Below are 140835 nucleotides of genomic sequence, written 5' to 3'. Positions count from 1 at the left end.
TCTAAATAGCCTACGTTTCGTTAATTTTTGGTAAATAGCCACATAAATCTATTTACGCTATCAAAATGATAAAAAACACAGAGTAAATTTCTAGTAATTATGTGTAAATAACGTTGGTTACACCAGATTTTTGGTTATTTACGAAAAATTTACAAAACGTTGGCTAAAGTGCAAATTCTTATATTTTTGTGGCTTATATCGCTAATATCGCTTTTAAAAAAATGATATATTTTAAGGGACACGTAAGCAATCTATGTTAATTTTTAAATTTATATAATAAAATATGTTCTTATCCCGTTTTTCTTGCTTGGTACCTTATTTCTTGGGACTCATGCTTTTGCTTAATATGCTGTTACATTAATTAAATAAAAACCCAAAAAGTTAATGGATTTGCAATAATAATAAATCAAAAGAGGTCGGTAATTTACTAAAATAACCTTTAAAAACTTAGAAATATCCTATGAGCTTTAATTTATTTCTTAGTAGGCGACACAAAAGTCAGATTGACAGCGGAGGTGGACTTTAGGACAATGAGCTCTTTACTCATAATTTTCATTTAGTTGTAGATTTTTGTAATTAGATATGAATTGAGCAAAACGAAACCAGTTTGTTCCGCTACGATTTTCCTTATTCGATATTATCTTTCAATATATAAACTGCATTTGTTGACGTCACCGCATTGAATATTTTCTTCGATAAGATAAATATATTGTCCGATTAATATTACTCTTTTCTTTCATTTTTTTTCCCATTTCCTCCGCAAACTTATCCAGTTAGAAAGAATCGTCTTTTTCTTTTAGATATATAACATATAAACCCAAAAACGCGATTTATTAAAACACTAAATGTTTGCGCGAACCGACTCGCTCCCTTTTCTTGGCACCACAACGACGAGCTCTGGATTCCATGGCCTCTAATCCGAGGCGGTTTTGCTCAGTTTGAACCGAATCTTGATCGTCGCCGTAAGTTTCTTGTTGCAACAAATAATCTCTCTCTCTCTCTCTCTCTCTACTCGTTTGGTTAGTAGTTGAGTGATGATAATGTGTTAGGTGATCGGATATTACTTTTTTTTTTCGGGAAATGTTGAAATTGGGATCGGATTCTTGAGAATTGATGGCTGGAGTGTGTAATTACGTGTTTTCGAATCTACAATAAACTGTTTTTGTGAGCAAGCATGACTGTTTTTTTTTTTTTTTTAGCTGAAATCGCAAGTGATGTCAGGCAAAACCAGAGTTATGCTGGAGAATCTGGTTAAAGAAGGATCTTTCAAATGGCTGCTTGGCAACCGAACCCCTTTCGATGACGAGTTTGAGGAGATGGGAAAGTCTCCTTCTGCTCACAAGAATTGGATACCAGAGCTCTCTCTCATAGCAAATATGGTAGTCCGTCGATGCTCAAAGTAAAGCATTTTTTTTTATTACCATCAACTATCAATTTTATTAGTATTGTTATCTGATTGATTAAACTTACTAATTAATGACGCATCGCAGAATTCTAGGTGTTCCCACGGCTGAGCTTCGAGTAAGCTTCGATTCTGAGGCTTCTGACGCGTTGAAACAACCGTTGCAATACGCCCGCAATTTTTTGGAGTATTGTAGTTTCAAAGCAATTTCGCTGTCTGTACGAGTGACCGGTCATTTGGCTGATAAAATGTTCCGGCGCCTCACATTCGACGTTATGCTGGCTTGGGAGGCACCGGAAAAACCTTCCACCGAATCCCCGCTCAATGTCAGTTTTAACTTCCGAATCAAAGAGGAATGTTTAGTATAGGCCTAACTAGAACTGTGTTCGATCGATTGAAATGTTTTGGTGTCATGGCTGGTGCAGATAGATGAAGACCACCTATCAGCCGGGATTGAGGCCTTCTCGAGAATTGCTCCGGCGGTTCCTATCATCGCCGATGTGGTCATCAGCGAGAATCTTTTCAATGTGCTGACATCATCGACTGGTGGCCGCCTTACGTTCTCAATCTATGACAAATATCTTACGGCACTAGAAAGGTCTGAACTTCCATTCAATATACTATACTGTCTAATACATTCCTTTTATTGTACTCGTTATGTAATCATAAGAAGAATAAGTTGTTGCTAGTAAATAACCCTATTTGGGCTGACTCATGGTAAATTAATGGGTGAAATAAAATTATGTGGGAAGAGAGTCGATTGTTTTCCTTAGAAGCGGGCGAAGATATATGCAGAAATTCTTATCCCCGGGTCGAAATGTAGAGCTTTTTATTGGGTAAAGAAAAAAAGAGGCACCTGTGTTATACTTCTTTGTGCCTCTAACAGATTAAGATTGATTTTTTATGTATTAAATCTATGGAGTGTTCTTCGTTATTCATTCCGCAAAAGGTTTTCTGTATTAAGAAAAAGAGATTAATCAGAGTGAAATTGGAATGGGATAGGTTCTCTCATTCGTACTCCTAGATTCCATTTTTCATGATGCTTCAAGCAGTGGAATAAATGCTCTTATTCATGAAGCTTTATGTAAGCTCTTCTTTGCCTGTTTGCCATCGTCTTGCTCTCAACTAGAATATTAATTCTTAACAAAGCTGTGTGGGATTTAAATAAAATCCTAATATTTTATTTAAGGCTCGCGACTCAAATTGTCTTGTGGTAGGTATGAATTATATACTCACTACTTATGTTGTGTGCTCACAGAGCATTACGTAAAATGAAGTCTCAGTCAGACTCGACTCTTCTTGCTGCTTTACGATCAGTGAACGAAGAGAAGATTCTTGAAGTGGATGGAACTGTTACTACTCAGCCAGTTCTTGAACACGCAGGCATTTCTACATGGCCTGGTAGGTCAAACGAGTGTTTTATTCTGATAGATAATCTGGGTTTTGGTTAACTTTTATATTTATTTTCTTTAGATACACATTTGGTTGACGATAAACATATATACTGATCCAGAAATTTTTCTAGTTCAAGGAGTAAGAAAGATGTATCCGTCTTGTATCGAGTAACTACATGCACTACAAACATAAAAATGGATTCTCATTCGATGCCAATATATCAGTACATTTCTGGAACAACAAAGATGTGCACTGTCCTGAAAAACGATTCTTTTGAACCAAAGGGCTCTTCTTTAAGTGCTCCGCGGAACGAATGTGTTTGTATGGATAACTTATTTAGAGGAACAATAACCATGTGTAACTGGTATTTTAGTTTCTTCAATTCGTTCTTATTGGGATTGTTTATGCTGTGTAATAAGACAATCAGATATATGTGGAATATAATGTCTTTTTATATCTAGGACAGTAAACAAACTTGGTAAATAATACAGGAAACTTCTCGACTATCAGCATGGTGGATTGTGTTTTCTTAAAGCAATATTACTTTTTTTGTTTCAATCTTTGCATCGTTGATTTCATATTATTTTATGCATCGGTACTTGGATAGTTAGGAGTTCTTGACCGTTTCTATTGCCTAATATTTTTTGCGTTCCACCAGGAAGATTGGTTCTGACAGATCATGCGCTCTACTTCGAAGCCCACCGTGTTGTTTCTTATGAAAAGGCAAAGCGATATGATTTATCAGAAGATCTAAAACAGGTTGTTAAACCTGAGTTATCTGGGCCTTGGGGTACTCGAATTTTTGACAAGGCTGTATTCTATAAATCAACTTCTTTGTAAGTTATCATCCTTCTATACTTGAAAGCTAAGTTTATTTATTTATGTGCATTTAATGGTTTGAAAGGAAACCACTTTTTTTTTTGGTTGAATCTGAACACAAGACTTTGACTTGCATCTCATGCAGACAAGAACCAGTCATATTAGAGTTTCCAGAGTTGAAAGGGAATACACGCCGTGATTATTGGTTAGCAATCATAAGAGAGGTATTATATGTTCATAGATTTATAAAGAAGTTCCAAATCAAAGGAGTTGGGAGAGACGAAGCAATTTCAAAAGCCGTGCTTGGGATTCTGCGGCTTCAATCCATTCAAGAAATATGTTCTTCGATGCCTCTGCGTTCCGAATCGCTTCTCATGTTCAATTTTTGCGATCAGCTCCCGGGTGGAGACTTGATATTAGAAACACTGGCAAACATGTCAGTTTTGCGGGAAGCGGATCGAGCGAACAATTCTCAACCCGGAAGTGGAATGTATTCGATCTCAGCCCTTGATATGGTTTCGAACTTAGGGTCCGTGTTCGGTACGAATCCTAACAGTCCAAGCAAGGCTAGATTGGTCGTCGGAGGGATAACGGTGGGAGAGTCGACCTCTTTGGAAAAAGCGGTTAAGGAATCTAAAAACGACTACAAAAAGGTGGTTGTAGCTCAAGCCACAGTTGATGGAGTTAAAGTCGAAGGAATCGATACGAATTTAGCCGTAATGAAGGTAAAATAAATTAAAATAAATCATAATCAGGTTATTTATTAGAAAATATTTATTCATATTCTGGGTATTTGCAGGAATTAATGTATCCTATGATGGAACTGGGAAATTTCCTTCTCTCTTTGGTGTACTGGGATGATCCAATGAAGTCTCTGATCTTCTGTAGCGTGACCACGTACGTGATTTTCAGGTAAATTACACATTTGAGGTGTCGACACAATTTTTTTTTCCGGCCTTAAATCGTATAATCATAAAGATGATTCACGGGGTTTTCAGGCAGTGGGTGGGCTATGCGTTTGCGACAATGCTCGTCCTTATCGCGATCTTCATGATATTAACACGGCTTATGAGTCAAGGAAACCCAGTGGACCAGGTCAAGGTCTTAGCACCGCCACCGATGAACACGATGGAACAGCTTCTGGCGGTCCAGAACGCGATTTCCCAAGCCCAAGGCTTCATTCAGGACGGAAATATTGTTCTCCTTAAACTACGTGCATTGTTGATGTCCATATTCCCTCAGGTAATAATGAGGGTCCTAATCAGGAATCTATCTAATCCGTTATTTTTTAGTCTCTAATTAAGTTTTTATGTTTTTGGGCGGGCGGGCAGGCAAGCATGAAGTTGGCTATGGCTCTTCTGGTAATGGCTTTGGTTTTGGCGTCGGTGCCGAGTAGATATGTTGTGGTGATGGTGTTTTTGGAGTCGTTCACGAGGTATTCGCCGCCGAGGAAAGCGAGCACCGAGAAATGGATGAGAAGGTTGCGAGAGTGGTGGTTCAGTATACCCGCCGCTCCGGTTATACTCCACACAGATAATGAAGATAAAAAGAGGAAATGATGTTCTACTTTATTTTGTTGTTGTAAATGTTTGTTGAAAATGTGTAACTACGCCACTGAGCAGTGGGAATGTATATCTCTCAACTATGTAATAGTAAGATAAAAAATTTCCTAAAATAAAAAAAAAAAAATATAGAATTTGGAAAACGGATGCTCTTATGTGAGGCATTAATGTGTATCTTTCAGGCGAGGAGAAGTTAGTCGAGTCAAAATCTAATGGAAATTTTTTGAGGAAAAATGGTTTTCTTGAACACATTGAGACCTGGGTGTGTTTAAGTCTTCATCTTTTTTTTTTAACCTAAATTAATTATAAGGTCAATACTTGGTTAATCGTCTGGTTTGCTGAATATTTATTTTAAAAGTATACAAAGAAAGAGTTCTTGAGAATTCGCAAGTCTAATCTTTGTTAAATATTAACACTACACTAGAATATAAATAAACAACTAAATACATAGCCAAAATTCGAGAGTAAATTAAATAAAGGGCCGAAATCTGTTAATTATATAAACTAAAACCTTAATTCCTAGCTCGTAGTATGGAGAAATAAAAGTTGATCTCATAAATACACTGAAAACCTTATAATTTTATTTTCAAACATACAAAAGGTGGATTGTAACTGATTAAAAAGAAATAAGAGCAAAATATATAAAAATGAGTCAATCAATAGAAAAAATAAGTCAGTTAATGATCCGATTCCGAAAATACCCAGCAGCAAGCCAAAGATAGGAGTACGAACAACGAGAGTGACGAACCTGCTATTTTAACACCAACAAAGCTAGAGCAAATTGAAGAATGAACCACCTGTGATAGAATGAATTAATATTGTAGAAACGAAAATGAAGAGTGACGAAGCACTGATAAATTGAAAGAGGAGCAAAAAAGGTTGGTTTGAATACAAAAACTAGTTAGAAATGAGCAAAATGGGAATATCCTCTCGATTTATGAGCTATTTCCCTAAATATAATTATAGTTTGGCCAATATTTTAACTTTCTCCTTATGAATGGGTTAATCATTAACAAATCTCTTTTTTTTTTGTTTCTTAAATACATGATAATTTATTTCGGAAATAAATGATTAATATTTTCTTATTATTTTACTCTCTCTCTCACGCACTTAATATCTCTTATTTTTCTAACTTGCTATTTCCCCCATTAAATGATTAATGGTTTATTATGATTAATATAATCGGAGAATTTAGCATCTGCCGGTATCTCCTACTGTTACCCTCACCATTGTCATTGCGCCAATGACACCATACCCATCTATGCCGCTTCCACCTCCTACAACGACTACCCCGAAGCCATCACCTACTACTCCAACACCGTCACCTCCTACACCCACAATATCATCATAAGACCACGTGTGTATATATCTATACAGGCACACGAAGCCACATAGTGCTCAAGGGGTGCTATAGCCCCCCATAAAAAAAATCATAAAAAAGAAAAAATTGCATTTTTTTCACAGTTTTTAATTTTTTTTAATTTACCCCAAATATTTACAAATTAGCTATCCCTCAATTTTTTTTCTTCGCATATTAGCCCCCCCTAACTTGAATTCCTGGCTTCGTCCCTGTATATATATCAGATGTATATCAGAAGGCCAATACACAGATTTTCAAGTATTCGTCATTTTTTTTACTTCGTAAACACACATTTTCAATTTTTGCTCTTTCACCATATAACACTTCGAAATATGTAATATAATGGTGACCGATGAAATAAAGGAAGCCAGTTAAACCTTGGTGGCCAAAAAACACGACCGATTTAAATTTTCATTTTTTTTGTCTTCTTCATGAGAGAGAGAGAGAGAGAGAGAGAGAGAGAGAGAGAGTTTGAATGACATTTTTGTCAAATTGCAAATGTATTTCAAATTTACATTATCTTTCCATAATTATTGAATTGTGTTAAATTACATTTTAAAATCAATTGATATAAAGTACAGAAGTCCAATTAATATATAAACACATGTTCATTCACACACGAACCAATGTGGGACTTTCCCACTTCAATAAATTGTTAATTCTTTGACATATAGAAAACAAGATTTCAACATTGTCTGTGAATATTATATATATATATAAAAAAAAATCTCTGTAAATAACATTATATCCGGTGAGATCTTAAGCGCACATCATATGTATCTTTATTAAATTACATACCTTTCCTTCTTACCCAAATTGTTTCTCTTATTGGCAATTTTGCGAGTATATAGTGTTAAAATCAGTACAGAGCGTCTAAAGAACTACCATGTACATTGTTGAAAACGCAAATGGGAATACATGGTTTCAGGTTGTCGTTGATGAAGCAAACTCGTGTATTGACAAATTTTGTTGTTGAACTGGAACCACAAAATGACCCAATTGAATGTAATAAATTCACATGTAGTGATTAACAATCGGGAGAGTTGACAAAAAACATACATTTTTTTTTAAAATTCTTATAACAATGTAGAGAGAAAGAAAATAACAAATAGCAGACTAATTTAATTAAAATGAAGCCTACATCTGACTTTTTCTTTCACCATCTTATTCTTATATCAGACGCGCAACTAATTACATTGATCATATTGAATCACATTAAAGCACAAATTCAAAACAAAAACCCCTTAAACTTTAATAGTGACCTCCTTATTAATACGAAAAACTCACTCCGTATCATAACCACATGACATGCAACAATTAATAATGCTACTCGGAATTCGCCGAAGCATCCCACTATCTCGAAGCCGGAGATAAAATCCTACACCAAATCAACGGCGACAATACGATCAATCCTTAATCGCTAAACAATAAAGAGTCAATGAAAGACTTCTCAACCTCCAAAACGAGATTGGCCTCTGTAAGCTCAACACTCGATTACACGGAGATTCGCAGCAAACACTCAAAGACAGGAGTCTTCTTATCGAGTATTACGCACTTGAAGTTCTTAAAAGAAACTCAGTAGAATAGCAAACAATACTGAGAAGAATACTCAGCTGACTAAACAAGAACTTAACGCTAGAAAAATGACGATTTGGAGGCAAACGAAAAGAGAAAGAAGATGTAGTAATTCACCACTTCAATTTCAAAAATGTGGTATTAAACATGTCTAAAACAAAATTGCATGAAAACTGATCAATTAGTGATCATTAAGTCTGTTTTCCCAAAGCAAAAGCATAAATACCACCACCCAGTGATCGGCCATCAATTTGGCACTAGTCGACAGTACTACTAAAAAACTAAACAAATATATGCTAAACTGCTTTTTTAATCGTACATTCTTCGTAACCTGAGTAAGGAAAACCAAAGAGTCGAGACGATGATCTTTGCTTTTGGTGAAGCACGATTGAACGACAACAACTGTTTCATTACTTTAACTATTACCTGATTCCTACTGATCTTTTCCTGTTTCTCACGATAGTAAGTAAAAAGACTAACGGTCATTCTTTCAAGAGCTGGCGAAGTTAAGAGAATGAAGCTGATGAAATCCATTTCAGCTTTTGATCCCGACATGCCATATAATTTGAGGTATCGAAGACCTGTAATTGGGCCACATAGATCCTCAGATTCCCAACTATTGCTACTCGGTTTCTCTGCACCCCGGCACTAAATAAAATTAAAGAGTTTATTGTTAGGAACCTAAGGGTAATAATCTTGTAATAAAAAACTTGTTGATAGTAAATTATTTACTCGGTACAAATAAGAAATTGGTTATTACGTGCAAATTCGATACGGAATATTAAGTGGTGTTGATGATAACTCAAACCTTGATGTCTAGCTCTTGTAGATTCGGGGCACACTTTAGAAGGCCAAGAAGATACAACGTCTCTTTGAACTCCGAGAAGTTCACTCCAATCGACACGTGACGTAGATTGACTAGTGAAACTGGAATGTCCATTGGTTTGTCGCCAATAGTCAGAAACTGCAACAGCAACAGCAAAAATGATTGTTGTGAAGTTAATACAAAGCAGTGACACTGAAATCTATACATGTATATTAATCAAAATAACGAGAAATTCATCATCTATAATTAGTTGTCAGAACAGAGGCTGAACAAGATCCATCTACAAGCAAAAAAATACCATCCCATAGATTGAAGTGCACTGAGCTCTTACATGTCCAATATCAAGCCTTTGAATTTGGGGTATTTCAGCCAGGAGTTTCGTCAAATATATTCCATCTCTCCATTGTTTTTCATACATTTTAATGGACAGTACAGTCAAATAGGGGGTTTTTTCAAGACTAAGATGGATGAAAGACCCGTGGATGGTTAAGTGCTGAATATTTGGAGCGTCGATGCAAAGTTGGTTTATATCACTGCAGTAGGATATAGTAAGTCTCTCAAGCACGGGCGAGCTAGAAATCAGACGCTCAAGGGCAGCTTCACCGACATTTACCAAACAGAGACAAAGACTCTTCAAACTCTTGAAACCTTTGAATGTTGTCGGCGGTTGTAGCGAACAGGAGCGTAATTGCAAATCGGTCAAACTTTGAAAAGAAAACATGGAAGATGGAACACGGAATCGCTTCATACTGATACGATAATCAGAAAGCACAAACACTTTTAGACCACGGCGCCTTGATAGACAAAGAATCCATTTTTCTATCTCCTCAATTGGGATATCACGCCCAACGCTGAGCTTAAACTTGTGAATTGGGCCATAATGAAGCAAGAGAACGCGATCAATGAGGCTCACAAGCTTATTGCTCTTTTCCATCTCATCGTCGGTTTGTTCAGACACCAACGAATGTGGGAAAAACCGATAATCAAACACCAGGTTTGGCAGTGTTGCATAATTGTACCGCCACTTTGACGACAATACACTCGTCTTCACTGCGTCCTTGATCCATAACTTGGATAATACTTTATCCATAACATCTCCTGGTAAGTCGCTGATTCTATCCAACTCCTAATATCCAACGAAACAGAACAAGTTAAATATATTCACATTTAAAAAAAAAAAAAAAAAAAAAAAAAAAACTCAAGAAGAAGGCTTTGTTAAACGTCGGAGTCAGAGGTTTCTTCTGTGTTCGTGAAGACCAAACCAGTTCACTTAAAGAGTTCTTGATAGGCTGAATAAAATATAGACCTGGTTAAACTAGTATATACCTATCATACAATCTAGAACATTCAAATTAGCAGAATTCGGTCCAATACAAAATTACATTTTTTTTAATAAACAATCCATCTTCCTAAGATTTTTCCTATTTTGCGAAGTACCAATCAACAACAATGGTAAAAAAGGAATACATATGTAATAAATTCAAAACAAAATACCGTATTTGATGATGCCATTGAAGAAGATTGTAATTCGGACCGAGATTGATTGTCTATGAAGATACCTAATGCCTGCCTGAGAACCTCAAAAAGATCAACATCCGAGATTGTAAAACTTATCGATAGTGGTTTATGCACTGAGAACACTAAACAAGGCCACAAGAAGAAGCAATTCGACTCCGATGTTTCAATTTAATGTTGGAAAATTGAAATTGTGTTTCGACGATTTTTTTATTTCTCTTCCTTATTTTGCAAATAGTCATACACAAGCACTAAATAACAAAGGCCAAACAAAACGGAGAAAAGAAAAACCACAGACAGAGAAATTAAGGGCTGAAATAAAGTCAAAGGAGAAACGAATGTTTTAGGAAAAGAGAAAATATCATACGGAATGCGGGCATTAATACCTTGATTTTCAAGTGGACAGATTTCTGTTTGCTATTAAATTTTACATAAATATTTTATCAAGCTTTAAATTACCAAACTTGAAATAGCATTAGCAATTTAAAAAGATATAAAAACAGAAAAGAAATTATGAACATAGGTTAAAGGTTGGCAAAGTTACCTTGAGAGAGCCAATTGTAATCGGAATAGAAGTATGCTTGGTTGAGTCGGAAAGTTCCTGCGAAGATGAAAAAAATAATAATATGTTAATAAAACCAAGCCGAGAACTCCGACCAAACATACACACACACATTGGAAACTCAAAACAACACTGCAGAAAAAAAAAAAAAGGAGAGCTAATAGCGACTCACTGATGCTAGAAACGGAGACTTGGAGGCCACGGAATCGGAGGGAGTCAGTTTAGCCCAAAAAAGAAGTAGAAAAAACAGGGGAAGAAATAAGTTTGGGGAAACGATGATGATGCAGAAGAAAGTTCATACCTCGCGCGTGTTCTGATTTTCGTCTTCAAACCATTCACAGTTAATAAAGTTTTTCTTTTTTGCGTTTTTTAAACGACAAACTTGCACAACATATTGATATAAAAGGGAGATTGACCCTAATAATAACAATTAGGTACAATTAACAAATATAACCTAAAACCTAAAATTTGACACAATTAGTATTCAGCCTACTGAGCACAAAACAAGTATACCACTTAAATATAATTAAAAAAAAAAACCAGAAACTTTTCATGTCACATTGGCTATGTTTGGCTAAAAAAACTAAAAGCTACATTTTGTAGCTTTTTTATACGTAGCTTTAGTTTTTGGTTTGTAGTTTCTCTCTCTTGACTTTTATTTTCTCTTACACTAACTTTTAATTCTAATTATCTTTATATGCTTTTATCAAATAATTTTTTTGACGTCACCAAAATTTATAATTTATTTTTTACATTCTATAGACACCCACTTTGATATATTTTTTATATACCAAAAATATATCTTATTTTTATTAGGGTAATTTAGCAAAATAACCAACTCAAACCTTTAAAATTGCTAAATAGCCAAGGTTTTGTAAATACTAAGTAAATAGCCATTCGGATGACGTGGCCCAATAATAGGTTTTTTTATTTCCGAAATTGCCCATGAGCATTTGAATTTTGAATTACTAATTTGAATTTTCGGATGAAATTTATTCCCGAAATTTTTGGAATTGTATTTCCGGATATAAGTGTGAACATGATTTAGTCTATTAATGATCCCTTTATTTTAGGAACTAAATGGACGTGGCAGTTGTAATTTTTTTGTTTCTTTTTATATATTATTTCTTATATTCTTCGTCCAGATTTATATTGCATTCTTGATTTCTGTAGGGATCAGTAAACTAATGTAAATAATGTTGGTTGAGTGTTCATTTACATTTGCGTCGATATGTTATTTACCCAGATTTACATAAGTCATGTTTCAGTTTAACCAATAACATAAAAAAATATAGGTCTTAGTAATGACAAAATTTACTCATATATATGTTTCTTTGGATTAACGAAGAATCCAAAGTACCAAAAGAGTTAGCAAACATAAATCTCAAAATACACATCATTAGCATTGCTGGTTTCTTTATAACGCGTTTTGGTCTCTCATTGATGGCAATCTTCACTGCAACTGGTTCGCCGTTCTTCTTGAGATGTAAATATGTGTAATATTTACTCAGATTTACTGCAAAAAATGTCGACTACTATTATTTTCTTCTAACATCCAAACTCAACAGTAAATATGTGTAAAAAAATATTTGATCCAAAAAACTTAGACTATCCAATATTTACTGCAAAATATGTCGACTACTATTATTTTCTTCTAACATCCAAACTCAGCAGTAAATATGTGTAAATAAAGAAAAGGTCCAAATAACTTAGACTATCCAATATTTACTCAGATTTACTGCAAAATATGTCGACTCCAATTTTTTCTTCTAACATCCAAACACCCAATTTTCTAAACGCATTCACAATGGTATATCGGGAAAACTAACACATTGATACATGATTTCATTTTACTGCGCATCAAGATATAGATATAACACATCAAGATTTATACATCAAACTCGTTCCAACAACATTTAAACATTCAAAAGGATTTACAATAAACATAATAATCACTGAATGACACATGATTTTGTATTACAACACATGCATACCTGGGCAGATCCAGATCTTGGAGGCGAGGTCCACTCGCGTGTGGGAAGGGTCGGTATTTCGGGGTGTATGGAAGGGTCGGGATTTCGGGGTGGGATCGGATCGGAGACACGCAAGCCGCATGTGGGATCACGTCCGCGGCCACGCGTTCCACGTCATCCGGACTCCGTCGATCCCCTCCGGATCGCCCATCTCCATCGCCATCGCCGACCGATCTGGGATTCGGAGAGAAGAGAAGCTGAGCTCTGTGCGGTGATCGTCGGGGGTGATGATAGCGATAGAAAGGTCAATTCAATTCCGATTGGATTCGGGGTTGTGCTGTGTCGTGTGGGAGTTTTTTCTTAATAATGGCAAAATGAATATTGGTGGAGAGATAATGGATAATTAATTGCAGTTATTATTCCTGAATTCTCGTTTGCAGTTATTATACCTCTTTTATTTTTTTATTTTTTTTTTAAGTCAACCGTGTGCTTATGGGCGGGGAAGCCTGGGCATTTTAGTAAATGCAGATGTGTCTTAAATGATATCTGGCTATTTACTTAGTATTTACAAAACCTTGGCTATTTAGCAATGTTAAAGGTTTGATTTGGCTATTTTGCTAAATAATTGTTTTTATTATTAATTACATTTTATATAAATAATTATTACAAATAAATATTAATATATATTTTACCAAACACTAAATCAGCTTTTGTTAACAACTACAGTTATTTTACAATAGTTTACCAAACACTCATCTGTTTTTTAAAACAACAGTTTTTTCGTACAGCTATTTTAAAATCACTTTTTTAAAAAGCAAAGTTATGCCAAACGCAGACATTGTTTTTCAAAACTTCCCACACAACTCTTCATTCATTCTCTCTCTCTCTCTCTCTCTCTCTCTCTCTCTCTCTCTCTCTCTCTCTCTCTCTCTCTTCGGTGGGCAAAAAGTAACTAGAAAAAAAACTTCCCACGCCATCCTCTTCATCTTCACTCTATTCTCTCGGCAAAAAAACATCAGCCCAAACTTACGCCCTATTTCCGCCATCTTCACTCTCTCTTCTCTCGAAAAAAAAAAACCAGCCCAAACCCACGCCATCCTTCTCTTCATCTTCATCTTCATCCTTCATCTTCACGCTTCTCCACTACTCACACCAGAAAAACCCAAACTTAAACTCCATTATACAATGACGAAGTCGAAATCTAGCAAGGCCGAAGCTTCGGCTTCAAAAGAAGTCCGGCGAATCCCTAAGACGGCTTCGAAAAGGAAGCCCGATGAGCAAGCGCACAATGTCGACGATGACGCGTTCATGGTCGCACCCAATTTGAGAAGCCGACACAAAGGAAAATTGGTCCAGGACACGCCGTCAACTCCGAATTCGAAAAAAGGTATGAATTACAAACCCATTTTGTTGAAAAAGAGGAAAAGTTTGTTTGTGCATGTGGATATTAGGTATTTTTTAGGGTGTTATGTGTTGTCTTTATGATTTCGGGACATTTTTGGTAATGAACTTGTTGATAATGAGCAAGTTTGGGTGAATTGTTGATAACGAACATTTTTGTTGGTAAGCCAACATGTTTGGTCGAATTGTTGGTAATGAACTTGATGAACTTGTTGATTTCGGGACCTTTTTGTGACCTATGTCACGAACTGGGTTATTTGCGATGATTAGGTTGATTATTTTGATCCGATGATTGGGTTGCCTTGTTTTGTTTTGTGTTAGGCCAATACTTCAGGCGTCGCGGCGGACTGCGATGATGACGCGTTCGTGGTCAAACCCGATTTGAGAAACTTACAAAAAAAAAAAAATTGGCCTTGGACACAACGTCAACCCCAATTTTCAAAAAGGTAAGTGTTACAAACCCATTTGGTGGAAAAAGAGCAATAAATTGTTTGTGCATGTGAAGATTATGTTGATTTTTAGGATTGAAGAGACCGCATTGACACATTGTGATTATGTATGTATCTCTGTTTGTTGGTGTTTTTAACATGTTGTTCTTTTTCCAAGCTATAAGAATTTGACGATGAACATGTCTCGAACTCATGATTATGAATATATTGATAAGGAAAAATTAAAATTGAGAATGATAAGTTTGGTGATCGAGTAATTTCGAGCATTTTCTTTGCTTCAAATTCTATGCTTCAAATCATTGGATGTGGAGATTGAGATGGACAAATAGTGGATTTTGGTCACAAAGTGTTTGATTTTGTGACATATCGGTAACGAACTCGTTGACTTCGTGATACTGTGGTCATGGAGTCACCCAATTGGTGACCGATGTGACACGAAGTCAACGAGTTCGTGACTGTTGTGTCACGAAATCAATCAGTTTATGTCACATAGGTAATGTAATTGACTTAATACAATAATTCACTTGACTTAGTTGCCATTGTTACACTTATTATGTCATTTACTTTTTTTTGTAGGGGTTAAAGAAGGTGTGTACCCGAAGGAAACGTAAAAAGTTTCGGGTTCAACTTTCGTGGGGGATTAGACAATTTCCTAGCGTTGTTACGCGACCGCAACGTCGAGATTCAAGCTTTATTTGCCTAATCCTGTTTTGGGCAGTTTGTGGGGCAACTTAAAATTGTCCGGTCATCGGCGATCATAAGCCACTTGTGTTGAGGACCCGGAGCTTCGACGGATAATCAAAAGACGAAATCTTGATAGAAATTAGAGGTCAAGTTCAAGAGTTTTAGAAGAAAGACTTCCAAGAGATAACATTCATCAAAGTCGTTGATGACTATGAGGAATTCAAGTTCGAGGAATTCAAGCAGCTTAATTGATCGATAGCATTTAAAATGTGTATGCAAGAGCATGCTATATCCTTGATGCCCGGTTGATCAGATAGGAACCATGGAACGCAGCTAAGTTGTACAAGAGTTTTAGAAGAAAGACTTCCAAGAGATAACATTCCTCAAAATCGTCGATGACTATGAGGAATTCAAGTTCGAGGAATTCAAGATGCTTAATTGATCCATAGAAAATCATAAAAAGTGTATGCAAGAGCACGCTATATCCTTGATGCCTGGCTGATCAGATAGGAACCATGGAACGCAGCAAAGCTGTACAGAGATCTGCTATCATCCTTGTCTGAGATCCGACCAACATCGGAATATGCTAGAAGTTGCGATGCCATTGTCGGCCGAAAATGCAAACAACGGTGTAGAGTTCATTTCAGATACCGTAAAATTATTTCTACAACTTGCTAATGCATGTATTGACAAACACGATTTGCGGCATAAGCAATGTCCAGACGAGTACTTTAGGATCAAAAAATGGATCACCAATAAGAGTACATAAAGAATGTACGTAGTTGTGTTGTACGTGAGAGAGTAAGCCCTTAGGCAATTGAACCCCAAGAAAACAATTCAACTCTCCTAGATCCTTGAGAGCAAAGGTCTGATTACGATTATTGATGAACCGCTGCACAAGCTCCATGTATATTATGACGAGAGCAGAAGAGTGCACAAACAGTGATGTATTTGATTGACACGCTCGCAAACCACAAGTGACGAGATGATGTTTACATGTAATAAAATATACAAAAAATTAGCTATGTAGCCAACATTAAGGCTAGCAATTTGGTTTTAGCAAACATTTCGTTAATGTTCTGTAAATAGCCACCTTGCTTACGTGGCAGCTTATTAATTAAAATTTGTTTACATGTTTACCCTTATTAATTAAGCTGACTAATTAAAGATTTTTTTAAAAAAATTTGAATCTTTCCGATTTAGAAAGAGTATTTAACTATGGAATAAAATCAGGATTTTATGGACGTGTGATTTGCGTTGACTTTAGTTAAGTTTGTTTCTATTTTAGTGGCTATTAATTATGGAATAAAATCAGTAAATATATTCTTTTATTTACTGAGTATTAGGTGATTCAAATCAGCGAATCATCCTCGATTTTTTGAATTTTTTGTCCGCCAAAATAGTTTGATTTTCAGCGTGTATTTGCATTAAAAATTCTGAAAAATTATTCTTCATTTTCGCTCATTGAATCTCGTAAGGATATCGGTTCTCATAATTTTCACGTTATCTGTTGTTAATTGATTTTGTCAGCTTATTTACAATACAAATAAACTGTAAATAAATTTTGTATTTACTGTCTATTAACAAAATTCCAGTAAATAGCGTGTATTTTACTCACAAATTTAATTGTTAGAAGCAAAAACAGACTTTCTGCAGATTGTAAATGAACCAGTATATTTACACGAATATACCCATTAACCCAGATATACCGTAAACATTTTCAAAAAAAAAACCCCCAGATATACAGTAATACCAAGACATTGATGTGGATGTTTCCTTTCTTTATATAGGAAAATACCCATAAAACTTCGATTATCCAGAAGCGGAATTCAGATTCATTAGAAGCTGCTTCTTTCGTGGGCTAGATCCGTACGAAGCAATGGTCCATTCGATCTGCACCAGAGAAATCAATGTTCGGTCCTCAGCGGCGGCGATGGCTCCGACGATATCGATGACGTTGTCGGAGATCCAGTGAGACCGGCTGACAAAGATCGCGGGGGAGAATTGGTCAAAGTCCGGCGAGGAATCGGCGGCGGGGAAGAAGAAGAAGCCATTCCCTGCAAAGCTTGTGAGGAAATGGCCGGAGAAGTTTTCTTGTTTTGAATTTGTTTTATGGTTGTGGAGAGATAAAAGAGAGAGAATATAGATATACATTTATGGAGTATTTTGATCTTAATTAATGATCTTAATGATGCTCCTTGATAACCGCGAGCAGTTATTATCCGAATATTTTGTTTTTAATGTTTTTATTTTCAGCATGTTAATGGGCGGGAGCAGTTGAGTTTATTTTGGTATTTTGATGTTGTGTAAATAAATGAGTCTGGCTATTAACCTGAAAATAACCAAATGATGGCCAAATCCAAAACCGTCTAAACTGGGAGGCTATTTAGCTATATAACCCTAAAATATACAATATATATATATATATATATATATATCAGATATATATCAGAAGGCCAATAGACAGATTTTCAAGTATTCGACATTTTTTTACACATATTCAATTTTTGCTCTTTCATCACATAACACTTCGAAATATGTAATGTAATGGTGAACGATGAAATAAAGGAGGCCAGTTAAACCTTGGTGGCCAAAAAACACGACCGAGTTAAATTTTAATTTTTTTTGTCTTCTTCATGAGAGAGAGAGAGAGAGAGAGAGAGTTTGAATGGCATTTTTGTCAACTGTATTTCAAATTTACATTATCTTTAACAATTTATTGAATTGTGTTAAATTACATCTTAAAATCAATTGATGTCAAGTACAGAGGTCCAATTAATATATAAACACATGTCTATTTACACACAAACAATGTGAGACTTTCCCACTTCAATAAATTGTTCTTTCTTTGACATATAGAAAACAAGATTTCAACATTGTCTGTGAATATTATATATATAAAAAAAAAATCTCTGTAAATAACATTACATCCGGTGAGATCTTAAGCGCACATCATATGTATCTTTATTAAATTACATACATTTCCTTCTTACCCAAATTGTTTCTCTTATTGGCAATTTTGCGAGTATATAGTGTTAAAATCAGTACAGAGCGTCTAAAGTACTACCATGTACATTGTTGAAAACGCAAATGGGAATACATGGTTTCAGGTTGTCGTCGATGAAGCAAAATCATGCATTAACAATTGAATGTAATAAATGACCCAATTGAATGTAGTAAATTCACATGTTGTGATTAACAATAGGGAGAGTTGACAAAAAAACATACATTTGTTTAAAAAATTCTTGTAACAATGTAGAGAGAAAGAAAACAACAAATAGCAGACTAATTTAATTAAAATGAAGCCTATATCTGACTTTTTCTTTCACCATCTTATTCTTATATCAGACGCACAACTAATTACATTGATCATATTGAATCACATTAAAGCACAAATTCAAAACAAAAACCCCTTAAACTTTAATAGTGACCTCCTTATTAATACGAAAAACTCCCTTGATATCATAACCACATGACATGCAACAATTAATAATCCTACTCGGAATTCGCCGAAGCATCCCACTATCTTGAAGCCGGAGATAAAATCCTACACCAAATCAATGGCGACAACACGATCAATCCTTAATCCCTAAGCAATAAGGAGTCAATGAAAGACTTCTCAACCTCCAAAACGAGATTGGCCTCTGTAAGTTCAACACTCGTAGTGTCAGAATATTGTAAATAAATATAGAATAAATTAGTAGTAATTAGTTTATTTGCTAAATCAATTAGTTATGCTATATTTAATTATTATATTTAGCCAGCCAATCCTATTTATGGCATTTATGGCAAATCTGTAACCCTAGCACTATATATACAAAGTCTGCTAATGAGAAATTCATTCCGCTAAATTATTTTTGCTCTCACATAGATTACACGGAGATTCGCAGCAAACACTCAAAGACATGAGTCTTCTTATCGAGTATTACACACTTGAAGTTCTGAAAAGAAACTCAGTAGAATAGCAAACAATACTGAGAAGAATACTCAGCTGAATAAACAAGAACTTAACGCTAGAAAAATGACGATTTGGAGGCAAACGAAAAGAGAAAGAAGATGTAGTAATTCACCACTTCAATTTCAAAAATGTGGTATTAAACATGTCTAAAACAAAATTGCATGAAACCTGATCAATTAGTGATCGTTAAGTCTGTTTTCCCAAAGCAAAAACATAAATACCACAACCCAGTGATCGGCCATCAATTTGGCACTAGTCGACAGTACTACTAAAAAAAACTAAACAAATATATATGCTAAACTGCTTTTTTAATCGTACATTCTTCGTAACCTGAATATGGAAAACCAAAGAGTCGCTTTTACGAGATGATGATCTTTGCTTTTGGCGAAGCACGATTGAACGACAACAACTGTTTCATTACTTTAACTATTACCTGATTCCTACTGATCTTTTCGTGTTTCACACGGTAGTAAGTAAAAAGTCTAACGGTAATTCTTTCAAGAGCTGGCGAAGTTAAGAGAATGAAGCTGATGAAATCCATTTCAGCTTTTGATCCCGACATGTAATGTAATTTGAGGTATCGAAGACCTGTAATTGGGCCACATAGATCCTCAGATTCCCAACTATTGCTACTCGGTTTCTCTTCACCCCGGCACTAAATAAAATTAAAGAGTTTATTGTTAGGAACCTAAAGGTAATCTTGTAATAAAAAACTTGTTGATAGTAAATTATTTACTCGGTACAAATAAGAAATTGGTTATTACGTGCAATTCGATATGGAATATTAAGTGGTGTTGATGATAACTCAAACCTTGATGTCTAGTTCTTGTAGATTCGGGGCACACTTTAGTAGGCCAAGAAGATACAACGTCTCTTTGAGCTCCGAGAAGTTTACTTCAATGGACACGTGACGTAGATTGACTAGTGAAACTGGAATGTCCATCGGTTTGTCGCCAATAGTCAGAAACTGCAACAGCAACAGCAAAAATGATTGTTGTGAAGTTATTACAAAACAGTGACACTGAAATCTATACATGTATATTAATCAAAATAACGAGAAATTCATCATCTATAATTAGTTGTCAGAACAGAGGCTGAACAAGATCCATCTACAAGCAAAAAAATACCATCCCATAGATTGAAGTGCACTGAGCTCTTACATGTCCAATATCAAGCCTTTGAATTTGGGGTATTTCAGCCAGGAGTTTCGTCAAATATATTCCATCTCTCCATTGTTTTTCATCCATTTCAATGGACAGTACAGTCAAATAGGGGGTTTTTTCGAGACTAAGATGGATGAAAGACCCGTGGATGGTTAAGTGCTGAATATTTGGAGCGTCGATGCAAAGGTGGTTTATATCACTGCAGTAGGATATAGTAAGTCTCTCAAGCACGGGCGAGCTAGAAATCAGACGCTCAAGGGCAGCTTCACCGACATTTACCAAACAGAGACGAAGACTCTTCAAACTCTTGAAACCTTTGAATGTTGTCGGCGGTTGTAGCGAACAGCAGCGTAATTTCAAATCGGTCAAACTTTGAAAAGAAAACATGGAAGATGGAACACGGAATCGCGTCAGACTGATATTATAATCAGAAAACACAAACACTTTTAGATCACGGCGCCTTGATAGACAAAGAATCCATTTTTCTATCTCCTCAATTGGGATATGACGCCCAACGCTGAGTTTAAACTTGTGAATTGGGCCATAATGAAGCAAGAGAACGCGATCAATGAGGCTCACAAGCTTATTGCTCTTTTCCATCTCATCGTTGGTTTGTTCAGACACCAACGAATGTGGGAAAAACCGATAATCAAACACCAGGTTTGGCAGTGTTGCATAATTGTACCGCCACTTTGACGACAATACACTCGTCTTCACAGCGTCCTTGATCCATAACTTGGATAATACTTGATCCATAACATCTCCTGGTAAGTCGCTGATTCTATCCAACTCCTAATATCCAATGAAACAGAACAAGTTAAATATATTCACATTTAAAAAAAAAAAAAACTCAAGAAGAAGGCTTTGTTAAACGTCGGAGTCAGAGGTTTCTTCTGTGTTCGTGAAGACCAAACCAGTTCACTTAAAGAGTTCTTGATAGGCTGAATAAAATATAGACCTGGTTAAACTAGTATATACCTATCATACAATCTAGAACATTCAAATTAGCAGAATTCGGTCCAATACAAAATTACATTTTTTTTAATAAACAATCCATCTTCCTAAGATTTTTCCTATTTTGCGAAGTACCAATCAACAACAATGGTAAAAAAGGAATACATATGTAATAAATTCAAAACAAAATACCGTATTTGATGATGCCATTGAAGAAGATTGTAATTCGGACCGAGATTGATTGTCTATGAAGATACCTAATGCCTGCCTGAGAACCTCAAAAAGATCAACATCCGAGATTGTAAAACTTATCGATAGTGGTTTATGCACTGAGAACACTAAACAAGGCCACAAGAAGAAGCAATTCGACTCCGATGTTTCAATTTAATGTTGGAAAATTGAAATTGTGTTTCGACGATTTTTTTATTTCTCTTCCTTATTTTGCAAATAGTCATACACAAGCACTAAATAACAAAGGCCAAACAAAACGGAGAAAAGAAAAACCACAGACAGAGAAATTAAGGGCTGAAATAAAGTCAAAGGAGAAACGAATGTTTTAGGAAAAGAGAAAATATCATACGGAATGCGGGCATTAATACCTTGATTTTCAAGTGGACAGATTTCTGTTTGCTATTAAATTTTACATAAATATTTTATCAAGCTTTAAATTACCAAACTTGAAATAGCATTAGCAATTTAAAAAGATATAAAAACAGAAAAGAAATTATGAACATAGGTTAAAGGTTGGCAAAGTTACCTTGAGAGAGCCAATTGTAATCGGAATAGAAGTATGCTTGGTTGAGTCGGAAAAGTTCCTGCGAAGATGAAAAAAATAATAATATGTTAATAAAACCAAGCCGAGAACTCCGACCAAACATACACACACACATTGGAAACTCAAAACAACACTGCAGAAAAAAAAAAAAAAAGGAGAGCTAATAGCGACTCACTGATGCTAGAAACGGAGACTTGGAGGCCACGGAATCGGAGGGAGTCAGTTTAGCCCACAAAAAGAAGTAGAAAAAACAGGGGAAGAAATAAATTTGGGGAAACGATGATGATACAGAAGAAAGTTCATACCTCGCGCGTGTTCTGATTTTCGTCTTCAAACCATTCACAGTTAATAAAGTTTTTCTTTTTTGCGTTTTTTAAACGACAAACTTGCACAACATATTGATATAAAAGGGAGATTGACCCTAATAATAACAATTAGGTACAATTAACAAATATAACCTAAAACCTAAAATTTGACACAATTAATATTCAGCCTACTGAGCAAAAAACAAGCATACCACTTAAATATAATTAAAAAAAAAACCAGAAACTTTTCACGTCACATTGTTTTTCAAAACTTCCCACACAACTCTTCATTCATTCTCTCTCTCTCTCTCTCTTCGGTGGGCAAAAAGTTACTAGAAAAAAAACTTCCCACGCCATCCTCTTCATCTTCACTCTATTCTCTCGGCAAAAAAACATCAGCCCAAACTCACGCCCTATTTCCGCCATCTTCACTCTCTCTTCTCTCGAAAAAAAAAAAAACCCAGCCCAAACCCACGCCATCCTTCTCTTCATCTTCATCTTCATCTTCATCCTTCATCTTCACGCTTCTCCACTACTCACACCAGAAAAACCCAAACTTAAACTCCATTATACAATGACGAAGTCGAAATCTAGCAAGGCCGAAGCTTCGGCTTCAAAAGAAGTCCGGCGAAGCCCTAAGACGGCTTCGAAAAGGAAGGCCGATGAGCAAGCGCACAATGTCGACGATGACGCGTTCATGGTCGCACCCAATTTGAGAAGCCGACACAAAGGAAAATTGGTCCAGGACACGCCGTCAACTCCGAATTCGAAAAAAGGTATGAATTACAAACCCATTTTGTTGAAAAAGAGGAAAAGTTTGTTTGTGCATGTGGATATTAGGTATTTTTTAGGGTGTTATGTGTTTTCTTTATGATTTCGGGACATTTTTGGTAATGAACTTGTTGATAATGAGCAAGTTTGGGTGAATTGTTGATAACGAACATTTTTGTTGGTAAGCCGACATGTTTGGTCGAATTGTTGGTAATGAACTTGATGAACTTGTTGATTTCGGGACCTTTTTGTGACCTATGTCACGAACTGGGTTATTTGCGATGATTAGGTTGATTATTTTGATCCGATGATTGGGTTGCCTTGTTTTGTTTTGTGTTAGGCCAATACTTCAGGCGTCGCGGCGGACTGCGATGATGACGCGTTCGTGGTCAAACCCGATTTGAGAAACTTACCAAAAAAAAAAAAATTGGCCTTGGACACAACGTCAACCCCGATTTCCAAAAAGGTAAGTGTTACAAACCCATTTGGTGGAAAAAGAGCAATAAATTGTTTGTGCATGTGAAGATTATGTTGATTTTTAGGATTGAAGAGACCGCATTGACACATTGTGATTATGTATGTATCTCTGTTTGTTGGTGTTTTTAACATGTTGTTCTTTTTCCAAGCTATAAGAATTTGACGATGAACATGTCTCGAACTCATGATTATGAATATATTGATAAGGAAAAATTAAAATTGAGAATGATAAGTTTGGTGATCGAGTAATTTCGAGCATTTTCTTTGCTTCAAATTCTATGCTTCAAATCATTGGATGTGGAGATTGAGATGGACGAATAGTGGATTAATTTGGTCACAAAGTGTTTGATTTTGTGACATATCGGTAACGAACTCGTTGATTTCGTGATACTGTGGTCATGGAGTCACCCAATTGGTGACCGATGTGACACGAAGTCAACGAGTTCGTGACTGCCGTGTCAGGAAATCAATCAGTTTATGTCACATAGGTAATGTAATTGACTTAATACAATCATTCACTTGACTTAGTTGCCATTGTTACACTTATTATGTCATTGACATTTTTTTGTAGGGGTTAAAGAAGGTGTGTACCCGAAGGAAACGTAAAAAGTTTCGGGTTCAACTTTCGTGGGGGATTAGACAATTTCCTAGCGTTGTTACGCGACCGCAACGTCGAGATTCAAGCTTTATTTGCCTAATCCTGTTTTGGGCAGTTTGTGGGGCAACTTAAAATTGTCCGGTCATCGGCGATCATAAGCCACTTGTGTCGAGGACCCGGAGCTTCGACGGATAATCAAAAGACGGAATCTTGATAGAAATTAGAGGTCAGGTTCAAGAGTTTTAGAAGAAAGACTTCCAAGAGATAACATTCATCAAAGTCGTTGATGACTATGAGGAATTCAAGTTCGAGGAATTCAAGCTGCTTAATTGATCGATAGCATTTAAAATGTGTATGCAAGAGCATGCTATATCCTTGATGCCCGGCTGATCAGATAGGAACCATGGAACGCAGCTAAGTTGTACAAGAGTTTTAGAAGAAAGACTTCCAAGAGATAACATTCCTCAAAATCGTCGATGACTATGAGGAATTCAAGTTCGAGGAATTCAAGATGCTTAATTGATCCATAGCAAATCATAAAAAGTGTATGCAAGAGCACGCTATATCCTTGATGCCCGGCTGATCAGATAGGAACCATGGAACGCATCAAAGCTGTACAGAGATCTGCTATCATCCTTGTCTGAGATCCGACCAACATCGGAATATGCTAGAAGTTGCGATGCCATTGTCGGCCGAAAATGCAAACAACGGTGTAGAGTTCATTTCAGATACCGTAAAATTCTTTCTACAACTCGCTAATGCATGTATTGACAAACACGATTTGCGACATAAGCAATGTCCAGAGACGAGTACTTTAGGATCAAAAAATGGATCACCAATAAGAGTACATAACGAATGTACGTAGTTGTGTTGTACGTGAGAGAGTAAGCCCTTAGGCAATTGAACCCCAAGAAAACAATTCAACTCTCCTAGATCCATGAGAGCAAAGGTCTGATTACGATTATTGATGAACCGCTGCACAAGCTCCATGTATATTATGACGAGAGCAGAAGAGTGCACAAACAGTGATGTATTTGATTGACACGCTCGCAAACCACAAGTGACGAGATGATGTTTACATGTAATAAAATATACAAAAAATTAGCTATGTAGCCAACATTAAGGCTAGCAATTTGGTTTTAGCAAATCTTTCGTTAATGTTCTGTAAATAGCCACCTTGTTTACGTGGCAGCTTATTAATTAAAATTTGTTGACATGTTTACCCTTATTAATTAAGCTGACTAATTAAAGATTTTTTTAAAAAAATTTGAATCTTTCCGATTTAGAAAGAGTATTTAACGAGTATTTCAGGATTTTTTGGACGTGTGATTTGCGTTGACTTTAGTTAAGTTTGTTTCTATTTTAGTGGCTATTAATTATGGAATAAAATTAGTAAATATATTCTTTTATTTACTGAATATTAGGTGATTCAAATCAGTGAATCATCCTCGATTTTTTGAATTTTTTGTCCGCCAAAATAGTTTGATTTTCAGCGTGTATTTGCATTAAAAATTCTGAAAAATTATTCTTCATTTTCGGTCATTGAATCTGGTAAGGATATCGGTTATCATAATTTTCACGTTATCTGTTGTTAATTGATTTTGTCAGCTTATTTACAATACAAATAATCTGTAAATAAATTTTGTATTTACTGTCTATTAACAGAATTCCAGTAAATAGCGTGTATTTTACTCACAAATTTAATTGTTAGAAGCAAAAACAGACTTTCTGCAGATTGTAAATGAACCAGTATATTTACACGAATATACCCATTAACCCAGATATACCGTAAACATTTTCAAAAAAAAAAAAAAACACCCCAGATATACAGTAATACCAAGACATTGATGTGGATGTTTCCTTTCTTTATATAGGAAAATACCCATAAAACTTCGATTATCCAGAAGCGGAATTCGGATTCATTAGAAGCTGCTTCTTTCGTGGGCTAGATCCGTACGAAGCAATGGTCCATTCGATCTGCACCAGAGAAATCAACGTTCGGTCCTCAGCGGCGGCGATGGCTCCGACGATATCGATGACGTTGTCGGAGATCCAGCGAGACCGGCTGACAAAGATCGCGGGGGAGAATTGGTCGAAGTCCGGCGAGGAATCGGCGGCGGGGAAGAAGAAGAAGCCATTCCCTGCAAAGCTTGTGAGGAAATGGCAGGAGAAGTTTTCTTGTTTTGAATTTGTTTTATGGTTGTGGAGAGATAAAAGAGAGAGAATAGAGATATACATTTATGGAGTATTTTGATCTTAATTAATGATCTTAATGATGCTCCTTGATAACCGCGAGCAGTTATTATCCGAATATTTTGTTTTTAATGTTTTTATTTTCAGCATGTTAATGGGCGGGAACAGTTGAGTTTATTTTGGTATTTTGATGTTGTGTAAATAAATGAGTCTGGCTATTAACCCGAAAATAACCAAATGATGGCCAAATCCAAAACCGTCTAAACTGGGTGGCTATTTAACTATATAACCCTAAAATATACAATATATATATATATATATATATATATATATATATATATATATATATCAGATATATATCAGAAGGCCAATAGACAGATTTTCAAGTATTCAACATTTTTTTACACATATTCAATTTTTGCTCTTTCATCACATAACACTTCGAAATATGTAATGTAATGGTGAACGATGAAATAAAGGAGGCCAGTTAAACCTTGGTGGCCAAAAAACATGACCGAGTTAAATTTTAATTTTTTTTGTCTTCTTCATGAGAGAGAGAGAGAGAGAGAGAGAGAGAGTTTGAATGGCATTTTTGTCAAATGTATTTCAAATTTACATTATCTTTAACAATTTATTGAATTGTGTTAAATTACCTCTTAAAATCAATTGATGTCAAGTACAGAGGTCCAATTAATATATAAACACATGTCTATTCACACACAAACAATATGAGACTTTCCCACTTCCATAAATTGTTCTTTCTTTGACATATAGAAAACAAGATTTCAACATTGTCTGTGAATATTATATATATAAAAAAAAAATCTCTGTAAATAACATCACATCCGGTGAGATCTTAAGCGCACATCATATGTATCTTTATTAAATTACATACATTTCCTTCTTACCCAAATTGTTTCTCTTATTGGCAATTTTGCGAGTATATAGTGTTAAAATCAGTACAGAGCGTCTAAAGTACTACCATATTGTTGAAAACGCAAATGGGAATACATGGTTTCAGGTTGTCGTCGATGAAGCAAAATCATGCATTAACAATTGAATGTAATAAATGACCCAATTGAATGTAATAAATTCACATGTTGTGATTAACAATAGGGAGAGTTGACAAAAAAACATACATTTTTTAAAAAAATTCTTATAACAATGTAGAGAAAGAAAACAACAAATAGCAGACTAATTTAATTAAAATGAAGCCTACATCTGACTTTTTCTTTCACCATCTTATTCTTATATCAGACGCACAACTAATTACATTGATCATATTGAATCACATTAAAGCACAAATTAAAAAAAAAACCCCTTAAACTTAATAGTGACCTCCTTATTAATACGAAAAACTCACTCCATATCATAACCACATGACATACAACAATTAATAATGCTACTCGGAATTCGCCGAAGCATCCCACTATCTCGAAGCCGGAGATAAAATCCTACACCAAATCAATGGCGACAACACGATCAATCCTTAATCCCTAAGCAATAAAGAGTCAATGAAAGACTTCTCAACCTCCAAAACGAGATTGGCCTCTGTAAGTTCAACACTCGTAGTGTCAGAATATTGTAAATAAATATAGAATAAATTAGTAGTAATTAGTTTATTTGCTAAATCAATTAGTTATGCTATATTTAATTATTATATTTAGCCAGCCAATCCTATTTATGGCATTTATGGCAAATCTGTAACCCTAGCACTATATATACAAAGTCTGCTAATGAGAAATTCATTCCGCTAAATTATTTTTGCTCTCACATAGATTACACGGAGATTCGCAGCAAACACTCAAAGACATGAGTCTTCTTATCGAGTATTACGCACTTGAAGTTCTGAAAAGAAACTCAGTAGAATAGCAAACAATACTGAGAAGAATACTCAGCTGAATAAACAAGAACTTAACGCTAGAAAAATGACGATTTGGAGGCAAACGAAAAGAGAAAGAAGATGTAGTAATTCACCACTTCAATTTCAAAAATGTGGTATTAAACATGTCTAAAACAAAATTGCATGAAACCTGATCAATTAGTGATCGTTAAGTCTGTTTTCCCAAAGCAAAAACATAAATACCACCACCCAGTGATCGGCCATCAATTTGGCACTAGTCGACACTACTACTAAAAAACTAAACAAATATATATGCTAAACTGCTTTTTTAATCGTACATTCTTCGTAACCTGAATATGGAAAACCAAAGAGTCGCTTTTACGAGATGATGATCTTTGCTTTTGGCGAAGCACGATTGAACGACAACAGCTGTTTCATTACTTTAACTATTACCTGATTCCTACTGATCTTTTCATGTTTCACACGGTAGTAAGTAAAAAGTCTAACGGTAATTCTTTCAAGAGCTGGCGAAGTTAAGAGAATGAAGCTGATGAAATCCATTTCAGCTTTTGATCCCGACATGTAATATAATTTGAGGTATCGAAGACCTGTAATTGGGCCACATAGATCCTCAGATTCCCAACTATTGCTACTCGGTATCTCTTCACCACGACACTAAATAAAATTAAAGAGTTTATTGTTAGGAACCTAAAGGTAATCTTGTAATAAAAAACTTGTTGATAGTAAATTATCTACTCGGTGTAATAAGAAATTGGTTATTACGTGCAAATTCGATATGGAATATTAAGTAGTGTTGATGATAACTCAAACCTCGATGTCTAGCTCTTGTAGATTCGGGGCACACTTTAGTAGGCCAAGAAGATACAACGTTTCTTTGAACTCCGAGAAGTTTACTTCAATGGACACGTGACGTAGATTGACTAGTGAAACTGGAATGTCCATTGGTTTGTCGCCAATAGTCAGAAACTGCAACAGCAACAGCAAAAATGATTGTTGTGAAGTTATTACAAAACAGTGACACTGAAATCTATACAAGTATATTAATCAAAATAATGAGAAATTCATCATCTATAATTAGTTGTCAGAACAGAGGCTGAACAAGATCCATCTACAAGCAAAAAAATACCATCCCATAGATTGAAGTGCACTGAGCTCTTACATGTCCAATATCAAGCCTTTGAATTTGGGGTATTTCAACCAGGAGTTTCGTCAAATATATTCCATCTCTCCATTGTTTTTCATACATTTTAATGGACAGTACAGTCAAATAGGGGGTTTTTTCAAGACTAAGATGGATGAAAGACCCGTGGATGGTTAAGTGCTGAATATTTGGAGCGTCGATGCAAAGGTGGTTCATATCACTGCAGTAGGATATAGTAAGTCTCTCAAGCACGGGCGAGCTAGAAACCAGACGCTCAAGGGTAGCTTCACCGACATTTACCCAACAGAGACGAAGACTCTTCAAACTCTTGAAACCTTTGAATGTTGTCGGCGGTTGTAGCGAACAGGAGCGTAATTTCAAATCGGTCAAGCTTTGAAAAGAAAACATGGAAGATGGCACACGGAATAGCGTCCTACAGACACTATAATCAGAAAGCACAAACACTTTTAGGTCACGGCGCTTTGATAGAAAAAGAATCCATTTTTCTATCTCTTCACTTGGGATATCATGCAGAAAGGAGAGCTTAAACTTGTGAATTGGGCCATAATGAAGCAAGAGAACGCGATAAATGAGGCTCACAAGCTTATTACTCTTTTCCATCTCATCGTCGGTTTGTTCAGGCACCAACGAACGTGGGAATAACCGATAATCAAACACCAGGTTTGGCAGTGTTGCATAATTGTACCGCCACTTTGACGACAATACACTCGTCTTCACAGCGTCCTTGATCCATAACTTGGATAATACTTGATCCATAACATCTCCTGGTAAGTCGCTGATTCTATCCAACTCCTAATATCAAACGAAACAGAACAAGTTAAATATATTCACATTTAAAAAAAAAAAAAAAAAAAACTCAAGAAGAAGGCTTTGTTAAACGTCGGAGTCAGAGGTTTCTTCTGTGTTCGTGAAGACCAAACCAATTCACTTAAAGAGTTCTTGATAGGCTGAATAAAATATAGACCTGGTTTAACTAGTATATACCTATCATACAATCTAGAACATTCAAATTAGCAGAATTCGGTCCAATACAAAATTACATTTTTTAATAAACAATCCATCTTCCTAAGATTTTTCCTATTTTGCGAAGTACCAATCAACAACAATGGTAAAAAAAGGAATACATATGTAATAAATTCAAAACAAAATACCGTATTTGATGATGCCATTGAAGAAGATTGTAATTCGGACCGAGATTGATTGTCTATGAAGATACCTAATGCATGCCTGAGAACCTCAAAAAGATCAACATCCGAGATTGTAAAACTTATCGATAGTGGTTTATGCACTGAGAACACTAAACAAGGCCACAAGAAGAAGCAATTCGACTCCGATGTTTATGTTGGAAAATTGAAATTGTGTTTCGACGATTTTTTTTATTTCTCTTCCTTATTTTGCAAATAGTCATACACAAGCACTAAATAACAAAGGCCAAACAAAACGGAGAAAAGAAAAACCACAGACAGAGAAATTAAGGGCTGAAATAAAGTCAAAGGAGAAACGAATGTTTTAGGAAAAGAGAAAATATCATACGGAATGCGGGCATTGATACCTTGATTTTCAAGTGGACAGGACAGATTTCTGTTTGCTATTAAATTTTACATAATATTTTATCAAGCTTTAAATTACCAAACTTGAAATAGCATTAGCAATTTAAATAGATATAAAAACAGAAAAGAAATTATGAACATAGGTTACAGGTTGGCAAAGTTACCTTGAGAGAGCCGATTGTAATCGGAATAGAAGTATGCTTGGTTGAGTCGGAAAAGTTCCTGCGAAGATGAAAAAATTAATAATATGTTAATAAAACCAAGCCGAGAACTCCGACCAAACACACACACACACACAAACACATTGGAAACTCAGAATAATAATAAAAAAAAAGGGAGAGCTAATAGCGACTCACTGATGCTAGAAGCGGAGACTTGGAGGCCACGGAATCGGAAAGAGTCAGTTTAGCCCCAAAAACATATAGAAGTAGAAAAAAATAGGGGAAGAAATAAATTTCGGGAAACGATGATGATGCAGAAGAAAGTGCATACCTCGCGCAGGTTCTGATTTTCGTCTTCAAACTATTCACGGTTAATAAAGTTTTTCTTTTTTGCGTTTTTAAACGACAAACTTGCACAACATATTGAAAAGGGAGATCAATTATAATAATACCAAATAGACTATAGTCCAAATATAGCCGAAATAATGACAGCATAAATACCCAATGTTTTCGTGTTTTCCCACTTAAGTACCCAATGTCTAAAAGTGGCGGCTAAAGTTCCCAATGTCACTAAACACTCCCTCCGTTGCTACCCAGGCGTTAAAATGGATGTCAAGTCCACGTGTATTGATCTTGTGCAACTGATACATCACTAGTACAAAAAATAGCAACAGGTGCGACTTTTTTCGCACCTGAAAGTCAATTTTCGCACCCAATGATACCTTTGGGTGCGACTTTAGGTGCGACTTTTTCGCACCCAAAAGTTCGCACCTAAAGGTCTTGGGTGCGAAAAGTCGCACCCAAAAGTCATGACTTTCGGGTGCGACATTTAGGTGCGACTTTTCGCACCCAAAATCGCACCCAACTGTACACAAAACATAGTTGAAAAGGCGGGGGAAAAACATCGGGTGCGATTTTTTCGCACCCAAAAATTTGGCGGTAGAGCTTTGGGTGCGAAAAGTCGCACCCAATAGTTTGGCGGGTAAAGCTTTGGGTGCGAAAAGTCGCACCCAAAAGTCATCCCCGCCATAAATTGGTGAGAGTTAATTTACTGTAATAGTATTTTAGACGTCGCTATTTTAAAAAGCGACTTCAAATCTATGAAAAACATAATAAATATCAGTACTTTGGATGTCAGTTTATTTAAAAGTGACTTGAATTCCTATTTCGGGTTTGAAAAAAAAAATAAGGCAAAGCATCAATTAAAAATATAATTTCTCAATATAAAAATATAAAAAAAAATAAGGCAAAGCATCAATTAAAAATATAAGTTCTCAATATAAAAAAATACTTAATTCATAATGCTTTAATTAACATGAAATAAATATCTCTTATATAGACAAAATAAAGAAATACATCCCTGAAACTATACTGTATTCATTTGTTGTGGAGGAAGCCAATTGTGATAAGATCATTGTAAAGGGGTATGGTTTGGTCGCAGTGTATTATTACAGCAAAATGTTTCACACAGGATATTATATAAGCAATCTGAGTCTTTCATATGTATTTTATTTACTTACACACACAGACACACACAGAGCAGTCATAGTTACAGGTGGTCACAAGGCGAGTGAGTAGTTGGTGATCAAGGAAGAGGCGCAATGCGAGGAGGAATTGGTAACGTCATTGTGCCTCTCTTTCTTGCGAGACTGCTTCTTCTTAGCTTTGTCTATGTCTCTGTCTCTGCATTTCTTCTTCTTATTGTTCTTGCCACCTTTGTTGCTGCTCTGCTGCTGCTTCTTGGAAGGGGTATGAGACACGGATGTCGGGATCGGATCATACACCTCTGGTGCCCACTTCACCCTCAGCTTCCGGGGCCCGCGCCCCCCGAACCCTAATGATCTAATAGTACTAAAATATAATCAAATATATATGAAACGTGATTCTATATATAAATTTAGTAATTAACTCCTCCCGATTATAATATGAGTTAAGACAATTAATCTGATAAAAAGAACTTGATAAATTACGTTTCTATCGTGACCTGCACTTGCAAGCACCTTCCCATCAGAAGAAAAGTGGCAGCATGTAACTTTGCTATTTCTCGTTTGTATGCAACCAGCTTCACCAAAAGCATGAACTGAAAAAAGTAGATAATATATTTATAGTACGATAAACAGTCACTCCTAACTAAAAATTAATTCATAGTATAAGAAAAGTTACCTTTAAAAGACTCTTTCTGGGGCTCTGCAAGGCCCTGTTTCGTTGTTCCACATAAGTCCCTTCTATCTCCTTCTTCATTTGACAAAAACAATTTGTCATTATCTTTCAAGGAACCAATATTCCCATTCTGATCCATGTCATCCTGCAGTTGGTAATGAGATACTCAGATAAGACATTTCCATATCTACTAATCACACTATCTAGAAAGCATCAACTTGACCCAAAAGGAACTGATATTGGGTTGGTAGATTAAGGTTTGGAATAATTATTTAACTCATGGTAACTATATAAGTATCTCCATATGAATAAAATCAGTTAAATAACAACACGATGATACATGTAATAAGAGAAAAAGAACATTGTACAACTTACTCTTAGGGGCCATCCCTTCGAGGGTATACTACCAGCACCATGATTAAAGCCTGAGGAAAAAAGAATTTGTTTTTTAGGTGTATAACAAGGACTGCGATAAGTTGTTTTTGCCCTTATGACTTTAAAATCCGGATTCTTAAAAAAAAAACGCATACACAATAAATAACATGTGAACTTTTTTTCACATTACATCCAGGATTCTAAATGGAAACCGTATTTTGCACTTTACTAGGTTATCAATTCTTAATCGCAATGTTCCTCAAATTTATATCCTGCTTATTTTTATCAAACTGGGTAAATAAGACTACCTGCAGCACTGAGTCCAGAATTCTGCTGTATAGTCACTTGTCCATGAATTGATGAAGGCTCCATAGGCAACCTTTTCTGAGGTGAGCCAATGTTAACTTCAGATTTGATGCCCTATGGTTTTCAGATGATCAGAATTTTGGCAAAGAAGAAAGCATGTGAAGGCACAAAAAAGGGCAACTAAACAACACAAGAAGACGCTGAAAAGAGCTTCTAGTCCAAGTAGATACACCAGTCATAGGAGCACGTGCCTGCAGAAAGTGTTGTAAAGCAGCAATGTTCCCAGAGTTTCCTTGAACCAATTGGCTGAATCAAATGGAAAGACACAAAAAGGATGAATAACTCAGTGCAGCAAGGTAACTGAAAAGCAAACGAGAATTTTTTTAAAAAAAGCTAGTAACTACAAACTAAAACAGAATTATCCATGATGACTGGTTCCTGATTTGAGAAGGGCCATTCTATTTGCATCGCTAAGTGCTGAAGATGACTAACACTCACTCACTCACTCAAAATTCAAACACACACACAAGTTCTTCGTTCGTCGGTGCGTGATCTGCAGTTAGTTACTTTTTTTTTATCTTTAATCATAGAGTAGTTTAATTTGAGAGTATCAATAACATTCGTAAGTTGTTATTAACCAAAAGAATCCCTGAAGTCGTTTTTCAGCTGATAAATATTTAGACATTCAAGTCACCTCGACGACTCCTTGCTCGCCGGGAATAATCGCGGGCTTCTCTTCAACATCGGCTATGGCCTCTCTTAGTTTGCCGATCAACGACTCATTTCTCACCGCCACAATCTGAGGCTTGAACCTCTTAACCTGCACAGTTGACCAAATAAATATTTTTTAAAAAAATGTATCAAATTCAAAACGCCACACAAAAACACATTGTCTGATTTAATTGCATAAAAAAGGAAAGTCACATTGGAACCGGCAGCGAGTCCGACGACTTTGAACTTATCCAGATTCTCTGCGACTATATCCAATGTCTGAAAACAAACAAGAAAACACACTCAGCCAAAAAAAACAAATCAAATCCTAAAGAACTAATCTGGACCATAGATATAATAGCTTGTATGTCTTGATTTCCACATCATTGTGGCATTTTACCTGGGTTCCGATAGAGCCGGTGGAGCCGACGATGGAGATGGGCTTGGGCCCATCCCAAGAGTGTCGGCCCAATACGGGAACGGTTCGTCCGGGCCAGGCTGGCGGCGGCTGAGCCGAGCAAGAGACTCTTCTCTGAAACGCCAATCTCGAGTCCTTTCTCTGAAAACCAAACCCGCCTAAACCACACACACAATCTCAAGGATTAAATATTACAAAGATAATATCTCCATTTCGTATGAATGTCTAATGAAATCACAAAGATTAGCTTTCTTTGAACGAATTTCGAACAAAGTATTGAACAATATAAAGCTGAACTTACTAACCACTCCACAAGAGATCAAATCAAGGAACGGAGAGGTAGAGTTGAATCGACGGCGTGGTTCGTATGTTAGAGCTGAGCTCGATCTGAAGTTGGTCGATAGCTTTCTTTCCTCTCTTTTTTTCTTTACTGCGATGTTTGTTAGGTGAAGCCGAAGAAGAGAAAAGAAGCAGAGGGAGAGAGAGAGACGCGAATGAGGAGAGAGGGAGAGAAAAATGAGGCGGTGTAGTGGTGAGGTAAGGAGAGAGAAATGACCTAGGGTATTTATATGGGCCAATTATTGTTTTTTAATATATATTAAACAATGTCGTGTAGACAAAAAAGAGGGAAAATTTTACCGCTCAAATGTTTTGGACTTTTGGGTGCGACAAAGTCGCACCTGAAAGTTCTGATGGACTATTGGGTGCGATAAAGTCGCACCTAAAAGTTTTGACGGACTTTTGGGTGCGACTTTTCGCACCCAAAAGTTAAAAAATCAGCGAAATTTTTTAGATGCTTGATTGACTTTTAGGTGCGACTAGTCGCACCTGAAAGCGTCAATTGGTGCGACTTTTAGGTGCGAAAAATCGCACCCAAAAGTCTTGCGCACCGGAAAACTGAATTTGTAGTAGTGCATAAAGAACCCAGTCGACGTGACGGAACGCGACGGAGATGACTGACCAAGCCGAAGATGTTGACCTTCGTGAAGACGAGTATGCCGATGACGGGGAAGATGAAGAAATAATGCCTCCACAACAATGGTGGTCCAGCGTGAATCAAGCTTGCGCTGAGTTACTTGGCGTTGTGGATGAAGACTCTGATGGTGTTGGAGGCGATGGAAGTGACCTAGAAAGCCTCTGTGGTGATGATGAAGAACAACGTGAGAAGAGTGCACTTGAGTACAATCCGCGCGCAAGTAATTCAAATTTCAAGTTCAAAATTGGAATGGAATTTCCTACCATGGAAGATTTAAGGTATGTACTCAGAGAAGAGTTTATCAAGGGGGATCGAGATTTCAAATATCTATTCAATAACAAGACCAAACTCCGTGCTGAATGTAAGGGACTGGGTTGTCCGTGGGTGTTGTACGCTAGGGTGAGGGGACCGGGTTTGAGTACAGTTCGAATCAATACTCTTGTCGATGATCATAATTGTGGGATAGTGTTTAACAATAAACTTGTCACTAGTCGATGGTTGTCTAAACACTTTATCGAGCAGTTTCGACTGAATCCAACAATGGAGTATGCATCTTTCTTGGAGATGACAGCATCAACAAAGTTCAGCCATGTAGGTAGCAGTGTTTATTATAGGGCTAGGGCATTTGCTAGAGAGATATTAGAGAGTAGTGTCGCGAGTCAATATGCAGTTCTTGAAGATTATTGCAAACAGATCATTGCTACAAATCCAGGTATGCATTTTCATCAATCTTTGTTTGTTTGCTAGAGTTACAAATCCAGGTATGCATTTTCATCAACTCTGTTTTTCTTATTTTTCAGGATCAACACCTCTGATCAAAACAAGTCTAGTTGATGGGAAGAGGGTCTTTGAAAGAGTCTACATATGTCTGAAGGCGTGCGTGGATGGTTTCAACAAGGGATGTAGGCCACTGCTTGGCTTCGATGGCTGTTTTTTTAAAGGCTATACTAAAGGTATGCTTTTGGCTGCAATATGTATAGACTCTAATAACTCCCTATTTCCTGTTGCATATGCTGTTGTTGAGAAAGAAAACACACAGACTTGGACTTGGTTTATGCTACTACTCAAAGAAGATCTCGGTGTTCAGAACACACATGGTTTCACAATGGTGAATGACAGACAGAATGGTTTAGAGAAGGCATCGTCTGAGATCTTTCCAGGGTCAGAACATAGGTTCTGTGTACGCCACCTTCACTCTAATTTCAAGAAGGATCACCCGGGATTGCAATTGAAGCAATTGTTATGGGCGTGTGCACGAGCAACCACTGAAGTTGAATTCAAACTTCGTATGAGTGAGTTAAAAGACGAAAACGAAAACTTCATATGGTCCAAGTCTTATTTCAGAGTGCACTCGAAATGTGACATGCTCATCAACAATGTGTGTGAGGTGTTCAACGCTGTGATATTACCTGCAAGGGATAAGCCAATAATCACCATGCTTGAGAGGGTAAGGTATTGGCTTATGTGTAGGTTTGCTAAGAAAAGAGTTCAAAGTGACAAGTGGGTGCACGGAGTGGGAAATCGGATTATGGGTATAATAGAAGGACACAAGAAAATTGCACGGTATTGTCTGCCAACTTCAGCAGGGAATGGCAAGTTTCAGGTACATTTAAATAAGTTTGAATAAGTTTAAATAAGTTTGAATAAGTTTAAATAAGTTTAAATAAGTTTAAATAAGTTTGAATAAGTTTAAATAAGTTTGAATAAGTTTAAATAAGTTTGAATAAGTTTAAATAAGTTTGAATAAGTTTAAATAAGTTTAAATGTACAGGTTATGTGTCGAGGGGTTGAGAGTTTTGCTGTGGATTTACAAGCAAAGGCCTGTACATGCCGCCTCTTTCAGCTTACTGGAATCCCTTGTCCACATGCGCTGGTTTGTATTTGCTGCTCAGGTTTAAAGGATTATGACTTTATTGACGACTGCTATAAGAAAGAGGCCTATGAAACTGCCTATTCTGGAATGATTGAACCCATGACAAGTCCGGATAAGTGGCCAGACACGGGTTTGAATCCAATATGGCCTCCTCTACAGCAAAGCTTACCTGGACGTCCTAAGAAGAAGAGGAACATAAGCAGCGATGAAATCCCACCTGGACCTAGTACTTCTACCAAACAAACTAGAAAAGGTCAATTGAATCATTGTAGCAATTGTAAACAAGTTGGCCACAGTAAGAGATCTTGTCAAAATCCAGCTGTTGAAGGGGTAAGTGCATTACCGCTTAAGGTTTGAATTGAATCTCTGTGCATTGAATAGGTTTGAATTGATTATGTTACACTGCTTCAGGTATCGGCTCCCAAAAGAAAGGAAGGCCACCAAAATCCAATCCAACACCGGAAACAATTAAGAGAATTGAAAGGAGGAAGAAACAGGAAGCAAGAGAAGCATCAAGGAATGCGTTTACATTTTAGTGCTTTGAAGATGTTATTTAAGTCTATATTTTGCCACAGTTTTTATGCTCAAATATGTTCAGGTTTTATGCTCAAATTATGTTCAGGTTTTATGCTCAAATTATGTTCAGGTTTTTTAGCTCAAATTATGTTCAGGTTTTTTAGCTCAATTATTTCAGGAACATATTTGCAGGAACAATCAATTCATATATACATAGTCAACAATTCATAACAAACACCGAACAATTCATAACAAACACCACTGCAGAACAATTCATATTACATGATTGAACAGATAATATTCACCAAACAATCTTACAAATTACACTAATCAAAACAATATGCAACATAATAATATAAATTGACCAATATTCACATCTTCGAGTTGTACTCTTGGCTTCTTCGTCCTTTATGTCTTTGATTTTCTCAATTTCATATTCCAATTGGTGAATGTACTCCATGATCCGATCAGTACTCTTTGCTTCTTCTTCTTCTTCCTTGACAGTCCTGATGCTTTTGAGTTCGATTTCTAACTGATTTATTCGTCTAAGCAAACCAGGTATCACTCCCTTCGATCTTTCACAAATCTCAGGATCAACCCACCTAAAATAATCACATCCAGACTGAAATTGAAAGAAGCAATGCGCATATCAACAACTCGATTTCAAAACCAGAGAAATATACAAAAACCCAATTGAATGATTCTCTTTCTACTTACTTTTCCCTTGTAGCAACTTTGAAATCGCCGACCAGGATTCGACTCAGTCCACGATGTCCGATGAGTCACTGGCACGCCACACGTACACGTCGGACCCGTTGAAATTCCTCGAACCGCTGACGAACGACTGCGTGAATGTCGTCCACTCACGCTGGAGCTGGAGCCGCTGATGAACGACGGACTACTAGCTTCCATTTGCTTGATTTCAGTGCTTTGAAGACGAAGAAGAAGATTTGGGTATTTAGGGTTAGGGATTTTAGATGTTTGTGGGATTTAGGAATTTAGGGATTTAGCTTGTTGTATTTTTATATCCGAATTCTTTTCTTATTTATGTATCAGTTGCACAAGATCAATACACGTGGACTTGACATCCATTTTAACGCCCTGGGTAGCAACGGAGGGAGTGTTTAGTGACATTGGGAACTTTAGCCGCCACTTTTAGACATTGGGTACTTAAGTGGGAGAACACAAAAACATTGGGTATTTATGCCGCTATTATTTCAATATAGCCTACAAAGACAAATATATCCCTTAAATATAATTTAAAGAAAAAAAAAACAATAACCAGAAACTACTCACGTCGCGTTATTTTTCAAAACTTCCCACGCAACTCTTCATTTTCATTCTCTCTTCTCTCTCTCTCTCTCTTCGGTCGGTAAAAAGTAACCAGAGAAAAAAAAAACTTCTCACACCATTCTTCTCTTCACCTTCACTCTCTCTTCTCTCCACAAAAAAAAACCCAAACCCACGCCATCCTTCTCTTCATCTTATCTTCAAGCTTCTCCATTACTCACACCAGAAAAACCCAAACTTAAACTTCATTACAATGACGAAGTCGAAATCTAGCTTCGGCGTCAACAGAAGTCCGACGAAGCCCTAAGACGGCTTCGAAAAGGAAGGCCGATGAGCAAGCGCACAATTTTGACGATGAAGCGTTCATAGTCGCACCCAATTTGAGAAGCCGACACAAAGGAAAATTAGTCCAGGAGACGCCGTCAACTCCGTATTCGAAAAAGGTATGAATTACAAACCCATTTTGTTGAAAAAGAGGAAAAATTTGTTTGTGCATATGGATATTAAGTCTTTTTTAGGGTGTTATGTGTTGTCTTTGTGATTTCGGGACATTTTTTATAATGAACTTGATGAACTTGTTGATAATGAACAAGTTTGGACGAATTGTTGATAATGAACATTTTTGTTGGTAAGCCAACATGTTTGGACAAATTGTTGGTAATGAACTTGATGAACTTATTGATTTCGGGACATTTTTGTGACCTACGTGACGAACTGGGTTATGTGTGATGATTGGGTTGATTATTTTGATCCGATGATTCGTTTGCCTTGTTTTGTTTTGTGTTTGATACAGAGTAAAAAGAAGGTCAATACTTCAGGCATCACGGCGGACTCCGATGATGACGCTTCGTTGTCAAACCCAATTTGAGAAACTTACAAAGAAAAAAATTGGCCTTGGAGACAACGTCAAACCCGATTTCCAAAAAGGTAAGTGTCACAAGCTCATTTGGTGGAAAAAGTGCAATAAATTGTTTGTGCATGTGAAGACTATGTTGATTTTTAGGAATGAGAAGACCACATTGAAGCATTGTGATTTTGTATGTATCTCTGTTTGTTAGTGTTTTTAACATGTTATTCTTCTTCCAAGCTATAAGAATTTGATGATGAACATATCTCGAACTCATGATTATGAATATATTGATAAGGAAAAATTAAAATTGAGAATGATAAGTTTGGTGATTGGGTAATTTTGAGTATTTTCTTTGCTTCAAATTCTTTGCTTCACATTATTGGATGTGGAGATTGAGATGGACGAATAGTGGATTTTGGTCACAAAGTGTTTGATTTTGTGATATATCGGTAACGAACTCGTTGATTTTTTGATACTGAGGTCACAGTCTCACCCCTTCGTGACCGATGTGTCATGGAGCCAACGAGTTCGTGACACATCGGTCACGAAGTCAACGAGTTCGTGACTGTTGTGTCACGAAATCAATCAGTTTGTGTCACATAAGTGATGTAATTGACTTATACACTCATTCAGTTGACTAACTTGTCATTGTTACACTTATTATGTCATTAACTTATATTTGTAGGGGTGAAAAAGGTGTGTACCCGAATGAAACATAAATGGTTTCGGATTCAACTTTCATTGGGGATTAGACAATTTCCTAGCGTTGTTACGCGACCGCAACGTCGAGATTCAAGCTCTATTTGCCCAACCCTATTTTTGGCATTTTGTGAGCAACTTGAAATTGTCTGGTCATCGGCGATCATAAGTCACTTGGTGTTGAGGACCAGGAGCTTCGACGGATAATCGAAAGACGGACTCTTGATAGAAATTGGAGGTCAGGTTCAAGAGTTTTCGAAGAAAGACTTTCCAAGAGATAATATTCCTCAAAGTCGTTGATGACTATGAGGACTACAATTTCGAAGGGAGGGGGGTGTTTCTGATGACACCATCTTCAAAAATAGGGAGAGCTGACGAAACAACATCACGGAGAAGCTGCTTAATTGATCGATAGCAAATCATAAAAAAATGTATGCTAGAGCACGCTATATCCTTGACGCCCAACTGATCAGATAGGAACCATGGAATGCAGCAAAGCTGTACTGAGATCTGCTATCGTCCTTGATTGAGATCCGACCAACATCGGAATAGGCCAAAAGTTAAAAATAGGGAGAGTTGGCGAAACAACATACATTTTATTTAAAAATTCTTTTTAACAATGTAGAGAGAGAAAGAAAATAAGAAATAGCAAACTAATCAAGTTAAATTGTAGCCCACATTTTGGATTTTTCTTTCACTATCTTATTCTTACATCAAACGTACAACTAATTACACTAATCATAATCAATCAAATTTAAGCCCAAACTCAAAAAATAAAAATCCCTTAAAGTTTAATAGTAACCACTACTACAAATTAACATATTGGGTGCGGAAGGGTATTAGGTGCGACATGTCGCACCTAAACCAATATTAGGTGCGACATGTCGCACCGGATATTCATCCAGATGACTAAAAATTTCGCTAATGTTTAGTGGTATTTGGTGCGACATTGTCGCACCTAATATAAAAATGACGAACCGAATACTATTAGGTGCGACATTTGTCGCACCTAATACCTTTAGGTGCGACACATGTCGCACCCAATGTTTTTAAAAATTAAAGTTGTCAGCGAATTCTCTCCGAATATTTTTGGATCTGGGAAATCATATTGGGTGAGACATTGGGTGCGACATGTCGCACCCAATATGATTATTAGGTGCGACAATGTCGCACCCAATATGAAAAGAGGTTATAACACGACTGAGCCTTCTTCTTCTCTTTCACTCGGTCAAATCTCATTATCACTCTCAGTCTTCTCTCTCTCGCCGCCCGAGTCTCCTCCCTCTCCACTGCCCTCTCTCTCACCGCCGCCGCGAAGTCGCCGTCGCCGCTCTCCTTCAAATCTGCTCTCCGCCGTCCCCCTCCACTCCCCGCTCTCCCTTAACTCGCGCCGCCCCTCCCAAAACGCCGTGATCTCCCAAGAAGATGCGGAGATGTACGCGATGCGCGATGTTTTGGGAGTACGCAGAGACTGGGAAGTCGGTTTAGGACCTTCGATCCCAAGGTCATCGCTGGGTGTTGCCCAAACGCTAGATAGAGGCTCGTCAAGTTCGTCATCTCAGACCGATCCACTGGTTGCCAAGATGCGAGCTCAGATGGATGCCCAACAAGCCGAGCTGCAGGAGATGCGGCAACAGATCGCCTTCCTCAGCCAGCTGCACAACCAGCCTCCCACGACTCCACAACCTCCGCCTGCATCGCAACCAGGTGGGACTGATCAGCAGACGCCAGGTTCCACGCCGGGTTCTACGCCTGGTTCTATGGATTTCTTGCGAGACCGCCCTTACGGAAGCGGTGGAGCGAGCGGCACCGCGTCAGGCAGCGGTGGACGAGGACGCGGAAGCGGTTCCCGAAGTTCTGGCAACTTATTCGGTAGAGGGAATTCTACTATCGATAAGTTTTATAGGAAAAAAAATTAGGAATTTATTTTTTCGCTTTTTTAGAATGAATTTGTATTTTTAATTCAGAATTCTATTTTCAGAATATTATTTCTAATTAATTTAGAATTTTGTTAATTAATTTTTATTTAATTCTAAATTAATTTTTATTTAATTCTAAATTAATTTTTATTTAATTCTAAATGAATTGTCAATTAATTTTTATTTAATTCTGTAATTTTTTTTAATTAAAAAACATATTCGGTGCGACAATGTCGCACCGAATATAGTGGCGGGAACGACATTGGATGCAACAATGTCGCACCCGATATGAATTCACCCGCCAATTTTATTAAATTTGGCAAGAAAACGGCTTCTGTATTTGGTGCGACATGTCACTACTACAAATTAACATATTGGGTGCGGAAGGGTATTAGGTGCGACATATCGCACCTAATAGTCGCACCTAAGCCCATATTAGGTGCGACATGTCGCACCGGATACTCGTCCGGATGACTAAAAATTTCGCTAATCTTTAGTGTTATTCGGTGCGACAATGTCGCACCTAATATGACATTGTCGCACCTAATACCTTTAGGTGCGACAAATGTCGCACCCAATGAGTTTTAAAATTAAATTTGTCAGCGAATCTCGCCGAAATTTTTTTTGGATCTGGGATTTCATATTGGGTGCGACATTGTCGCACCCAATATGATTATTAGGGTTTTAAACCTGACTTTTCTCATTTTTTCACACATTCACTCACTCTCTCTCTCTCACCGTCTCACAAGGTCTCTCTCTCTCAGCCAGCTCCCGCCGCCGTCCTTCCCCGCTCCGCCGCTGCCGGCCCATCCTGGTACGTCCCCATCTCTCTCTCTCTCTATATCTCACCGGCCGTCTCTCACCGTCTCACTCTGTCTCTCTCTCTCAGCCAGTCCCCGCCGCCGTCCCTCTCCGCTCCGCCGCGGCCGGCCCTCCCTGGTACGTCCCCCTCTATTTCTCTCTCTCTCTGTCTCACCGGCCATCTCTCACTCTGTCTCTCTCTCCCAGCCTGCCCCGCCGCCGCCTGGACCAGTCCCGCCCCGCCGCCTTGACCAGCCCCCTTCCCGCCCGCCCCACCGCCGCCTGGACCAGTCCCCCACCCCGCCCCACCGCCGCCTGGACCAGCCCCCTGCCCGCCCGCCCCACCGCCGCCGCCTGGACCAGCCCCCCGCCCCGCCGTCTGGATCGATCAGCATCCCCCCCCCTCTATTTCTGATTTTGTAATTTTTTTTTAATTTAAAAAACATATTAGGTGCGACATTGTCGCACCTGATATGTCGCACCTGGAGGTACGACTATTAGGTGCGACATGTCGCACCTAATGCCGTTTGCTACGGGTTATCCGGTGCGACGCCGTCGCACCTAATGTCGCACCTAATAAACTTTTAGGTGCGACATTTGAAGTATTCGGTGCGACATTCGTCGCACCAGATAACGTTTTTTGTCCTAGTGTGTCGCACCTGAAAGTGTCGCACCTAAAAGTGTACTTATTAGGTGCGACATGTCGCACCTAATGACTCGCACCGGATGTTGCACCTAATAAACTTTAAGGTGCGACAAATTAAGTATTCGGTGCGATAATCGTCGCACCGGATGACATATTTTGTCCTAGTGAACCCTTTTTTTAATATGAAATAAAAAACTCTCGAATAAATATTGGTGACTAGAGACCCATGGTTGATTGCGAATTCGCGAATAAGATCAGCAAAGACTTTGCTCGAGTCGAAGAGACCTAAGCCTAAAAAACTCCTTGCAGGATGCATGAGGCATTGCAAGACTCGATTTGGTGATTTGGACTTTTGCGATTACTGGTTTAAAGAGATTGAGATGTTGTGTAATGATATATGTACTTTATCTAACAGATTACAAGAAATAAATTAACGGAATCTATCTCCACAATATGAGGCACTAACATCACTATCTTAATAAACTAACATTTGCCACAAGACTAGGAAATAAACTTCGACTAATTTAGTTTTTTGGAATTGTACAATCTATGCTTGAAGCTTGGAGCATAGCTGAAAAATGTGATATTCTCCAAGTGGTTTGGTGAATGTGTCGGCGAGCTGATCCACAGAGGACACATGACCGATGTACGTTTAAGTCTCTTGCTTCAATCGCCAATGAATTGGATATAAAGAGAAATGTGCTTGAACCTAGTACTCATCACAAATGAGTGTTGGAGGTTGCTGAATCGGAGGTCAGAGAAGAAGTGTATGCAAGCGCACGCTATATCCTTGACGCCCAGCTGATCAGATCGGAACCATGGAATGCAGCAAAGCTGTACTGAGATCTGCTATCGTCCTTGTCTGAGATCCGACCAACATCGGAATGAAGTTGCGATGCCATTGACGGCCGAAAATGCAAACAACGGTGTAGAGTTCATTTCAGATACCGTAAAATTCTTTCTACAACTCGCTAATGCATGTATTGACAAACACGATTTACGGCATAAACAATTTCCAGACGAGTACTTTAGGATCAGAAAATGGATCACCAATAATAGTACATCAAGAATGTACGTAGCTGTGTTGTACGTGAGAGAGTAAGCCCTTAGGCAATTGAACCCAAGAAAACAATTCAACTCCCCCAGATCCTTGAGAGCAAAGGTGTGATTAAGATTATTGATGAAGCGCTGCACAAGCTCCATGCATATTATGACAAGAGCAGAAGAGTGCACAAACAGTGATGTATTTGATTGACACGCCTGAAAACCACAAGTGACTCGATGATGTTTACATGTAAATAATATACAATATATGTATACCATACATGTTATGAAACCGTAACCGGTACGGACATTACTATAACTCCTTGCAGTCTCACCTTGCACAGTTGCCAGAAATCGCCATAACATGTCATGCCATAAACATGTGTTTTTCACAGTCCTTAAGGATGATGTAGGTGATTTTATTTATGTTTTCAAGTCTATTATCTTGTTATAAACAAGTAGTATGCTCCGCGCGTTATTGCGGAATAATTAATATATTTTAGTCTGGAGGAAAAATATATAGACATGTCTAGAAATATTTAAGTTTGGTAAAAATGTATTTAAAATTTTTTAACAAAAATTTAGCGATATAAGTCACATAAACATAAACGTTTGCGTTTTAGCCAACGTTTTGTAAATTTTTCGTAAATAGCAAAAAACTTTTGTAAATGTTTCGTAAATAACCATATTTACTAGAAATTTACTTTGTGTTTTTTTGTTATTTTGAGATTTACGTGGCTATTTACAAAAAATTAACGAAACATTGGCTATTTCAAAATTTTAAACGTTTCATATGGCTAGATAGTCACTGGTTAAATATATTTTTATTTTTCTGATAAAAAAAAAATCGGTACGAATGAACATTACCTGTGTTTTGGTCCAATCTCTTTTTTTTTTCTACAATATATATATATATATATATATATATATATATATATATATATTGTTCAATGAACAGTTTTTGTGAGTAGAGGTCATTGATCCCCTTGAATCCCGTATTCTAAGTTGCGATCGGATCTATTCATTAAAAAGAATCGATTCAATAAATTTCTTATTTACCCATAGTTGCTATATTGGATTTGAATCAGATTTCGAATCAATCTCATTCTTCTACTTTAAATATATAATATAATTTGTGATTTATATGTATATAAATTGATTAAATCAATTGAGGGTCACTACTGAACCAGTCATTTATTTCACCAGATCATGATCTTTGCTTTTGGGGAAGCACGACTGAACGACAATAGCTGCTTCATTACTCGTTCCATAGACATGTCTTTTTCGTCAAAGAATTTTGTAGATACGGTCATTCTCTCAAGAGCTGGCGAAGTTAAAAGCATGAAGCTGATGAAATCCATTTCAGCCTCTGCTCCCGAGATGTCATTTAGTTTGAGGTATCGAAGACTTGTAATTGGGCCATTTAGATCCTCAGATTTCCTTCTAATGCTACTCGGTTTCCCTTCATCCAGGCTCTACATAAAATCAAAGAGTTTACTGTTAGGAACCTGAAGGGTACTCTCGTAATTAAAAACTTATTGATAGTAAATCAAACTCTTGGTACAAATACGAAATTGGTTATCACCAGGAAATTCGATACAGAGTATTAAGTAGCATTGATTATAACTCAAACCTCGATGTCTAGCTCTTGTAGATTCGGGGCACACTTTAGTAGGCCAAGAAGATACAACGTCTCTTTGAACTCCGAAAAGTTCACTCCAATCGACACGTGATGTAGATTGACTAGTGAAACTGGAATGTCCCTTGATTTGTTGCCAATAGTCATACACTGCAACAACAGCAAAAAAGGTTCAACAAGGCTTGCTCAAAGGATTGTTGCGAGTTTATTACAAAACAATGACACTTAGAAATCTATACAAGTAATTTAAGCAAAATAATGAGGAATTCATCAAGCAAAATATAATTATCGCATAGATTGAAGTGCGCAGAGCTCTTACATGTCCAATATCAAGTCTTTGAATTTGGGGTATTTCGGCGAGGAGTTTTTTAAAATGTCTTCCATCTCTCCATTCTTCATCCTCCGTGTCAATGGACAGTACAGCCAAACAGGGAATTTTTTTAAGATTAAGATGGATGAAATATCCTTTGATGGTTAAGTGCTGAATATTTGGAGCGTTAACGCAGAGGTGGTCTATATCACTACAGTAAGATATAGTAAGTCTTTCGAGCAAAGGCGAGCTAGAAATCAAACGCTCAAGCCCATCTTCAGAGATATCTACCCAATCGAGATAAAGACTCTTCAAATTCTTGAAACCCTTGAATGTTGACGGAGGTCGGAGCGAACAAGAGCGTAATTTCAAATCGGTCAAGCTTTGAAAAGAAAATATGGAAGATGGCACACGGAATGTCTTCGCATATCTAGTAAGCACCAACACTTTTAGATCATGGTGCCTTGATAGGAAAAGAATCCATTTTTCTATCTCTTCACTTGGGACGTAACACCTAACGGAGAGCTCAAACTTGTGAATTTGGCCAGAATGAAGCAAGAGAACGCGATCAACGAGGCTCACAAGCTTATTGCTGTTTAACATCTCATCGTCGTTTTGCTTGAACATAGTCAAAAGTAGGAACAACGGACCATGGAACAACGAATCGTCGAACACCAGGCTCGGCCGTGTTGCGTACTTGTACCGCCACTTTGTTGACAATATACTTGTCTTCATGGCGTCCTTGATCCATAACTTGGATAATATTTGATCCAACACTTTTGTCGGTAAGTCGCTGATTCTATCAAACTCCTATTATCAAACAGAATGAAATAAAATCACATTAAAAAAAAAAAAAACTCAAAACTCAAAAACAAGTTAAATATTTATCGGTTTAACATTGGAGACAGAGGTTTCTTCTGTGTTCGTATAAACCAAAGTACGACACTTACAAAGTTCAAGATAAATTGAATAGAAAATAAACCGAGTATCTAGAACATTTAAATTAGCAAAATCACAATATCTAATATAAAACCCATCTTTCTAGGATAAGTTAAGGAAAACATATATAATAAACTCAAAACAAAATACCTTATTTGATAGTGCCATTGAAGAAGGTTAATCCGGACTGAGATTGAATGTCTTCGAAGATACCTAATGCCTGCCTGAGAACCTCAAACAGATCAACATCCGAACTTGTAAAACTTATCGATAATGGCTTATGCACTGAGTGAGAACACTAGATACTCAACTTATCGAAAATGAGAGTACTGACCATGCGAATTTCTGTGACAACTGATCTTACGAAACAAGCAAAGGCCGCAAGAAGAAGCAATTCGACTTCAATGTTTTAATTTAATGTTGGAAAATTGAAATTGGACTTTAACAATTTATTTTATTTCTCTTCCTTCTTTTGCAAATACTCATACACAAGCACTAAATAACAAAGGCCAAACAAAACGGTGAAAGAAAAACAACAGACAGAGAAAGTATCTTAAACGCTGCATTAACATCTTGTTATTCAAGTTGATCAGTTTTCTGTTTGCTGTTAAATTTACATACTATTTTATCAAGCCCTTAAAATTTATCATGTGATTCACTTTTGCATGTTAGTTTACCAAACTTTCAGAAATAGCATTAACAAATAAATATATATATATATATATATATGTATATATATATGAACAGAGGTTACAAGTTGGCAAAGTCACCTTGAGAGAGCCGATTGTAATCGGAATAGAAGTATGCTTGGTTGAGTCGGAAAAGTCCCTGCGAAGATGAAAAAAAAAATGTTAATAAAGCCAAGCCGAGAACTCCGACCAAACACACACACACATTGGAAACTCAAAACACCACTGCAGAGAGAAAAAAAAAAAGAAAAAAAAAAGAGAGCTAATAGCGACTCACCGATGCTAGAAACGGAGACTTGGAGGCCACGGAATCGGAGGGAGTCAGTTTTTAGCCCAAAAAAAAGTAGTAAAACACAGGGGAAGAAATAAGTTTTGGAAAACGATGAAGATGCAGAAGAAAGTTCATACCTCGCGCAGTGGAAATATACAGAGTTTTGGAATTTTAACGGATGTTCTGAATTTCGTCTTCAACCCAAACATACGCAGTTAAATTTTCTATTTAGCATTTTTAAAAGAGAAACTTGCACAACATATAGGAAAAAACCCTACATTTTATACGTAAATAAATCAAAAGTATATTTCCTCTATTTGTTTCCCTTCTTTCTCTCTTAATTATAATTTATTTTGTAAATAAAAGGTTCTCTCTCTCTCTCTCTCTCTCTCTCTCCTTTACAATTTATTTTGTAGATAAAAGGTTGATATTTGGTTTGATTTTTTTTATTATCTCTCTCTTTTACAATTTATTTTGTAGATAAAAGGTTGATATTTGATTTGTTTTTTTTTATTATTATCTCTCTCTTAAGCACTTAATTTCTCTTATTTTTCTCATTTAATTTCTCTCTCACACTTTTTATTCTTCCCTCTCAATTTGTCGTCCATTTATATTTTTTTTATAATTGTTTATACCACTAATATTGTGAGTAGATATCTATTTATAATTTTTTATGATTAATATAATTGGACGATTTGGCAACCGTCGCTACTTCCCACTTTTACTCATACCCTATCATCGTTGCTTTCCACCACTACTCCGACACGATCTTCGCCGCCGCTACCTCCTACTACGACTACTCTGATCCCCCAACTAAAAATATTCTTTTTTCTCTCTCCACATTTCTTACCCTTATTCTCTCTCCTGATTTCTCAATCCCAAATCCTCATTTTCGCAAATTTCTCTCTCTTCATTTCTCTCTTTGCTCGGCTGAAAAACCCATTCTCTCATCTTCTTCTTTCCCTCATCCTCTCTTCCTCCCCTTTACGTATCGGTCTACACCCAGGCTGGGTTTCTTTTGGTGTTCAGTTTCGTCACCGATCTGCACGACATATTCCAGATTTATCAAGGTAAGTTTTGTCTTTATGTTTGAGGATTTGTTGATTTAAAGGTTTATGTATAAAAAAAAGTGCAAAGAGAAGTACTGAGTTGTTAGAAATCACACATATAGATATTTGTTATCCTGACATGGATGCAAGTAGTCCAAAATACTTTATCATCTTCACTGATGATTTCTCACGATATATGTACATCTATTTATTTCGTTCTAAAGACAAAGCTTTAGACGCCTATAAAGTTTTCAACGCTGAAGTAGAGAAACAATGTGGTAAACAAATCAAAATAGTGAGATCAAATAGAGGTGGAGAGTATTATGGTAGATACATGTAGAATGAACAAGCACCTGGACCATTTGCGAAGTTTCTTCATGGACATGATGAGAAGTATGATGAGTAACACAAGACTTCCTCAATTCTTGTAGACTGAATCACTAAAAATAGTTGTGTATTTATTAAACCGAGTTCCAACCAAGGCTGTTTTAAAGACGCCTTTTGAGTTAGAACCAGCTGGTTCCGAGAGTCTCTTTCATTAATGCATTTGAACTCTTATAGAACATTTCTTTGATTACCTACAGATTCTCAATTGAGTGAGGAATTGAATTGTTCCGGGATCGATTAGGATAACCAGATTATTAAGGTAAGGGGTAGAGACCAAGTGAATTGATTGGTTCTAATAAGAATGAATAAAGAGTGTTTTTTTTCTTTACCTCGAATGGTGTGAGCCGCATGCGGGGTTACGGGAAAGTTCTATGGTTGTAACAATAACTTCTTTAAGATAAAAACCATGACTTGTTCCGATAGATAGGTGAACATCAATGTGGTCAACGAAAGCTAGGGGAGCGAATGGGATTAGATACCCCAGTAGTCCTAGCCGTGAATGATGGATACTAGGCGTTGTGCGTATCGGCCCGTGCAGTGCTGTAGCTAACAGTAGTAGCATCTAAATGTGCAAATGTCGTGGCCGGAGCTGGATCGGTCAAATCGTCCGCAGGTACATAAACTGCTTGAATAGAAGTTATGGAACCAGTCATTCATTCGTTGTTTACGAATGGCTCTCTAAGACCCGAGAACTTTTATTTAGTCTGTTAAATAAAAAAAAGTTATGTTTCCAAAAAATTCCTTTCACAGGTTCTCAAATAAATGAAAGCATGGTATTCCAGGAGCCAGGCATTCAATCTCATATTGCAAGAAATCCAAGAATTTCTGGCCGATTTCTGTATGCGTATTGATAACTTCGCAGAGGCACTTTCCTTCCCGAGGAATGAAATGATAGAATCAATCTTACAATGATCATATCGAGAGCTCGGGGTTTCTGGAAATTTAAAACCCAGTTTCCTCCATAAATTCTCCGATCCAAATGGCAGAGAAGTTTCCATATTTATACCTTTTCTTGTTGGAGGGCCGACAACAACAATAACGACGTTGGCTACAGCTCTGTATCGGATTATCTCGTTGTTCATGCTTTCGGTTCTATCCTTGGATATTCCCATGATTAGTGATGACTTGGTACCTCTTTCCTACAGTATGAGTATCTACGATACCTCTCGTACCTCAAGGATCTTTCGATTGGTGCCGCTCGTATCCTCGTACGAGGCTTCGATTGGTGCCTCTCGTACAGAGCTCATAGGATGGCAGGCGGCGAAAAGGGCAGACCCCGACCCGAGTATCTCTTTCTGGTATTATCTTATCTTCGATACCTCATACCTTAATAATACTTCGTTCGAAGGTATTAAAAGAGTGAATTCCTAGACCTATAACAACTATAGTATAGATAATCATATACAAGCCGCTTATTTTTTTCTTTGAAAAAGAATGGGTTATCTAAAAAATGAACCCATATGGAGTCACTGGTCACTCTTCCTCTTCCCCTCAAGGAGATATATTGATAGAGTAAATATGGTATTACAAGAAGTGACGGAGAGTTTTCCTCGCCTTCAACGTCTATACTTACCATGGGTCCATACCATTCCATGTAATTTGGGATTGGAGTGGATCCCGTCCTGGAAAATCCTTCCAAATTCACGGTCAGTATTCAAGAATAAAACAGGAGGACCAGTTCAGTATAATTCCGAAGAAAGAGATCCATTACAGATATTGAGAACCCCATACTCTTAATTACGGTTCTTGATAAAAAACGCTCTCTCTTTCCTGGTCGGTTTAAAACGAGAGATAAAACTCCTATGAGTAAAAGCAGAAGGTCGAGACCCTCCATCCAATTTTTTAGCCAGGCAAGCTCTTGGATATGGACTAGCACAAAAAGGATTGCACTGAAAAAAAAAGGGAGTAAGGGTTGCGGGTTTTTCGGTTTTGCGACATATACGCATTTGAGAATGCCCGTCCGAAGTGAGAATTTATAATCCACAATAAAAGAAACTAGACCCTAGGACTATTAGTGGGTATTTCATTTGATATGTTGAAAAGACTAAAGGTTATAGATTCTATTATCCATCTCACAGTACTAGGATTGTGGAATCAAGAAATGCAATATTTTTTAGGATGACTTGATTAGTGGGAGTGATCAATTGTATCACTTAGTCTCTGCATTGGATCACAATGAAGCTCAACTTTCTAGTTCAAGTGATAGACTGATTATCATACACATTCATCAAGCTCAATCGTGTGTAAGACAACCAGCTGTTGAAATTCCACAAGCTAATAATGTTGATCCTTTAGATCAAGTTTCTGATCAAGATCTTGTTGAACAATAGATTGAACGACAAGATCCTCAAGAGAATGATGAAGCAACATTAAGAAGATCTATTAGAGTTAGAAAATCAGCAATACCTAGTGATTATGAAGTGTATCTACAAGAAATGGACTATAACATTGGAGCCGAGAATGATCCTGAAACGTTTTAACAAGCTGTAAGTTCTAAAGAATCTAACTTATGACACAAGGCCATGAATAAGAAGATGAAGTTTATGGCAACTAATCAAGTCTGGGATCTCGTCGAGTTGCCTGATGGTGTAAAAGCCATTGGATGCAAATGAGTCTTTAAGCCCGAGAACGAGCGATTTGTACATATAAAACGCACTCATCATTAAGTCTAATGTGCATGATATTATTCCTAGATTTTGTGCTACTAACAAATTCTCAACTTCTATCAATCTTTTCCGATCTGAACTCATACACTTTGACTTATTTTCCAAGAAATACATCGTTCATAAGTTTTCTTGTGTTGAGTGTCCACAAAAAAACTCTATGGTCGAAAGAAATCACCAACATCTCTTGAATGTTTCTTGTACACTTTCAATCCAAAATTCATGTTCGCTTTTGGACTGACTGCATTTTAACAGCTGCATATATCATAAATAGGACTCCATCTCCTATTTTGACACACAAGTCTCCATATGAACTGATGTTTAAGAAAAATGTTAACTATGAGAATCTTAGAGTATTTGGATGTCTGGCCTTTGCACCTACTCTAACTGATCATCGAACCGAATTTGCTTTGTCGGCACGCAAGTGTGTTATACTTGGATATCCACCCGGGAACAAAGGATACAAACTCCTAGATATCAACAAAAAATAGATTTTTAACTCTCGTGATGTGGTTGTTTGACAGTTACATCCTGATCCAATGCATGTCGCAATAGATAATTTCCAATCATTCCATCGGAGAGAACAAATCTTGTTCACAACCATAATGAAACTGAGACTTCACAGACTAACATTTTGAGATCTGATAGACACAGAACTCATCCATCCTATTTGCAAGATTATCAATGTCTTTTAACACAAGAATAGTCAGGTCCAACTCAAACTTCACCTCACTATCTTTCTCATGTTGTTAGTTATGATAATCTCTCTTCTGCACATGGAATTTTTGTTCTCTCTGTATATGTTAACCATGAACCAAAATTCTATCACCAAGCTGTTAAATATCCTCATTGGAAAACGGTTGTGGATGAAGAAATTCAGGCTCTAATCACCCAAAAAAAAAAATCTGGATTGTTGTTCCTTTGCCTCATAACTAGAAGCCTATCGGTTGTCGATGGCTTTTTACTAACAATTACATTTTGATGGAACTTTGGCACTCCACAAAATCAGACTTGTGGCAAAAGGGTATAGTCAACAAGAAGGAGTTGACTATCTTGACACGTTTCTCATGTTGCAAAGCTGTTAACGTTCAAGCTCTTTTTTGCCCTGACTGCTTCACAAAATTGGTCTTTATGTCAATTAGACATAAAAATGGGGATTTGTTTGAGGAAGTCTATATGGATATGCTTCACAGAACTAGTCTTTATGTCAATTAAACTAGTATGCAAGTCACATAAGTCATTATATGGCTTAACACAGGCATCTAGGCAGTGGAACATCAAGTTCACCAATGCTATTATTTAAACAGGTTTCAAACAATCAAACGCCGTCTATTCTCTATTCACTAGAGGAAGTGGAAGTTCTTTTGTGGCCGTTATATTATACGTGGATGCCATTATCTTATGAATGATGTGAAAGTTTTTTTTTTACACAATCAGTATCATCTCAAAGACCTCGGAGTATAGCTTGAGGGGGAGTATGGAAGAAGTGGTGTCATATGCTCTATTTAAGGCCGGGTTTGACGTGTATTAGTGAATACACATGTTATATTTTCATTTCCTTTATGACTCTACATGGTGGAAGCCATTAAGTTAGCTAAAGTTTAACGCTAATTTCTTCAGTGATTTATCAATAAGAAAAATTTTCATTTCCTCAATCCCGATTCTCTCTATCTCTCTCTTTCTCTCCTATTCTCCCATTTCCAATTTGTTAGGCGGCACTTGTTGTTGGAAGTGGTATAGAATTACCACTACACTAAACTAGGTACCACTATTCTCTTGTTTCTATTCTTGTTCGTAGCTAGGTTGTAATAAAGACAAAGAGCACACGCATCGGTAAAGAGAAAATAATGACACTGAAGAGAAAACGCCGCTGGTGCATTATTCCTTAATGAACTTATTTTAAACATGAAAACAAATAAGTATTGGTGACGATTTTTTATTTTTAATCTTTTCCTAAAGCAAACCTAAATTATTTGATTGAGAGTTAAGAAAACAAAACCCTAATATTTCATTTTAGAGCTTTGTTATTGTTTCCGGGAACAAAATTGGGTGGCTTTATCCAGTTTGTATTAGGGTACTATTGAGGTCGAAGCCACCCATTAATGATATATAAGACTCTTTTTTTCCTTGAAAATTTTCCATTGTGAGTTTGCTAGGGAGAGTTTTTAAGGCCTTTCTAAAAGAGATAACATAAAAGTGATTTATCCACGTCAACAAAGAAATATGCATGTGGGAATGCATTCTGATAACTGTTTGTATAGATCTACCTGACAACGGCTTTTTATTTTATTTTGACTATCGAACTCTTCATATCGTTTCACTGACTAAACCTCATTTCCCCTCATCCATTTCCGATACCAAATAGATTGACGATATAGCACAATTGGATTAAAAAAATAATAATAATAAAAAAATTGGAATCATCATTTTCCAACGAATAAAAAAAAATACTCATTCAAGAATATATATATATATATATATATATATATATATATATATATATCAACTTTTATTTACTCAGGTGATCTACCTCAAAGGAAGGAGCATACATTGAAACCTAATACATGAAAAAAAAAAAACCTTGAAGGGACGTTGGATAAGATTTTAGAATATCTCTCTCGATCGTCATTTCCCTTCCCTTATTATTTCACTTTAACCAGAAGGAAAACATGACTCAATATACAAACGAAATTGAACAACAACATTATACATGTTTTAAAAACAATAAAAATCAAAAGTTTGTTGGAGGTATTATTGGCTGAATCTGAATGGAAAAAAAAAAAAAAAAAAAAAGATTTCGGAGCAAAACTTGAAAACTAATTATTGGGAAATTAATAAGGAGAAACGTGTATATAGCAAATGGATCAAGAGTGAGGGAACTGGGTGAATCCCTGGTGGAGAAGATAATGATGATGAGATTGAGATTGAGAATTATGAGAAGACGTAGTCATCATAATTTGATCGTACGGATTGTTGTTGTTATAAGCGCATGGCTCGGCGTGATCTTCCGTGACGACGGAGGATGAGTCATTATCGTCGGCGGCGGCGGAGATGGGCTTCTTTTGGGCCTTGTTGCTATTGTTGGTGGGCTTTTGACAGTTGAGACCCGTCAGCTTCTGGACTAAGGCCATGAAGTCCTTTGGTTGCGTGTGAATCACTTTCGGCGAGTGCGTGTAGATTATCACCGGATGTCTCTGCTGCGACGGAGGCTTCGACGACGACGACGACGACGAAGATAGCGGCGGCGACGGCGTCGTTTTCTTGATCGGATGCGAGGCTTTGTTGATCTTCAGCGGCGGTGGGACCCAGTTGTAGCCATGGTTATTGTTGTTGGTGGTGTTGTTATTATTGTGGGATTTTGATGGGCTCATAATCGGGTCTTAGATCTCAGATTTTGTTTTTTTTGCTTTTTGTTATTTATTACTATGTAGATATGTATATATATACACGCTTTTTTTTTTTGTGTGTGAATAAAACTCTAAGGAAGCTTGGGAGATTTGGTTTTTGATTGTTCGAAATATGAGAAATGAGAGAGAAAGAGAGAGTCAGTTTAAGGTTTGTGGCTGTTTTGTGGTTTTGAGTTCCGAATGATTCGGAATCTGTTGAAAACAGCTTTTTAATAGGGAGTTTATTTACGGAAATACCACGCACTGAGCTGATCCTAAATGCTAGCTTTGCTACAATGCCACACTCGACATACCATACCACCCATAGTCTATTAGAAAATTAGGAACGAAATACTCGTTTGTTTTTTTTATCATTTTGGAAACATTGTTAATTATTCTCTGTTTTATACCACATCGAATGGCGATATAAATATTAAGTAATTAACCTTTTAATACAACAAAAATAAAGGATAGACACTATACATATCAATAATTCCTAAAACGCATGTTTTAGACCAAATACTCTTATTAGATGAAGTCATACAAAATAATAAGAAATTCATTTTTCTCTCCCCGGCTCAAGAGACGCCCAGCGAAAGAGCCTTTCGTGACAAAAATCCGCTCAAATCATGCGGAGGTTCTTTAGACCACAATCTAAAGGACCTAACCAAATGATTGGAATGATGAGTGCGCTGAGAGCTTCCTCGAAAAGGATCTTGAAAATTTCCATCAAAGTATGACGTCCAGACTTACTCTCCGACTTAATAATGTTTAGAAGGAAAAATTAAGTCATTTAGAATAGCGACAAATGCCGCTTTTACCGTCCATTTTTAAGAAAGCGACATCTCCCTTCTAGTGTCGCTTCTAATCCATCGTCCAAATCTCGACTTATAAACGATATCTTGTTTCTAAATAGTTAAAAACTCTGGTTCTTCCAAGTCTCGATGATAACTTTTGCGGTGGCATGTCGCTTTTAAAAGCACATTGGCGTTTATAAAACGATTACGCTATAAGAATCCATTTTACAGTAATGGTAGGAACAGTAACTAATAAGTTTCACTGGTATTTCTTCCAAGACTGGATTCTAAATCAAGAAAACTAGAAACAACCTAAATAATGAAAGAGAAGAGGGAAACATGCTAATTAATTATGAACTAAATAGAAACATGTAAGAAATATATATTAAAATTAACTTAAAAATACAAAAAAAAAAATTAGCTAAATAGCCACCTAAAACGTTTCAACGTTTCGTAAATCTTATGTAAATAGCCATAAAGATGATGTGGCCTAATAAATGGAAATGGCTATGTATCTAAGATTTACGTGTGTAAATATATAAAAGTGATTATTTACCTAAGATTTACGAAACGTTGGCTTTGTAAATATGATTATTTACCTAATGGACCCATAAAAATATCCTCCAAGCTCAATCCACACAATTCCTCCTATGCATGGTGTGGTAACGAGAGCATCCCCTTCATAAAAACAAGCGACATCACTTAGTCTACTTGATACTAACTAATTTTTTTATAATTAAATAAGTGATTTTTCAAGACCGTGATATTTTTTTGTCAGGATTTCAACGCCGAAACCCCTTTTTAATCAGAAAATGAAATAAACAAATGCAAAAAACAAGACACAAGATTTATAGTGGTTCAATCTCAACGTGAGATCTACGTCCACTTTACCGCTGCAAATTTCACTATAAATCCAATCGGAAAAATTTGTTTACACTCGTTCTCTCTTTTCACTCTGTATCGACTTATTCTTTTTTTTCCCACACAGATAAAAGTGGCGGCTACATCATATTTATAGAGAAAAATTTAGGGCAATAAACAGGCCTGAAATAATCTAAATACCATTGACCTAATTTCTGACCAAAAGGACAAACACACTACCATCTGGTCTCTAGCTCGACGTAGTCTGCTCGACAATCAATCTCAGCTCGATGATCGACATCGATCTTCAGCATTCCAACTCGTCAGCTCGGCGACCAATTAGGCTCCACACTTTCAACATTTTTAACAGAGACGTTGCAAAGACCATGGATCTAGTGAGTCGTCCAATACTCTTCGCGAATTTAATTCACGATAAGATGATAATCATGATGTATTTTCATGTTAACCATTCGAGTTGTTGTTTTTTTTTTCGGAGTATAGTAATGAGGGTTTCAGATCTAGTGAGTCGTCCACTACTCTTCACGAATTTAATTCACGATAAGATGATAATCATGATGTACTTTCATGTTAACCATTCGAGTTGTTTTTTTTTTAGTTCGGAGTATAGTAATGAGGGTTTCAAACTCGCATGTGTTGTTTGATGTCGTGAATATGAGGTAGATGAAATATTTGAAATTTTGATACCGTCATGGTGATCCTAGGATTAAACCTACACACAACTCTTTGCATTTTAGATGAGTTGTTAAAAAAAATATTTTGGACCTTCGGATTCTGCTTTTCTTTTCTTAACACCTGCTCTTTTGGCAGTGTTGCTTTGTCCTCGGCATCATTCTCGTTTGGTGAAGGCATCGTGAATTTGGCAATGAAGTCCACCATGTCATGTTCTTTAATTGTGGTAATTTGTTTAGTTATTCACATCATTAGGATATTGGAATATATGTTACTTGTTAGAGGGGCTTCTTGAGGCCAACGTTTTTATTTTATGGTATCTCATCAGATCATCCAACCGAGAGGCACGTCATGATAAAGGTAGAACGTCTCATTGTCTTCTTGTTTTTGCAAGGAATAGTGGTTTGCAAAATTACTCCTCGAGTTCTTGAAAGGCTATTCCTAGCATTTTTTTAGTCCATTTGATGCTTGAAAAGAAAAAGGCAGAATCGATATGTTGATCGGTTCTGCACCTTAATGACTCTTTCATAATACTCTCAAGGCCAATAAATGAACCTCAAAACCCGATTATCACTGCCCACAAAAAAGACGTTCGAATACTCGGATTGCCAAAACTTATAAGTAACTAAGTCATTAAAAATTCAAAAAATTTGTGAATTGCTAAATAGACAACCTTACGTTAATTATAGATAAATAACCATTTGGATGATGTGTCATCATGTGAACAATTCATGCCATCCCATATATGTCCCTTTGTGTATTATGTAAATTTGGGTATTTATACGTAAATTTAGTCATGTTCATCAAAAGACATGAATATTTACTTATAATTAATGAAAAGTTGGATATATAGCAATTTTGTTATTTTTATAAAGCTATATATCTAGCGAACCCAACAAATAAACTGAAACTGGATACTAAAAGATGGCTATTTGCATCTTTAGAACAAAAAGACCATAATAAGAACAAGGGTTATTAAGTTATATAGCCACACGGATATAGTGGATTGAGATATAGCTCACCTTTGGTTAATTTCTTGTAAATAACCAAGTAAACTTATTAACAGATTAATAAAAGCCTTATTTAACACAACCAAACATATATTTTAGGTAGTTAATAGGCTGCCACGTATGCAAGTTGGCTATTTACAAATTATTTACCAAAGGTTGGCTAATTTACAATTCCTATAGTTTAGGTGGCTTATGTAGCCAGTTTTTTGTAAGAACAAATAATTAGTAAATTAGTCATATTTACACTTTTAGATTGCTATATAGCCAATTTTTAGTAAATATTTGGTAAATAACCATACGTTGACTATATATCTAATGGACCCTAATAAGAATGTACGTATAGACTCAAAATAAATAAAAAGCAAGATGGAATGAAACTAAAACTAAAATCAAAATTGACCGGGCAGAATGGGAGCGTCGACTGTAGATCTCAACGACGGGTGCCACCGATGACCCTCCTCCGCCAGAATTTACATATCCTCTCATGCGCTTGATGCAACAAAGCGTGCATGTAAAATCTTTCCGGAACCATAATCCTATTTATGCTATCTCAGAACAACCACGGAGAAAATGAAGAAGTCGAAGAAGACAATCTCCAAGGACGCAAGGGCCGGTAGGAGGCAGATCTCCATAGGGAGAGTTTCGGTGAGTTTTATGTACACGACGGAGATCTTGACCATATCCAACCCAACAAACAAAGCACCGAGATCCTCTTTTAATAGCCCGAGTCTACCCCGCAGAGAGAAGAAGACAAAGCTCTCCTTAGTGCCTCCATGGCTTGGCAGCAACACGATATTTGAATGCACACAATGGGAGAAAAGTGGCATGAAAAAAAAAAACAATAAAGATGGGAAAGAACCAATATGGGAAAGAAAATGCAAGTCCTACCCCAGGTTGAAAAAACAAGGGACTTGGGGAAGGCGGTTAACTATGAGAGGCATGCATATATATAGAGAGAGAGAAATAGTCACATATTATATGTCTGTTAAGCTATTAATTTTTAAGCGACTGCTTATTTAAGCAATTTGCTAATAGTTAAGCTAATAATTAAGCAATTTACTCTATATAACTACTTTGCTAAGCTAAATCAATAACTAATATGCAAAATAATGGTAAACAAGTAGCTTAAAACTTTTGTTATTTACTAGCAAATCCCTCTAATTGTTAAGCAAATGATCATTAAAGATGCTCTTAGTTATTTTTACTTAAAAAAAAAAAAACCATTGGTGAATAATAGCTATTTCACTATAAAAATCTAGATATTAAACCGTTTGACTTCAATTGAACTATTTAAAATAATTAGTCATATGACGGCGGAGTTGCTTGCCCGTTATGAGAATTATTTTTAGCCTATTCCGATAGATTTCCCATTTGTTGTTATTAAATAAACATATAAAAAGATAAACTAACTAACCATGACAAATAGTAGGGGTGTTCATCAAAACAGCCAAATCGAACAACTCGATCATCCAAACTAAACCGCACTTTTTTTTAAATCGCTCCATTAAAACCCGATGAAGTTTGAGTTGTAACCAACCCAAACCGCAATTATTTCAAGTTGGTTTGATTTTTTATAGCCGTGAAATTGGGTTGAACCAAACCAACCTGATAGTATTAATTCTTTAATTTTTGTAAGATTGCAAATATTTTATATGTACTATTGTTAAAAAAAATATTATTTTTTTTAATAATATTATAATTAAATAAAAAATACTCAGTATTATACTTTATTATTTGCGACTTTATGAAAACTTGGTAATTAAAAATATACGTAATTTTTATTTTAATACGTAATTTTTTTAAAGATAAGCTGTAAAATTTTAATTTATTTGACAAAACGTTCTAGATATAATATACGTATATGATTTTCATTCGAGTTATAAAGTCATTTGTCGAGAATTATAATCCGAAAAAACCAACTCAAACCAACCCGATTATTTTCGGATTGATTTGGTTTGGTTTTACCTTTCAATCGGGTTGTTTTGATTTTTAAAATTAAAAAAATTAGTTGTAGCGGTTCGGGTTTGTAGAACATAAAAAACCGACTAACTCAACCCGATTACACCCCTAACAAATAGTCCAACTATTTTATTTTATATTATTTCAATCATGACACTAAAAAAATAAAAAAAATAAAATAAAAAGTGCTACGCACGGATGTACAACTGTACTATTTCAATTTGCTTTCTTTGTTAAACTAACGGAGAGATGGATAGTAATACGGAAAATGCTATGCACTTATAATTTTAGACACATTTATCTGTACAATGTTTAACAAATCGTTCTGAATCTAGAAAAACTTTAAATTTTACTAGATATATATGCATGCAACATTATTCTATCATAATAACATTAGTTTCCACACCAAATTTGAGGCATACGTGTGCTTGTTAGCAGAATTTATGCAAGTCAAGTGTAACCTTCAAACGTGTATTATGTAATATGACAAACTTGATTGACATAAAAAGAAAAGAAAATAACCTTGATTGACATTAGCTAAAATATCTCTATGAAGTTATACAATCCACCAAATACCATAGTTCAACAAATTCAACATAAAAAGAACATAAATAACTATTCAAAGCGACCGTATGCAGCGATCATACAGTAATCATACCAACTCATGTAATGAGTACATGCACGAAAGTACATGTCCAAGTGATAGTCGTACTCATATTGAGATGCAGCAACAGACATGGAATGGAGAGGATAACCTGGAACTGATCGCACCGTCTCGCGAGCTTGACTTGATGGATTACAAAATCAATAAACAAGTTCAACATAACCATAATCATCACTAACTAATCAAAAAAATTACAAAATAATTCGGATTAATTACAAAAAAAATTATTAACATGAACACAAACTCTAAAATTGAAAACAAGTCATAACAATTTCATCATAAATCAATAAATAAGTTCAACATAACCTTAATCATCACTAACTAGTAACTAATCAAAAAATTACAACATAATTCGGATTAATTACAAAAAAATTAGAAACATGAACAAAAACTCTAAATAAACACTACATTCATGTTCACAACTACCAATTTATACTTAATCTTCAAGAATTATCAAGAAATTTAAAAAATTAAACTCAAAATCATAAAAAAAAAAAAAAAAAAACATTAAGAGGTCGGGAAGCTCACCGGAAAATGACTAAACCGGCGGGATCTGGACAACTTTGACCTTCGTCGCGTCGGGAAGATGGCGGCACGGCGGGATCCGGGCGGGATTGCTGGAAAATTGCTCTGGCTCGCGACGGAATTCTCAAGAACTAATCCCGACTCAAATTTGTTTTTTATTTTTGCAGGAATCCCAAGTTTTATACCCGATTTTTTCCTTTTTTTTACACTAAACCGGACCGGGAAGTGGGAACCGGGTTCCTGACTGGTTCCCGGTCCGGTTCTCCCGGAATTTAAAACCATGTAAATAACTAAAGAAATAGTATAGGGATAGAAAACTCTTGTAGCTAAAAATAGGTCATCGTGGTGGAGCCCACATAACGTAGAAGCCCAAAAAAAATTATTCTTTTTCTAGTGGGATATCATAGGACCATGTGAATAAATCCATTTGTTAATTATTATTATTATTATTATTTTTGCCTGCCGTGGTATGTCGGTTAAAAAATACATAGTAATTAATTTAGAGTGAGAAGTTGTAGCAATTATGATAATAAGTAAAGTTAAAGGGAGACATACACTCGAGAGACTACTCTTCTTCCCCAATTTATAATGGGACGGTTTTGTTTTTTTGTTTATTTATTTTTTTATTTTTATTGAGCGAAGCATTAAATTTATATTTTGTGAAAGAAACCTTTTCTTTTTCCATTGACTTTTCCCCTCTCTCTCTCCTCTCACTCTCTCTCTCGTTTCTTACAAAGAGGCTAGGACGCGTTCTTCAAATACTTTCCAAGTCTTTGATCAAATCATTATTTGTGTGATCGATGATCTTCCTCAACAATCGAAGCTCTCTCGAAGGGCATTGAAGTTTTCAAAACGCCCTATCGTCTCTGGCCATGTGAAGAAGAAGAAGAAGAATGAGCAAAATGGATAGAAGAAGAAAGATGATGGCTGGCGCGGAGCTCTTGGAGTTCTTAAAGGATTTGATCGAAGACAAGCCTTTGCTTCCATTTGCGATTCCTTTGGTTCTAATTGCTTGGGCTTTTGAGAAATGGATTCTCTCCTTCTCCAATTGGGTTCCTCTCCTTCTCGCTGTTTGGACTACTCTTCAGGTCTCTCTCTCTCTCTCTCTCTCTCTCTCTCTCTCTCTCTCTCTCTCTCTCTCTTGCTTTCCCCTAAATTCTCGATCTCTCTCTCAGTTAAGTCATGTCTGAGATTTCTTCGGGGTTTTAGGTGCAAGTTTTATTGATTTCGCTGGGCTTGCTTGCCTAGGACTGTTACACTTTCGTCCAATAGTTAAGATTTGACACATAACGTTTCTTGAGATTGAAGTTTGATGGTTTTTGACGCGTTTCAGTATGGCAGTCATCAACGCCGAATACTAGTTGAAGACTTGACTAAGAAATGGAAGCGAGTTGTCATGAACGCCTCGGTAGTTACTTTAATTTTTTTTTTTTTTTTTTTAAGTGTTGAGATAGAGAAAAACTAAAATAGTTGAATATGGATAGCCAATAACGCCATTGGAACACTGTGAGTGGCTCAATAGACTTGTTACCGAAATATGGGCTCACAGCATTTCTCCCAAGCTCTCTGGTAGGTTTTCATCAATTATCCAGGTACGCTCATTTTTTTCCCTTTCATTTCTCACTGTTAATTGTATACTATTTTTACAAGCTGTAACGCTATATATTATTCATTTTATTTGGTCTACAGAAACGTCTAAAACTCAGGAAATCAAAGCTCATTGTAAGTCTACTTTATGGACAAATCTTGCTCATTTTTTTTTATTTGACACTCACGGAAATATAACTTATCTGTAAAGGAAAGAATCGAGCTTCTGGAATTTTCACTTGGCTCTTGCCCGCCTAGCTTTGGTCTTCAGGGAGCTCGTTGGGAAACTTCCAAAGACCTGGTCTGCTTTTAATTACTAGCCTTTCTAAATTTGTGCAAATTAGCTTCTTTGTTTTTCTTTTTTTCTCTTTTTCTTTTTTCACTTTGCGCATAGTTTTTTCACTGCTGCTCTTGAAACGACATGGGTCTCGTTATTCACAGAAAATTATGCGTTTGGGATTTGATTGGGACTCGAACGACATGAGTATATTGCTGCTCGCCAAGCTGGCCAAGCCGTTTCTCGGGACTGCGCGAATTGTCATAAACAGTCTGCATATCAAGGGCGATGTACGTAAAAACTCCTTACCACTGTTCTCTTTTGGCCGCTTACAGTGTTATGCTGAAACAATTGCCCAATTTACCCTTTTCAGCTTGTATTGATGCCGGTTCTGAATGGGAAAGCGGTTCTGTACTCATTCGTGTCGGCCCCGGAAGTGAGAATCGGAGTTGCCTTTGGAAGCGGAGGAAGCCAATCTTTACCGGCCACGGAGCTTCCTGGCGTCTCTTCTTGGCTGGTTCTCTTCTTAATTATATAGAATTCCACTAGCTACGTCTTGTCGATAACATTATTTTTTTTATCTATAGGTTAAGATCATCACAGAGACGTTGGTGAAGACGATGGTCGAACCGCGGCGTCGTTGTTACTCTTTGCCAGCGGTGGACTTACAGAAAAAGGCCGTCGGTGGAATCATATATGTCACGGTCATTTCGGCTACCAAGCTTTCTAGAAGCAGCTTGAGAGGAAGCCCATCCAAAAGGAACGAGAACTCTTGTGACGTAAGCTTAGATAAAGATCTCCAGTCATTTGTTGAGGTTGAAGCCGAAGAGTTGACCAGAAGAACAAAGATAAGATCGGGGTCGTCTCCGAGATGGGATTCCACGTTTAATATGGTTTTACACGACGAAGTGGGCGCTCTTCGGTTCAATCTTTACGAGTGTACGCCCAACAGTGTCAAGTACGACTATCTCGCCACCTGCGAAATTAAGGTATAAACAAAACCAAGTTTCGTCGCTTGAAATACAAATGAAGCTTGTGCATCAAGTAAACGTCGATATTTGGTGAGCAGGTCAAGTATGTGAAAGACGACTCGACGATTTTTTGGGGTATCGGACCCGAGTCGGGTGTAATTATAAAGCAGGCCGATCATTGTGGAATGGAGGTCGAAATGGTTGTTCCGTTTGAAGGGTCCACTTCGGGAGAGGTAATGATTTTACACTACTCGTGTTTTCTAAAACAGACTTCTATATTTCATTTTTTATCAAGAAATTGTGAAATTCATTCTTCTTTTCCCTTCGGCTTCTCGTCATGTAGTTGACAGTGAAGCTTGTGTTGAAAGAGTGGCAATTTTCGGATGGTTCGCACAGCATGAACAACTATCATCTTAGCCTCCGGAAATCACTTTATGGGTCGTCGAACTTCCCATCGAGAACTGGAAGGAAAATCATTGTAAGCGTTGTGGAGGGAAAGGATCTTAGTATGAGAGACAGATCAGGAAAGTCGGGTCCGTACGTGAAATTGCAGTACGGAAAGGCGATTCAGCGGACTAGAACAGCTCCGGCGTCGAGTCCGACTTGGAATCAGAGGTTCGAATTCGAGGAATTAGGGGGCGACGAGTATCTCAAGATTAAGTGCTTCAGCGAAGAGACTTTCGGGGACGACAACATCGGCAGCGCTCACGTCAACTTGGAGGGTCTCTTTGAAGACTCTCTCCGCGATGTCTGGATTCCTCTCGAAAAAGTCAACTCCGGAGAGCTCAGGCTTCAGATCGAGGCTGTCAGACCCGAGTCGAGGGTGTGTATCTATTTATTCTTCTTTGATGCTGTTCATTTAATTTTTTTATTTTATTATATGTAATGCTTTGTTATTATCCTATTCAGAGCGGTCCAAAGGGAGATGGACTGATTGAACTAGCTGTGATTGAAGCGAGAGATCTGATCGCAGCCGATTTTAGAGGGACTAGCGATCCGTATGTGAGGGTCCAATATGGAAACTCGAAGCGAAGAACAAAGGTATCTTAAGAACACAAATAGATACCGTTGTGGGTCTTATAGCCAAATAGCCAGTTGAAACTAATGAATTTGCAAAATAGTCAAATTTTGTTTAAAATTAGCAAAATAGCCAAAGAAATATATATATAAAAAAGGGTGTAAATATCAAATATAACTCATTATATCGACTAAAAAAAAAAAAAAAAAAAAAAAAAAAAAAAAAAAATTGGACTACATAATTTTGGTGCTTTTCGAAAAACTTAAAACTTTGGCTAGTTTTGCTAATCAATCAGTTTCAAGTTTTGTCTAAAATTTAGTGAAATAGCCAAGATTCACAAAAATGTGCAATAATCACATGGAAATAATTATATCGAGTGCCGAAAAAAAAAATTTGTACAACGCACTTTGGGTAGTTTTGATAATCAATCATGGGATAGTTTCAAAGGGCGATTTTCTATTAACTTTTTGTTCTACTTCTATTATTCACTTGTGAAATACGATTAATGAATGAAATGCAACGAGTTAAAACAATTATGTGCGGCGACGTTGATAGGTGATAAGCAGAACACTGAACCCAAAGTGGAACCAGACGTTCGAGTTCGGTGACGACGGGAGTCCGCTGACGCTGCACGTGAAAGACCACAACGCGGTGCTTCCGACGTCGAGCATCGGAGACTGCGTCGTCGAGTACCACCGCCTTCCCCCCAACGAGCTCTCGGAAAAGTGGATCCCCCTCCAAGGGGTGAAGAGAGGGGAGGTCCGCATCCAGATCATCCGGAAAGTTCCGGACCTCCTCAAGGCTTCCGGCTCCGAGTCCGAGCCGTCGGTGAGCAAAGCGCACGAGATCTGCGCGCAGATGAAGGAGCTGGTGATGAGGTGTCAGAGCGCGGTCGAAGAAGGGAACGTCGAAGGGGTTTCGGGTATGCTTAGCGAGCTTCAGAGCCTCGAGGATTTGCAAGAGGATTACATGGTTCAGCTCGAGACCGAGCAGTCGCTTCTCGTTAACAAGATCAAGCTTCTCGGCGACGAGATTTTCAACTCGTCCGACAACTCTGCTTCCTTGACTAGAGGAGGGTCTTCCCAAATCTGACCTCTCTTTCTCTATACTTTTTCATTTGCATTTGCAGTCATAACAGACCATATAATTCTAAAAAAAAAAAAAACCAGACCATATAAATGAAGTTTTCAGTATATATAAATATACCACGCACTAGTACAAGTTCATGCTAACTTGTTCGTCTTTGGTAATGAAACCAACTGTAAATAGGTAAAAGTGAGTGGGGTAATCTCCAACAGCGGTCATTTCTACTATTATTGACACACAGTATTCTTCTTTTTTGAATCCGAGTAAATGTACTGTTTTTCCATAACTGCTTGATTTGAGGTCTTTGTGCGCAAAAAATAAGTGACTTGACAAACTTAAGTATTTACGTTTTCATTGCTCAACTCTTGTACTCTTATTGAATTACACGTAATATTTTGAGATATATGAAAATGGTGAATATTTTTTGGGAAGAATTTTCTATTTACAGGCATACAAGTTAGGGGGACCAAATTCTATTTTCCTCACAAGAACAAATATGACACTATTGTTCAGCTTGGACTCTTCTTCATCTTATTATTTCTTCACCCGAGCTTCTCTTAGTTCATTCTTACTCTTTAAGGCCGGGCGTCTCCCCCGTTTCCAAGCTCTCTAGTTCTAGTTATGTTAATAACGTGGCTGTTAGTAAAAAATTGACTGCCTACCTTTATTTATTATTTTATGGATATTTCAATTTTAACTTACTTACATTGCATATGAAATGAGATATTGGTTCAATTAAATTTTAGTTCCATACTTAAAGCATCTCCAACGTAGATGCACATTTTTTTTTATCCAAAATGCATCTTTGTATCAATGAACAATGTTTTACAACTCCAGAAAAAAAAATATACCCAAAATATTCTTTAAGCATATGTAAAATATTATAATTTCGGGTATATTGTTTTCCAATTTAATTTTCATAGAACTATAATTTTAAACCTCTAGTACTTTTATATTTTACAAATTTTCTCAAAATAATTATTTTTCAATATAACCAAATTTATGTCTTTTATGTACAAAAACACATTAAATAAAAAAAAATTATTTCTCTATTACATAAAACATACTAATTTTTATACATAGCATGTAATTATGAAGGGGTGTCTTTAAGTATTTTTTTTTTATATGTCTGTTATTTTTATTTCAATTGTCTATGTAGTAGTATTGTGGCTTGATTGTAGTTGTTTTAATTTTTTTTTAATGTCTTTGTTATTTTTATTTCAATTATTTATGTAGTAGTGTGTCTTAATAATTTTTTTTTTTATAATGTATGAGTTGTATTTGAATTTATGTATTTTAGAATATATATATATATATATATATAAATATTTATATTCAATTAATAATTTAAACAATTTTATCAAAATATAACAGAGTTGTAACTACAAATTCAAATTAAGGTCAATTTTAGAATTCTTAAAAAATTTGATCTTAAATAAAATTTATATCTATGAATAGTTTTTTTTTTAACAAGGATTTCTCATTAACAAAACAGAACTGGCCTTAGCCTTACAAAGATTCCGGACAACATTTAACAAACAAATGTCCTGAAATGAAAATGAGAAGCAGAAGACAAACACATGGAAACAAAAAAGTCAATGGAGGATTCGACCGAGTATAGACGTACTCGTCAAGAACATACTCGTGAAGAACTCCACTAGACTCCTTCAACAAAGATTTTCTGCAAAATCCCGGAACGAGCAAGACTAGCTCTGCCAATAACAGAACAACGCTCGACTCCTACGATAACCTCAAACATCACGAGGGCCTCCAAACCTGGCACAACTCAAGACCGAAATTTGGCTCTCTAACTTACAACATCCAATTTTTTTTTTTTTTTTTTAACAGAGAGCCAAGAAACTTTACCCCATAATGAACTTGGAACTTCACAAAAAAACACCCACCCGGTGCACTAAAGACTAAAGAGTAAACATAACTAAAACTGAACTGCAAAAAATTAAAACTAAACAAACAACAATTTAAACCAAATCAAAACACACGAAAAAATAGATCCGCACCCATGAATAGTGGTCAGGCCCGCCCTACCTTGTAGGCAACTAAAGTTTTTTGCTTTAGGCCTCGTTTTGAAAAAGGCCCACCCAAAAAATTATCCCTCAATTCTGCCTCTATGATTCACTAATATTTTCGGGGTCACATATTTTAATGGGCTAAAAATATAACAGCTGTTGTAGGGGTGTACGATAGCAAAAAAAAAAAAAAAAAAAAAAAAAAAAAACTTTGGAATGCTTATCTTTTCTTCAACACTGACACACCATCACCATCACCATCACACTAAAGGGCATGAAACAAATCTGAATATTTTTTTCATAGAAATGAAGAAAGTTTTTTTTTTTTTTTTTTTTTTTGTTTTTGTTTTGAAGAAGAAGACAACAAATGAAAAAACTCGGGTTTTATCTATGTAACTTGTTTTTTTTTTTTTTTTCCTTATATGTGTTATTTGTTGCTTTCTATATTTAAATTAGTTGGTGTCCGTGTCTTTTTTTTTTTTTAAGAATTGTATTGTGTTGTCTATATATTTCTTAGTTTTTTTTTTTTTTTGTTTAATTATGTCTAGTAAAAAATATCAACCGATATATCATAAAAAAAAAAAAAAAAAAAAAAAACTTGATTCAATCTAAAATAAAAAGAATAAGAAGTTGAAATGGACAAAAGCGAATTTATTTTGTCATTATCATATGATAAATTTATTTTGTATGTTTGAAAAAAGACCTTATTTTATACGCTCGCTTTAGGCCTCTGATTTTGTTAAACCGGCCCTGATAGTGGTGATCTATATTTGGATCACACTATTGCAAAGAGATCGTAAATATAAAAAATGCATCAAAATTTGTATTTTGATTGGAGATGGAATTTGCATCTCCGAGGTGGTCTTACTCATACCAAATGTATTCAAAGGAATGATAACACAAACTTGAAGGAATTGCATAGATTTTTATGTGTAAATTTTACAAATTTGCGGTGCATTTTGGGCTATCAGACAAGAGACAATGTGTAATGTAAATAAACTAAATAAATAAATAAATAAAAATATATCCAAAAGAAAAATCTTATCGTCATTCGTCACTCACTCTCCCACTGTGCAAACTGCAAACTCAAAAACCCGAGTCTCTCGCCAATGACTCTCCAACGCTACTGAACTGAAGAAGCTCAAAAAGCAACAATGGCGTTCAGCGCCACCAAATTCTCCGAACTCCCTCTCTCCTCTCACTTCCTCCTCTACTCCTCTTCCAAGCCTTCGTTCCGCGTCCTCAGGACCTTCTGCTCCCTCAGAACCACCCAGACCAACAGCGGCAATCGGAGCAATCGCTTCTCCGATCGCAATCGGAGCCCTAGACCCTCCCGCAGAGGCAGCGGCTCGTCTCCCTCCGCCCCCTGGCTCAACAAGTGGCCCCCGCGGAGAGCCCCGGCCGAGTCGCCGGACCGGAGAGTCGCCGAGCCGGAACGGAGAGGCGGCGAAAGGACCGAACACCCCAAGACTGCCAAGGATCGAGGACAGAACGCCATCGAGAGAATCGTCCTTCGCTTGCGCAATTTAGGTAATGCCGCTTCACCAATTCGAATCAACATTAGGTTGTGAACTCTCAATCCAAACATTATTATTACTCGTTGGAGTGAGAATATGATTGAGAGAATCAGAATCAGCATCAGGCAGCAATTTACATGTGATGTGAATGAAAGCATTTTGATTTGGTGAATTGTAATGCTTAAAAAGGACTGGGCTCGGACGATGAGGAGGAAGAAGAGGAAAGGGATGACTTGGGGATGGAGGGCGATGAAGCCACGGGCGATGAGAAGCTCGGAGATTTGCTTCAGAGAGAATGGATTCGGCCGGACTTTGTGTTGGAAGACGACAAGCCCGTGACGGCGTTACCGTGGGAAAGAGAACGTGACGATGAACACGGCGCCGGAGAGGGTGATACAGAGCGGAGACAGAGGAGGACGAAAGCCCCGACTCTGGCGGAGCTGACGATCGAGGACACCGAGCTGAGGCGGCTCAGGAGACAAGGCATGTATGTGCGGGACCGCATCAGCGTTCCCAAAGCCGGCCTCACTCAAGCCGTCCTCGACAAGATCCACGGAAAATGGAGGAAAGAGGAGCTCGTCAGGCTCAAGTTCCACGAGGTCCTCGCTCACGATATGAAGACCGCTCACGAGATCGTCGAGGTTTCCTTTTCCTTTTCTTTTTCGTTTTTTTAACTATACTATCTGGTTTTGTTGAAGTTAAGAGGCGCGACTGAGTTCGTGTAGTGATGATGTCAGCGTCGGACAGGTGGGCTAGTGCTATGGAGGTCTGGAAGTGTTATGGTTGTGTACCGTGGAAGCAACTACGACGGCCCTTCCAACGCCCAACCACTTATTAATAAAGAAACACAAGCTCTCATTGACCCAGACATTTTGTTGGCGTCGGCGGAGAAGAATCCCCTTACGGAGGAGAGTGGCGATTCAGGTCCTCACCAGGCGGTGAGAAATCCCGTCGCTGCCCCCGAGAACGCGTCGGAGGAGGAGATCGAGTTCAACAAGCTATTGGACGAGTTGGGTCCTCGGTTTCACGAGTATTGGGGCACCGGGATACTTCCGGTCGATGCCGATTTGCTTCCTCAGAAGATTCCCGACTACAAAACGCCGTACAGAGTACTCCCCTCGGGGATGAGATCACGCCTCACCAACGCCGAAATGACTAACCTGCGCAAACTTGCTAAATCGATTCCGTGTCATTTCGCCCTCGGTACGGCTCTCTTTTTATTTTTCTTGTTATTTGTAGCCGTGGAAACCTTTGTGGCTGAATGATGACCTGAAACCTATTACTGAAGGGAGAAACAGAAACCACCAAGGACTAGCTACCGCCATACTTAAGATTTGGGAAACAAGCTTGGTCGCTAAAATTGCAGTCAAACGCGGAATCCAGAATACCAACAACAAACTGATGGCAGACGAGTTGAAGGTGAGATATATATATCTATCTATCTATCGTGGCGACAATTTGTCTCCCTTGAGCTTCTTTTAACAAACTAAAAACAAATAGATATGGGCAGTATAATATGACTTTTTGGCATTCTCAAATGTGTAAAACATTAGATAGCTTCTACGGCCATGTTTATATGGTGGGTAGTATAGGTTTGAAGGAATACCAGTAGCTTAAGAAGTTGTTTGACTTTGATCAAGACAGCTAAAATTGGCCTTAAATTTGCAGAACTTAACAGGGGGTGTTTTGCTGCTCAGAAATAAATATTATATCGTCATTTACCGCGGAAAAGATTTTCTTCCAACAACCGTTGCGGCTGCTTTAGCCGATAGACAGAAGTTGACAAAAAAAGTTCAAGACGTGGAAGAGCAAGTGCGAATCAAGGATATCGACCGGAGAAGTGACGAGGTTACAGTGGATGTGGTTCCATCAAAAGAAGATCAAGGGAAGGCATTAGCAGGTACATTGGCCGAGTTTTACGAGGCTCAAGCCAGATGGGGTATCAAAATAACTTCCGAGGACCGTGAAAAGATGCTTCAAGAGGCAGCGGCCGCTAAGCACGCTAAGCTCGTCAAGCGAATCGAACATAAACTTTCTCTTGTAAGTCCTTTTGCTTATTCATTCATGTAACCAGGGTTCAAAATATAGTCCATATATCTCTGGTATCTCAGTTATTTTCTGATCTGTTAAATGGGTATCGGTATTCTAAGTAACCATGAAATTCTTGTCGGTTTTATCAATCGGTATCGGTATCGGTATTTTAATACTGGCATTTAATTAATACATTTACATGTATAATATAAGTTTGGTTGATATAAAAATACTCGTGCAGGCCCAATCCAAAAAGCTTAGAGCAGAGAAGCTGCTATCTAAGATAGAAGCTTCGCTGGTTCCTGCTGGTCCGGATTACGACCAGGAAACAATCACTGACGAGGAACGCGTTATGTTTCGCAGGGTTGGTTTAAAAATGAAGGCTTATTTGCCTCTTGGTATGCAATCCCAATATTTAGATAGACAGTTAGCTATTTTCACATATATAAAAAAAGGTGTGACATATGTTATATACGTGGTTACGTGTGTTCAGGCATACGGGGAGTTTTTGATGGCGTGATAGAGAACATGCATTTGCACTGGAAACACAGAGAACTTGTGAAGCTTATATCGAAGCAAAAGACTCTGGCTTTTGTTGAAGATTCGGCCAGACTGTTGGAATACGAAAGCGGTGGAATCCTTGTGGCGATAGTGAAAGTGCCAAAGGGATATGCACTCATTTACTACCGAGGAAAGAATTACCGGCGACCCTTTAGTCTCAGGCCGAGAAACCTTTTGACAAAGGCTAAAGCGTTGAAGCGTTCAGTGGCTATGCAACGCCACGAGGTCGGTTCTCTATTCTATTCTATTATATAATCCCCTTTTCTCCTTAATCTTCTTAGTTTTCTTATATGAGATTTTGGATGTGTTGTTTAGGCTCTGAGTCAGCACATATCTGAGTTGGAGAAGACCATTGATCAAATGGCGAATCAAGTTGTAAGTGATGTCCTTGTGCTAAAAACACACTAAGATCACTTCACTCTCACTGAACATGTATAATAGTTTGATATGTTTGATGTTTAGGGTGCTTCGCAAAAACGGCACGAGGATCGGCAGAGCAGAGAGCGCGAGGATACCACCGCTTTTGACAATGTAACCCATTTTGGCTTGCCTTCTTATTTACATTTTCCCGTTTATAATTTGTTTGTATAATTTGCAGAACGACGATGAAGGTTCGGTTATGGATTCCGATGACGACTTTGACAGTGAAGAAGATGATGAAGGTTCGGCCATGGATTCGGATGACAATGATGATGGTGATGATAGTGATAGTTATAGTGAAGAAGAGATGGATTGAAAATTAGCTTTGCCTGTGATACCATTGATCTGATTCTTAGCTTTAGTCACTGCCTCGATCACTGTAACATAAATTTTGTCGAGAAGAGGATGAATTTAGAGTACCACAAATTTGACTCAACATTTATACTCAGACTCGCAGGGTTTCTCGATGTAAATTATGAAACCACTCCTTCATTATTTTTCATTATCTAACTTTCAGTTTGACCACCTCTCTCGCTTATCAAACATAAACACGGGAACTAAAGACGTACTATATTTCAGAATTAGAAACCGACCTATTGTAAAACGGACACACCAACTGTTGAATGTTACACGTGTAAATCATGTACATAATGAGTTGCAAGTATTAACACAAATGTAAAAAATTACAGTTTTGAAAACATAGTGGGAATTCTAAAAATTATACTAGTATTACAACTTGCAAAGTCAGGTAATAAATTTTACTCTCGTCAGGAAAATATAAAAGACATCACAAGTCAAATTAATAAGAATAATGCAAAAAAATAAATTAATTTTTTTTTTTTTTATAAAATTGAAATGAGAAGTAAAAACAGTCCGACTTTAGTTGAGAATAAAAAAGACTACTCATTTCACTTTAAAGTCACATATCCAACATCATGACCATGGTTGTGGCCTTAGAGACATGATAATCACATTGGAAATCATTGACGCAGAATCTGTTGGAGGTGAAGGACTTGGTTCCGTTGCTCGGGAGGAAGCAGATTGATTTGTTCCGGAGTCAGACTCATCACCTGCTGCAGCAACGCCTTCTCCATCTCCGGGCTCAGCTGCATCATCAAACATTCACAACAATTTCCTGAGTTGTTCATCATCACAAATCCACAACAAGAGATGATGATATTACCGCCGATTGTGGTTGCCCTTGTGGTTGTGATGGTGGTGGTGGTTGTTGTTGTTGTGGCCTTGGCTGCGTCGGATTCTCTGTCCACGAAGACGACCCTCCTCCCCTGTCTCCTTGACCAGTGAACTCCGCGGTGCCTCTAGCCTATATTCACATCACCACAAAAAAAAAAAAATCAGTATCAGAGTTAATACTCGGGAAAGAACGAAGGTCAAAACACACACACACACACACACACACACACACACACACACCTGGTAGACAGGTTGCGGAGGTGGCTGGTTTGGATGTGGAAACGCGTGAGGTGGCGGCTTACTACTCGTCTGCAAACGAAAAAACAACTCGAATCAGTGACATATGATTCATAGTAAGAAATGTGTTGATATATAAACAATTGGGTATTCTAGGTAAAAGCCAATTGAAACTAGCGGATTCGCAAAAACATGTGCAATGCAAGTACAATGTGTCGATAAAAATCTTGACCTATGTCAATAAATTGCTTGTATACATGTGTCAAAAAATTTATTGACATGTCTAAAATAATTTATACAGCATAATTTTGGCTATTTTGCTAATCAATTAGTTTCGTATGGCTATTTTGTATAATTTTTGCTAAATAATATTACCGTGGTTACATGATAAGTAGGGTGCGGAAGATGCTGAGGGTGTTGAAACCCGACGTTGGTTCCCATTTGTTGTTGTTGTTGTTGTTGTTGCTGTTGTTGTTGTTGTTGTTGCGGAGGATAGTGATGTTGGAAAGGCGGCCTCGGCTGTGGCGGCAGCGGTGGTTGCACCGTCATCACGTGACTCGGAATTTGAGAGGACGATGGCGGAACGGCGGAGACAGGTGTCGCTTTCGGCGCAATTGCATGAGGCATTGTTTGTTGCATCCGCACCGGATTTGGATTCTGTGATTGAGACGCACCGCCGCTTAGCTCCTTAATATTCGATTGTTGCTGCGTGCTTTGAACCTATATACGAATGTCGACTTTAACTAGTGGCAAATTCATTTTGAACTTGATGGTAATCTTAAATTATAAATAAAATTAAAAAAAAAAAAAATGAAGAATGGTGTTGTACCGGTTGAGGAGGCTGAACCATTCCAAGCATTATCTGTGCCTGTGGACAAACATAAAGTACCACTTTACAAAACTATATCACAACATACATACATCTTTTAAGACCTAATTTACCCGAAGAATCTATGTTATTTGACTTTGGACACGGGAAACTCAATCGATAGAAACAAACCTCCACTTTGATACATAGAAAACTAAGGCATTGGCCTAATTTTAGGGAATTCAAACATGATTCATCTAAAAAAATATATCAGTGTAACACAAACACAATGTTTAGTCCCAAGATTTTTCTCAGTATAAACCACATTCTTGGTAAGGAAGCCGATAATAAATATAATGAGATTTGTTGAAGCAGGGATATAGGAGATGTAGTGACCTATCCCAATATATAAACTCATACACCAATATCATACTGCCAAAAATCTAACCTTTTTTTAAAATACCATTCAAAAAAGGATAATTTGCAGCAATTTAATCTTGAAATCACCGAAGCTAGTATCTACAACAACCCAACGTGGATAAAATAATCGGATAATCCTAAAATCCGAATCACTATGAAAACCCTGTATTAGGTTAGGTGGTATTGGAACCTGAAAAAGGGCTTTGGTGAGAATTGGGTTCTGAATGAGGATTTTCCTTGCCTGTTGCGGATTCTGCTCGATTAGAGTCTGCAATTCAATGAATTCGAGTGAGTTGGGCTGAAATTGATAAGACAGAGAATGAAATGCAATGAAGAGTACCTTCATTTGAGACATGATCTCGTAAAGTTGGCTTTTCGACATTCCAGCCAGGTTCGCCGGCAATCCTTCGCCGCTCATTTGCCTTCCCGTTCCCGCCATTTTTCACAGCCCAGTCGAGAGAGAAGACAAGAATGGCTTTTGCTTAGGGCTCAAAAGTTGGTAGAATCTTTATAGTTTATAGATCTCTTTAAATGGGGATTGCCTCGGAGTGTCCTCTTTACCAATATATTTGAACATTTTATACCCGAGTAAGAAAATTTACTGAAAACAACAAATTTAAATAGGAAAAAAAAATTTACATGAAATTATAGTCTAATTATTCAGAAATAGCCTAACTCATATTTATGTCTTTCATAATAATAAAACGCATATGACATACTAATTTTTTTTAATTATTAAATTATGTCTATAATTTTAACATGAGAGATTAATTAAGCTACATACTTAATTACCTTTGGAAAAAATTAATAACATGTGACATTAGCTTTTTCTTGAGGTCTTTTCTTGTCTCTAGAGGTGAGTTTAATCTTTAAGATTTGTAGAGATTAATTAGAAAATAATTGAAGTGAAAATGAGTTTTATTAAAACTTGTATTTAAATATCTAATATGGTCATTAGTACACTATATATAATGTAAATAATAATAATAAGAAACAGTAATGATACGTTTTGCCTAAAAAAAAACAATAGAAGAAACTAAGTTGAGCATCAACTTTTCAATTTTAATATGAGTACTCTTTGTAATCATGTCTTTGAACTATTCATTCTATCTAAACCGAAAATTCATCGTCTGCCCCCTTTAGTCTTCAATCCACCTATTTTTATTGTATCTGTGGCGTCATATCTTCCTGTCACCGTAGTGTTCCAAAGCTCGGTTGAGTTTGTCAATAGTTTCTAGGTCAAGAAACCATCAAGAAAAATTGCCATATTTAAAACAAAATAAGTACTTTAGGAAAAGTTTGAGAGTCAGCTCTTGTATTTGGAATTCTCATATTTAAAACAGATAATAACTTTTGTCGTTCTCCCAAAACCACATGTAATTGTGTGTAAAAAAAAAACACAAAAAAAACATTCAAGATGTTATATATCATGGATTCTCGAATAATACAAAAACAAAAAAGATTCACGAAAACTTCGAGAAACCAAGAAGAAAACAAAATATATACCACTGCTACCATGATCGTTGATCGGGCCACTAGCCCGTTCGAGGACTCTAGCACATCAGTTCAACGTCGACCGGTGAATTTGGGACACAAACACTAAGACAAAAAGGGACTTTAGACATGAAAAAGTCGAATTTGAAGTCCCTAAAGTCGCGTCTATTTAATCAACAGATGCGACTTCAGACGTGACACAGATCGCATCTGAAAGCCTGTGCCTAAAGATAAACAGACGCAATTTGTCGCGTATGTTTGTAGACACGACAGTCAGATGCGATAACTCAAAAATTTATCTTGTGTTGTGGTGCGAAGGTATTTTGACGCAACAAGCCGCGTCTATATGCTTACATTCCAAATCGCGAGAAACGTTATAGATGCGACTTATTGCGTCATATTCTTTTTCTTTTATGCATTATAATTGTGTTTATAATTTATTATAAAATTAAAAATATAATTAAAATAAATACTATAATCTAAAACTCGTAGATATCTCAATGAAACTAAAAAAAAAAAAAAAAAAAAAAAAAAAAAAGAATGATCCCACTATTACATTTTCTCTCAAAGTATCCAAGAACTTGAGAAATTTAATGCTCATGTTCATCACTTAATAAGAGAAATACTTCACCACACACGAATCCCTCCTAATTAAGATTATCAAAGGACCTTTAAGGTCAACGCCCGCAAAGTGTTATCTCTTTCTCTTGACTTTAATAAAGTGGATTTCTTCCCTCTCGTTTGCAATTCGATGGTCCCCCGGACCTCCTCACTGAAATCTCTCTTAAGATTCAAAGACCGAAGGACTTTTAGGATTAACGCGCGCAAAGTATTATCTCTTTCTCTTGATATCAAAAGGAGCGGATTTCACCACCTTTCGTCACAACTAGAAAGTCTTTCGGAACTCTCGGTTATTCGGGGTCTTACCCCAATCTTCCTTGAGTTTCTAGAAACTTAGAAGAGTGACTTAAGGCCCTCCGAGATAAGATACATATCCAAGTCCGTTCACAACACATGCCATTTAGTATTGATCAAAAAAACGCATTAACATTAAGTATCTTCGATAAGATATTTCATCTTTGGGCATACTTCTGATGATCAAATTTGAGGGATCTATCAACTCTATGCCATCAAACTAGAACATCCAAAACCAAGGATCCTAAGCAAAGATAGATGAAAATAATCCGCTTACTAATTAGGTCAGTATTTCTAGATTCTTGTATCCTGAGAACTCTAACCTAAAATTCACCCTAAAATATGTTGCCAGACTATAAAATGACTAAGCAACAAAGAATATTACACGTGTTCTAAAGAAGGCTCAAAATCGATGGCTAGATTGAAACGAGGGAAAAATGATGTCATAAGTACTTCTTCCTATGATGTATGTATACTGGGTTGATGTGTTAGGTTGCTATCACTGCAGAGCCAGCTTAGGATAAGGAGACAAATGTCCTCGGTCGTTCAAATTCTGAAAATTATAATTTTTGCCCTAAAATTTTATCAATTTTTTATTTTTATTAGACTAATATTATGTGATTTTTTAATTTGCCCCTGAATGTTTTTTTTTTTTTTTTAAATTTATCCTCTGGCAATTCCTGACTCTACCACTAGTTGGTGTTATGTTCTTTAAACATCAATTCTTAATATAAATAGTTTCCTTTCGAAAATATTGCTCAAAGTCTAACTATATAGCTTTGGATAAACAAGATGGAAATTTATTAAGTCGTTCAAACTTGTTTTTTTTTAATTCCATATTTCTCATCTAATTATTCTCGTTAATACTACCACTCACGAGCTCTATACTTTAAAGATTGTTTTATCACATTTTAGTTCTTTCTGTGGATATACATTGCATGAGAGGATATTATTTTTCTTAATTGTTTTTTAACCATTCGTTGCGGTGATCAGGCCAAATATGGGTAAGAAACATCAAAAATATCTTTCAAAACACAAACTTAGTTAGATAGGCGAGGTGTTAATTAAGAAACACGAAACATTGAAATTAAGTAACATTATTTGGGATTTACATTAAGATCCCCATGATACAGTAACAGAATGGACACTAGTACATTACATATAGATATAAACTTAACTATAGTCATACATAATAAATAAGTGTGGTGGTAGTAAAAGGTTCCAACGATCTGGTTTACCTTGTCAGAAAATGAGATTGAGCCTTCTCTCTTTACATTTTTGTCAGCTAAATAATAATAATAACATAGTTTTTACCAATTCATGGAGTCCAAGTTGAATGGTTGGTCCAATTGCGTAGTATTATTGATGGTGGTTGTTGAAGAAGAAGCTAATAAACTATGATCCGTCCCAATATTCCCTTGATGAAGACCTCCCACAACGTTAGCGTACGAGTTGTAGTTTTCCGTACCAATGCCTAATTGCTGATTGGTTCTCAGGTGTAGTGCCTTGAGCAGCAAGGAATTCATGGGGCTGAGCAACTGATGATGATGAGATGGCCATGATGGAACACAATTATTCCAGTAATTCACGTTGTTGTTGTTGAAATCCGAAGACGGGTTTGCAATGAGGTCCAATAGTTCGTTCCCGGTTTCGCACGGCGACGCCTCGCGCGAGGACGACACATTTTGTGGCCTTTTCGCTGCATTGCTCTTTTGAAAAACCCTACAAACCACCCATTCTTCCTACAATATAACAAGCACATATATGTATATGTAGGTTAATTATTATAAAACGATAGTAATGATTACTAACGAGGTCTGTGCATGAGTAGGGTCTTTTAGTTATAATATATATCTAGGTATATTATCTAAAATAAGAAATTCGTCCTTATTTTTCTTTTTACCTGCAGTACTTCAGTAAAAAAAATAACACAAGCATGAAAATTCGTCCATGTCAATAGTACTATTTTTTTCCTATTTTTTTTTATAGACCATTAAATTACAGTCGGAAATTTTGATAATTGCTGGTGATTGTATAACTTATCGCAAGAATTTTGCTAAAATTATGGTTTCTTTATCACGAATATTATGGTTTTTCAAGCTGTAAAATATTATTTTTCTTGCAGTTTATAAAAAATAATTTGAATTATTTACTGTTTTGAGCTCTATTTAACTTTGTTTATTGTTTACAATTTTATTAATTTATAAAGAAAATAATTACAAATAAAAGGCATTATTTTTTACAGGATTTTAAACAGCCGCTATTTTAGGGGAAAAAAATTAACTTTAAAATATTATTCCTGTAATTTTTCTCATTGGATCAGTATACATTTATATGTATATATATATATATATATATATAAATAACCCTCCCTTAATTAAATACATAAGGGAATTTTCTGGAAATTCGTCCATGTTATAACAAGCATATATCTATATTATATTATATGATTAGAAGGAAGGAGTGGAATATATATTTTAATGTTAGACCTTGAAGTTCTTCAAGGGGTGATTGTTCTGAAGCCTGTACTCGTGCATAACCCAATTGCTCTTCTCGCCCCTGGGAGCCCTACCTTTGTAGAAAACTAGGGTCTTCTTCATTCCCACAACCATATCGCCTCCCAATATCTCCTTGTCTTTGCCCGTTGTCTTCCAATACCCCGCCTCTGTCGCCCGATTCGTTCGAAGCCCCGTCGGGTACTTTCTGTCTTTCAGGCTGAAAAAGTACCACTCTTTCTCTCCCATCAAAGCCTTCTCTGTATATGAAAATATGTAATTAGCAAGTAATCGGTTACGATGGCCATAGAGACAGAGTCAGGAATGTAAATAAGAGGAGGTAATTGTATATAAAAAAAAATTAGATAAATAGTCAATTAAAACGTTTAGAATTGCTATATATCAACGTTTTGTAAATCTTAGATAAATAGCTATAAAGATGACGTGACCTAATAAATGGGAGTGGTTATTTATCTAATATATTTACGTTTGTAAATATATGAAAGTGATTATTTATCTAAGATTAAAACGTTGGTTATTTAGCAAAATCAAACTTTAAATGTGATTATTTATCCAACAATGGACCAAAAAAAAGTTAATAAAATGAGTTAATTTGTAAATTTTTAAGATAACAAAAGTAATATATATATATATATATATATATATATATATATATATATATATATATAATTTATTTAAGGGGCTATAGTGGCTCCGAGCCCCATAATGATAATGATGATGATGATGATGATGATTGAGAGAGAATTAGGTAACGCACCAGGGAGGTCCCATGGCTCGGACTTGTTGAGATCAACAACAGAGACGGCTTTGGAAGCGAAGCTCAAATCGGAAACCTTTTGAGTCAAGTAATAGCTTATGAGCTCTTCGTCCGTCGGATGAAATCTGAATCCCGGCGGCAAATTCTCTTCCATGGCCGTCTATCTGTTTTTTCAACTCTCTCGTAGCCGATGATGACGAGAGGGCTTTAAATTTGGAGCTGCGATTCAAACTTTCGTTACAAGTTGATAACCCACGTATTAATATCATTTTTCTTTACAGCTAACGCTTTGACATATTTTTCTCCCATGCACCAAATTTACTTAACTCTCCACGTCTAGTTTATGCACCGCGACTTTTCCCAAGGGTATTTTCGGGATTGTCAGTAATAAAATTCAATAGTAGATACGAAAAAACTGTACTTAAATTTTATTATAATATGGATGGCAATGGTGACTAAGAGTAGTCTGTGTTACACCACACCATAATTTGATGTTCATTTCATGGTCGCGTCCAACTACTTCACCCATTTTCACCAACCCATGCCATCCTCATATATATACATATATATATATATATATATATATTTGTATATATATATATATATATATTCCTCTTCACGCTACTCCAATCACAACACATATATCTTTGAATTACTATTTCAAAATAATAAATAATAAATATTACAGTCACAATCAATGTATCTCTTTCTATATATAATACCCACACTTGTTTTTGCGGCTCTAGTTTTTATTGATTATCGCATAATTTGTTCCAAGTTAATTTAAAATATTATTTAATTAAGTTGTATGTATGTATAATTTTATATGTATGAAAATAATTTACAGCTAGAACATTTAGAATTATGTGATAATTGAAACGGTCAAAGATCTTTGGTGAGTGAGGATTTATGTATATTGCGTTGTTTTGTTTTTCTCTGCATGCAATAATGCTATTAATAATAGAGACAGAAATTACTATATATAGAGTGGTTAAAATGTTTACCAACCCACACGACTGTATCATTTTTCCCTAATGACCGTATCATATATATAATCATAAATCCGCTTTTTCTTCGAAGCTTCTCTAAAATTCAATCCTAACAATATCTTAGTGCAACATCTTTGTACTTGTTTCTAGGACCTGTCTCACTCTCATTCATTTTTCTTCTTCTGGCTGCTTCTAATCTGTACTTGTTTCTAGAATCTCTCCCTCTCGTTCAAATTTTTTGAATTTGTGAGTTCAACAGATCGATTCTTAAATGCCTAATCTAAAAGATTGTTTAATCTGGTGGTTCAGTTATGGAATATACTGACAATACATACTTGTCGTTTTTCATTTACATTCTTAGTCAATTTAAGATTTAATTTTCAATCATTTAAACAATCTCCGGGGGTCCAAATATTTACTCATTTAAATTCACTATAATCGTTCAGTGTACTGTGTATATATATATATATATATATATGTATATATATATATAAATAAGGCAAACACTGATGCTCGATTAAGCTCCATATAAGTGAAAAATCATGAGGATACATGTATGAACAATTCTATTTTGACTATTTCACATATGACTTATTAATATACTAGCTATTAGGTGTTATATTTAGAAGATATATACATCAATATTGTAAAGTATCGTACGTATGAATTAAGATTAAAAAAAACATATTTGGAATACATTATTAATTCACGCAAATTAAGCACATCAAACTATGAAATTATAAAATACAAACTTTTCAGGATTTTCTATATAATAAAACTATCACATATACATGTTAGTTTTTTTAAGCCTTCAATACAGAATATGACCTTAACAATACTCGGAAGTTCTTTCTCTTTTTTTTTTTCTTTTTTTTTGAAAGGAAGCAGTTCAGTTTTCTTTTCTTTTTTGCAATTAAGTAAATACAGGTGGTTTTTTTTTTTGGTATTTTCTTATTTCTAGCAATTACGTTTACACAATTTCAAAATTGAGGGCTGAAAATTTAAATCTTTATTATAACATATAGAAGTTTTGAATTCACTTTTGGGCAGTTTTTCTTTTTTTCTAAGTCACAATTTATCTCTTCATCTACCCATGGTTGATATATATATATATATATATATATATATATATATATATATATATATATATATATATATATCTTCTTCGAAAAACTATTTCAATTTGATCATGGTATAAGATCTCAACTCCATAACTTTGATAGTCATTTTATATTGGTAGCTAGTATGTGTTTTTGTATCATAATTGTTTTATAATCGTTTTAAATTCGTAATTACCTCCACACAGTTTCTGTATTTTTATTTTGAATAGATATACTTTATAACCTTGGATAATGACTTTGTGTGAGTCTTATTTTTTGCTTTGAATGTGTGTGTTGAATGATAAATGTGTTTCATACGCACTTATATTGGCTCATCCAAACTTTTGCGTTGATGTATATAATGGGAGGTGAGTTGAATCTATAAACTCGAATTTTGAAATATGATTCCACACCTTTTGTATATACCAAGGGGAACACAAATGCGATAGCGTAGTATCAAGATCTGGAGCTAAGAGAGAGAAACTGGATCTGAGAAATGAATTGTATTAATTCAATCATGTTCGAGTTACACAAGAGCAGAGCTTATATAGTTAACCAATGAAACAGTAATGAATCTAGTAGTACGCGATGCAGAGTAACTGGAAGGAAAAGCCAATGAAAGGAAGCGTAAGCTACATGCCATCCAGATGACTTAATAGCCCCCCTCAAACTCAAGTCATCTAGGCAAGTGACCTTGAGTTTGGAACGAAGAAGAGGGAACGCAGAGCTTGAGATTGGCTTGGTAAGCACATCTGCAATTTGATCACACGCGGGCACATGTTTCACGGAGATTAGACCCTGAGACATTTTATCCCTGGCAAAGTACAAGTCCATCTCAACGTGCTTGGTGCGAGCATACAATACTGGATTAGCAGAAAGCATAACAGCGCTTGTATTATCACACCAGACATTGGGCACTCGAGTCTGAGGCAAGCCTAGCTCAGACATCAGAGCAGTGAGCCAAGTGACCTCTGAGACCACAGCAGCAATGCCTCTGAATTCAGCCTCAGCAGAAGAACGAGAGAGAGTGTGTTTTTTCTTGGAACTCCAAGCCACCAAGTTGCCACCAACAAACACACAATACCCTGTGGTCGATCGGCGATCATCAGAATTGGCCCCCCATCAGCATCACTGAAGGCTGTGATGTTGTAGTTACTTGCCTTAGTAAGATGAAGACCAAAATCAAGCGTGCCAGCCAAGTAACACAGGATTCTCTTGACTGCAACCCAGTGAGCTTGTAATGGATTGTGCATGAACTGACAGACGCGATTGACTGAGAAAGCGAGCTCGGGACGAGTCACAGTAACATATTGAAGTCCACCCACAATACTCCTATAAAGTTGAGCATCAGTCACTGTGTCACTCCCATAGGCAGTCAATTGAAGTCCACTCGTCATAGGAGTGTTGCTGGATCGAGCAAACTGCATATTAGCCTTGCATAACAACTCCTTGATATATTTAGTTTGACATAACAGCAACCCTGAATCTGTCTTGATCACCTGGACTCCCAAAAAATAATCAAGCTGGCCAAGATCCTTCATAGAGAATAACGAACTGAGCTTGATAATCATGTCCTCAACCTCATCCTTATCAGACCCAGTGACTAAGATGTCATCCACATAAACAGTGACAAACATTTGAGAGTGAAAAGAGATCTTGATGAATAAGGAGTGATCAGTCCTAGAGGCAGTGAATTCTAGAGAAGTGAGAGCACCATTGAGTTTGCCAAACCAAGCACGTGGTGCTTGTTTCAATCCATATAGAGCTTTCTTCAACCGACAAACATGAGTGGGATAGTTAGGATCAGTGAACCCCTTCGGCTGAATCATGTAGACTTCCTCCTCCAAATCACCATTTAAGAATGCATTATTAACATCAAGTTGCCTCACTTGCCATGAGTTGGCAAGAGCCACAGTGAGAATGACTCGAATGGTAGTGGGCTTGGCTACTGGTGAAAACGTCTCATTATAATCAAAACCAGCCGTTTGACTATAGCCTTGAGCCACAAGCCTTGACTTGTGTCTATTGAGAGTACCATCTGTATTCTTTTTTAGCTTGAAAATCCACTTGCAGCCAATAGCCTTCCTATCTGGGGGAAGCTAAGTTAGATACCACGTTTCATTCCTCATGAGAGCAAGATATTCATCATTCATTGAGGATTGCCACTCGGACGACTGGAGTGCCTCGTCCACTGAACTTGGTTCAACTGCAACCGAGTAGACCCAAGGTTTGAACACACCATCTTTAGCCCTTGTAACCATGGTGTGAGTGTTCAATGGTGCTGAGGATGAAACTGGTGGATGACCACCCTTGTCAAAGGGCAAGTCAATGACAATCCTGCCAGTGACCAGTGAAGCATGGACTGGTGTGGCTGAGTCTGCAGTGTTAGAGCATGACAAAGGAGTACAAGACTGCACATAGTGGTCAGGACTCTGACAAGGAACAGGAGGAGGGGAGACCATGGGAATTGCAAGACTAGGATTAGAGGGAGAACATGGTGGGAGAGGAGTGTTTGAGGAAGACTGAGACCAGGTTGAGTATGGAAAAAGAGACTCATTGAAGATACCAGACTTGTCCAAGCATTTATAGCCCTTATGGTCCTGACTAACTCCCAAGTAGACACACAATATGGACCTAAAAGCCAGTTTATGAGCATTGTAAGGTCTGGTATTTGGAAAACAGGCACAGCCAAAGACACGCAGATGATGATAGTTAGGACTTTGTTTGAACAATGACTGATAGGGAGTTTGGTGTCCAAGGACAGAAGTAGGAAGCCTATTGTATAGGTAGACAGCAGTTCTAAAATACTCATCCCAAAACTTAAAAGGCAGTTGAGCTTGAGCAAGAAGAGTAAGACCATTTTCTACAATGTGTCTATGTCGTCTCTCAACTAGGCCATTTTGTTCATGAGAATGAGGACATGGCTTCCTGTGTATAACACCTAAGCTCTCCAAAAACTTTGTGAAAGGTCTAAACTCCCCACCCCAATCAGAATGAACACATTTGATCTTATAAGGAAATTGGAGTTCAACTTGAGCTTTGAAGTTTTGAAAGATTGTGAAGGCATCAGATTTGGTCTTAAGCATATAGATCCATGTGTATCTAGTGAAAGCATCAACAAAGCTTATGTAATACTTAAAACCATTTCTAGATTGCACAGGTGATGGACCCCAAAGATCAGTTACAATCAGCTCAAAAGGATTCAAATAGACAGTCTCAGAGGCAATGTAAGGGAATTTGTGAATTTTACCATGACAGCAAGCTGAACAAATGTCAACAGATGTATTATGTGATGAAAACTGCACATTACACTTAGACATTACACTATGAACAATCCTGGAAGAAGGATGTCCAAGTCTATTGTGCCAAAGAGAAAACACATCAGATTTAGGAATTTTTGCTGAAATAAAGGCTTTACAGTTTGAGATAGGCTTAGTACATGACACTGACTTAGAACCTATAGGTATAGGCTATGAATTTAGTGAGACCTGAGCTTTTTCAAACACGTACAGTCCATCTCTAAGCGTGCTCTCCAAAATAACAGTCCTGGTATTCTGATCCTTGACACAACAATGAGAAGAGTGAAATTCAAAGAACACATCATTGTCTGAACAGAACTTTGACACGCTAAGCAAGTTTTTAGTTATTTCAGGGACATGAAGGAGAGATTTGAGGTCAAGCTTATGAGTGGACATAGGAGACTGAAACTGAGAATGACCAATATGTGCAATATGTAAACCCTTACCATCTCCAACATGCAGTTGCTCCTGGCCATGATACTCTGACTTGATCTCCAAATTCTGAAGATCTGAAGTGACATGATTGGTCGCTCCTGAGTCTGGATACCAGTCTGAGTCAGGTGAGTACCAAGTCTGCTCTTGATGGTACCAGTTCTGATTCTGAACATCGAGTGGAGTCACAATAGCTTGAGCAACATGACCTTGAATTGTGCCAGTTGACTGTGAGAGAGAGCCTCCACCATTGAGTTGAGCTAGACCTATGGATGACTCATCAAACCTGTAAAAGCATCTGAGAGCCATGTGGCCAAGCTTACCACAAACTTGACACTGAGGCTTGTTAGATTGAAAATTCCGAGGAGTAAAGCCACGACCACGTCCTCGGAATGATCCTCGATTTGGACTCGAGCCTCTGAAGTTTTTGAAGGAGTTGTTGTAGTGTTGTTGACCTCCTCCGTGAAACTGCTGCCTTTGACCTTGATAGCCTCCTCTCTTGTCACGAAAGGAGTTCATCGAGGTGTAGTTAGCACTCAACGACGCCGAGTTCTTCTGATGAGGAAGATCAAGCTCTAGGTTCTTCTTTTTGATGCGTGCCTCTTGAGATAACAGTAGAGCCTCTACCTCATCAACTGAGAATTCATCGTGCCTGGTGATTGTCGCCATGATGAAGCTCTCGTACTCATCTGGAAGTCCTTCACAAATTTCTTCAACATGATCTTTGACTGTGAATGAAGTTCCGACGAGTAGAAGTAAATCAACGAGATTCCTGATCTTCAGGAGATAGTCATTCATTGACATATCAAGCTTCTTTGTTTTCGAAAGCTGAGTTTTGAATTGAGAGACCTTTGCCTTTATCTGTTGAGCAAAGTAAGTTTGTAGAGTTTTCCAGATCTGAGCAGAGGTTTCACATCTCACTGTTCGTGAGAGAATGCCTTCAGTCATGGACGCTAGAAGCCATGAGACAAGTAATTGATCTTGCCTCTCCCACATTCGAAACGCAGGATTCACTCTGTCGAGTTCTTCATCTCCAAGCTCCGCATACTTCACCGGAACTGCACCGGTGCCGAGAAGAAAATCTTGCAGATCATGACCTCTGACCGTAGAAAGCCACTACAACAAATACCACATTTACCGACGATTTTTTTCGTCGCTAAAAACCCCGTAATCGTCGCTAAATCTCTTTAGCGACGATTTTAGCGACGATAATAATCGTCGCTAAATATGCGTGCCTAAATATATTTAGCGACGATTTTATCGTCGCTAAATATTTACCGACGATATTAGCGACGATAATGTCGTCCCTAAATGTGGTGACGAGAAGTTTTTTTCCATTTTGAAACAGGGAATTAGCGACGAAAAAGTCGTCGCTAATTCACGCGCGAAAAATTCCCGCGTGAATTAGCGACGACAAAGTCGTCGCTGATACTTTTGTGTAATAATATTTAGCGACGACTTTGTCGTCGCTAATTATTATTTTTTTTTATTTTTATTTTATTTTTTTTTATTTTTTTCGTCGTTAATTATTTATTTTTTATGGTTTTTTGTTTATGAAATTCTAAAATGAAAAATCAAATAAAAACTAAATTATATTATCCAAATCAAGAAATATATAAAAAAATCCGATTACGTACGTTTTCGGTTATCGAGAAATATGTACTATACACAAAATTTCTAATAAAACACTACTCGCGACGTTTGCTTTGTCGTCCCGCCGCTCGTTTTCCTCCTCCTCGACGTGAAACGCTCTTTTGCTGGCGCTGAAGTTCTGCAGGCTGCGGCGTCGGAGTAGACTGACTTGGTCCTCCGGGCGTCGTCTGCTGGCTGGCGTCGGGAGTCCTCTGCTGTCCGCCCGTCGGAGTGTGGACGTCGGGCGTCGGAGTGTGGACGCCGGCCGTCGGAGTCTGCTGGCTGTGGGATGACGGAGCCTGCTGCGAACTCTGCTGAAATTGGGACATGAAGGAGCTAAGGTTGAGGCCGGGCACCTGACTCTGTATTGTCTCGGCGAACGCGGCGATGGTCGATGTCAACACCTCCTGCGAGACATATCCTGGTTGCGACGTCCCAGCCTCCGAACCGTAGACTTCGGCGACTTCAGCCGCCATCCGTGCTCCCTGTGGCACCAAACGTCCGACGCCGGTCAAGTGATCAGTCCGCGAACCCATAATATCGCGGATCGCCTGCTGCTCTAGAACGGAAATATCAACGTCCGCTCCTTGGTGCTCAGCCTCCGCTCGCAACGTGTTGAACCTAGCGACCAATCGATCCTAATATAATTAACTAGTTAGTATATATTAATCGAAAAATAAGAAAAATAAATGTAAACTTACATAACGTGCGGAGGCTTCAGGAGTCAGCCATTCGGACTTGTCGGACTGATGTTGGCGCTTGTAGTTCGCAAACAAGCTCTCGAATGCGCCTGTCTCGACGCTCTTCTGCATGTAAACAAAACTTCAAGTGTTAGATAATTTTAACGATTTGATGTATCATATAAACATAAAACTTACGTTCTTCATGCGGTGGGTCGAGAACCCAATCGTCCCCTGTCGAGTCTTCGTCTTCTTCTTCGCGCGATTCGCCTTATTCTTCGCTTGAATGGCCTGTAATATAAGTAACCGTACACGTAAAGAACAAATCGTTTAATAAAAGGGTAAACACATATTTAACATAAATGATTTGATTACCTTAAATTCATCGCTCGTATATCGTTGTATCAGCGTCTCCCATTCGGTGTCGAGCTTAACGGTCCTCGGTTTCAGCGACCGCGCCACCTGTACGCTGCTCTTGCAGTCGATGTCGAACCATGACCGCAAGGTATGCCTCCAATCGCGAAGACGAGTCTTCGCGTCTCGAATGATTGCCGCATCGACAATCGCCTTCTTCTTCCCGGTTGCATCACCATCGACTCGAATGTCGTACTTGTCTCGAATCGCTGCTCGGATCTCGGCCTCCTTCGCCGGCCCCACGTTCGCATTCGTCCACCTTGGGACCGTAGGCGAGATCTTGTCTCGGACGACCAACCCGAGCGTGTTCGCGAACGTCGCGAGATCCTGATCCATCTCGCGCTCTGGCTGCAAGAACGACTGAAACTCCTCGTTATAAACGACGACTTCCTTCACCCCGGGGCGCCGTGCACGCTCAGATCGAATCCCGACCGTCGGCCCACGCACGGTCGGTTCAATATGCTCGTCTTCTTCTTCGACGCCATCACGTACGGGCGCCGACTGGCAATAATTCGGGAGACGGGCTAAGAAGTCATCCCCGTCTCCGCTGCCTCCAGCTCCTGTAGCCGCAGCCATCTGAAATTCAAAACAAAATACGATCCTACCGAAATTTCGGCAGAACCTCCCCTATAAACTTAACAACCCGGCATCAACCTTTAACTTTAAAACCTGCATAGAAACATCCTAAAACTAACAATAAATCCAACCTCAGTGGTTCGATCATTTTTAAATCTATAAACAACTAATTAATTTCACATTTTTAGTCATTTCCAACAAAAATTAAATCCAATTTCAATTTCAATCCATAACCAATTAATTAATTTCACATAAACTACCTAATTTTCGTTAAACTAATTCATTAATTTAAGTTTGTTACCTTTAGAGAATCGGTTAGTAATTACCTTTAAACTAATTCGTTAAACTACCTTTAATTCATTAATTCATACATAAACTACACAAACTTAAACAATTTTAAATTTTCTAATCGTAATTAACAAAATTACATTTCCTAATTTATTAATCTCTAATCTACTATACTTATATACATAATTAATCTCTAATCCTCATTTACAATTTTAAATTATCAAACATCCTAAATTATATCGTAATTAAATCCTAAATACTAAATTATATACTAAATTATATCCTAAATACTTATATCCTAAAGAATTATATATAATTATAACTAATTATGTAAATACTTATATCCTATATAATTATAACTAATTATATAAATACTTATATCTATATACTAAATTATGTAATTATATAAAATATAACTTATATATATATAAATATTTATAACACCCAAATAAGCATAATATCACAATTTTTAAAACCTAATCTGTTAATTAACAATTTATAACTAATTAATTCATTACCATTTATAACTAATATATAAATAAAGTTATATATATATATATATATAAATATTTATAACTAATTCATACAATTTCATTTTTTATAACTAATTTAATTTAAATAATTTAAATTACCTAATATAAATAACTATATACTAATTAATAACTAACTATATAACATAAATAACTATATATAACAATTTGTATATATAAAGTTATAAAAAAAAAAAAAAAAAAAAAAAAAAACTTACCGTACGTGGACGGGCGACGACGGTGGACGAGGACGAGGAAGACGAGGACGGTGGACGAGGACGAGGACGGCGTTGGTGGTGGAGCGGTGACGGCGTCGGCGGCGGAGCGGCGGCGGAGCTGCAGACAGGAGAGAGATAGTGAGGAGAGAGAGAGATGTGAGGAGAGAGAGAGAGAAGTGAGGAGAGAGAGACTTACCGGGGAGGCACACGGCGTCGACTGCGTCGGGGCGGCACACGACGGAGGAAGCGCACGGCGGAGGAGGAGAAACCAGAGAGAGATTTTAGGGTTTGGGAGCGAATGAGGGGTCTGGGTCGCGACCTGGTATTTAAAGACATTTAGCGACGATTTAATCGTCGCTAAATGTCTTTAAATTTCGTAGCTAAATCAACTTAAATTTTCAGTTCATAAACCAGGCATTTAGCGATGATTTCCGCGTCGCTAATAGATTTTTTTATACATTTAGCGACGATAAAATCGTCGCTAAATCGTTTCATTTAAATTATTTTGGGGGGATTTTTCCCTCTTTGAATTTCGTTAAATTTCGAAATTAATTCCAAACTATTAGCGACGATTTAATCGTCGCTAATTGTTTCCCGCGAACTTAGCGACGAATATACACATGTAGCGACGATAAATTCGTCGCTAATTATCTTTGCCGCCAAACTTTAGAAGTTTTGGCACCAAATAATTAGCGACGGAATTATCGTCGCTAAAAGGTTGATTAGCGACGATTTAGTCGTCGATAATACTTCCGTCGCTAAATGTCATATTTCTAGTAGTGAGCACTTGTTTCCTCCAAACCAAAAAATTGTTGATGTCGAGCTTCATTCCGATCGAATTGTTGAAAACAATCGGATTCGTTCTTGCAGCTGAAGATCCAGTTGTATCCTCCACTGAAGTCGTCGATGCAGTCGCCATGATCAATCTTCAAATTTTCCGTCGCCGGATATGTAGCTCTGATACCATATCAAGATCTGGAGCTAAGAGAGAGAAACTGGATCTGAGAAATGAATTGTATTAATTCAATCATGTTCGAGTTACACAAGAGCAGAGCTTATATAGTTAACCTATGAAACAATAATGAATCTAGTACTACGCGATGCAGAGTAACTGGAAGGAAAAGCCAATGAAAGGAAGCGTAAGCTACACGTCATCCAGATGACTTAATACGTAGTGTCTGTCGATTATTGTGCCTCAGTACACTATACGTATACCTCGTGAGTTTCCAATTAATTGACTGACTGCTTTCGGGAAAATTCATTGGGTCGGGTAAAAACCATAATTAAGAAAGACATGCATAACGGAGTCAACGTGTCATAGGTATCGAAATGACAGAGTGAGATATATACTTGTATGCCAATCGAGGCATCAAAGATGCCCGTAGATAAAATAGAAGAGTATGGATAAAAATAAAAAAATAAAAACTAGGCTTAACAAGTCGATCCGCGACATAACCATCATAAAATCTTCACATTTGTTGATGAATTAGGCTCCATAACTCAATAGACAACACACTACCAATTAAACATATACTCTAAGAAGTGTGGTGTGGGTCACACTTGTGTTATGTAGGCTCACACGTACCCTTCTTATTAAAAAAATATGGCGACTTAACTAGCTATGCTTCTTTTTAAAAAGATTACTCCTTAGTCGACCTTGGTCCTGACGTGTATTTAGAGAGTGCGTAACCTTTGGTGATGTGATGGTCTCTTCTTTTTATTATTTCTGCTTTTAACTCCTGTTTAATACTGAGGATAAGAGTAAGACACGACTCTTTTTCAGATACTGGCTACCGTTTATTTCTGGAGAGCTCAAATTATAAATACACACATATATAGTAGTAGTACACATTGATTTATTGCACTTTTAAGGCAAATGATTCCTCTTCATTTGCTTTTGTATTAAAATGTTGGCACATGCGAGGGAATTAACAAATTCATTAGATCCAAGATTTGACAATATTATACTTCTTTGTGAATCTATTGAGAACAGAAATTCGAAATCCATAAGATTATGCTAATTTTAATCTGGTTTAGATATATTCGTAACGTATTAGATTAACAAATCATAAGTTCTTTATATTGTTAGGATTTTATACAACACAAATATAGCATCAAAAGGTTTTAAATTCCCTATGTTATTCACAAGCAACGTAAAATAAAATAATTTGAATAATAATGATAAAGTTCCGCTTGGATGTATATTAAAAAAGGAAAAGTGAGACTTGTTTGAAAATCCTGTTTCATGCAATAGCTTATCACTTTAAAAATTCAATCCATAACCGAAATGACTTATTTACCCTTAGTATAATGAACTAGAATCGAAATGTTAGTTTTTAGCTCCAAAAATGTTGAATGGTTGAAGGGCATGATGGATATTTCGGAAAACAAGGAGAATAATTTTGACCAAAAAATGAAAAGAAGAAAGAGAGAGATTTGATGAAAGCGACAAGGATACGATAGAGAACACGTTTTCTCACGTAGGACTTCCACTTTGGCTTTGGCTTTGTTGTGCACTTCACTAAGAAACTCAATTTCAATAATCAGCAAAGGAAAAAGAAAAGAGCACTCAATAAAAAAAAATGCCATGTTCGAAAGAAGAAGCTCTCCGTAGCCTGTTCTACAATCTCTCAACCTCTCTCAAACTCCTCTTCATATTTCTCTCTCTCTCCTTCTTTTTCCTCTCCAAATTCATCCACCTCGCTGGAACCAATCCCATATTTCCAAGGTATATATATATTTATATATTACATTACATATAATATATCATCAATCTTATTATATATCACCAATTGCTCTCTTAGTTTCAGAAGCCAGAATGGTAACGAGTATGACGTGTCGTCAGAAGAAGAAGAAGAAGAAACTGAAGAAGAAGAAGAGAGCGGGTGTGACGTGGCAGACATTATTCGCAGCAGCGAAGCTCTATTGTTCGAGACCCCACGAGAGAGCCTTGTTGTTGTTAAAGATGATGACGATTACGATCAAAACTGCATGGCAGAGCTTTTGTCCATGCATGACACGGACAGCCAATCCGAGTCAGACCAATCCGACCACGACGCTGATAATAATAATAATAACTTCAACAAAAGCAGCAATATCTCTGACTCGCTTCGCAGTTGCGTCACAATAGACTTGAGAAGCCACGGCAATCATTTCCCAGCCACTCACAAAATCATATGTCACGGTACTTTCTTTCTTCTACTTCACATGTTGTACTTGTGCTTGGTTTGTGATGATGATGATGACGATGTAAATATATATTTTTTTATTTTTATTAATTTCAGATGATGATGATGGTTATGATGAGATCATAAATAATAATGGAAGTATAAAAAAAGTGTGCTCTTCTGGGGATGATGATGAGAGGTTTCTCAGCTACGCGCCGACCCAGTTGGAGTCAAGGCGGGAATTATTAGTGAGCGATAAAGAGAAAGAGATCGTTAGCCATTATCATGAAGAGGATGACGTGTACGGAGATTCCTGCACCGTTGGATCGACTTCGAAGAGCTCGTCCGATTGGAGAAGCTCGATCAATTACAGGGATAATAATTCCGGGACTGATCAAGATCCTAATTTCTCTTCCTCGTCGAGAAGAAGCTGTCCCAAGTGGGAATCTTACACGGTTTTCCACAAGTATGACGAGGAAATGAAGTTGCTCGACAGAATTAGTGCCCAAAAGCTTAGCGAAACAGGTTATCTCTACTTTACTTTATTATTATTACTTGTTCCTACTTTAATCAAAGTATATACCATAGTGTATCTGCTTTTGCTTTTTCTTTTCTCTCTATTTTATTATTGTCATCAGTCATCACTACTACGTACTATTTGTTTTCCTTCCCTTTTCAGAAAGGCTAACTATAACGATATAACAACGATATTAGTGCTTTAATAATGCCCTAGCTATATTCAAAATATAGTGTATCAGAAATGTCCCACATCGATAGATTGAGTACTGGAACAATAGGTTTTTACAGTGTCCTCCAAGTTTCTTAGTGCGAGTTAAGCCACAACATAGTGCAACTTTATTTGTGTACATCTTTTTTTTTTCTTGCAAGTAAAAGAAAGCCATTTTAATTTCAGAATCACTAAGGTCAATCAAAGTGTCTCCGAGATCGGTTTCGGAGAGAATTGTGCGCACGTTTGCAACGTCGAAGAGAACACAATCGCGGAAGCAAGACATTAATTCTGTCCGGCGAAACCCTTATCACCAACTAGAGGTTGCTTATGTGGCTCAGATCTGCTTGACTTGGGAAGCACTCAATTGGAACTACAAAAAATTCCAACAGAAGAGATCGGAGTCACATCCCGATTTCGATCCCGGCTGCCCCGCCCGAATTGCTCAGCAATTTCAACAATTTCAAGTTCTTCTGCAACGATATATTGAGAACGAACCCTATGAACAAGGTCGGAGACCCGAGATTTATGCAAGGATGAGGCTTTTGGCTCCAAAGTTACTTCAAATTCCTGAATATCGAGGTACATATATAATACGTTACTAAAACCCATTATATAGGGGGAAATTTCACAAAATTTCTTGTTGGAAAATGGTAAGTCTGGATATTTCACTTTTTCAAACCTTTCATAAATATATATTTGTCATAACTTAAAATCTTAATTAATTAAATGAAACTCTAAGAGAGAAAAAAAGTTAAATGAAACTATATAAATACTAAAATAAATAAGTAAAATAAAACTCCAAGCAGTAAAGAAAATATTTGAAAAAGAGATATTATGAAATATAAAAAATAAATTATATATTTGAGAGATAAAGTTTGTAAAAGAATGTAATGAAGTTAATTCATTTTTTCATCGAGAAATCACTATCCTGATATAACTTATAAAGTTTGGTAAAAACAAATTACATCACTTTGGCTTTAATGTCGTTTTACTAGCGACGTTTAAGGTTGCGATAATGTGCGTGTAATTTGTTCAATTGAAATGTAAAGAAGTTGCACCCATATAATATGTATTAAGTGGAAAGAATAACATGTAAAAGTTATCCAATCACCTCGAAATGAATATTTTTTAAATATAAGGTATTATTATTTGATATTGCAAGAGTTGGAAGATGAGGAAGGTGTGGGATCAAGAATTTCTTCGCCGGCGTTTCTGATATTAATGGAGGACTGTATTCATACATTCATGAATTTTCTAAAAGCCGATAAGGAAAGGACATCCAAACTCATCGCATCTTTTTTCCAACGAAAGAGAAGCGGTTCGGTTGATCCAACGCTTCTTCATCTTATGCAGAAAGTCAATCAAAAAGTAAGTCAAACTAGTATATACCTATACTGTGTGTTTTTTAATATTATATATTGGTGGTTCTGATTGGTATATATGTCATACGTACGTGCAGAAGAAGATGAAGCTTAAAGAGTTCCGGAGAGGAGGAAAATGTTTGAGGAGAAGGAAATTGAAAGTGAATGAAGGAATGGAAATAGTGATGGGATTGATAGATCTAAAAGTTGTTTCAAGGGTTTTGAGGATGAAAGATTTGAATGAACAACAAATGCGTTGGTGTGACGAGAAGATGAGCAAAGTCAAGATATTGGATGGCAAACTCAAAAGAGATTCCTTACCGCTCTTCTTCCCACAAAACAATCTTTGATTCTTTGGCAATAGTAATAAATAAAATAACCGCATAAATGTAAATCATACACTCTTTTTTCTACAAATTATGTTGAATAGTTTTTGGGGCCCACAAACTACGTACATGTATTTTAGTGATATGGGAATCCAAATAATATAGAGAAGTAAAGGTTGTTATTGGTTGTTGTGTAATGTGTGATTCATGAATAGACCCAAAGACAAAAGCAAAGAATAGATCAGGACTACACCAACAATATTGCTTTTCAGTAGTGGAGTGTTAAGACGGCACGTGGTCTACTGAAGGAATATTCTACTAACTTTAAATATAATACTTTATTTTTAAAAGAGAACATTATTAGAATAAATCAGCATTTTTTTCCCCTTAAATAATAAGTCGATGTTGTACTTGGACGTAATAATTGAATGAGAATTTTGTCTTGATATACCACACTATAAGTTCTTTTCTTTCATTTAGGTAAATTAGTGATTACTACATCAATATTTTGTAGAAATAACTCATGTTTAGATTTGAGTCCCAAATTCGACTCTTACTTGGAAAACAATTTAAAAAGTATAAAGAACAAAAATAATACACATATTTATATTGATTCAGTGAGAGCTACTTCCTTTTTTCACTAGAGATTTCACTATATATAACACAAATTGGAAGTCGTGTTTAAACATCTCTCGCACTAAAATTATTTAATACACCCCCCGCTAAATATCTTTACATTTTAATCGTTGTGAGGTCTTCATAGTCTTACCAATATATTAGGCTCAATTTGCAGTGGGATCCTCGTCTAAGGAGTTAAACTGAACTTGTGCACAACTTCGGTTTACAATACGTACGCTACGATATCCCTTGGTGAGAAAGACTTCCTAATACTACTCGTGAATCTCAACCCAAGCTCCCCTTAAATTTGAGTTCCCCTCACTTGCGCTCTCAAATACTCTCCAAAGTATTTGGTAACCTTCGATGTCAACGCTCGTGAATACTCAATCACAAAACTCAACAACACTCCAACACTTTATGAGACAGGAATATCGTCAAGAGAGTCACACTACACACATCACACAAATAGTTTCTCAGACTGTCGATCTTGCACGCTAAGAACCCTAATTGTGTGAATGAATACGTCGAGAGACCACTAAGGGTAAAACCTTTTATTTTAGATTGGTCAACACCTTTGGAAGTCGAAATAGAGTTTCCTTACCCATTCACGCGGAAAGAAAATATATGTAGAATTTCTTCCGCATATCATTCTAGCGGAACACGAAACTTTCTAGAAATACAAATTATGCGCATAGCGGTCAAGATGTCTCAACATACCCTGTAGCATATTGCAAGATATTTTTCCGAGACAAACTTACCATAAAAAAAAGCCAATAACACATATAACAACAATGTTGAAAATGAACTTGATTGATGTTATGCACTTCATGACCTAAGAGACTAATCACACGATGCATAGCCTAAGAGAATCATCATAACCTTGGGAAATTTTCAGTCAACCCTGTAGGCCTTAAATAAATCAAGCTTCAGCTCTGCCATTTTCCTTATGCATAGTTTGTATACTCTCAAAACCCTTGAAAATATTTTTGTGGATATTCTCTATCGACAAATGTACTTTAGGATTTGGAGATCAAAAACACCCTCATAGCTTTAGCTTTGAGGCAATTGGTGAGGCAACGGGATACAACTTTGTAATTGACATAAAAGGCTGGTTGTCTATAGTCCTTAACCATCATCGGCTCATTACCCTTTTGAATGAGATCGTCTCATTAAGAAATCTTGACAATGTTTCGCTATTCAAAACCTCAAGACAAATACCTGTGAGCCTTTCTCCCCCAATTTTCCAATATCGTTGATTAAAATGGTCAAATGCTTTATGTCTTATAAGAGGGGCATCTCAAACACCTAATGATGGATATCCTCGTGAGAAAAGGGTCTAAGTAGTATTATGCATCCATTGTCTCTATTATATAGTAGTGCGAATATGCCGTTATCACCGAATCATTGATGCATAATTCATACAAGTTTGAAAGCATGTCTTAATTAATAGTCTAGGTTTGATCATATCATATATACATTATAACGTTGAAATAGTTTCAATGATTGCTGACGTATTCCAACATTCTTTCATAGTTTTCGATGAATTCCATTTTATTCAAAACTCAGTTAGAGATATACGGTCAAGAACACACAAAAAAAAAAAAAAAAAAAATACAAAACATAACTTTTGTAAATAGTAAAACGTCACTTTAGTTTTAAAATATATTTTGAACGCATTAATTTGTCTTTCGCTGCACTCGTCAGTCATGACCCGATCCGCAACTGCCTTAATTTGACCCATCTAGATTTTGTTTACAGTATCCATTTTTTTTTCCCTAATAACCCTCATTTGGAGTAGTTGGGTTAGAATCCATGTACTATCTATGTGAAATACTCACGCCAGATTGTTGAGGTTTTTTTAAAAGCTAGGTAAGGCTTCTTTGCAGTACCATATAACTATGAGCTATAGCCCATCTAATTTTGTAGTATCATGTAACTAGAGAATAATTAGAGGTTTTAGATCTTTACTACAATAACTAAAAAATAATAGTGCTTTTTCAAATTATAAATAAAACTTCAAACAATAAACAAAATTAAATAAAGGAGAGTTAGGCATATAGCTTATTTAAATCTCCTATGTTAAAATTTTAGCCGAAATTTTTAAATATTAAGAAAATAGCCTAAACGAGGCATGTACTATATATTATGTACATTTAAGCATGAGTTGAGCTATTTTTTTAATATTTGAATAATTGGATTATAATTTTAATTAAATGTAACCATTTGACTATTTCATATAATAAAGCTCCAAAAGTATCCGCATTTTTATAAACCATTTTGCAAACATCGAGAGAGAGAAATAATTATATATTTTTTAAGAAAAGCTATTCGCGGAAAAAAATAATTAGACTCGGTATTAATACATCTGTTTCGAAAAACACTATAACCACCTACAATTTCGTCTAGTTTGTAACTATGACTATAGCAGTCTAACATTTCATGGACCATCTAATATAAGCCCACAAAGAAAAAGAAAAAATTACCTTTAAAACGTTTGTTTTAAATTAATCTCTCAAGTATCTTATTTATTTTCTATTTCATAATAACTCTTTTTTTACGGTATGTTTTTTGTTATTTACAATTTTATTTGACTTATTTTTTCAATTTCCTACAGTTTTATTTAGATTTTAGTTTCATGTTCACAATTTCATTTCGAATGGTGATGTAGCTAAATAATCAATTTAAAGTTATGAATTTGTAAAATACTCAAGGTCAATTTAATTGAGTGAAATACCCAAAATATACAATAATCTGATTTCAAATTTTTTTTATTTCAAGATTAATTTTTTTGAAAGTGATAAATTATTTATAATAATCGTCAAAATTAATCTTAATTGTCAAAAAAATATTAAAAACATAAGTTTAATTATTTAGAACTGTTGAAACTTTGATTATTTTACTAATCAATACGTTTCACTATTTCGTACCATTTTCTATTTAAGAATTACAATACTTCCCGAAAATTGTGGAATCCCCAAAATAATTTGCGTGTGGAGCAACTAACACCTTATCTTCCTCTTGTTATATAAAAAAAAATAATAATAATAAATAAATAAAAACCCACAACTTGTCTTCCAACTACTCATCCAAACAAACAAACTGAACAAAAATAATTGAATTAAAACTGGACTGGGAATCGAACGGTGTAGATTCGACTGAGCAAAGAAGACGCGACTAGGAAGCAGCGCACATGGAGGCGGGTATAAAAGGCAACACTCATTCATTACATAAACTTTTTCCTCATTCATCGCCTCATTAATTCCAATACAACCCAACAATCCTTATCTCTCTCTTTTTTTTTCCTTTTTTTTTTCGGTATTGACCCTCTCTTAATTCAAAATATCTCTTCCTCTTTTCCTGCTGAGTACAGGTATTTATCTTCTCTCTTTTTCTCTATCTCTCTCTCTCTCTGTTTTTTTTTTCTTCTTCACATACGTTGTTGGTTGTAGTTAATCGAAGATAGATTAGGCATGGCGGGTTGTGAGGGATTGAGAGCGATGGTTTGTCCAAAACCACGTCGTTTAGGGCTCCAGAATCCTTCCGACGACCCTACCAGACCTCTCAGATATCCAATCAAGTAAGCTCTTCTTCTTCCAATTCTTCAATCTTTTTTTTTCCTTTTATTATTATCTTCAATTTTACTAACTTCCTATGATTTCGAATATATATAAAAAAAAAAGTCGGTTCCTCCAATCAGAACATTGCTCGGGAACGGAACTCCTGGATACGATTCTCGCCAAGGGTGGTGGTGGTGACGCGGCGTGTTCCCCACCGTACTTCAGTGGGTCGCCGCCCAGCAGAGCGGCGAATCCGGTGAGCCGAGATGTGCAGTTCGGCAATGGAGTGAAGCCGGGATTTGTCCGAATCGAGGGGTTTCAAAGGGACCGTGCTATCTCAGCCCGAGCTTAGCTGAGAGTCATACTTGACTTGTGTTGTGTGTATATATCATGAGTTTTTTTTTTTTTTTTGGGAGTACTGTTTTTGGTGTTGCACGAGACTTGTACATGTTCAAGTTGAGATTATGAGGATAAAATAAGAGAGAGAGAGAGAGAGAGAGAGAGAGAGAGAGAGAGAACTCTCTCTGGTGGTTTTGTCGTTGTAACATTTTCATTCTAAACAAACATAAGACGAGTTCAGTATTTTCAATTTATCTTTTTTTTTTTTTTTCTTTTACACAACATGATGATTTGATGCGTTGTTTGTTGACAAATCTTGTACCACGTGGTCTTCAATTCCATTTTCTCAGTTATTATTAACTCTAATTAAATTATAATAATGAGATTATTCCAAGAATATACTTAATTATAATAAATTAGTTATTATTTATTAGGAAGACTTTATTCCACTTTTAATATATATGTTATAAAAAGAACCGAGACAAATATGTCACGAAAGTTGATTTTTAATGACAATTATAATCATAAACGTGGAATAAAACTTTCCTAATAGTTAATGAGAAAAAAAAAATTTATAATTATTTATACTTTGAGAATAATCCCCTTATTGGCACCTGATCTCGTGATGTTATCTTTACCAAAACATGGACCCATTTGACTATATCAATTTGGCAAGATTTGATTCTACGTTATTTTTACTATTTCCACTAAATAAATATGCCATTACTTTTTACCATCCTTTGTTTACCAAGTCCGTTGTAATTGTATAATACTAATGGATCATTCAAATCACTAACCATACATTCTTTTATTTCTAAATTTTTTCCTCATCTTTTCTTTTACATCCAGATGCATGTTCCTGGTCGCGCTTTCATGGTTACATATACAGAGAAAACATATTTGGTAGAAAGCCAAAAACAAGTTATTGAATACACATTAGTCCAAACGTTTAAAAGCTAAAAAATGGATTAAAAACTGTTTTACACTTTTATTATTATTATTATTATTATTATAATAAGTATATAGTAATATTTTTCGCAAACTCATGATGCTACTATTCCGTTAACAAATGCGTAATCTACCGAGAAGAATGAATAAAGTACAATGTGATGGTGTTGAGTTATGGATGGTGACGAGTGACGTCACAACCATTCTCAATATTTTTGGTTAACTCTAAGGATGATATTACGTGGAACAAGAGGCTCTAAAATTAAGTGCCTCAAATGAACTTGACAATGCGAATAATGGTAGCCCAATGAACAGTAGTAAACTGACTAGCGGCATGAACAACATGGAAAGTATATTAGGGAGTAATATGAGATTGATAAAGTTGCCTATGGTTGTGCGATATGGACTTGGCTAGAAAAAGAAACATAATTAGATGGAGGTATCGAGTGTTGATCTTAAAGGAATTGTCAACAGTTTTGTTTCGGTAAGACGTATAAAAGACGTATAGTCTGGTTTTGTAGAAGAATAAACCACAATACCCATAAAGTAACCAACGTAGAAAATTTAAATATTTCATAGTAAAACAATGGGCTAAATTCTAGTTCAATGATTCAATTTCAACATAATCACCTATAATAATCATATCATCAACACACATGAATATAAGGATAAGAATCATGATGACTATGAAGGAAATCGAGTGTGGTGATCAAGGTGGATAACTTCTCAAACCAAAGAGATCCATGTTTAATACCATAAAATGTTTTACAAAGCTTGCAGACGTGACGAATTGGTGTGCAAAACTTGAGGGATATGTAACACAAGAATTACAAGATGTGTGGGTATGCACATAGTCTCAACTTGTTGGGGCAAGTGGGAGGTTCCCGGTGGAATTACTAGAGTCTAATAGGCCTAGTCGGGCAAAGCTCGGATACTTATAGTTATAACAAAATATTCATCATCAACAAACATCTTTTATTAGTTTTATCACCACCAAAGAAGCTATATATAACAAAGTATTATATGTACACTATGAGATCCTTATTGGTGTTGGAATTTTTCCTCTTTCTTAAAACATATAGAGTGATTGGGCATTGCAAATAAAGAAAAAAATCCGGTTAAAGAAAAATTTTTTATTTCAATTTTAATCGAAATTATTCGGTTAAAATTAACCGTACGATTAATTTTAATTGAATTTTCGGTTAAAATTAATCGTACGGTTAATTTTAACCGAATAAAAAACAATTAACCTAGGTTAATTGAAAAAAATTAATCGTACGGTTAATTTTAACCGAATAAAAAACAATTAACCTAGGTTAATTGAAAAAAATAATAATAATTTATTGTAAAGTTGTTTGTTTTCTCACGGAACATTTACAAATTGCCCAATTTTCGGTTAAAACAATTAATTGCAATTAATTGTCCACTTTTCTATTTCGGTTAACAATTAACCGTGAGAAAAAAATTCGGTTAATGGTTAATTGAAGTTAACCGAATTTTCAACATTAATTGCAAACCAAAATATGTTGTCTACTTGCGCGGAATCGGCCCACAAGCCCAGGATGGGGTCATAGGGTCTCATCCAGTGTAAAAATCAAGCTTGGCCCACAAGTGTTGAGCTCGAGTTTGGATGCATAGGTCCTAGGCTGCAGGCTGAGGATGCAAATTAACCATTTTGCATATTTCTGGATTGAGATGGTCATATGTCGCAAGTTGGTTGGAGAAGACTAATTCAACATCGGCTTGTCTTCCACGATACGCGAAGCTAAGAGGGGACATCAGATGCTATCACACTACTACAAATTCACATTTTTGGTGCGGAAGGATATTAGGTGCGACATGTCGCACCTGAATGTCGCACCTAAGCCCATATTCGGTGCGACATGTCCTAGGATCAGACCCTCGAAAATGCATTTTAAATTTCATATTATTGTTTTTCTATTATTATTATTCCATTTATGTGTTGAGCTCACGATTTATTGTTATTATTATCATTACAAATTATATTATTATATATATCGAGTGATCAAATTAATCTAACGATGAGAAATCGAACTTCATAAAAACAATATAAAATGGTACGATTGTCCAATGTCTTCGAGTGGTAGGCGTTTCTGTTTTTTTTCCATGTTTGTTTCCAAATCAATATCTATTTTTAGTATAAAATTTTATAGAAATGTAGGACACTCTCAAAACATGACAGAGATATAAACATCTATCACTTTCACTAAAAACAACTCAAATCCAGGTTTTTACATGTTAAAACATGTAAATGTTTGATATAATTTCTTACCTCGCATATATAGATCTTATATTAGTTATTTATTCTTGCTACCGTATGTTGGGGCCTTTCTATTAAAATTTTAGTTTACTTTACTATATACAGCTCCTCTATATTAGAATCACATATTGAATCCAAAACATTAATTAAATCTTTGTTCACTCAAACTGTTTTTGTTTTCTGTTTTTGTTTTCATATAGTTGTAGTGTAAAAAAATTTTGCAGTTGTTTTCAAATAACTGTTTGGTAAGGATTTCAGTTTTTTATTTATCTATTCAGTTTTTTGTAATTGTAGTGTAATAATTCACATAAAAATTAGGCGTCGAGATATATACTAATTGAAAGTCTTTGCTGTGAATATAATGGTCGTACTTTTAGTAATAATGATTGTTCACAAGTTCATCGGAAAACACCGTTTGTCTTTGTAGTCAATACAACAAATATCAAATTTTGATACCTAATGTTGACTCAAAATAGTGAAAACTCATGTGCTCGACGAGAAGATCACGGCCAGTTAATAGTTTGTAAAATGGAGTTCCGATTGTTTAAAGTTTGTCATAATTGTAAAACTTAAGGGCCCGTTTGGTAGTTAACTCAAAAAGTTTTTGTTTTCTATTTTCTAATTTTTGTAGTTGTACTGAAAAATTATTTTGCAGTTGTTTTCAAAAAGCTGTTTGGTACAGTTTTCATTTTTGTTTTTGAGAAATTGAAAAAACTGTTTGGTACAGTTTTCATTTTTGTTTTTGAAAAAATGAAAAAAATGAAAACTATTTGGAAAATGAAAACTATTTGGCGGCGATGGTGAGGCTCGGTGGTGATTGAAGAAGATGGCCGGATTTTTTTTTTTTTTCAAGTCTTGCGCGCGGGTGAGGAGAAGGAGGAGAGAAAAGAAGAATTTTTTTTCTTCCAAAAACACCTTTTATTTGTTTTCAGTTTTCTTTACTTTTTTACAAAACAACTTCCGAAAACACCTTACCAAACACATTTTTCAGTTTTGTTTCCTATTTTCACTTCTTGAAAAGTCAAAAACTCTTTTCAAGTCTGTAACCAAACACAGCCTTTCTAGGGAACGAAAACAAATTCGATAATCAAAAGTAAGGAAATGTCAAGAGGATATATTAAAAAAAAAAGGTTAAAAAAGTTGAGTGAAAAAATTAGAAAACAACTAAAAACTGTTTTATGATTTTCTTCATTAAAACAGAAAACAGTTTGAAAACTTTTTGAGTTGTATTCTGAGAATCATCAAACAAACAGTCAATTCAGTTTTTTCATAAAACTGTTCAAGTTAGAAAAGTCAAAAACAGTTTTAAGATGAAGAAACAAATATGGCCTTAATAAGTTTAGGCATGACCTTAAAATTCTAAAACGTGGGATTAAATTGCAAGAAAAAACAGACTTGTGTGGTAGAAGTCCGAGAGGGGAGGAACTTGAGGGATTTAACTGTAAATGTGAAAAATTGGACCTTTATGACCCACGGCCTTCTCTTTTTCATTCGAACCAAACAAAAACAACGACGACGAGCTTGAATAGTGGGAGAGAAGAAGAGAAGAGCCGAAGAAGAAGAAGTGGAAGAAAAGAGGAAGGAGTAGAGAATTCCGACCACACCAAGGTAAACCCTCACTTCTTCTCTTTTTTTTTTCCTTCTCTGTTTGAATCCCATAACCCCACACATGAAGTTCTAGGGTTAGGTTTGCTTTTAATATTTGAATCGGAGCTTGATTGGAATCGGCATCGGAATCGGAAACGGAAACGGAACTGGAATGTTTTCTCGAATTTACCAACAGAAATTAGGGGTTTTCTAATTTTAGAAACTATTTATTAATCTAGGGTTCGGATTGAGCCGATTTGAAATTTCATGGTTTGAGGTCCGAATACACGAGATTTGGGTGATTTTAGGGTTTGAGCTGGTCGATGAAATTGAATCCAAGAAACTGATGGCAGGGAATAGGGAAGAATGGGTCGGAAGAAGGGATTGCCGGAGTTCGACGAGGGTCCGCCGGAGGACTTCGATGCGGAGAATCCGTACAAAGATCCGGTGGTTATGCTGGAGATGAGGGAGTATCTGGTGAGGGAGAAGTGGATCGCCATAGAGAAGGCCAAGATCCTGCGCGAGAAGGTGCGGTGGTGCTACCGTGTGGAGGGAGTCAACCACCTGCAGAAGTGCCGCCACCTGGTGCGCCAGTACCTCGACTCCACCCGCGGCATCGGGTGGGGAAAAGACGGCCGACACCCCTCCCTCCACGGCCCCAAACCCGAGGTCGTCGTTGACGACTCTGATCTATGAAAAAGAAAATTAAAAAAAATCTATGGTTTTTCGTTTTATTGTTGTTGCAGGTGAGTCTGACCGAAAGTGTGCTCGCCTCTCTGCTTTCGTTGCTATTTCGCTTCATAAATAAATAAGTTTTTGACTTGATTTGCTATTTCGCTTCGATACGTTTGGAATGCTCTTGAATTGTCTTTGGCTTCTTTGAATTATGATGGGTATTTTTTTTCTTGAGCAATACCGACTGTGTTTCTGATGTCGAAACCAAAACGCAGAATGATATGTTAGCTCTGAGATGCTTTACTTCGACATATCACTGTGTCTTATATTAGTTGTTGCTGTCTTACGTTCAAAGTTCCGATCTTTCTGATAAAATTTTACTTTGCTCTGCTATATACAGCCCATTTGGATTAGAGCACTTATTCAGGATTTTAATGTCAGTTTTTTTTTAATACATTGTTGGAGCATCCTATTAGAATTTGGGTAAACCCTTTGATACAGTTGTAGAACATTTTAAATCAAGGCGACATACAAACTAAGGTCGGATCGAATCTAATACTGCGTACAAGTGATTGCGCAACATGGACAGAGTTCCAATGACAGAAAGAACAATAGGCACACTACAATTCGCTCTTTTAATTTACTCACATTGGTTTATAAAGACATAAATAACTGCGATCAGATGACTGAAGAAGAAGATTGATCTTCAACTTGCATGAAAAAACAAACAGTCCACAACGACCAAGAACCTTCGATGGTGATTGATACGGAGAGCCATCATCGACCGATGTCAAAAAACCATCGGGCGTGATAAAAACAGAGACCAGCGACCGACGCTGCACCATCGTCAACGGTGACAAGCGTAGAGACCCACGATTGACCACCATCGACGACAACTCTGTACCTCTGTCGTCGTCAAATGCAATTGATGACACAGTTGTCTCTGTCGTAACTCTCTCTCTCCGGTGACTCTCTTGTACACCGCCATTTTCCCTCATCCACTTGTACAAATCCGAGCATATTTGCACTTGTCCTGCACTACCACGACCAAGTTTGAGCTTTTGATACTCCGCGACCATCCCATGAGACAAAGGCGCTACGGTGAACGGAAGCCGTCGCCGTCATGTTGTGTTCAAAAGGGAAGGGGGAGAGACTCGGTGGCTAAGTTTTTTTTTTTTTTTTTTTTAAATTATTAAAAAAAAAAACATAGTTTCTAGTTTATGTCGATGTTATTATCCCATAGTTATCCTGTCCAATTTTTAATTATTTAGCTTCTTTCATAATTTATGACCATCATATCTGCATATTTAAAATAATTTTTTCCTCTCAAATAATTATTTTTTGTTTGGAAATTGCATGTAGTAGTAATATGTTTTTGAAACTTATCGCAAGAGTAGTGTGTTTAAAGTTTTTATCACGAAAATAATGATTTTTAAGTTGTAAAATATTATTCATGTAGTTTCTCCATTAGTTTTTTAGATTTTCTAAAAAATGTAAATATATATTTTTTCAGAGGGAAATTGCTCGAGGGACGATGATAGATGATCATCAATTCTTTTCCCGGCAAACTTTTTAGTATATAATAAATTATACCCTTAAATTCTAAAGTGGATCTAAGGGAGACATTGAAAACTAATACATTTAAACTTTCAAACAAGAATGAAATACAAAATGAAATGAATGCGAAATTAGCGGTAGATATCAATTCTAAGCATGGTCAAGGTATAAATTTCTCCATCTAGGCAGTAGATGAAAGAACTGTGCATAATTTTTCATATTTCATGCGCGAGTTAAACGGTGAATAATTTGCGGCTAACTCCATTAAAATATGCTTTAAAAAAAAAAAGGAGTGTTTTCACACACGCCTCAACAAGTGGGATTTGGATACCACTAAGACTGTTTAAAAAAAAAAAAAATCCAAATTCGTACAAAAATCTCAAAAAGACTGATATAAAAGTGTTGTGTTTGTTTAAATTATAGAGATTAGTGACAAATTTGTCACTGATTCACAGAAATTCGTCACATGTTTGTCACTAAACAGTAAACACTACTATATCAAGTCTTTTTTAGATTTTTGTACGAATTCGGAAAAATGATTAAAAACACTTCTAGTCTGGGAATTCCCCTAAGAAGATGCATACACTTGGATAAGTCAATTAGTCTAATCGAGTCGCACACTTGGTTATTTAAGGTTCCCCTAACAAAGCGCATTCATACAAAATCGATATTATATAACTTTATTTTTTTTTCCACGAATATTTACTAGCTAGCATTGTTAATCATACGAAAAAAAAGGTCTCCTAAATTTTCCTTGCTATAGAATCAAGCATCAAAATATTTAATTGGCCACACCTTATCAAAATCAATACAATTCATAATAGTTGAAAGTGTAGGAAACATAATGACACTTTTATTTTAGACATACACGTCAAAAATAGGGAATTGGACCTAAAGTTTAATATATTTCCAAAATAAAAAATAGCGGCATAAATACTTTATATTTTCATAAACATAAACTTAAATACTTAATATTTTTTTCGCGGAAAAATACTTAATGTTGGTTTTCGGTTGCACCGTTAAATAAAACCAGTTAAGTTTTTGACGGAAATAAACGTGACAGCCTCAGATTAAACACGATTTAATGTATTTTTTCTTAAAATTAAATAAATATTTATAATATCATTTTTATAACAAAAAAAATTAAAAAACAACTTTAATTAAAAAAGGTTTGATATTTAAATATTAATAAAGATTTTTCTAAAATGATATTATTAGTGCTTGATTAATTATAAGAAATAAATATTAAATCATTTTCAATAACTATATTTTTATAATAAAAAATTAATTAAGTATTTTTTTTAAACATGATATTATAAAAATAATAAATCGTTTTTAATATAAAACGTATGTAATATTAAAAAATTAATTATTTAATTATTTATGCATTATAAAAATGATATTAGTAATGTTTAATTAATTTTAAGAAAAAAATATTAAATCATGTTTAATCTGATGCTATCACGTGTATTTCCGTCAAATTTAACTATATAACAGCGCAACTGGAACCTAAAATTAGCTATTTTACAACGGAAAAAAATTGAATATTTAAGTATATATTTTGTAAAACATTAAATATTTATGCCGTCATATCCTCTTTCAAAATCAACCAAAAGCATAATTGAACAAGTGTCTCAGTGCACCTAATGTGAAATTATGTTTTTTCCCCCCTAACAAATTCCTCAAACCTCTCTCTCTCTCTCTCGCCATAATACACCAATGATGAACGAGAAAGACAGTCCTCCCATAAGGAAGAACCCCATTACCGCTTCCACCGTCGCGACATCCTCTTCGAAGCAAAAAAGGAAGTCTGTAAATACATCCACGTCCACACCCCCGAATCCCCAGAAGCAGATTGCAAAGCATTGCAAAGAAGAACGATATGTTGGCGTCTGATTCTTCATTTGATTATTTTGAACTCTCGCGGTATGAAATCAGGCCCGCATCCCAAAACCTAAGGCCAATCTCAATTAAGGTGAATTCTTTTGCTTAGTAATATATCTTGGTAATTAATTCTACGTATACTTAAGTTGTGCGTCCCTTAGGGTTTTTTTATTTTATTTTATTTATTTATTTCACTGCCTACATGTACTTGATTAAGTGATTTTGGGTTTAGTGTTGACTTTTTTTTGTTATTTTATGATTGGATAATAAGTTATAATTGATGCTTTTCATGATTGTCTGTGTGGATAGGTATGTATTCAGTTCATTTTATGGTTTGGATTAGTTTTTTTTCTAATTATTTATTTTTTCATATGATTTTGGCCGCGATTTATGTACTTCTGGTTTGGGTTAAATTTTCACCGATTATGTTGTATATGGTTGCATTAAGTTGTTTTTTGTATTGCAAATAACACGTTTTGAAGACAAATCAAGAACACACTATTTATGAAACTGGATCGTTAACGATTTTGAATATCCGAAAATTCTATTTTCGGTTATTTTTTTTATATAACACGGATAAACAATTTTGAAACCGGACAACCAGTTTTGAAACCAGATAATCGATTTGAACTGGATAATTGATTTCAATCAGATAACCAATTTTGAAATTTATTAATCAATATTTTATTTTTTATTTATAAATTAGTACAAAATTGTTGGTAAATAAATTGGTTTGAATTGGGTAACCGATTATGAAAGCGGATAGCTGATTTAACCAGTTTCAGAATTGGATAACCAATTTTCAAACTGGCAATCGGTTTTCATTATTCGGTTAACCGAATTTTGATTTTTGACTAATTCGGTCTAGTTATTGGTCCACAAATTTGAAAATCGATAATTTGGTTATGGTTTGTATAATGGGTCAAAATCGAACCGAACCGATCCAGTTTCAGCTCATTATGAGAGGAGTGTCAGATAGTGCTATTGCTTCCCACTAAGAATTTTGGATTATGAGAAATCGTCTCCTAAGATACAATAATGCACGAGAAAAACAATATACCACCGTCCGTACTTAATAGAATCTACAGTCCGAATACAACAAATAGAAAGAAAAGTAATATTTCAAGGGAGATGAAAGGTTATAGAGTCTTGCTTCGATCTATTTGAATGCTAGAGCATTCTTTCTCCTTTAATATGCAATGCATGCAATAATTACGTAGCATTGATGCTCGACAATCTCATTAATTATTACTGTTAATGCTCGGAGATTACAATCTATTTAAGCAATTCAAAATCATTAAGGTTAAAAATGTTAGCCACTAAGACAAGGTTAAAAACATGTGGGTAATTTAGCAAAATAGCCAACTCAAACCTTAAAAATTGTTAAAAAGTCAAGGTTTTATAAATATTAAGTAAATAACCAACAGTATTTAATTACCCGTCCAAGTTTACTAAAATGCCCAAAAAATTTCCCGCCCAATCGTCATTCCTGATTAATATTTAAAAAAAAATCAAGGAAAATCGGATTTTTGAGAATCGAGGTAATTAAAACACATTCATAACCGCTCACCTTCATTATCTCTCGGTTAGAAAAAAAAATCTCTAAAAAAAAGGAAACGTCTACTCCTACAAAAATATGTTCATCTTCCCCGACTAGCGATTTCGGCTGTAGAAAATATATCTGGTATGAATGTGTAGATGTTCTTGCTATTTTAACTAGTATTTACTATTTTTCGTCAAAGATTTACACAAAATGAAAAGAGAAAACTAGATTTTTGGGATCAATTATTGAATAACATGGATTTTGTGTTAGTCATCTTCCTCTGGGATAAAGAGTCGTGTATTGTTAATATTCGTGTATTGCTTATTCATAATCCTAGATTTTTGCCTTAAACCCTAGAAATTTTGCAAAAGAGATTTGGGGGTTCGGGTTTTAAATGGCTAGATGTGTAAATCTTGTTATGATGCCTTCATATCAATAATAGATGGATTGTTTAGTTTTTGGAATTGTGTATGGTTGTTGTGAATGGCGTTGGAAAGATTGACGATTTTGATGTATGTTCATATTTACATATATTTACTGCATAATATGTCAAGTTCTGAATTTGTTATAACAAGTGGACAACTTATACATGGCATGTGGTGTTATTAAATGGAAATATGTTTGCATGTAGATGTCAATGATTTATGTGTGATGTTGTTGAAGAATATGATGTCTAGGTATTTTACATGTTATTGTTTCTTTGTAAAAATGTGTATTTACTACAGAAAATGTCAATAAAAAAGTTGTTAATAAGATATTTCCATGTATTTACTGCAAAATATGTCAAGTCATGAATTTGTTATATCTAATTATCTATGGACGATATATATACATTTCGATTTGAAACATACATACGTTATCATCGTCCAACAACATCCAACATTCATTCAAACAATATTATATCGAGTTTTCTAGATCTCTGAATCCAAAATTCAAAATTACCGCGAAGTGAGCCGACACAAGAACATCCTTTCGCATAAAAACATTGTTGACATTAACATTAAAATTCATGGGAAATTTTTTCAAATCAAGATCATCGAAAATAGCAATTTGTAAATCATTTTGATTACATTATGTATTTACACTACCTGACAATGGATTATGATTTTTCAGTCATTAACATTCAAAAAACTTAACTGCAATACAGTAAATATACGTAAATGCAATAGTAATTTTATGTAAACCTATGCGAAAACAGGCTAAAATTTTTAAAAAGAAAAAAGAATACACCACTTGATTCATTCATAGAAAATCCAGACATCTTGTGGATCAGTGATATTTTCAGACGTTTGAATAATATATGAGCGCTTGGAAAAATAACATATATTAAGGAAGATAAAACTAAAAAAAAAATAAACAATCGGAACAGTAAATAAAGAATAAAAATCAAATATATGAGGAAACAAAATAACAATGCACAACCACGTCAATTCAATTGTTACATATAAGGAAATAATTAAACACCAAAATCTTGTTCACACTTAAATTTGGGAAATTCAAATTTAAATTTCCGGGTAGTCTAAATAATTCAAATTTCAAATAATTTCATAATTCAAAACTCTAAAAGGACAAATTTCGGAAATGAAAAAAAAAATCTAATTGAGCCACGTCATTCGAGTGACTATTTACTTAATATTTACAAAACCTTGACTATTTAGCAAATCTCAACGTTTGAGTTGGCTATTTTGCTAATTTTTTGTAAAAACAATAGGGAGTTACATACAAAAGTATTTAATTAGTGATAAATTTGGGTAAGAATATATCAATAAAATGTTTAGGGAAAAATAACAAATCACTACCTCCCTATCCAACCGGTTGTCGACGTTGCGAGTGTGGTGGATATAGATTTGGATGCGTTCTAGCCATTTAATAAAAGGGTGATGCGGTTATCTAGCAATTTTAAAGTTTGGATTTTGCAAAATAACCAAATTTTTCAACTTTGAGGCAAAATATCCAAAAATTGACAAAACCCCCCAAAATACCCACACTCCCTTATCTTCTCTTCGCTCAGTAATCCATCTGCAGATTCGCTGCCGTACAACCATGGAAGAGACTTCGTCTATCTCCAAGCTGTTGAACTTGCTCGCACCTCCCACTACACAAAGAAGCTTCTGGTCAACTCTTTTTCCCCAACTCCACAACCACTCCCGGCGAACTTTCGCAGCGGTGACTCTCATGCGAGTGGCACCGGAAGCAAATTCGACGCCAACGTGGTGATGGTCCTCTCGGTCCTTCTATGTGCCCTAATTTGCTCGCTCGGCCTCAACTCCATCGTCCGATGTGCTCTCCGATGCTCCTCCATCGTTGCCGCCCCAAACAAGCAGGTTGTTTGTGTTCGATCGCCGTCGGAGATCGTCGTCGAGTTTTTTTGCATCTTCTTATTCTGATTTATCGCACAGTGGATTAAATTTTTTAAAAGCATGATTAAATTTTTTGACATCTTATTATTTTTCCTTTTCTTCTTCTGATTTATCGCACAATGGATTAAATTTTTTGAAAGCAGGATTAAATTTTTTGACATATTCTTCTTCTTTTTCTACTTTTGGTTTATCGAAGAGAGGATATTTATATTTTTTGAAACCAGGATTAAATTTTTTGAAAATAATTAAGGGTATATTAGTATTTTTACATTATAAGTGACTATTTTGCATCAATTTGTGAAACATTGACTATTTTGCTAAACACTAAGTTTGAAATGCTATTTCATACAAAAAAATCCTTAATAAAACAGGGTACAAATCCCTTACTTGCTCGCGGTATCATATAAACTCTCAATATATATTGAGTTTCTCCACCTATGTCGTACTTTAGCTATTCAATTTGTCTTCTTAATTTTATGGTGTTTTTAATATTCTTTAAGAATCAATTGATCATCTTAGTTCCAATTTTGAAAATAAAATAACCAATTTTACACCTCTCACCACCACTAATAATACTATGGTTAATAATTCCGCCATTTTGACGAGTGAGTTCCACTTGAATATATTTTCTGAAAATGAGCAATCACTTGGTTTAAATCCATAACCAATTTTTTCAACAAAGAGCTCACATTTTTTTTTTATGATTAGTAATCTCACTATAGCTATTATATAAATTGAAACTTGATTACATGTCTAATAATCAAACTCTGAAAGATAATAACAAACTGTATTTTGAGGCCAAAGTAGATATCTAGTACATACTTACAGCATCAAATTTTTACAGGTATAAAACAAAAGGAATATTATACATGATGTCCAAAACTACTGGACACAACAATTAATTACACTTGATCCATTTCTATTTCACAAAAAACTTAGGAGGTAAAATGGATCGTCCTTAGCTACAATACCGTTTTGTCTTAAAAGCAGGATTAGTCCCAAAATTTTCCAAGATATATAGTAAAATTAATATATATTACGAAGATATGTTATTTATTCATGAAATGGTAAGGATAAGCAGTGTCAGTATTGGTAGAAATCACTGTATTAGGGTTGATATTGTTATTTGGTGCCATGAAGGAGGTTCTCTTGACGAACCGGCCTTTCATCCTCGGCCTCTTCTCTGCGTTCAACTTCCTAACTTCGTACCTTATCTTCTTCGAGAACAATCTCGTCCTTCGCTTCTCTCTGTACCTCAAAACTCTCGCTTGTCGTCCCTCGTTCGAATGTCTCGACGATCCAGTCTGCCCTAATTTCCATTCTCCACAAGTATCCTTCATAATTTTGAAAAGCAAAAGTCAATTAATTACTTTAATAATAAATAATCTAGTAGATATTAAGATGTATACTTATTAGGTACGTACTCAAGCTAGTCTCAACTGATCATTCCTAGCTTTTTATGAATTTATTTTAATGACTATTATCGCCGATTTATGAAGTAGTTCATAACACAATCAACTATCTACTCTTTTATTACTAGTCTCTCAAGCAATTTTGATATCTCTTCCCATCTATTTATTTTCCTTTTTCTTCTTTAAGCATTCATACGTTGATACAAAGCATTGTATACTCATACATAATGAAGAGATACGTTATTTAATCAATTAGTTAATTTGCTGTTTTCAAACTGGAACATAAAGCTAGCTAGATCGGGGTGCTATATATATTTTGATACAGAGCAAAGCATATAGAAATCCACAAAAGAGATAGAATATCTTAAAATAGTTTAGAAGCACATGATTCAAATGTTTGCTTACATGCACGTTATAAATTATAGCTTGCAAGGGATAAATTTATGTTCTTCTGTCTTAGTCTGATAAATTCATTTGAGAATATGAATATAATTTCTTTTAAAAGCTGAAAATAAGAAACAAGTATAATAGTCTTTTTGAAAGCATAACAGAATTTATGGTATTTTCAAGCAGTCTTACCAGGCAGTCTGGCCAGCCGTTTTCGGGATTGAAATTAGGGCGTATTCCGGTCATCCACGGCAAGCCTTGCTCGTCCCACGCAGCGATCACTGCCTCGTAATTCAACGTCAACCTGTTTTCCGTCTCGTTGTTATCATTCCCAGCACAAGGGTTATTATTAGGGTTCTGTGGAAACCCTAATAATTCAGAGTGATGATGGTCGTCCTCTTCAACCTTCACTACCAATCTCGGTTCGACATCGTCGATCCCAACGCTGAAATCTTCTTTTTCCTCTTCTTCCTCTCGTTTGCAGCAGCCGAGAATATCATCCAATTGGAAGGGCTTATCGTTATCTTCCACTCCAAGCAAGCTCTCCACGTCCGCCGCGAACTCCTCGAGGTCCAGCTCGGAGTCGAGAAACCCTAGAATCTGATGCTGGTCGAACCCCGGCTCGTCGCTGCTCGTGAAAGGCTCGAACACGGGGACTTGAAAGAGCACGACATCGTCGTCGTCGTCGTTCATCAGCGACGACTGTTTTCGATCGTCGTCGTAGTCGTCGTCGCCGCTCATCTCGGGGACCAGAGGGAGAGGAGGCTCGTCCGCAAAGAACTCCAAGAACGAATTAGCGACGACGTTGTCGTTTTTGTCGACGTCGATTTTGGTGTCGTCGTCGTCGTCGACGTCGCCTTTTTGCAATTTAGGAAGATGGTGAGACCTGTTGTGCTTGCGCGGGGTCCGCGCTTTTCGGGTGAAGCCTCGGTGCCAGGCTGGCGGCGATGCTTTGCTGGCGGCGATGTGGAGGCGGTGGTGGCGGGCCGCCAGCTCGTTGGCCGCGTGGACGGAGGCGTCGCACGGCTGGCAGAGGAAAGCGTCGTCGGCCGCGCAGAACCACCGGGCCCGCCTCCTCACACAGCTGTCACACGCCCGGCCAACCGCCACGTCAGAGCACTCATCTCCGGCCATGTCACACGCCTAAAATCAAACCTGATATAAATATATGTATATGTATGTATATACGCTACTGACCAAAAACACTCATTCACTCACAGTTAGGAAGGCTTTCTATATACCTGTGGGGAATTAGTTCATATATAATATTAGTCTCACTCTGGTGAGGAAAAGTGATTCAATTATTTGTGTGGGGACTCTGGAGAGTGGGAGAGAATAGTCCTTTTGGTGTTCTTGTTGGTCTTATAATGCCCCAATTGGATGTTACACATTTGGAGGTTTGTTGACGAGAGAGAGAGAGATGTAGAGTTTTGTGTTGGTTTTTGTAAAGGGACCCATGGAACGGTCTTATCTGGGCGATGATTGGAGGAGAATTTGAAGTTGATCTTTTTCGCTGAATTTTGATTGGGTGTTGGGCTAATGAAGGGGATATCCGTTTGGGATTATGGGAAAATGGTTATAGAGTTTTTGCATGAAAAAGACACTTTTGTTGCGTTGTTTCTATTATTCAACTATTCCTGTTACACCTTTTAAAACCTTTGTCTTGTGGTCCTCCCAATAGCTATCTCACTCGTAGTCCTGTTGTATTATTGTGATAAGAACGCAAAATAAATAGACAAAACTATGCACATACCGGCCGTTTCATTTCGTTAGTTTTTTTTTAAATTTTTTTTAACGCATTTGTGGTCCTTCCTATTTCTGCTTGTATTTACTCAAAACTAAATATATAAATAAAATCTTTTGGTGGTCCACCTGAAACTCTAGAAGTTTACCTCCTAATTGACCTCACAATAACTTTGCACCACCATCATTATATATATATATATATATATATATATATATATATATATATATATATATATATATATATCCTTAAATTTTTATTCAAAGTTAAATTCTTATTTGCTAAAAATATACTATCTATACTTACCTTAAAAGAGTGGTGAGGCAAGGATTTTGGTTACTCTTATTAACATGCCACGTGTTGTTTTATTAAGATTTTTCTATTTACCACTTGATTGATCTATAATCTGAAATAGGGATGGCAACGGGTACGGATTAAGCCGGGTACACCTATTCCGTTACCACCCGCTATTATTTTTTACCCGTTACCCGGACCGTTTACCCGGATTTTGAGACGAGCCGGGTAACGGGGATACCCGCCGGGTAAACGGGTTAAAAATATTGGACCCGTTACCCGTTTACCCGGTTTAAAAAAATGCTAGCGGGTCGGGTAGACCCGTTTACCCGTTTATAAAATAAAAATCCATCAACAATATAAAGTTTAAAAATAATTAAATTTATGTGAAAAATATCAAAATGCTATTACAATATAAAGAACTTTAAAATTCAAAATAAATAAATAAAAAATACAAAAAAAGTCTTCATAGCAAATTGATCATCTTTATTGCAACACTATCATCTTCATTGCAACATATTAAAATTTGTTATCTTTTTAAATATTTAAAAGTTAACGGGTCGGGTCCCGGGTAATCGGGTACGAGATGACTATTCCGTTACCCGTACCCGGACCCGTTAAAACCTTAACGGGTATTACCCGTTTACTAAAAAAGAACGGGTATTACCCGACCCGAATAAATCGGGTAACGTGCCGAAACACGGGTAACGATTCAAATTGCCATCCCTAATCTGAAATGCCCATGCCATTCTCTCTCTCAGTTATATTTCATCATCATCATCATATAGCATATGTATATCATACGCATATGTATATCATATAGCATATGTATATATATACATACGCATATGTATATCATACTTCGAAAAAGAATAGGAAATATTGTATATACCAATTTCCTATGGAGGTATGTATTGTGCTATTTTAACTACTACCCACAAATTATATAGCATATTGTATGTATTTCATAAAATGTTGATCATCCTTTGGAATGGTAATTGCTATAAAAGACTTAAATATTTAATTAATTGAATATATACCATTAATAATTACATATTTCTTATTTTTCTTTTATAATTCATTTTTTTGTATCTTTCTATCATATATAAATTTTGTATTAATTCATGCATTGTCGAATAGAAAAAAAGTTCATACAGTTTTTTTATTCTTTTTTTTACATACATCATACAATAATTATGCTTAAGAAATATATCATCGCATTTTGTTACTAATTACTATACGTTTTTTTTTTATTCATCACACTTGTAAAAGTATCTTCTTTTACACTATTTGTCAACATTTTAAATTTTTTTTTTTATACTAAGTACTTTATTTAGAACTATATCTTATTTAACACATGGATATCATTCTCTTAAGATTTTGTGTCTGAATAATGAATTTGATGTGATATTATCATTTTTTTTGTGTGTGTACCAAACATATTAAGTAAAGCATAACAAATATCGTAATAATTAGAATTAATTACTAGAATGCCCCCTGAACTATGACCCGAGTCCACAATTGCGCCCTCATAAAAAAAAGTGATCGTCTGTTTACTTTTAATTCTTATTTTGTGTCGAAAACAGTCATTCCGTCTAATTTTTTCTCATTCTGTTATGTTTTGTAGTGATTTTATTTCTTCGCATGAATCTGGTGGTTTGAATCTGGGCTCTGCACTCTTCTAACTGCCTCTTCTCTTCTCTTCTTTTTTTACATTTTTGCTTTTTTCTAATTTGTCTTTGAATCTCTATTCTGCTTTATATATATATATATATATATATATATATATATATAAAAGAAAAAAAAATTATAGAAATCAGAAATCCATCATTGCAACAACAAAAAAATTACAAAAATAAAATCAAACCCTCGAGTTCAAGATTTGAACCATCAGGGAGAGAAGGAAAAATTCAGATAAAACCCCATTTGCATTTACTTCAAAAGGGAAACGAGGATCAAAGAAAGAAAAACTGGCTCGACATTCAAAAGGACATTTTTCTTCATAATACCAAATTTTATTTTTTACAAAATCCATTTACTAGATCACCAGACAAAGTAAAAGGCATATTAATTTTTCCTTTTTTTCCCTTTATCCACAGAACCGATCAACACCCAAATGTTTAAAACCCTAAACACCAACAAACACAAACTCAGCAGTTTGAAAGGACGGAAAAAAAAACTCTAGTCCATAACAAAGAGACACCAAATAAGAAGCTGAGAGAGAAAGAGATTACAGTGATGCGACGGCGATCAAACCCTCGGCCTTCATGGCAATCCATGTGAGGCCGCGAAGCAGAATATAAATTTTGCGTAGGAATTTCAGGTGCCTTGATTGGTGAGGGCCCAGAAGACATATCTGATCTCATGTCCCTTATTGTCCCTTTATCAGCCAACGAATCAGCTAGGTTATTCCTAATCTGACTGCTTTCAACACTCGCACAACTCGACTATTCGCTTGGGCGAGATTCCGGCGCTGGAGACCGGAGTTCGGGAGCTGGCGGCGCTTTCTTCTCAGAATTTGCCGGTCGCCGGTGAGGCTGGTGACTGAGAAGACCGAAGGTTTTGAGGAAAGGGAAAACAGTCTGGGTGAAAAATAAATGTGGGTGGTAAAATTGGGTTTATATTTTTATATACGTCTGAACAAAATAAGGGAAAAAGGGTTGTAATCTTTTTATATTTGTCTGAAAAAAAAGTTCTTTGTATTCAGTTTATAAGTTTTTTTTTTCATAATAAACATTTTAGACATTACACCAATAAATAAGCTCACGTGGTAAAAAAATCGAGCAAAAACATAACAGAATGAGAAAAAATTAGACGGAATGACTGTTTTCGACACAAAATAAGAATTAAAAGTAAACAGACGATCACTTTTTTTTATGAGGGGACAATTGTGGACTCGGGTCATAGTTCAGGGGGCATTCCAGCAATTTATTCTAATAATTATGTATTGACTAAAGGAGAGACAACACACAAACAAAAACCAAAAACAAAAAAACAAAACAAAAAACCACCCCTTCTCCAAAAAAAATGTAGTAAATGGAAGATTAGCTCATTTAGATTTAAAAAAAAATTACCATTTAATTAATTGAATGAATATTTAATAACTTATGCAAAATAGCATTACAACAATTCAATTTTACAGCTGTTTTACTCTTTATCTTTGTATCATATATAATACTATCTGTCATTATCATGTTCTAATTATAAATATTTTAGACAAATAAAAATACTAATAATGTGTACACCCTATACTTCTTTTTTCTTTATGTTTATATTATGCAAAATAAAATATATGGCGTGCCAGCGGCACCAAGTCTAGTAATAAGAAAATTAGGCATGCTATTTGAATTTTTGAAACTAAAAATTAGGCATGCTCTTCATTATATATATTTTTTTTTATCTAAATAATCAACAGTTCATAACTAACTCGTCACCGTGATACAACCGAATATGCCAGCTCAGCTAGTCTAGACAATACAAACGATACACCAAACACATATTACAAATGACTTATTACACTTACACACGACACATAGAAACATACAAACGACACATTAGCATCCCTCAAGCTAAGCTCGGCAAATCCCTGAAGCAGCAGATGATAGCTTGCCACAGAGATCGCCGAATCGAGAAATGGAAAGATCGTCAAGCTAATTAACAAACATTCACCTAGGAACACACATTACCCAGTTATAGACCGTCATGGTCATTCATCTACTAATCTAAACCCAATCATCATCTATTTAGCAGACCAAGAGTCAAGAGATTCAATGTGCCTCTTAAGCACCTCACAACTCTCGTTACAGTATATATGGTCAACAATTGTTCCTCAAATACACATCATGAAGAACTCTCTATAGGTCGTGTTGCACATGGTGCTATTTTATAATGAACCTATCTAGACATAAATTGTTCCCAGCCAGTTTTAATTAAAGGTTCTACACACACTCACTACAACAAATACTATCTTTAGTCACGGACCGGATTTAGCCACGACAATTTAGCCATGACATAACGGCATATCACCAATGATTAAGTACCGCTCATAGACTCATTTTAAAAAATATTTAGCCGTGATAAGTTGCGGCTATGCCATGTTACGAAACTTAGCCACGACTTGTCGGTGTAAATTCTAGGTCAATAGCGATGAGGCTTTAGTCGCGGCTAAATCCAATTTAGCCTTGACAAATTTGGGGGCTAAAGCCCTTTATTTGTGGTATTGACTAACCTAGCTGATTTAGAAGGCTAAGGGTTTTACAAATGCTATTAGCAATTGAATGATAAAAATGTCAAATTGTTTTTATATATAATTAGCAATTGATACAAGTCGGGTGAGCTTATGAGTCATCAGATAAGAGGCTCGAGCGAGAAGTGAGAAAGAGATCGAGCTAGAAGAACTCGTATGAAGAAAGAAACAAAAGGCTAGGACAAAACTCAAGACAAGAGAAATTCAGTCGAAAAATGACTGATGCCTGTAATGGCAAACTTGCAATTTTAGGGAAATGGGAAAGCATGTTACACCCTAGTTAATTAGAAATCTATAAATAGAAGGTTGGCCATTAAGAAATGGTATCATTATTTTATTATTGAGAATTACTCTACATAAAATTGAAGAGAGAAAAGAATAGAGACATCATAGGTAACACTTTAATGAGAATGAGTATTTGACTACTCAAACTCATATCATAATTATCTATTTTTGCGCACAAATAGAAACTATCGAAATTTTTGTAAGAAATGGTATAAATAAAGACGAGAGGAAACAAAAAGGAAAGATATTTTTGATATGTTATTAAGAGGGGAAGAGTGTGGAATTTATGGCCTATTGTCAATGTTATTACGTCAAGCTTCTCAAATATAAGGTATCATTTTGTTATTATTAAAAAAGACAAGCGCAAATGATGTTATTTAAATAAAATATATGGGGAGCGTTCTGTGATTTGATAAAGAAAAGAGGAGTAAATAAAAATAAAGCGCCTTATCACATCGAATCGAACAAAGATGAGATAACCGAGTCTCTCGTCCACTCACTCACTCCTCTTCTCCAATCATTTCACCATGGCACTAACCATACCCACCACCGGCGGAGGAACGATCCTCTCCGGCGACTCGTACGGCCGCGCCCTGATCCGCCGCCACGTCACCCTCAAGCGACCCTCCCTCCACGTGGCGTCCGCGAAGAAGTTCTCCCCGAGAGGCGGGAAGAGCCGGCGCGGCGGCTCCGCCACGACCACGACCGAGGAGAGGGAAGGGTCGGCGGGGATGGAGGTAGACATCGCCGGAGGAGGAGATCGTACGGCGGCTCAGATAAGCGGCGGCGAGTTCCCCGGTTACTTCTTGCCGGAGCTTCCCGGAGACAAGCCCTGCTTCTGGGAGGGAGAGAAATGGGACGTCCTCGGGTTCGTCGTTGAGTACTTATGGGCCCTGGGTTTCCTCTTCGCGGTATAAACCCAAACACTCTCTCTGTTTTCACACACACATATATATATGTATATGTATAGGTTTGAGTTCCAATATTGGTGGATTTGGTGTGGTGTTATACAGCTGGTTGCTTGCGGGGTTGCGGTGGCGACGTACAACGACGGAGCGACGGACTTCAAGGAGACTCCGGCGTACAAAGAGTCGATCCAAACGCAGGAGTTTCTCGACGATCCGGAAGCTTCCACTCCAGACGTGTTCGAATCAAACCCCACCGAGGTCGCTCCTTCTTTAGATTGATATACTTTGTTGATGATGAATATTGTATAATTAATGTTGATGATGAATATTGTATAATTAATCCTCAAATAGTATTGTGAACTTTGATTCATGATGTATACTTCTGCACTTTTTGTTCTAGTTCCATTACATTACACACCAAACTTATGGATTCGTAGATTAAGAGCAGAGTGTTTGTTTGTGCTTGTGCCTGTGTTGATGTTCGCATTATTTTATTATTTTTTTTTTCCTTTTTTTGTTTTGTTTCTGATGATTCGGTGTTCATCGCATTTGCAACTCATTCTCTGCCTCAAAACCCGGGTAAATTAGTTTTAGGCGGGCGCGACAAAAATCACGGTTCAAGCCTTGTCGTTGTTCATAAATAGCCGCAACAAGTCGCGGTTGTACGGTTTTTTTTTTATTATTTATTTTTTAATCGCGGCTATTTAGCTGTGACAGCCTTAGTGTCTTACTACAATATCGAATAATCAAACCATTTGGAGATGGGAGGTAAATATCCCGGAAAGGAAGAAAGCTCTCCTACCATTAAATTACTCTAAAAAAAATAAAAATCCATCCATGTCATGTCACTTGTTCCTGCCAATTTCGAAAACGAGGCGGTTGGGATCCATGTACAGTCGTAAACATTAACGGCAATCAAATATTTAGCTCTCCGAACAACAATACGATTCAAATTCCGAAAAAAAAAAGTATTCATGTAATTTGTCCCTGTTTTCCAACTCACCAAAATCCGGGTCTCCCAACACTAGTATCATTAATTCGGGTTATTAAGAGAAGTAATGCAGAGATGTTGGTAAGACGGTATGAGAGGTCACAATCTTGGGCCAAACCTCTGTTAAACATCTCCCATTTCTCTCCTTGATAACTAACCCCTTTTGGTCCTCTTCTTCCCGAACTTAATTGACATGAATGCGAAGTAAAAGCTCACCAATTTTCGGGTGGGAAAAACTATCAATGCCAACTTGGGGAGGGCATTAAAATGCTTGTTATTAACTAGATCTCCGATCTGTATCTTGAACCACTAACAACAAGAAAACTGTAGTTGGGGATTAATGTGTACGTGTGTGTATATAATGAGAAGCCCATGACTGATTAAGATGAATTTGTCCCTGATATAAATAAGCACGTTTATGCATGGGAGTTTGTTAAGCAACATAATGTCTCCTGTTTCTTGGGTGAAGAAAAAGCTCGGTCGCCGTAAAACGCGCTCTCTCTTTCCTCGATCCAGTTTCCGTCAACCTTCCGCTGATTGCTTATCTGTCCCACTGGTTCTCTCATCTCACTCACTCACTCATCAAACCTGACTTTCTTTATATCCACATATCCACTCAATAACCTTTTTTTTGTGCTTATTTTTTGAAAGGTGGAACGAGAAATTCATATAGCAGCTGAAGATCTGAGATCTGCAAATTCTCACAAGACTGCAGACATGTTCTCTGATATAGATGGTACGCATACACTTAATATCTTTGCATTATATACAGTGACGAATCTAGAAAAACTTATCAGGGGGGCAAATTTGAAAAAAAAAATCAGGGGGGGGCCAATTTGAAAAAAAAAATCTCAAGTGGGGCTAATTTGTAAATTTTTAGGGCAATTTTTTAAAAATTGGCTAAAAATGTAAAAAAAAAAAATTGAGGGGGGTCATGTGACCCCCCTGGGCCCTATGTAGGTCCGTCGCTGATTATATACGCAAGGACAAAGCTAGAAATCTATCTGAGGAGGGCTGATTTTTTTTTTTTTTGGATGAGTTGCAATAAGGAAGCAATAATTTTCTTTTGATCCATAGTATTTTATAGTTTGAAATGAGTTGAGGTTTAAATCATATATCACTCCTAATTTAATGACTAAAACCCGCTTTCACTGCGATATGTAGCTTCGTCCTTGTATATGAATCCGCGGATAACACATCTTTAAGAATATATTTCTAGATTTGGAGTCCATCGTGTTGCATATAAATGAGAACAAAGTGACGCTGATTCGGCGCAAATCGGCGATGAGTAAAGTTTCGGGAAGAAGACAAGTGAATGGGAGTACCGCTTTTTACCGAAATCTTTACCGGAGAGCGTCGAGGATCGCGCGCTTCTCTTCGCTCACTTGCATGGGCATCAATGGCATGCTTTTGCCCAAAAAGAGTAAATATGATATCCACTAGCCAACCACTCTGCTATATCTCTCTTATATATGGTATTATTAACTCCTATTTATGCATGGCTTTCATGATGAAAAGAAAATGAAGAAGAAGAAAAAAAAAAGATTTGTAATGTAATATAATCAAATGCTTGGTTTGGGGTTTGCTATATCATGTGGCGTGGTATCATGTTATGTATTTGTTCAACTATCTTGATAAGACTGTATATTGATGATTGGTGAAAAACTGTGTGTTTTGTTTGTGTAAGAAACTATATATGTGCTTATTATTATTATTTCTCTGGTGCCGTATGATCGTGAGTCTTGATTCAGAGATCTCAAGTTTCAAGTGTTTTTGCGCGCTTCAAGCTAAAAAAAAAAAATTAATAATATTTGGATCTGAGTATTAGTAAAATTTAAAAAATCAACCAAAAGCAAAGACAACTATATTAGCGGGTCTAAATTATGTCAATAAATCCAGAATTTGTAAATACTTATATCAACAAATCCATGATTTAATGGTATATATGTCAAAAATCTAAATTTGTTGAATATATCTATGAGGTCCACCAATATACTTAATTATGCTTTTAGTTGATTTTTTAAAATAAAAACTTCAATTTTATTAATATTTAGATCCAATTCGCATAGGATTATTTATTGAGCAGAGCTAAGTTTTTTGCCTCCATATCAACCAACAACGTTCGTTTTCAAAGTTTATGGCGATATTTGTCGTATACTACTTAATTTTTTTTTTTTTTTATTATTGTTTGACAGATTTATTTTTAATTAAAAAAATGTAAGTGAAGAATTAATGTCTACGAATAAGAGAGAAGAAAAATCAAATGTAACTCTTTATTCTGCTAACCTCTTTCTATTATTAAATTAAGGGGTACTTTATTATATATTTTGTATCCTTACTCTTGTTCATCTTTATTTTGTGTGTCCCCCTTGAATTCAATTACTAGCTTCAGCACTGCCTCCATCAAGAATTGCCCTCAGTCAAGTCGAGAATCTCGTTACTCATTATTCTATCAACGCCTCAATCTCCCGTTCAAGCAAGGCTATCTAGATCTGAAACTTTCGGTGAGAAAAAGGTGAGAAGGTGGATATGCTTGATGGCGTACTGATCACTCGTTCTGAGAAGGTCAAGGTTGAGTTGATTTTGGACGAAAACATTGAGATCTAATCTGTTTTTAATGAAATCTGTTGAAATCGAGCTCGGCAGTTCGCCCTCTTCACTACGCCTAAGCTAGGATTCACCTCGTCACTTCATCTTTCCCCCTGACAAGTGTGCCTCGGAAGTCCTCACTTCTTGGAACTCATCTCACATGGGAAAAGTGTTGCATTTATTGTCATCCTATTTTCTATGTCTTGTTCTCTGTGTAATATTTATTATTCTCTATTTCCTAGGCAGAATTATTACACGTATTTATTACTCTCTCATGTATCCACAATATGTATAAATAAGTGATACAATTTCACATCAATATATGAAATAACATTCAAAGACCTCGGAACTCTCTCTCTCATTTCCGACATTTTCTCTTTATTTCTACAAGGTATCTGAGCCTAGAAATTCAATCATCATGAACTCCTTCAAAAACTCATTCGCCATCAACACCACTTCGACCACCTTGCATACATCGCTCACTCAGTCTCAATCTGAATCCTTCTCCCAACATATCACGAGCCACAAACTCAATGGCCACAACTTCCTACATTGGTCTCAATCTGTGCTCATGTTCATATCAGGACGAGGTAAAGATGACTACCTTACAAGCGTGGCCACATCTCCGAAGATCGAAGATCCAGTATTTAAGAGTTGGAAGGCAGAAAACAACATGGTGATGTCCTGGCTCATAAACTCTATGCATCCCGAAATCGGGGAAACCTTCCTCATTTACTCAACGACAGCGAAAATCTGGAAAGCAGCTAGAGAAATCTTCTCCAACTCCAAAGATGTGTCCGAGCTGTTTGAGACTGAGAACACTCTCCACGACCTACGTCAAGGAGAAATGTCTGTTACCCAGTTCTTCAGCTCGCTCACGCATCTATGGCAGAAGATCGACCTCTACGAACATCACCAGTGGACTTGCTCCGTCGACTCGAAACTATACCGCAGGATAATGGAGACTAAACGTGTGTTTAAACTATTATCCGGACTCAACCAAGACCTCGACGAGGTCAAAGGTCGGATACTCAGTACAAAACCACTACCATCTCTCCGTGAAGGCTTCTCCGCGGTCAGACACGAGGAAAGCATGAGGAAACTCATGCTTGGAGTTATCCAATCGAGCTCGATCCCAAGATCATCCTCAAATTCGTCTGCCCTTACCATGCATGGAGACGAAGCACTTGCAGCTCGCATCTCAACAGAGAGACCTCGCAAACCTCGCCCCTACTGCGATCATTGCAGACGACCTGGACACCTCCGAGAAACCTGCTGGAAGCTGCATGGGAAACCACCGAGCTCGAAGTCAACCCGGGACACTAAGGATCCGAACTCAGCCGGAAACTTAGTATCCACCTCGTCCGCTACCTCGACCTCGACCTCGGACTCCTCTCCCTTCAGCAACGACCAGCTCGCTATTCTCTAGAAGCTTATCCAACAAGTCCAACTCATTTGAGAACGCTCGGGAATTGGTCCTCTATGTAACTCTCCTAGAGCCCTCCATGTAAGCTCAGAGAATCCCACAGCATGAATTGTCGACTCCGGTGCCTCTGATCACATGACTGGTAATCGAAATCGATGTTATTCAATAATCGATCAAAAAACAAATAAGATCTTTTTTTTTTCTTCTTTTTGTGAGTAAATCTCTATCGAAATCAGTAAATACTAATTTAAATAGAAAAACCCTTTACATAAGCATATTAGTTATAACTTCGGCAGCCGAAATCGTTCGTCGGGGAAGATGAACGGATTTCCTCGTCGGGAAAAAAAGTAGAGCTTTCTTTTTTGGGGTAATCCTGATTTACTTGGATTTTTATTTATATTATCAGCATAATCGATTGGGCGGGAAGAAATTTGGGCATTTTAGTAAACTTAGATGTGTAATTAAAATCTGTTGGCTATTTACCTAATATTTACAAAACATTGGCTATTTAGCAATTCTCAACGTTTGAGTTGGCTATTTTGCTAATTATTTGTTAATAAATCATAAATTTAATATTTTATTTCAAAATGAAAACACATTTTAATATATGTTACTTCATATTAGATATATTGCTAAATATAAGTAATCTTTTTCCTATATGTTATTTTAAATAGCTTATTTGTATCCTTTTAGGAATATATGTATATTCAACCTGGCTTGTTGGAAACGGCTTAGCGGCTTCCGTCCTTCCTTCCGCGCGTGAGACGGCATAGCGGCTTAGCGGCTTCCGCTTAGACGGAAATTCGGCTTCCGCGGAGCCGTTTACACGGAAAGTCGGCTTCCGCGGAATCCGTGAGAGACGTTGATGGTCAGTGACCGTTGGGGCGTTTTAATCTCGGCCATTGATTTTCTTACCGTTTTTTCATCAATGGTCACAAAAAAATGGCCGTTTTTTTACTGTTTATACACGGATTTTTTAATTTTTTTACACTTTCATCATTTTCTCTATAAATATAACTCATTTCAATCCAATTTCTCACAACATCATCCAACAAATTCTCTCTACAATTCTCTCTACAATCTCATCAAGCTCTAAGGACTTGAATATTTGTAATCCTTTCGTTTTATTTTTCTTTTTATGATATTTATTGTAACCACGGTTTTCCTCCGCCACAAGTGAGGGTTCATTAATAAAATTTTCGTGGTTCCGTCCACGTTTCTTACTTAAAACAAAAACGTCTCGATTTACATTTTAACCATTTTTATTAAAAACGTAACATTTTAGTCCTCTTGATTTTACATTTTAATTGAAATCAAAACGGCTTATTGGCTTAACGGAATAATGCCTTCCAATAAGAAACGGAAACGGCTTAATGGCTTAACGGAAGGAAAATTTCCGTTAAGCCATTAAGCCGTCCTTATCGGCTTATTGGAAGGCCGAAATTTCCAATAAGCCAGGTTGAATGTATATAAATATAAGTTTTAACAAAAATAATTAATGACCAGATAGGTACAGAATGACATTTATATTATCTGCTTTTAGGAATAAATCTTACATCCATCCTGAAATGTTTCCTATATTGAGCGTTCCACATCCCATAGGACCGTTGCCGGTTGTAACAAAATCGTACCGTTGCTGGTTCTAACAAAACCGTGTAATTCACTGCTCATTCATAGACATAATTCTATATAACAATATCAAAATTGTTTAAGACAATAACAAAACTCATCCTCATTCTTATAGTACTATAAATTTGTTTTACCCTTGTCTTAGACCGATGTGGGACATTGCCTCAGTGTTACGAACTTACGATGTTAGTGGTGTGTAGCAAAACTCATCTGAGTATTATGTTGATATTTTTGTTTTATGCTATTTAAAGCTTTTTTAAAACATTATTTAAGACTATTTATGTTATAGTCATTGTTACATTTTTATGTTATAGAATGCTTTATGTTTATTTTAAAACTATTTATGTTGTAGTCGGTTACGTTTTTTTTTATTCATAGACCACAAATTGTATTATTATTATTAATGTTTGTTTGGTTATAGTTATTTATATTTTCTTTTTGTAATTATTACAAATTCTTATATTGTGACGTAATTAATTAATAATATGATAATTACTGATCAAACATAAAACTATATTATATGTCCAATTAATTTTAGAAAATGATTATAATATGTAAGTATAATATTTAATTTATCTTAATATTATTATTAATTTATATTAAAAATTTATTCGTTCAATGAATATTCATCGATAAATTCGATATTTTCGATTTATCACGTCGATAATGATAACATCATCGATAGATTTTATTATTTTCTTCACTTGATACCCTGATAAATTATTGATATCTCCCGATATACCTATAAAATTTGATATTCGATACGACATCGGTAACGGTTTTTTAATCGTTGATTTGCATTGAACCCAAAGTCTAAAATCCTCTACAAAGTCTATTTTGATAATAAATAAATAAAATATAAGTTCAATTATCTACCCTCTTTATTTCGTAATGAATGCTCCATATCATCTCGAACTTACAAGATACAACATCCAAGTTATATTTAAAGTTTAAACGTGTAAAACATGGTGCAGTAGAACATAGTAGAAGCTGCCAACATTTTACCTACCATTCGGATAAGTGTATTTTTTTTTTTTACATTGTTTTTTTAAAATTTATTATATATGGAAATTATGTATGTATGTATAAACTATAAAGTATGATGTATCTATTTTTGTGCGCAGACTTAAATGGTTTGCATTGAATTGAGGTAGAAAAAAAGGGAGATTGGTGGTGCAAGATTCTCCTTTCGCATCCGTACACGTATCTCAACCTTTCCTTTTCACTTTTTTCACTCTCTCTAAATCCAAATTCCAAACTGCATTTTTTTTCTCATTCCCGGGAAAACAACAAACAGCCATGGACGCCAAGCTCGGGTCGTTCCGGTACAGCTTCGCAGAGAAGCGCGAGAGGCTCCATTCGATGGGCCGAGGCCTGTCGGGCCTCGTCCCGGCGGCGGAGTACGACGAGGAGTCTCAGCAGTCCGTCCCTCTCCTCTCCTTCCTCTCCCCACCGCCTCCGCCGCGGCGATCCGCGCTCCGGCGGTGGGCGGAGAAGGCGGAGAGCGTGGCGCGCACGGCGTGGCAGATGGGAAAGTCCGATCCCAGAAAGATCGTCTTCTCCGCCAAGATGGGCTTGGCTCTCACGCTCATCTCCCTCCTCATCTACTTCCGCGAGCCTTTCAACGACCTCAGCCGCTACTCCGTCTGGGCCATCCTCACCGTCGTCGTCGTCTTCGAGTTCAGCATCGGTAAAAAAACCAACACACCTTCCTCTATTTCCCTGTAAACTATTCTGGTGTAATCGAAATGAATGTGATGGGATGTGAATCAGGAGCGACTCTGAGCAAGGGACTGAACCGGGGCTTGGGGACGCTGTCGGCGGGAGGGCTAGCGCTGGGGATGGCGGAGCTGGCGGGAATGGCGGGAAAGTGGGAGGAGACGTTCATCATCGGCAGCATATTCGTGGTCGGGTTCTGCGCCACTTACGCGAAGCTGTATCCGACGATGAAGCCGTACGAGTACGGGTTCCGGGTCTTCCTGCTGACATACTGCTTCATCATGGTGTCGGGGCACAACACGGGCGAGTTCGTCCACACGGCCGTCACGCGCTTCGTCCTCATCGCTCTCGGCGCCGCCGTCGGCCTCGGCGTCAACATCGGCATCTACCCCATCTGGGCCGGCGAGGACCTCCACAACCTCGTCGCCAACAACTTCACCGCCGTCGCCGCTTCCCTCGAAGGTAAAAATGTTTTTCACATTTTTTAAACCGAAATTAGAGAACCCGTTGAAGAACAAATTCGAGGCTCAAAGTGCAAAATCAAAGCAAGCACGAGAGAGACTGTAGCCGCTACATAAAAAAGAAAAGGCATAAGCATAAGATTGCAGGCTTGTGAAAACAGGAGATATTAGCCGACGATAAAACACTCGAGTAGAACCTGGTTGAGTGGCTAGATCCCATATTTTCTTGAACAGAATTCGGGGTATGTGAGAGGCTCAAGTGGGCCTTATTAGTTTCGAATGGTTATTTTGGCGACAGGTTGCGTCAATAGCTTCTTGAACTGTGTTGAGTACGAGAGGGTTCCTTCCAAGATCCTGACTTACCAAGTGTCGGATGATCCGGTGTATAAAGGCTACCGATCTGCCGTGGAATCAACAAGCCAAGAAGAGACCCTGGTAACCGAAAATATACAACTTTGGTTATTTCGCTAGTCGATTAGTTTCGAACGGAGATTTTTGTATGATTCTTCATAACCCACGAATTTTCTAGATTCCTCGTTCCTGTAAGTGACGAAATGGCGTTTGTCTGTGTTGTGTTTGGAAGCTGGGATTTGCTATCTGGGAGCCCCCGCACGGGCGGTACAGAATGTTCAAGTACCCGTGGAGAAATTACGTGAAAGTAAGCGGAGCGTTGAGGCATTGCTCGTTCATGATCATGGCACTCCACGGCTGCATACTCGCCGAGATACAGGTACACATAAAAAATCAATCTCTCATTCTCGCAACAACAAAATAAGATGAAGAAAAAAAAAACAAAAATGAAAAGGGAGTTTTGATTTGTATATAGGCCCCGCCGGAGCGCAGACAAGTGTTCCGGGACGAGATTCGCAGGGTCGGGGCGGCCGGTTCCAAAGTGCTGACCGAGCTGGGAAGCAAAGTGAAGAAGATGGAGAAGCTAGGGCACGTGGACGTGCTCTACGAGGTTCAGGAAGCGGCGGAGGAGTTGCAACAGAAGATCGACCGAAAGTCGTACCTTTTCGTCAACTCCGAGAGCTGGGAGATCGGAAGCAGACCCGACGGGACTCCTCAGGAATCCTTTAGAACCGAGGAAGAAGAGTACCGCGAATACAAGTCTCTCAGCGACCCCTCGTTGGACCTCTCGTCATCGCTTCCCACAAACACTAACGCTAACGCTGACACTACTAACCCGTTCGAGGCCTCGCACAAGAAAAACACGTTGTGGCACGCCGGCTCGGGGCTCGCTCCCAACGCGGAAGCGGAGCAATCGAAGACTTACGAGAACGCCACCGCGCTCTCGTTGGCCACTTTCACCTCTCTCTTGATCGAGTTCGTTGCTCGGCTTCAAAATCTCGTCGACTCGTTCGAAGAGCTGAGCGAGAAAGCGAGGTTCAAGGATCCGGTGCTCGACTCCGCCGCACAAACGCCACACTCTACCAGATTTCGAAACTGGCTCAAGTCTTAGAATGCTATTTTTGTATACATATATATTACATATATAAATAGGTGTTAGACAGACATGACTGTCTGAGCGTATAGCTCAGCAAGAGATAGGTTTAAGGAGCTCTAATTCAGACTTATCGTGGATTATTAACTTTGTCATTAATTTCAATGTTAATATGATTAAACAGATAAATATTTGGTGTGATACTATGTAATCCATAAAGTACAGCTGCTCTTAGCTTCTTCTCTCTTTTGGGATTATTCCATTCCTTATATTGAACATATTCTAATTGGTTTTTGGATTGCTATAATAGAAAGGGAAATTTGCTCTTTTTTCACACCATGGTATTCCAAATTGATTTTTTATGCACTGATTATAAAATTATCCACATGTTTTCATCCTCGAGTTATGTACGGTACACATCATTTAAATCCTCATTTCAAATGGCTACTCTACTGCAAAAGTCAATTCTGTTAGTAAGCCTTACTTAATCTGTTAACTGGTAGCTTGGAAAGTTTAACTTTTTTTTTACGTGTAGCCATATTGCAAAATAATCATAAGGTACTGTGAATGTCCACATTCACATCTCACTCTAGCGAACCAGTTTGTTAAATTCACGTAAAATACATATGTAAAAGAAAAAAAAAAAAAAAAAACCCTATAAATAAGGTATATATTTGGAGAAATGTAAATACTGAGGGTATAAATTTGTGAAATCAAAAGGTGAAGATATTAATTTGCATAAATTTAAGGGATATTAAGTTATATAGCCACACGGTTATAGTGAATTGAGATATAGCCCACATTTGGTTAATTTCTTGTAAATAGTCAAGTTAACTTATTAACGGATTAGTAAAAGACTTATTTAACTCAGCCAAACATGTATAAAAGGTAGTTAATAGGCTGTCACGTATGCAAGTTGGCTATTTACAAAATATTTACTAAAGGTTGGCTAATTTACAATTCTTATAATTTAGGTGGCTTACGTAGCCAATTTTGTTTGGGTATTATTTTGCACAGCTAAAAAGTGAGGGGTATTATTTTGCAGAAAAAATAAAAATCTGAATTTTTTTTTTATAGATTATTGTTGACGTGAAAAATCACCTCAAAACAGAATTTGGAGTAATTCGTGATGAAAAATGATCGATTTGAATTTATAGAGATGGGCTTCAGAATTCCATAACGAGATTTAATCTGATCTGAAATAATGAACATAAAGACAATAATTGAAATAACGCAAATTAGATGAACAAAATATGGCTCTAACGCAAATTAGTAATGAACAATGAAAATAATAATCGGAAGCAGTAAAATGACAAACTCGGGAGCACATAATAAATCGTAAGGGTTAATAGCAGATTGTACTGTTCATAAATATGTTATTGATCTCTTATTAATAGCAGTAGAAAGCGATAGGCGAGCTCCAAATTTTCAGGGCCACGTCGCACATCGTAATCGGAACTCGTTGCTTATCTGGGGGCCACGTATCACCTTAGACCCGATCTTGGAGGAACGGAATGTTCGCGTTTTGGTCGGTTTGTGTTGTCCGGATCTTTGGGAGACGGTTGAGAGATTTGTTGAGCTCGTGGAATACGGGGCTGAGCTGACCTTCGCCAAGGTGACCACGACGGTGTTTCGCTTCGAGATACCGAGCTGAGCGTGATTCAAATTCAATGCCCAGCTCGGTGTCCTTCATGGGATGATATTTCGGGCTTCGATATCACTCTCTGGGTCGGGACCAAATTAATCCTAATTGAACCCAATCAAATAAAATCCAATATCAACAATTACCCTTAAATAAAATCACTTACAAGAAAGTACCAAGTCTACCGTATACAAACAAATTACAAACTGATGTATATAAAGTAAGAATTTAAGATTGAGTTGGTACTTTCTTTTAACTATATAGCCATTTGACTTATAGCGTTTTGTATAATAACCAATTTTTTGTTAATTTTCTGTAAATAACCACTTCAACTTATTTACGGCACTCCAAAATACAAAAAAAAAAAAAAAAAAAAAAAAAAAACCCAAAATAAGCGGGAATGTTTTTGGGTATTTTTGTCTTTTTGAATGCCGTAAATAAGTTGAAGTTGATATTTACATTAGGTTGGTTATCTAACAATTCTTAGACTTTCGGTGGCTTATTTGACTATTTTTTTTACTATAATGATTTGTTACCCGGACGAACTCCTATAGATTTCAAATAGGTTTGGGCGGCCCTTTTTCCAAATCAAAGAGAGGCCAGCGTCAGGCTTGATCCAAACTTTTTATTGGGACGCAAGTCATGGCCTAAGGAATGGTACTTAGACTCGGCCAAGAATGAAGTCTTCGACCTTCAACGATGAGAGCCGTGTCCGGGCTTGAAAAGAGTCTAAATCGGGTAACAAAAAGCCCAAACCACAATCATTTAAAAAATAAATAGTCATTAATAATAAAATTTAATTAAGCGTGTAATGAATACATTAAATTAAAAAATTTGAACAAAAATAAATAAATAATGGTTGGGATTGAACCGCGCTTGATTTGAGCCCTGCGGGGCACATGTTAAAAATTTTGAGGGGCCGGATAGGGCTTAGGGGCATATATTCTTCACCTACTTCATATATTTTAGTATGAAGTTGTTAAAGATTAGTGTTGTTTTTTTGAAGGACAACTTTGCTGCCAATGAAGATTGAACTCACAACCTTCACTTTGGAGGTGCTGCGAATTTACCAACTAGGATATGCTAGGTACCAATGTTAAAAAGTTAATGTTGTTGAATATCATCTATTTAGGCAATGTACATAAAATATAGTTGACTAAACTAAATTATAAACGCCAACCCCACAGTTATGAACACCACTGTCGAACCAAGCATGGCGGGGGCTCGTACTCCGCTAGAGGTGTCAAAAGTACCAGTGTTCTATTCTTATGTTTCACTTGTGGTGACAAAAGGTCTAAACCAAAAACCATTAAAAAAACTATGTCATTAATATTAAAATTTAGCGTAGGTGTGAAAACTCTTTATATACATACAAACATAAGTTTTAAATAAAAATAATCAATTTTTTAATTAGGGCCAACACTGGAAATTTTTGGGTCGGGGCAGGACGACCTAAGGAATAAGACCTTAGGCCCAATCCAAAGCTAAGACCTCCACTTTCGGGTCCGAGGGTCTGTCTCAGACTTAAAAAATGCCTAAACCTAGCCTTAAAAAGTCCAAATCAAAATCCTTTGTAAAAAATCATATCAATAATAATAAAATTTTATGAAAGTGTTTACTTTTTATACATAAAAACAAAAAAAATGATTAACAATTTTTTTAATTTTAAAAGAGTTTGACCCAAACCGAGCTTAATCAAGAACCAGACGGAGTCCAAATTGTTATTTTTTTAGGACCGAACGGGTTGGTATGAATGTTGTTTAACATTAATGTTTGTGTAAATCCCATCAATATGAGCACAATCCATAAAATTTAGTTGTCTTGGCTAAATTAGCAAAAAAAATCGTTGACATATTATAAACATCATACCGTGTAAGATCTTATAATTTGTAAAGCCTTTATTATACTATTGATTACGGTTTTGTTTGGAATCACAATAGACATCGTCTTGAAATCCTTTCAAGCATCATTTTGCTATCTTTTGTGACCCTCAACCAAATTTACATTCTCGCTAGAGAGGCGTCGATGTGTCCACTGCATCGACGGCTCAACTGTAGATTCGGTGGCGGTGCAGGAGGCCCTGCCCCTGCTTGGTTCAACGGTGGTGTTCATAACCCTGCTAGGTTTGACATCAGTAGTTATAAACACTATTGACGTAACCAGCAAAATTATAAATAGCACCACCGAACAAAGCAAGGGCGGGGTCTCATGCGCTGTTAGGGTTGGACCGGTCTTTTTTTCAAGCCCAAATGAGCTTCGCCTAAAGAATAAGACCTTAGGCCCAACCCATGTTCAAATCCGCGACCGGCCCTTGAGTGAAATGGGCATAAATCAGGCCTAAAAAAGAAAGCCAAATATATTTTTTAAAAAAATTATATTATACATAAAACATAAATTTTGAATAAAAATAAATATTTTTTTAGTTTGACTTTTTTTTGGTCATAGGCGGGGATGGCCTTTGGGCCCAGGCCTTTCAACAAGATCAAGCAGTATGGTCAAGGTCGGCCCAGCCCAATTTTGAGGTCTAACATAAAATAAAATAAAAATCGAAAATTAGCGAATAAATAACTAATTAAAGCGCGCACCATATAGTCGACCAAAGAAAAAAACAGGAGAGAGAGAGAGAAGACGAAGAAGAAGGTTGGTTTTTTGCTTTCAAGTAGAAGAAGAAGAGGAATCGAAGAAGGAGCGAGAGGAGAAGAGATTTCGGCCGTATTTCACATCACGGTGAGGAACCCTTGATTTCGTCTTCTCTACTCGAATTGTTTAAATATACTGGTTGTGTTGGTTCTTGTTTCGAATTTTCGTTCGAAATCGAAGTAACTTACCTAGTGGTTAGGGTTTAACCGTTTCA

At 36.5% G+C, this 140835-nt stretch overlaps 17 protein-coding genes and 3 long non-coding RNA genes across 27 annotated transcripts in view; 11 read left to right on the top strand and 9 right to left on the bottom strand.

The window, feature by feature from the left end:
* The first annotated feature begins 748 nt into the window (after positions 1–748).
* On the top strand, positions 749–5378 carry LOC149384011 (heat-inducible transcription repressor (DUF639)). Of its 3 annotated transcripts, none has more exons than XM_089629345.1 (10): positions 749–967; positions 1200–1399; positions 1491–1728; positions 1828–2000; positions 2661–2803; positions 3456–3633; positions 3762–4341; positions 4416–4528; positions 4615–4858; positions 4948–5378. In XM_089629345.1, exons 2-10 carry the CDS (start codon positions 1215–1217, stop codon positions 5173–5175), a joined length of 2082 nt encoding a protein of 693 aa, XP_089485471.1. In that variant the 5' UTR covers positions 749–967; positions 1200–1214; the 3' UTR covers positions 5176–5378. The 3 variants fall into 3 exon arrangements, with proteins under 3 accessions (XP_089485471.1, XP_089485472.1, XP_089485470.1); XM_089629346.1 differs by having other exon boundaries at positions 750–962; positions 1222–1399; XM_089629344.1 differs by having other exon boundaries at positions 750–962.
* Positions 5379–7724: 2346 nt separating this feature from the next.
* Positions 7725–11298, bottom strand: LOC149384010 (F-box/FBD/LRR-repeat protein At1g13570-like). Of its 2 annotated transcripts, XM_089629256.1 has the most exons (7): positions 11189–11298; positions 10999–11055; positions 10434–10509; positions 9271–10065; positions 8922–9077; positions 8540–8761; positions 7725–7916 (listed from the first exon to the last, which is right to left on the bottom strand). In XM_089629256.1, exons 3-7 carry the CDS (start codon positions 10449–10451, stop codon positions 7767–7769), a joined length of 1341 nt encoding a protein of 446 aa, XP_089485382.1. In that variant the 5' UTR covers positions 10452–10509; positions 10999–11055; positions 11189–11298; the 3' UTR covers positions 7725–7766. The 2 variants fall into 2 exon arrangements, with proteins under 2 accessions (XP_089485382.1, XP_089485383.1); XM_089629257.1 differs by lacking the exons at positions 10999–11055; positions 11189–11298 and having other exon boundaries at positions 10434–10608.
* An 8516-nt stretch (positions 11299–19814) lies between these two features.
* LOC149384009 (F-box/FBD/LRR-repeat protein At1g13570-like) lies at positions 19815–22597 on the bottom strand. The gene is made up of 6 exons (XM_089629390.1): positions 22549–22597; positions 22356–22413; positions 21791–21866; positions 20642–21436; positions 20293–20448; positions 19815–20136 (listed from the first exon to the last, which is right to left on the bottom strand). Exons 3-6 carry the CDS (start codon positions 21806–21808, stop codon positions 19840–19842), a joined length of 1266 nt encoding a protein of 421 aa, XP_089485516.1. The 5' UTR covers positions 21809–21866; positions 22356–22413; positions 22549–22597; the 3' UTR covers positions 19815–19839.
* Positions 22598–31456: 8859 nt separating this feature from the next.
* On the bottom strand, positions 31457–31827 carry LOC149384008 (uncharacterized). Its single transcript, XR_016301700.1, has 3 exons — positions 31786–31827; positions 31650–31667; positions 31457–31515 (listed from the first exon to the last, which is right to left on the bottom strand). It is a non-coding gene; the product is annotated as an uncharacterized LOC149384008 (long non-coding RNA).
* A 993-nt stretch (positions 31828–32820) lies between these two features.
* LOC149384007 (transcriptional corepressor LEUNIG_HOMOLOG-like) lies at positions 32821–34573 on the bottom strand. 4 transcript variants are annotated; one of them, XR_016301884.1, is made up of 6 exons: positions 34298–34573; positions 33990–34039; positions 33618–33759; positions 33425–33534; positions 33213–33305; positions 33006–33129 (listed from the first exon to the last, which is right to left on the bottom strand). XR_016301884.1 is itself a non-coding variant. In XM_089629439.1 (6 exons), the coding sequence occupies exons 1-5, from the start codon at positions 34359–34361 to the stop codon at positions 33231–33233; spliced, it is 432 nt and encodes a 143-aa protein (XP_089485565.1). In that variant the 5' UTR covers positions 34362–34573; the 3' UTR covers positions 33006–33129; positions 33213–33230. The 4 variants fall into 4 exon arrangements, 3 of the variants coding, with proteins under 3 accessions (XP_089485563.1, XP_089485564.1, XP_089485565.1); XM_089629439.1 differs by having other exon boundaries at positions 33213–33296; XM_089629437.1 differs by having other exon boundaries at positions 32821–33305.
* A 144-nt stretch (positions 34574–34717) lies between these two features.
* LOC149384006 (uncharacterized) lies at positions 34718–35578 on the bottom strand. Its single transcript, XR_016301602.1, has 4 exons — positions 35407–35578; positions 35220–35285; positions 34990–35115; positions 34718–34848 (listed from the first exon to the last, which is right to left on the bottom strand). It is a non-coding gene; the product is annotated as an uncharacterized LOC149384006 (long non-coding RNA).
* A 2269-nt stretch (positions 35579–37847) lies between these two features.
* On the top strand, positions 37848–38845 carry LOC149384005 (uncharacterized). The gene is given in 3 exon segments (XM_089629683.1): positions 37848–38037; positions 38185–38607; positions 38685–38845. Coding segments are annotated over 3 exon segments (723 nt in total). The 5' UTR covers positions 37848–37862; the 3' UTR covers positions 38810–38845.
* Positions 38846–47237: 8392 nt separating this feature from the next.
* Positions 47238–49094, bottom strand: LOC149384004 (F-box/FBD/LRR-repeat protein At1g13570-like). Its single transcript, XM_089627968.1, has 4 exons — positions 49077–49094; positions 47997–48797; positions 47672–47827; positions 47238–47513 (listed from the first exon to the last, which is right to left on the bottom strand). The coding sequence occupies exons 1-4, from the start codon at positions 49092–49094 to the stop codon at positions 47238–47240; spliced, it is 1251 nt and encodes a 416-aa protein (XP_089484094.1).
* Positions 49095–64553: 15459 nt separating this feature from the next.
* ATSYTF (C2 domain-containing protein) lies at positions 64554–69178 on the top strand. The gene is made up of 12 exons (XM_089628909.1): positions 64554–64965; positions 65211–65285; positions 65362–65469; positions 65567–65599; positions 65676–65765; positions 65906–66031; positions 66115–66258; positions 66329–66730; positions 66811–66945; positions 67056–67535; positions 67622–67753; positions 68286–69178. The coding sequence occupies exons 1-12, from the start codon at positions 64771–64773 to the stop codon at positions 68820–68822; spliced, it is 2457 nt and encodes an 818-aa protein (XP_089485035.1). The 5' UTR covers positions 64554–64770; the 3' UTR covers positions 68823–69178.
* A 2696-nt stretch (positions 69179–71874) lies between these two features.
* EMB1865 (CRS1 / YhbY (CRM) domain-containing protein) lies at positions 71875–75877 on the top strand. The gene is made up of 10 exons (XM_089628908.1): positions 71875–72373; positions 72550–73001; positions 73098–73563; positions 73649–73779; positions 74029–74400; positions 74633–74789; positions 74885–75177; positions 75268–75327; positions 75415–75483; positions 75551–75877. The coding sequence occupies exons 1-10, from the start codon at positions 71998–72000 to the stop codon at positions 75686–75688; spliced, it is 2514 nt and encodes an 837-aa protein (XP_089485034.1). The 5' UTR covers positions 71875–71997; the 3' UTR covers positions 75689–75877.
* A 160-nt stretch (positions 75878–76037) lies between these two features.
* On the bottom strand, positions 76038–78559 carry ESP1 (hydroxyproline-rich glycoprotein family protein). Its single transcript, XM_089628910.1, has 7 exons — positions 78372–78559; positions 78222–78299; positions 77633–77671; positions 77179–77523; positions 76807–76875; positions 76556–76696; positions 76038–76478 (listed from the first exon to the last, which is right to left on the bottom strand). Exons 1-7 carry the CDS (start codon positions 78468–78470, stop codon positions 76353–76355), a joined length of 897 nt encoding a protein of 298 aa, XP_089485036.1. The 5' UTR covers positions 78471–78559; the 3' UTR covers positions 76038–76352.
* A 2962-nt stretch (positions 78560–81521) lies between these two features.
* NAC058 (NAC domain containing protein 58) lies at positions 81522–83919 on the bottom strand. Its single transcript, XM_089628911.1, has 3 exons — positions 83714–83919; positions 82930–83195; positions 81522–82182 (listed from the first exon to the last, which is right to left on the bottom strand). Exons 1-3 carry the CDS (start codon positions 83865–83867, stop codon positions 81751–81753), a joined length of 852 nt encoding a protein of 283 aa, XP_089485037.1. The 5' UTR covers positions 83868–83919; the 3' UTR covers positions 81522–81750.
* Positions 83920–96336: 12417 nt separating this feature from the next.
* On the top strand, positions 96337–99643 carry LOC149383999 (DNA ligase (DUF1666)). Of its 2 annotated transcripts, none has more exons than XM_089629464.1 (6): positions 96337–96599; positions 96682–97055; positions 97156–97563; positions 97952–98347; positions 98931–99136; positions 99228–99643. In XM_089629464.1, exons 1-6 carry the CDS (start codon positions 96454–96456, stop codon positions 99477–99479), a joined length of 1782 nt encoding a protein of 593 aa, XP_089485590.1. In that variant the 5' UTR covers positions 96337–96453; the 3' UTR covers positions 99480–99643. The 2 variants fall into 2 exon arrangements, with proteins under 2 accessions (XP_089485590.1, XP_089485589.1); XM_089629463.1 differs by having other exon boundaries at positions 96676–97055.
* A 3667-nt stretch (positions 99644–103310) lies between these two features.
* On the top strand, positions 103311–104255 carry LOC149383998 (uncharacterized). The gene is made up of 2 exons (XM_089629039.1): positions 103311–103650; positions 103754–104255. Exons 1-2 carry the CDS (start codon positions 103544–103546, stop codon positions 103980–103982), a joined length of 336 nt encoding a protein of 111 aa, XP_089485165.1. The 5' UTR covers positions 103311–103543; the 3' UTR covers positions 103983–104255.
* A 4389-nt stretch (positions 104256–108644) lies between these two features.
* LOC149383997 (NADH dehydrogenase ubiquinone 1 beta subcomplex subunit 10-B-like protein (Complex I subunit NDUFS6)) lies at positions 108645–109853 on the top strand. The gene is made up of 2 exons (XM_089629591.1): positions 108645–108806; positions 109139–109853. The coding sequence occupies exon 2, from the start codon at positions 109152–109154 to the stop codon at positions 109479–109481; it is 330 nt and encodes a 109-aa protein (XP_089485717.1). The 5' UTR covers positions 108645–108806; positions 109139–109151; the 3' UTR covers positions 109482–109853.
* A 7719-nt stretch (positions 109854–117572) lies between these two features.
* On the bottom strand, positions 117573–119939 carry BBX16 (B-box type zinc finger protein with CCT domain-containing protein). Its single transcript, XM_089629411.1, has 2 exons — positions 118796–119939; positions 117573–118138 (listed from the first exon to the last, which is right to left on the bottom strand). Exons 1-2 carry the CDS (start codon positions 119735–119737, stop codon positions 117854–117856), a joined length of 1227 nt encoding a protein of 408 aa, XP_089485537.1. The 5' UTR covers positions 119738–119939; the 3' UTR covers positions 117573–117853.
* A 5682-nt stretch (positions 119940–125621) lies between these two features.
* On the top strand, positions 125622–126544 carry LOC149383995 (AT-rich interactive domain protein). The gene is made up of 2 exons (XM_089628176.1): positions 125622–126083; positions 126186–126544. The coding sequence occupies exons 1-2, from the start codon at positions 125700–125702 to the stop codon at positions 126357–126359; spliced, it is 558 nt and encodes a 185-aa protein (XP_089484302.1). The 5' UTR covers positions 125622–125699; the 3' UTR covers positions 126360–126544.
* Positions 126545–127402: 858 nt separating this feature from the next.
* Positions 127403–128374, top strand: LOC149383994 (uncharacterized). Its single transcript, XR_016301867.1, has 3 exons — positions 127403–127627; positions 127723–127807; positions 128291–128374. It is a non-coding gene; the product is annotated as an uncharacterized LOC149383994 (long non-coding RNA).
* Positions 128375–133864: 5490 nt separating this feature from the next.
* On the top strand, positions 133865–136540 carry ALMT9 (aluminum-activated malate transporter 9). Its single transcript, XM_089629132.1, has 5 exons — positions 133865–134405; positions 134489–134896; positions 135194–135330; positions 135479–135625; positions 135722–136540. The coding sequence occupies exons 1-5, from the start codon at positions 134015–134017 to the stop codon at positions 136355–136357; spliced, it is 1719 nt and encodes a 572-aa protein (XP_089485258.1). The 5' UTR covers positions 133865–134014; the 3' UTR covers positions 136358–136540.
* A 4009-nt stretch (positions 136541–140549) lies between these two features.
* Positions 140550–140835, top strand: part of LOC149383992 (pre-mRNA-splicing factor ATP-dependent RNA helicase DEAH1-like) — an 8343-nt gene continuing 8057 nt past the window's right edge. Inside the window, exon 1 of the mRNA XM_089628410.1 lies at positions 140550–140708. The gene's annotated coding sequence lies outside the window, so the exon portion shown is untranslated. The remainder of the gene's footprint in view (positions 140709–140835) is intronic.

The sequence above is a fragment of the Urtica dioica genome, chromosome 10 (genome assembly GCF_054948205.1).
Source record: "Urtica dioica subsp. dioica isolate 48M chromosome 10, U.dioica_male_clone48M_v1_H2, whole genome shotgun sequence".
Classification (NCBI taxonomy): domain Eukaryota; kingdom Viridiplantae; phylum Streptophyta; class Magnoliopsida; order Rosales; family Urticaceae; genus Urtica; species Urtica dioica.
The sequence above is the reverse complement of the archived record's forward strand: the minus strand, read 5'-3'. Positions and strand labels throughout refer to the sequence as shown.

Excerpts from the sequence above, each read along its gene's own strand:
- ATSYTF (XM_089628909.1), top strand. The coding sequence starts at position 64,771 with ATGAGCAAAATGGATAGAAGAAGAAAGATGATGGCTGGCGCGGAGCTC. Across the intron at positions 66,032-66,114 it reads GTCTGCATATCAAGGGCGAT|CTTGTATTGATGCCGGTTCT; the intron begins GTACGTAAAAAC and ends TACCCTTTTCAG. Across the intron at positions 67,536-67,621 it reads CTGTCAGACCCGAGTCGAGG|AGCGGTCCAAAGGGAGATGG; the intron begins GTGTGTATCTAT and ends TATCCTATTCAG.
- LOC149383995 (XM_089628176.1), top strand. The coding sequence starts at position 125,700 with ATGGCACTAACCATACCCACCACCGGCGGAGGAACGATCCTCTCCGGC. Across the intron at positions 126,084-126,185 it reads CCCTGGGTTTCCTCTTCGCG|CTGGTTGCTTGCGGGGTTGC; the intron begins GTATAAACCCAA and ends GGTGTTATACAG.
- ESP1 (XM_089628910.1), bottom strand. The coding sequence starts at position 78,470 with ATGGCGGGAACGGGAAGGCAAATGAGCGGCGAAGGATTGCCGGCGAAC. Across the intron at positions 77,672-78,221 it reads TCACCAAAGCCCTTTTTCAG|GCACAGATAATGCTTGGAAT; the intron begins GTTCCAATACCA and ends GTTTGTCCACAG. Across the intron at positions 76,876-77,178 it reads CTACTTATCATGTAACCACG|ACGAGTAGTAAGCCGCCACC; the intron begins GTAATATTATTT and ends TTTCGTTTGCAG.
- ALMT9 (XM_089629132.1), top strand. The coding sequence starts at position 134,015 with ATGGACGCCAAGCTCGGGTCGTTCCGGTACAGCTTCGCAGAGAAGCGC. Across the intron at positions 134,897-135,193 it reads CGTCGCCGCTTCCCTCGAAG|GTTGCGTCAATAGCTTCTTG; the intron begins GTAAAAATGTTT and ends TTTTGGCGACAG. Across the intron at positions 135,626-135,721 it reads GCATACTCGCCGAGATACAG|GCCCCGCCGGAGCGCAGACA; the intron begins GTACACATAAAA and ends ATTTGTATATAG.
- BBX16 (XM_089629411.1), bottom strand. The coding sequence starts at position 119,737 with ATGGCCGGAGATGAGTGCTCTGACGTGGCGGTTGGCCGGGCGTGTGAC. Across the intron at positions 118,139-118,795 it reads ACGGCTGGCCAGACTGCCTG|GATACTTGTGGAGAATGGAA; the intron begins GTAAGACTGCTT and ends AAAATTATGAAG.
- LOC149384004 (XM_089627968.1), bottom strand. Across the intron at positions 47,828-47,996 it reads AAAGACTTGATATTGGACAT|TGTATGACTATTGGCAACAA; the intron begins GTAAGAGCTCTG and ends CTGTTGTTGCAG. Across the intron at positions 47,514-47,671 it reads TACAAGAGCTAGACATCGAG|AGCCTGGATGAAGGGAAACC; the intron begins GTTTGAGTTATA and ends GATTTTATGTAG.
- NAC058 (XM_089628911.1), bottom strand. The coding sequence starts at position 83,867 with ATGGAAGAGAATTTGCCGCCGGGATTCAGATTTCATCCGACGGACGAA. Across the intron at positions 83,196-83,713 it reads CGAGCCATGGGACCTCCCTG|AGAAGGCTTTGATGGGAGAG; the intron begins GTGCGTTACCTA and ends TTTCATATACAG. Across the intron at positions 82,183-82,929 it reads ACCCCTTGAAGAACTTCAAG|GAAGAATGGGTGGTTTGTAG; the intron begins GTCTAACATTAA and ends GTTATATTGTAG.
- LOC149384009 (XM_089629390.1), bottom strand. Across the intron at positions 20,449-20,641 it reads AAAGGCTTGATATTGGACAT|TTTCTGACTATTGGCGACAA; the intron begins GTAAGAGCTCAG and ends TTGCTGTTGCAG. Across the intron at positions 20,137-20,292 it reads TACAAGAACTAGACATCAAG|TGCCGGGGTGAAGAGAAACC; the intron begins GTTTGAGTTATC and ends AATTTTATTTAG.
- LOC149384010 (XM_089629256.1), bottom strand. Across the intron at positions 9,078-9,270 it reads AAAGGCTTGATATTGGACAT|TTTCTGACTATTGGCGACAA; the intron begins GTAAGAGCTCAG and ends TTGCTGTTGCAG. Across the intron at positions 8,762-8,921 it reads TACAAGAGCTAGACATCAAG|TGCCGGGGTGCAGAGAAACC; the intron begins GTTTGAGTTATC and ends AATTTTATTTAG.
- LOC149384007 (XM_089629437.1), bottom strand. The coding sequence starts at position 33,716 with ATGACAAATTGTTTTTGTCAAATGAAGAAGGAGATAGAAGGGACTTAT. Across the intron at positions 33,535-33,617 it reads CCAGAAAGAGTCTTTTAAAG|TTCATGCTTTTGGTGAAGCT; the intron begins GTAACTTTTCTT and ends TACTTTTTTCAG. Across the intron at positions 33,306-33,424 it reads GTGCAGGTCACGATAGAAAC|TACTATTAGATCATTAGGGT; the intron begins GTAATTTATCAA and ends ATTATATTTTAG.
- LOC149383999 (XM_089629463.1), top strand. The coding sequence starts at position 96,454 with ATGCCATGTTCGAAAGAAGAAGCTCTCCGTAGCCTGTTCTACAATCTC. Across the intron at positions 97,564-97,951 it reads CCAAAAGCTTAGCGAAACAG|AATCACTAAGGTCAATCAAA; the intron begins GTTATCTCTACT and ends TTTTAATTTCAG. Across the intron at positions 98,348-98,930 it reads TCAAATTCCTGAATATCGAG|AGTTGGAAGATGAGGAAGGT; the intron begins GTACATATATAA and ends TGATATTGCAAG.
- EMB1865 (XM_089628908.1), top strand. The coding sequence starts at position 71,998 with ATGGCGTTCAGCGCCACCAAATTCTCCGAACTCCCTCTCTCCTCTCAC. Across the intron at positions 72,374-72,549 it reads CCTTCGCTTGCGCAATTTAG|GACTGGGCTCGGACGATGAG; the intron begins GTAATGCCGCTT and ends ATGCTTAAAAAG. Across the intron at positions 75,484-75,550 it reads ATACCACCGCTTTTGACAAT|AACGACGATGAAGGTTCGGT; the intron begins GTAACCCATTTT and ends TATAATTTGCAG.
- LOC149383997 (XM_089629591.1), top strand. The coding sequence starts at position 109,152 with ATGGGTCGGAAGAAGGGATTGCCGGAGTTCGACGAGGGTCCGCCGGAG.
- LOC149383998 (XM_089629039.1), top strand. The coding sequence starts at position 103,544 with ATGGCGGGTTGTGAGGGATTGAGAGCGATGGTTTGTCCAAAACCACGT. Across the intron at positions 103,651-103,753 it reads CCTCTCAGATATCCAATCAA|TCGGTTCCTCCAATCAGAAC; the intron begins GTAAGCTCTTCT and ends TAAAAAAAAAAG.
- LOC149384011 (XM_089629345.1), top strand. The coding sequence starts at position 1,215 with ATGTCAGGCAAAACCAGAGTTATGCTGGAGAATCTGGTTAAAGAAGGA. Across the intron at positions 1,400-1,490 it reads GTAGTCCGTCGATGCTCAAA|AATTCTAGGTGTTCCCACGG; the intron begins GTAAAGCATTTT and ends GACGCATCGCAG. Across the intron at positions 4,342-4,415 it reads CGAATTTAGCCGTAATGAAG|GAATTAATGTATCCTATGAT; the intron begins GTAAAATAAATT and ends GGGTATTTGCAG.